Raw genomic sequence first — 144179 nt, 5'->3', positions numbered from 1 at the left:
AGTTTCCTAACTTTGTTGTTGAACCACAGTGGGTTTTTCCCGTCCCTCACAGTTTTACTCAGCACGTACCTGTCTAAAATGCATTTTATGATTGCCTTGAACTTTTTCCATAAACACTCAACATTGTCAGTGTCGGAACAGAAATTTTCGTTTTGATCTGTTAGGTAGCCTGAAATCTGCCTTGTATTACTCTTGCTAAACAGATAAACCTTCCTCCCTTTTTTTATAATCCTATTAACTTCCATATTCAGGGATGCTGCAACGGCCTTATGATCACTGATTCCCTGTTCTACACTTACAGAGTCGAAAAGTTTGGGTCTGTTTGTTATCAGTAGGTCCAAGATGTTATCTCCATGAGTTGGTTCTCTGTTTAATTGCTCAAGGTAATTTTCGGATAGTACACTCAGTATAATGTCGCTCGATGCTCTGTCCCTACCACCCATCCTAAACATCTGAGTGTCCCAGTCTATATCTGGTAAATTGAAATCTCCACCTAAGACTATAACATGCTGAGAAAATTTATGTGAAATGTATTCCAAATTTTCTCTCAGTTGTTCTGCCATTAATGCTGCTGAGTTGGGAGGTCGGTAAAAGGAGCCAACTATTAACCTAGCTCGGTTGTTGAGTGTAACCTCAACCCATAATAATTCACAGGAACTATCCACTTCTACCTCACTACAGGATAAACTACTACTAACAGCGACAAACACGCCACCACCGGTTGCATGCAATCTATCCTTTCTAAACACCGTCTGTGCCTTTGTAAAAATTTCAGCAGAATTTATCTCTGGCTTCAGCCAGCTTTCTGTACCTATAAAGATTTCAGCTTCGGTGCTTTCTATCAGCACTTGAAGTTCTGGTACTTTACCAATGCAGCTTCGACAGTTTACAATTACAATACCAATTGCTGCTTGGTCCCCGCATGTCCTGACTTTGCCCCGCACCTTTGAGGCTGTTGCCCTTTCTGTACTTGCCCGAGGCCATCTAACCTAAAAAACCGCCTAGTCCATGCCACACAACCCCTGCTACCCGTGTAGCCACTTGCTGTGTGTAGTGGACTCCTGACCTATCCAGCGGAACCCGAAACCCCACCACACTATGGCGCAAGTCGAGGAATCTGCAGCCCACACGGTCACAGAACCGTCTCAGCCTCTGATTCAGACCCTCCACTCGGCTCTATACCAAAGGTCCACAGTCAGTCCTGTTGATGATGCTGCAGATGGTGAGCTCTGCTTTCATCCCGCTAGTGAGACTGGCAGTCTTCACCAAATCAGATAGCCACAGGAAGCCAGAGAGTATTTCCTCCGATCCATAGCGACACACATCATTGGTGCCGACATGAGTGTCCACCTGCAGATGGGTGCACCCTGTACCCTTCATGGCATCCAGAAGGACCCTTTCCACATCTGGAATGACTCCCCCCAATATGCACATGGAGTGCACATTGGTTTTCTTCCCCTCTCTTGCTGCCATATCCCTAAGGGGCCCCATTACGTGCCTGATGTTGGAGCTCCCAATTACCAGTAAGCCCACCCTCTGTGACCGCCCGGATCTTGCAGACTGAGATGCAACCTCTGGAACAGGACATGCAGCCATGTCCGGCCGAAGATCAGTATCAGCCTGAGACAGAGCCTGAAACCAGTTCGTTAGACAAACTGGAGAGGCTTTCCGTTCAGCCCTCCGGAATGTCTTTCGCCCCCTGCCACACCTCGAGACAACCTCCCACTCTACCACATGTGTGGGATCAGCCTCAATGTGGGCAGTATCCCGGGCAGCCACAGTTTAGTCCGATCAGGGGATGCATGGGACGAGCTGACCATCCCCGACAAACCCCCATCCGGACCCCCACAGTGATGCCCATTGGCAACAGCCTCAAGCTGTGTGACAGAAGCCAACACTGCTTGAAGCTGGGAGCGACTCATAATACTCCAAGTAATTCTGGTGTTGAATTTTCCTCCTGGGCCTAAGATTGTATTTATTTTGTTTATTTCTATTTGCATGTTAAGTTCCGCAGGACCAAACTGAGGAGCAAATCTCCAAGGTCATGGAATGTGTCAGTATATGAAATTACAACATAAAAGTAATAACAGATAAAAATAAAATGTTTATGAACCTGAGAAAAGTCAGTCCATAAGTGTAATTAAACACAATCAGCAACACAACAAGAATCAGCTTAATTTTTCAAGGAACTCCTCGACAGAACAGAAGGAGTGACCTATGAGGAAACTCCAGTTTCGACTAAAAAGCATGTGGATTCCTGCTAAGATTTTTGTATTCTAGTGGTAGCTTATTGAAAATGGATGCAGCAGTACACTGCACACCTTTCTGCACAAGAGTTAAGGAAGTCTGATACTAATGAAGGTTTGATTTCTGCTGAGTATTAACTGAGTGAAAGCTGCTTATTCTAGGGAATAAGCTAATATTGTTAACAAGAAATGACAGGAATATATATATATTGAGAGGCCAATGTCTAAATACCCAGACTTGTGAACATGGGTCGACAAGATGTTCATGAATTTACACCACCACACATTTATGAGCCAAAAATATCCTTTTAGAATGGGAAGAGTTACCCCAAAATATACCACCATATGACATAAGTGAATGAAAATAAGCAAAGTAGACTAATTTTCATGTTGAACAAACCCTCACTTCAGATTCCATTTGAATAGTAAAAATGGCAGCATTAAGTCTTCAAACAAGATCCTGAACATGGGCTTTTCATTACAGTTTACTATCTACTTGAACTCCTAGAAATTTCACTGTCCAGTTTCACTAATTATATGCCCATTCTGTGAAATTAAAACGTCAGGTTTTGTTGTGTGTTAGAAACTGTAAAAACTGAGTCTTACTATGATTTAGCATTAGTGTATTTTCTACAAGCCATGAACTTAGGTCATGAACCGTACTATTTGAAACAAAGCCAGTGTTGCACACAACATCCTTTACTACCAAGCTAGTGTCATCAACAAACAGAAATATTTTAGAGTTGCCCATAACACTGGAGGGCATATCATTTATGTAAATAAGGAACAGGAGTTGCCCCAACACTGATCCCTTGGGCACCCCTTACTTGACCATACCCCACTCAGACCACACATCACAGCCATTCCTAACATTGTGAATAATGACCTTTTGCTGTCTGTGGCTACAGTAGAAGGTGAATCATCTTCTGTAATGGTCCAACTTCTGGAGCAATATTTTGTGATGAACACAATCAAACGCCGTAGTTAAATTAAAAAAATGCGTCTAGTGTTTGAAAACTTTTGTTTAACCCATCCAGTACCTCACAGAGAAAAGAGAATATGGCATTGTCAGCTGTTAAATGATTTCCAAAGCTGAATTGTACATTTGATAGCAAATGTAAAATGATCAATTATCCATACTTACACAGCCTTTTCAATAAGCAAACACTGATGGCATAGAAATATGTCTAAAATTGTCTACATTATCCCTTTCTCCCTTTTTATAGAGCAGCTTTACTACTGAGTACTTTAATCGTTCAGAAAACTGACCATTCTTAAAGGAAAAATTGCAAATATGGCTAACTACAGGGCAAACATGTGCAGCATAGTAATTTAGTATTGTGCTAGGCACTCCGTCATAACCATGAGAGTCCCTAGCCTTCAGTGATGTAATTATTGCCTCAACCTCCCCCTTGTCTGTATCACAGAGGAGTATTTCAGACATCAATCTTGGAAAGGCATTTGCCAAGAAAGTTATATGATACCCTGTAGAAACTAAATTTTTATTTAAGTCACTAGCAATGCTCAGATAATGATTGTTAAATACTGTACATAGATGTATCTGATTGATCAGTAACAGAAATATTTTTACTATGAACTGACTTTGTATCATTGACCTTGTGCTGCTGACCAGACGCTTTCTTCACAACTGACCATATGGTTTTAATTTTATCCTGTGAATTAGCTATTCTGTTTACATATCACATACTCTTTACCTTCCTAATAGCATTTTTAAGCACCTTACAATACTGTTTGTAATAGGCTACTGTAGCTTGGTTGTGACTACTTCTAACATTTTGATATAATTTCCTCTTTGTTCTACATGATATCCTTATCCCATTAGTCAGCCACCTGGGCTGCCTATTACTGCTAGTACCCCACTTAGAACATTCTAATGGAAAGCAGTTCTCAAAGAGCATGAGAAATGTGTTAAGGAAAGCATTATATTTGTCATCTGTGTTACCAGCACTATAAACATCTTGCCACTCTTGTTCCTTGACAAGGAACTCTATTGCTGTTAGGTTAACTTTCCTACATAGTTTGTAATTATATGTGACATTTGTTTGTGTACAGAAGCATTTTAGTGTTAAAATTTGTGCATCATGGTCTGAAAGGCCATTCACCCATCTAGTAATGAAGAATGAATAAAAATATTGTGTACTGTTGTGCTACTGTTCCTCTGCACCCTAGTTGGAAAAAACACAATCTGCATCAGATCATATGAGTACAGGAGATCTACCAACATCCTTTTCCTTGCACTATCATATACAAAATTTATATTGAAGTCACTACATATAACTAATTACTGGTTCTTCATACAAAGTGAATCAAGAACCCTCTCTAGCTTGAGCAGAAATGCTCTGAAGTCAGAGTTAGGGGACCTATAAACAATAACAATTAGGAGTTTAGTTTCACTAAATTCAACATGTTAGCACCACCAGTTTGAGTAGCTTTCTTTACTAGGTCACCACCTGCATCATATTTCCCCTCCCTATTAAGACTGTTTCCTGCTCCACCCACTATCACTACCTGATAACACTTTGTAAAATTCCTACATAACTCCCCTATGCTGTCAGTCACTTGAGCCAACCCTGCACTAGGCTTCACAATGCTGGTAACCTCGTACTCACTCCCCAACACTTCCTGCAACTGCTAGCCCACACCTCTACCATGCGAACTACCTAGCAGCAGAACCTTCTTCTTCCTGTTAGACTTTGCAACTTACCTAGGCCTCCTAACTGCCAAGGACTGCTGCATATTCCTTACAACTACAGCCACAAGAGGCACTTCTCCACTCAGCTCTGTCAGTTGGTCAAATCTATTGCATATAGGCAAAGTATAACTGTCTGAATACCTCCTATTCCTAGCTGCCTTCTTGCCGACTGCTAGTTCCCATTCCCCACCACCCTTCACCCTCCTCAACTTATCTAGTTCCTCCTTTGTGTGTGGTAACTGCACCTGAAGGGCACAGGTTGTATGCTCCTGCTTCTCTATCAACATATTTTTATTACAGATTCTGCATTCCCAGGAGAGGATCTCACTAGTATGCCCACTGGCTTCCCCACTGCATTCCCCCCAATTAAAATACTTTGAACAAATCCCACACCATAACCCACTACTCACAAACCTACGACAGAGCTCACACTTCTCACTCATGGTAAAATTTTACAGGTACTGAAAAAAACTATACATCTACATTACCTAAATTCAGTTACACCAGTAGAAATATTTATAGAACTAACAATAGGGGTCTTGAAATTCTCTGTCTACTAAAAAGCAACTACTTGTATTAATACTACCATACCACAGCTCATACCAATACCAACAAAACATCACAAAATTTCTAGCTAAAACCAAAAATTCAAGCAGCCACTGGAACACTCAATGAAGTTAAAACACTGAATGAAAATTTTACTGAAACATTTCACTAGAAACAATAAGAAATATCAGCTGAAAACTAAAGCACGAAATTTACTAAATGACTTCAGTACACAAACAGCACAAAACACCGCTGAAAACTATTAAATTTAATAACTGCATAACAGTACACAAATAATTTTGTCAGTACTTAGCTTTATAACCACTACAGCTGCAACTGTACGCTGCAAAATGTAAACAAACTATTGAGGCGTGAGGCTTGGATGAACAACGTAAGCACACTCATGAATAAACAGACCACTCAAGTCATTAACACAGAAGAAAGGCTGAGATAAAGGAAAATTCACTAAAAAGTTACTTTTACAGCAAATATTAATACAAAAACTTTAAAACAAGTAACTGAAGACTATAAATTTATAAAATATTGATGAGCACTTTCAACTGCAGTCCAGCACATGGGATGTGACACTAAAGATCTTGTATGCCTTCTTGTCATCAAAAACTACATCTTCCTCTGCACCATCAAAAGAAATTTCTCTATTTTCACTGTCTTCACTGATTTCTTATTCTTCTGTAGGCTGACTTTTATTTTCTTCCACAACCTTGGTCCTCATTTCTTTTTTCTGTTACTGTGAATCTGAAGCTTTATCTATGTTCTCTTCATCACAGCAAATAGAATCTATTTCTTTTATATGAACATCAGTTTTCTTCTCCCTTTGAGATACAGCTGATGTCAAGAAAATTACACCTTGATGCATCTCAGTTCTCTTTATGGAAGATATAAATATTCTGTACCCCTTCGGATCAATATCATAACCTATAAATAAACCTGTCTTGTTTTGGGGGCTTCTTTCCAACCCTTTTCTTTGGGTACAAGGACATATGAGTTCAAAATATTTTTAAACCTGCTAAGGGTAACTCTGCTGGAAAAAACTTCAAAAGGAGTTTTACCTTCTACAGGACTTGGACCAGTTTAATTTAGTACATAAGTGGCCATGTTAACTGCTTCAGCCAAGAAATATTTGGGTATTCCTGAAAACATTGAATGAGCAGCTTCAACCAAGGTGTGCACTTCCCTTTCAGCTCTTCCATTTTACACAAGGCTTCTTTGATGGGTTATGCCATTTTCCCTAAAAAAATGTTCCTAAGTCAGTATTCAAAACTCCAGTCCATTATCCCTCCTTAGAACTTTAACTTTCACATACCAGTTTTTGTCTCAGTTTTTGCAATGGAATTCCTAATCAAACCTTTAACTTCATTCTTCTGTTCATAAAAAATACTTAGTGGCAACCAGAGTAGTCATCCTTAAGCAAAAAATGTCTTGGTCCTGCAAGGGAATCCATATCCATGGGTCCACAGACATCTGCATGAACCAGTTCAAATGAGGCATTAGCTCTTGACAGACTGACAGGGAAAGGCAAACAATTTTGTTTACCTGCCAGACTTGCCTCACAAGTGACAAAGTCATCAATGAAGCTCACTCCTTTATGTGACAAAAATTCTTTCACATGTGTAATGCTCTGATGGCACAAATTTTTTATGCCAGGCACTCAAGTTTTCAACATATGTAGACAGACTGACCACACTGTTATCAGTACTGCCTGACAAAAGCTGATTAGTGTCATTACTGTCCACCACAGTGTGTGTTTTATCCATATGTCAAAGTAACCACTGACAGTTCTGATTGTGTTCTGCTTAGCGAAAACAACATATGATACATCGTGTTGAAACATTTGAATAATTCAGATTCTTTATTGGTCATTCAGCATTATTTTATGCAATACAGTTTGTCAGTTCACAAAACCTATTAATTTTACAAAATAAATTTTTACATATTTAAGTTGATATTGGGCATTTCTAAAAATTCTTCTAATGAATAGAGTGGATTAGTTAACAAGAAGTTATGTACATTTGCTTTGAGTAATTTGTCAGGATTGATTGGCGCATTCTTAGACAATTTGTTACATATTTTAATTGCCATATACTTATGACTATTGTTAGTTTTAGCTAATCTATTTTGTGGCAACAGCAGAGAAATACAGGTTCTTGTATAGTAGTCGTGCCTTTGATTTGTTACACTTAAATTAGGTAGTTCAGCAAGTATGTATTTAATACTGTCAAGAATATATAAATTAATAACTGTTAAAATTCTATATTTAATGAACAATGGTTTACAATGTTTAGCCATTACTCTGATTGCTTTCTTCTGGATCACCATAATTTCATTTATTTTTCTGCTGTTTCCCTAGAGTATTAACCCATACCTTAAAACAGACTGAAAAAAGGCAAAGTACACTGTCCTTACATACTCAAATGTCACACAACACATCAGTCTCTTTAACAAATATATAACTCTTGACAACCTAACCACTATGTGATCAACATGAGAGTTCCATGTTAGACTGTTGACAAGTATGATACCTAAAAACTTTGCCTTTTGTTTTTCTACACTCCTGGAAATTGAAATAAGAACACCGTGAATTCATTGTCCCAGGAAGGGGAAACTTTATTGACACATTCCTGGGGTCAGATACATCACATGATCACACTGACAGAACCACAGGCACATAGACACAGGCAACAGAGCATGCACAATGTCGGCACTAGTACAGTGTATATCCACCTTTCGCAGCAATGCAGGCTGCTATTCTCCCATGGAGACGATCGTAGAGATGCTGGATGTAGTCCTGTGGAACGGCTTGCCATGCCATTTCCACCTGGCGCCTCAGTTGGACCAGCGTTCGTGCTGGACGTGCAGACCGCGTGAGACGACGCTTCATCCAGTCCCAAACATGCTCAATGGGGGACAGATCCGGAGATCTTGCTGGCCAGGGTAGTTGACTTACACCTTCTAGAGCACGTTGGGTGGCACGGGATACATGCGGACGTGCATTGTCCTGTTGGAACAGCAAGTTCCGTTGCCGGTCTAGGAATGGTAGAACGATGGGTTCGATGACGGTTTGGATGTACCGTGCACTATTCAGTGTCCCCTCGACGATCACCAGTGGTGTACGGCCAGTGTAGGAGATCGCTCCCCACACCATGATGCCGGGTGTTGGCCCTGTGTGCCTAGGTCGTATGCAGTCCTGATTGTGGAGCTCACTTGCACGGCGCCAAACACGCATACGACCATCATTGGCACCAAGGCAGAAGCGACTTTCATCGCTGAAGACGACACGTCTCCATTCGTCCCTCCATTCACGCCTGTCGCGACACCACTGGAGGCGGGCTGCACGATGTTGGGGCGTGAGCGAAAGACGGCCTAACGGTGTGCGGGACCGTAGCCCAGCTTCATGGAGACGGTTGCGAATGGTCCTCGCCGATACCCCAGGAGCAACAGTGTCCCTAATTTGCTGGGAAGTGGCGGTGCGGTCCCCTACGGCACTGCGTAGGATCCTACGGTCTTGGCGTGCATCCGTGCGTCGCTGCGGTCCGGTCCCAGGTCGACGGGCACGTGCACCTTCCGCCGACCACTGGCAACAACATCGATGTACTGTTGAGACCTCACGCCCCACGTGTTGAGCAATTCGGCGGTACGTCCACCCGGCCTCCCGCATGCCCACTATACGCCCTCGCTCAAAGTCCGTCAACTGCACATACGGTTCACGTCCACGCTGTCGCGGCATGCTACCAGTGTTAAAGACTGCGATGGAGCTCCGTATGCCACGGCAAACTGGCTGACACTGACGGCGGCGGTGCACAAATGCTGCGCAGCTAGCGCCATTCGACGGCCAACACCGCGGTTCCTGGTGTGTCCGCTGTGCCGTGCGTGTGATCATTGCTTGTACAGCCCTCTCGCAGTGTCCGGAGCAAGTATGGTGGGTCTGACACACCGGTGTCAATGTGTTCTTTTTTCCATTTCCAGGAGTGTATTTTTCTAGTCTTTGACAGACTGAATCACATAGTCTGGGTCATTTCCTTATTTAATAGTAGACCATTTGCATTAAACCATGATGTTGCATTTTCTTTTGCCAATTTTATACCACTTACAAAGTTGTCAAATACGTGGTTTACAGATAGAAAAGTTGTATCATCTGCATACATACATATCTTTACATCTATATTTCTGGGTAAGTCATTTATGTGTATAAGGAAGAGAAGTGGTCCCAATTTAGATCCCTGTGGCACTTTGTGTTGAACCTCGAGTGTGTTTGACAGATGACTTCCTGAACTCACCACCTGTTTCCTTTTATTGAGGTATGATTTGATGAGTTTTAAACTTTTATCACATATTCCATACTACTCAAGTTTAGAGAGCAAAAGTGAGTGGTCAGCGCAGTCAAAGGCTTTGCTCAGATCACATAAGATTACCTGTGTGCGAGCATGGTCCTCGAATGCTGCTAAAATGTCTCTGACTAAGAGCTCTATGGCATGTATAGCTGACCTTCCTTTTCGGTAACCAAACTGTGATGATCATTTAGTTCTAGTTACTCATACATCTGCTGATATATTATGCCTTCAAAGACTTTTCATAGTACTGGAATTAGTGAAATTGGTCTGTAGTTTGTAGGATCTGATTTGATACCCTTCTTGAAGACTGGAATCACCTTGGATACTTTGAGAGGATCAGGAAAAACCCCTTCTATGAGACACAGGTTTATAGAATATGTTAATGGTGCTGCAATGTAATGTATGATTTCTTTCAATAGATAGTTTGACATATTAAAAATAACTGTACTGTATAAATTTTTCATTTCTTTGACTATTTTAAGAACTTCATGTTGGCACACCTCTTTACAGGGTTTCAATGATGATCTGGCCCTATTATGATTTAGGTTTGCACTCTTAAGATAATCTATATATGTTACATTGGGTTTACTGATCGACTTTTTGATATCATCAGCACAGGAAACAAAATATTTGTTGAATGTATCTGCTGGTATTGGAACTGTCTTGTCAAAGTTTCTGACTTCACCTTTAACAGTATTAATTACTGACCAGGCTGTTTTGCATTGGTTTTTACTATTTTTTCTGAGATTTGTGTTGTATCTTTGTTTTGCCAATTGTAACTCTTTCTTATACAGTTTCTTAGTGTTTTTTTCGAGATCCTTAATTTCATTAGAATTATTTACTTTGCCAAGGCACTTCAACAGCAGTAGCTTATTTTTTAGATTCTCCAGTTCTTTCGTGCACCACACTTTACCCTTTCTTGTTTTATGATATTTCTTTTGAACAAGATGGGGTTTTAAGGTACGTATTAAGTAATTGTGGAATGTTTCATAAACTGTTTGGGCACTGGATCACAGTTTTGAAATAATTTGCCCCAGTTAGTTATGCTCAGCTGGTGTGTTAATTTTCTGAGATTGTGTTTTTTTAATATTAAGGTACTAGATTTTGTTAACTTTGCACAGCCTTGCTCTCATTCCCTTTTATAAAATGTCTTAACTCTACTGTTGACATGGAGTGGTCTGAGAAAACAAATTCCTTTACCTTGATGGATTACATATCATGAGCACAGTTGACGAAAGCATTATCCAAGCATGCTTTTAGTCTTGTTGATTCTGAACCAGCTGCCTTAGCATATTCAGTAACTTATTTACACTGGGTTTGTTACATGTTACATCAAAGCTTGAATTAAAGTCTCCCCCAATTACAGTTACATATTGTTTCCACTTCGTTATGTAGCAGAGTACACTGTCTATTTATCCAAAAAAGTTTTATCATCTGAGTCAGATACATACTATGATAAGTTTCATTATATCACATATGATCCCAGTAATTTCAAAGTGTTTCTCTACACATACCCAACTAAGATATAGTGCTCTACACTCTATTTCATTTGAAACATAGATAACAGTACCACCATTACGGTACTGTGATCTGCAAAAACTGTTCCCATGTTTATAACATACTATACATAGTATTGTATTTGTTCTGGTTTAAGCCAATGTTCAGGTAGACATAAGAAAGAATACTTATTCTGTGGCAATGACTCCTCCAGAATTTCAACTTTACTTTCAACACCATGAATGTTTAAAAATAAGATGTTGCTGTGACTTATCTGTGAGTTAGCAGGCTTTGTTTTCAAATTTTTATTTTCTTCTTGGCTTGAAACCATAAAAAATTATCACTGAATGACACAGATGTATTTTTCCTTTGGCTCCTCCTTAAGCAATGCTGTGTTGCTGCTCCAGTTGTTGTTGGTTCTGCTACTGCTGCTGCTGTTCTTGTTGCTGTTGCTGTTGTTGAATACATGAACTTCACCTCTACTGTTAAGGAATGCACATTGTTGCTTGTTTGACACTAACCTCATATCTTTGTCTAACACAGTTCCTACAGAAAACAGATTGAATTTCAGTTCAGGCACAAAAAGCACTCCACTAAGTACTGCTTTGATAAATTTTAGTTCTGTGCATACAGTTCCACTGTATCACACCCAGTCATATCAATAAGTTTACCGCCACCCACAGTAACTTTCATTGAGCTTTGCGCACTGTGCTATTTCGTAAACAGTTCTCTCTTATTGCACATGTGCTCGCTAACAGCTGGTTCCATGATCTACTAATCTTCTAGGTTAACTCATTGATTCATGCTTGTAAAGGTATTTACGTCCTGAGTTGTTTTGCCTTCCTTTGATTTCAACAGCTTGCAATCTGACTTCAAATGAGCTCTTTTCTTACAATAATTGCAGCTTCTTATTTCTCTTTTCACTTTAGTTTTACAATCCTTTGCCTAATGGCTCACCTTACCACAAGCATAACAGGTAATTTTTTATTGCCTGCTTGCACTGGCGAAAGCTAACTCCTGCTGATCTGACTGATTATTTCTCTCTTCCTCAATGAGCAATCTTGAAGTTAATGAAGTAAGTGTATTCTTTTCAAAGGGGATGGACTCCCATGCTGAACAGAAATATTTATATCACTCTGGTAAAGACATTAATACTTTTGTTATTATCATTTTATCTGAAAGTGGTTCACTCGCTAGCTTCAATTTTGTGTTGATTTCTTATATTTTTGACATAACTGTAACCACAAAGTCATCACCAAACTGGAGTGAGAAAAACTTTTACTGAAATAGGTGTATACCGTATTTACTCGAATCTAAGCCGCACTCGAATCTAAGCCGCACCTGAAAAATGAGATTCGAAATCAAGGAAAAAAAATTTTCCGGAATCTAAGCCGCACCTGAAATACGAGACTCGAAATTCAAGGGGAGAGTAAAGTTTTAGGCCGCACCTCCAAATCGAAACAAAGTTGGTCCATTGTAATATGAGACACAATTTAGGTCGAATGAATGACGATACAGCTACAGTAGTTTGGTTCGCGTAGTAAGCTTAGCAGTTAGGCTTTACCAGGTAGCCATTGTTATGCGTCAGGCGCTCCGTCCATATTTATACGGGTACCCTTCCTTTTTCACGTGCTTCGTCTAGTTTGGATCGATTGCTTATTTTTCTTTGATCTGATAAGTGCCGTTCTCTTTGTTATAGGTGTTTACGTCACTCTAAGCTGAAAATGCATTACTGTACTGTGTCATGCACTGTTTGTCGCATTCTAATAATCAGTGTTTACGGCCTGTCGCCGCTCGCGTCGTGGCTTGCTTTTGTGCGCACTACCGCCACTTACAATTAAAAAAAGAAAAAGAGAGGAATCGTCTCATTAGCGAAACAATGGCAAGAGACTGCTATTTGTTGTTACTAACACTGCTGCTTTCTTTGACGATCAACAAGAACCAAATAATAGACTGCGTATGATAGAAGATGTTCTGAACGAGAGTTTAGCGAAAATTTTTCTCTGTTTGAAAATCTTTGCAGACGTCTTCAGTACATAACATTCTGCACAGAAATTAGTCATCTTAGATTTAAAAATCTAGTCAATTGACGTGCTTCATTTCTGACTGTATCACTATTAGGCATAAGAATAATACGAATATAAACATGAAATGATATGTATATTCTTCGGCGTTTGCTGTTGTCTCACTCTAGTTTCGTAGTTTATTAAGCAGACAGGATTTAAATGAGATATCAGCAAACACGAAAGAATACATGGCAAAATGTTTATATACGTATTATTCTTATGGTGAAGAGAATACTGCATGTGATTCACAATTCATAAAAGTTCCTATTAGCAACCATCGCTTCTCATAGGTAGAAAAAATTCAGAACGTAGAATTGGCCATATTGACAAACATCCCAAACAGTCTTGCCAGTCGGATTTTCGTAGTACAGTACATTGAAATGTTGCTACATTCGAGGACGAACAATACGGAATTTGTATTTACTTCGTTGGATAATGTATGAAAATGCAGTGGTCGAAACTCGGGACGGAGAAAAAATTTCGTCTTCCACCTTTTTTTTTATTTATTTACTGACGCAGAGGTTTTGGCGCCAGTATTTATCTTTGTGCCTGAAAAGCATGCATATGAATCGCTACATATATTCGACGGCAGAAGTTAGTTGTGGCGGTACCTACCAACATTTTTCAGAACTTCCGCTTACTTTGCACTCGATTCTAAGCCGCAGGCGGTTTTTTGGATTACAAAAACCGGAAAAAAAGTGCGGCTTAGATTCGAGTAAATACGGTACTCACTGCGGACTCTGCTTCATACAGTTTTCAGTTTTGTCCATACATGAAAGTAAATGAGTGAATGGTGCTACCTCCATCAGAATCACAATAAGTCCCTGTGCTTTTGTGTCCTTTTCCAGCCATGTTTTTACTTTAGCTTCTTTCTCTTGTGGTGGCTTTGTAACAATGCTGTTGACAATATCCAAAATGCCTTCTCCTCTGAATATCACCTCCATTTGCAATTGTCTCCTCCAGACAACTTTAAACACTGAAACTGATGCATAGATTGTTCCACTGTGACACGTCAACACTATGCAGGTAATGTTCTGCATGACACCACCAAACAAATCTGTGCCACTACACTGAAAAACAGACTTATTCACCTGGGCCCATAACCTGTGATCTGATGAACTTGATGAACGAACTGAAAGAAGGGGGGGGGGGGAGGGGAAGTCTATGGAATGTGGATGTGGAACAGTTATAACAAGCTTATCATCTAAAAGTGAGAGAGATAATAACTGGCTGCTGCTACTTTACTAAGTGTGAGTAATGGAAATGTGTTTGGTCATTAAGGACCACGTCAACATCCTTTGATTCGTCTTTACTAATGGCCAGAATTCCAAGTAGTATTAGTTTTCTGCTTTAATTCCTTGATGGATAACATCAGATTTCACATCAAATGAAAGACATTCATTCAGAGCATGTTCAGCAAATGTGGAGACTTCGGTTTTCAGTCTCCAACTCCTTTCATACACAAAATAAAAAGTCAAACCAAAACACTTTAAGCTGTCTAAATTTCCAGTTTCTTTATTTGAGCAACAAGTTTCAGTGCTACATTACAACATATTCAGGTCTCCTGACCGACGCGTGAGAAGAATCCCACCTCTGGTCCAATCAAAGTAGAGGCAAACATTCAATGACTGGTTTCCATAGATTTCTTCTCGACACAGTGGTCTCTTCGATCATCACTTGCCGTTGGCATAACGTAGTGCTGAAACTGGTTGCTCAAATAAAATACCTGGAAATTTAGACTTTTTATATTGAACAAAACTGTTCAAATATGTGTTAATTCCTAAGGGCTAAACGGCTGAGGTCATTGGTCCCTAGACTTACACATTACCTAAACTAACTTAAACTAAGAACAACACACACACTCATGCCCGAGGGAGGACTCGAACCTCCGGCGGGAGTGGCAGCGCAATCCGTGACATGGCGCCTCTAACCGCGCGGCCACTTAGTGCGGCTTATATTGAAAAGCTGAGGTCCCGCAACTACCTGTATAAGATGGAACTACAGAGTCTGTCATGCTCAGTCAGTCTAGTAACTATAGTCCTACCTGACTGACCTACATATAATTTGGCACACAGACTGCAGGAAATTTTACAAATTCCGCTCTGTTCTAATGGCGGAATCTCATCTTTACTGTTGAACAGAAGTTAAACAACAGTATTCCTAGTGTAAAAAGTTGGAGTATATTTCCTGGGTTTCAGCTTCCTGGCAAGAACCTTTGAAATGCTGCCCACATATGGCATGAGAGCTCATTTTTGTTATCATTGTGCTGTCCGCACATTTTACTAACAATGAATCAGCTCCTTGTTTGTTCCTGTAATCGTCACAAAAATTCGAGTGTCCGTTGGATGAAGTAAACAAACATTTCCCTTATACCAGCCACATCTCAAAAAATATTAATACATTCAGACACTACACAGTATTTGCTAGTTTTATTTATACAAAACTGGAATGGAGTAGGAAACGGCCGTGGCCATTGTTCTACAAAGTGTGCTACGTTCCAGGCATTCTTGATCAAATTTGTAAAATCTGATGATGCAAATGAGCTATCAGAAATCATACTGGCCGACAATTTTCTGAAAAATGCTTTACACGGCTGAAAATTTATTTTATCGAGACGCTGAATTGCTGTATTAGTTCTGAGTGAAATCCTAATTATATTAAATCTTTTTGTCGTCCTCCTAAAGACAGATGTATAGTTATGTCCAGGCCAAGAGTCCAACAAAAGCTGTGAATTTGTTTCTACAAACAGTAAAATGATGTTTTGGATGTAATTCTGAAAATTATTCTCCACCATGTTTCCAGTTTTTGATATGTGAATTACAAGATCTTTGCTAATAAATAGTTTTCCTTTTTAATTTTTGCCCTAATTTGCCTTGATGTTCATGATGACTGATATAAAGATGCAGGAACAGTAATCCACTGATACTTATAAATGGCATTGCATAATGTGTCATGAGTGTGTCATAGTCTTACACTAAGTTGTCGGGGGGAAGGGGAGGAGAGGGTGACTCAGTATATTAAGTCCAAACGGAAATTAGCCTTGAGAAAGTTGAAAAATTATGGCCTAAAACAACTCTTTGGAACATTATGGATGCCTCAAACCACGTGTTTCGGTGGCACTTCAAACTCCTGGAGGATGTCAATATAAGCTTCAATTAATATGTATTTTATGATTACTCAGTATAAAAAATAGTATGGTATTAACATTTAAATTAAATGACAGCGTGTGTGATTATTATGTATTATGTCCAAAATTACTGTGGCAACTATTTTAAACTGATTAGTTTTTCATACTAAATTCTACTTGATTTTGATTGGAATGTAATTCGGTAAAAGCTGCGAAGGATAAATAGCTAGTCTATTGTAAACCTTTTTGTAGAGAAGAATCAAGGCAAAATAATATGTGTAGAACATAGTAGTCTATATGCCATATTTAGATCAGTTTAAAAACAGTTGATAAATTCCTGTAAACTAGGAGTTCTATTACATTGTAGTAGCAAAATTGGGTAAACTGGACTACATTTTTATAAATGATTACTTACCGTCATACCTTTGCCTTTGAAAAAAAAAAAAGTGTGTTGATGAATTGCTTGATTTCTCTTCATAGCAATATTCCTCTTGACAAATGCACTGACTATAATTTTATCATCATACCAACACATGACTCTTAGTGATTATCATATTGTTAGCCATCTGCCTCCTGGCGATCTCTGCTACGAGCTTACAGCAAAATCAAGCAGCTTCATTCTTATCTATCCCGCTCCTGCATTACTCATGGTCGTAACAAATCATTAAGGGGGGATGTAATGGACTTTGGTCCAAAAAATGGATTTTCCACAAACATTATTTTCTTGATGTACACAGTTTAATCTATGCTGTGTGAGAATTTTATCATGATAGCAGCTTCAGAACTGCCTTTAAATTCTTAAACTGATTAACTCTGCACTAGCGGCCATTCCCACCTTTTCTGACATTTGGGAATCTGCTTGCTTCAGCGGAACTTTTGTCAATGTGAAGGCTATTTTTTTTCTATATATTTGGATGACGCCTATATCTCTGGCTGACATCTATATCTTCGCCTGAAAACTTTCTTGCATGTGGTTTATTTACGTTTTAACAATACTAACACATATTAGTAGGTGGAAGGTTGAAATCGCAAACCTTTACGTGGAAGTCAAGATTTATGCATAATAGGTGGTGGAAACACTGTGATTAGGAAACTGAGGTTTCATGGAAATCGGTTTACAAACAGAAAAGAGGAAGCAGCTCGAAATGAAGAACATAAGCTCTCAGCTTCAGCATCGAAACTTGGGACAGAAGAATTGTACAGGTGCGTGAATAGTATTGATATGAATTTCACTGGATTCAAACTTATTGATTTAGAGCTACTCTGCGAAGCTATAAAGTTTTCATGTTCTTGTGTTGGCTGTAGAAACATGGAATTCATGATTGTTGTTGGAGAAAGAAGAGTTGGAATAGCTTGTGATTTTCAATTAATTTGTAATTCGTGTGGCTATGAATATTCATTTTCCTTCTCCAGGAAAACTGGCACTGGTACCTATGAAAGCAAGTTTAGGTTAGCATATACTCTGAGATGCCTTGGACAGGGCAGGGAAAGAGGTAATTTATTGGGTGGTTTTCTGAAGATGTCCCACCTTGTGAAATGTTTGAAAAAGTAAATAACGAAATGTCTGATACTGTGTGAAATGTTTGAAAAAGTAAATAACGAAATGTCTGATACTGTGTGCGATACTGCTAAAGTTTCTATGAAGAAAGGAGTGAAGGAACTGATGGAAATAAACCAAAAAGAAATAGATCCTGGGGTAGATATGCATGACAGTGCATCTCTTAAAAATTTTACTGACCTGAGTGTGTCTGTAGATGGGACCTGGATGAGAAGGGGTCACACATATCTGTATGGAGTTGCATATGTTATTGGTATTGGCGCAGGTAAAGATTTAGATGTAGAAATTATATCTAAATACTGCCACCAGTGTGTAACAAGGAAAGTATCCAACAATGAAGACAGTGAGAAACTGTGGCAAGAAAAGCATGCAGTAGCATGCTCTAAAAATTATAGTGGCGCAAGTGGTGGCATGGAGGCTGATGCAGTTATGAGGATGTTCTCCAGATCTGAGGACCAGTATGGTGTTATATATACTAAATACCTAGGTGATGGGGACTCCTCTTCGTTCAGAGCTGTACAAACAACAATAGAAAATTTGGAATGTTTGGCCACATCCAAAAGAGACAGACAGCCACACGGTAGGAACGGCAACCAAGTACAATAATTTTATACACCTGAAGATGTTGTTGTTGCTGTTGTGGTCTTCAGTCCTGAGACTGGTTTGATGCAGCTCTCCATGCTACTCTATCCTGTGCAAGTTTCTTCATCTCCCAGTATCTACTGCAACCTACATCCTTCTGAATCTGCCTAGTGTATTCATCTCTTGGTCTCCCTTTACTATTTTTACCCTCCACGCTGCCCTCCAATGCTAAATTTGCGATCCCTTGATGCCTCAGAACATGTCCTACCAACCGGTCCCTTTTTCTAGTCAAGTTGTGCCACAAATTCCTCTTCTCCCCAATTCTATTCAATACCTACTCATTAGTTATGTGATCTACCCATCTAATCTTCAGCATTCCTCTGTAGCACCACATTTCGAATGCATCTACTCTCTTCCTGTCCAAACTATTTATTGTCAATGTTTCACTTCCATACATGGCTACACTCCATACAAATACTTTCAGAAACGACTTCCTGACACTTAAATCTATACTCGATGTTAACAAATTTCTCTTCTTTATAAACGCTTTCCTTGCCATTGCCAGTCTACATTTTATGAGGTGCATTCAAGTTCTAAGCCCTCCGATTTTTTTTCTAATTAACTACTCACCCGAAATCGATGAAACTGGCGTTACTTCTCGACGCAATCGCCCCGCACACGTACACATTTTTCACAACGCTGACGCCATGATTCCATGGCAGCGGCGAAGGCTTATGTAGGAGTCTGTTTTGACCACTGGAAAATCGCTGACGCAATAGCAGCACGGCTGGTGAATGTGCTGCCATGGAGAGTGTCTTTCATTGTTGGAAATAGCCAAAAGTCACTAGGAGCCAGGTCAGGTGAGTAGGGAGCATGAGGAATCACTTCAAAGTTGTTATTACGAAGAAACTGTTGCGTAACGTTAGCTCGGTGTGCGGGTGCTTTGTCTCGGTGAAACAGCACACGCGCAGCCCTTCCCGGACGTTTTTGTTGCAGTGCAGGAAGGAATTTGTTCTTCAAAACATTTTCGTAGGATGCACCTGTTACCGTAGTGCACTTTGGAATGCAATGGGTAAGGGTTACGCCCTCGCTGTCCCAGAACATGGACACCATCATTTTTCTGCACTGGCGGTTACCCGAAATTTTTTGGTGGCGGTGAATCTATGTGCTTCCATTGAGCTGACTGGCGCTTTGTTTCTGGATTGAAAAATGGCATCCACGTCTCATCCATTGTCACAACCGATGAAAAGAAAGTTCCATTCATGCTGTCGTTGCGCGTCAACATTGCTTGGCAACATATCACATGGGCAGCCATGTGGTCATCCGTCAGCATTCGTGGCATCCACCTGGATGACACTTTTCGCATTTTCAGGTCGTCATGCAGGATTGTGAGCACAGAACCCACGGAAATGCCAACTCTGGAGGCGATCTGTTCAACAGTCATTCGGCGATCCCCCAAAACAATTCTCTCCACTTTCTCGATCATGTCATCAGACCGGCTTGTGAGAGCCCGAGGTTGTTTCGGTTTGTTGTCACATGATGTTCTGCCTTCATTAAACTGTTGCACCCACGAACGCACTTTCGACACATCCATAACTCCATCGCCACATGTCTCCTTCAACTGTCGATGAATTTCAATTGGTTTCACACCACGCAAATTCATTTTAAGTATTTAAAACAGTTCTCATTCTCGCCACTGGCAGTAAAATTCCATCTGCCGTACGGTGCTGCCATCTCTGGGACTTATTGACAATGAATGCGGCCTCATTTTAAAACAATGTGCATGTTTCTATCTCTTTCCAGTCCGGAGAAAAAAAATCGGAGGCCTTAGAACTTGAATGCACCTCGTATATCTTCTCTACTTCGACCATTATCAGTTATTTTGCTCCCCAAATAGCAAAATTCCTTTACTACTTTAAATGTCTCATTCCCTAATCTAATTCCCTCAGCATCACCCGACTTAATTCGAATACATTCCATTATCCTCGTTTTGCTTTTGTTGATGTTCATCTTATATCCTCCTTTCAAGACAATGTCCATTCCGTTCAACTGCTCTTCCAAGTCCTTTGCTGACTCTGACAGAATTACACTGTCATCGGCGAACCTCAAAGTTTTTATTTCTTCTCCATGGATTTTAATACCTACTCCGAATTTTTCTTTTGTTTCCTTTACTGCTTGCTCAATATACAGATTGAATAACATTTGGGAGAGGCTACAACCCTGTCTCACTCCCTTCCCAACCACTGCTTCCCTTTCATACCCCTCGACTCTTATAACTGCCATCTGGTTTCTGTAAAAATTGTAAATAGCCTTTCGCTCCCTGTATTTTACCCCTGCCACCTTTAGAATTTGGAAGAGAGTATTCCAGTCAAGATTGTCAAAAGCTTTCTCTAAGTCTACAAATGCTAGAAACGTAGGTTTGCCTTTCCTTAATCTTTCTTCTAAGATAAATCGTAAGGTCAGTATTGCCTCACGTGTTCCAATATTTCTAAGGAATCCAAACTGATCTTCCCCGATGTCGGCTTCTACCAGTTTTTCCATTCGTCTGTAAAGAATTCGTGTTAGTATTTTGCAGCTGTGACTTATTAAACTGATAGTTCGGTAATTTTCACATCTGTCAACACCTGCGTTCTTTGGGATTGGAATTATTATATTCTTCTTGAAGTCTGAGGGTACTTCGCCTGTCTCATACACCTTCCTCACCAGATGGTAGAGTTTTGTCAGGACTGGCTCTCCCAAGGCTGTCAGTAGTTCTAATGGAATGTTGTCTTCTCCTGGGGCCTTGTTTCGGCTCAGGTTTTTTAGTGCTCTGTCAAACTCTTCACGCAGTATCGTATCTCCCATTTCATCTTCATCTACATTCTCTTCCATTTCTATAATATTGTCCTCAAGTACATCGCCCTTGTATAGACCCTCTGTATTCTCCTTCCATCTTTCTGCTTTCACTTCTTTGGTTAGAACTGGGTTTCCATCTGAGCTCTTGATGTTCATACAAGTGGTTCTCTTTTCTCCAAAGGTCTCTTTAATTTTCCTGTAGGCAGTATCTATCTTACCTCTAGTGAGATAAACCTCTACATCCTTACATTTGTCTTCTAACCATCCCTGCTTAGCCATTTTGCACTTCCTGTCGATCTCATTTTTGAGACGTTTGTATTCCTGTTTGCCTGCTTCATTTACTGCATTTTTATATTTTCTCCTTTCATTAAATAAATTCAATATTTCTTCTGTTACCCAAGGATTTCTACTAGCCCTCGTCTTTTTACCTACTTGATCCTCTGCTGCCTTCACTACTTCATCCCTCAGAGCTACCCATTCTTCTTCTACTGTACTTCTTGCCCCCACTGCTGTCAATTGTTCCCTTATGCTCTCCCTGAAATTCTGTACAACCTCTGATTTAGTCAGCTTATCCAGGTCCCATCTCCTCAAATTCCCACCTTTTTGCAGTTTCTTCAATTTTAATCTGCAGTTCATAACCAATAGATTGTGGTCAGAATCCACATCTGCCCCAGGAAATGTCTTACAATTTAAAACCTGATTCCTAAATCTCTGTCTTACCATTATATAATCTATCTGATACCTTTTAGTATCTCCAGGATTCTTCCATGTATACAACCTTCTTTTATGATTCTTGAACCAAGTGTTAGCTATGATTAAGTTATGCTCTGTGCAAAATTCTACCAGACGGCTTCCTCTTACATTTCTTAGTCCCAATCCACATTCACCTACTATGTTTCCTTCTCTCCCTTTTCCTACGCTCGAATTCCAGTCACCCATGACTATTAAATTTTCGTCTCCTTTCACTACCTGAATAATTTCTTTTATCTCATCATACATTTCATCAATTTCTTCATCATCTGCAGAGCTAGTTGGCATATAAACTTGTACTACTGCAGTAGGTGTGGGTTTCGTGTCTCTCTTGGCCACAATAATGCGTTCACTATGCTGTTGGTAGTAGCTTACCCACACTCCTATTTTTTATTCATTATTAAACCTACTCCTGCATTACCCTTATTTGATTTTGTATTTATAACCCTGCATTCACCTGACCAAAAGTCTTGTTCCACCTGCCACCAAATTTCACTAATTCCCACTATATCTAACTTTAACCTATTCATTTTCCTTTCTAAATTTTCTAACCTACCTGCCCGATTAAGGGATCTGACATTCCATGCTCCAATCCGTAGAACGCCGGTTTTCATTCTCCTGATAACGACATTCTCTGGAGTAGCCCCGCCCAGAGATCCGAATGGGGGACTATTTTACCTCTAGAATATTTTACCCAAGAGGATGCCATCATCATTTATTTAATCATATAGTAAAGCTGCATGCCCTCGGGAAAAATTACGGCCGTAGTTTCCCCTTGCTTTCTGCCGTTCGCAGTACCAGCACAGCAAGGCCATTTTGGTTATTGTTACAAGACCAGATCAGTTAATCATCCAGACTGTTGCCCCTGCAACTACTGAAAAGGCTGCTGCCCCTCTTCAGGAACCACACGTTTGTCTGGCCTCTCAACAGATACCCCTCCGTTGTGGTTGCACCTACGGTACGGCCATCTGTATCGCTGAAGCACGCAAGCCTCCCCACCAACGGCAAGGTCCATGGTTCATGAGGGGGACCTGAATATGAGATTTCAAAATCGCGAAACCGGGCGTGATCTGAATAATTAGTACGACTGGAGCGGATCTCTCTGAATTAACTGTCATGCCTGTCAGTTGTGAATATCCTACATACAAAATCTTCTACAACTTTGCTGCAGGATGAAAATTCATTTTGGACCTGACCTATTGAGTGACCGTCTATTACATTTTGGAACATATTGGAAATTTCGCTATAAAGGCCATTACTTTCGTTTTTTGGTTGAAAGTATTAAATGCTAGTTTTCATATATTTGATTTGGGTAGCAAACAAAAAACGAAAGATCTTTTCTTTCATTTTAAAAATATCGTGGTCGTTATCCTCACGTTTATGTGATCTAACTATGTTATCTGATTATACAGCGTGTTACAAACGTATAGACAAATGACAAACTTTGAGGCTTTTGTAGAGGGTGACTTGAGTAAAAAACTGATGCTAGAAACCAGTACCCATGAAAGTCATCCACTGGTTACTTGGGAAATCTCCTGTCTCTAGGTCACTCCTTTCGGCAGCAAACGTGCGCCTAGCAGTGTCTATAGTATTACAACAGGCGTGGACGCGCTGGAGGCCATCTGACGTCAGTCTGCGGTACATCAGCGCTAAAACTCAAGTTTGATGCCGAAGGGGTAATCTAAAGGCAGGAGTTTTCCCATTTAACCAGTGGACGACGCTTACAGGCATGGATTTTTATCCACAGTTTGCTCCTGAAGGCACCGTCTGCAAATCCTCAAACTGTGCAGACATTTGTTCGTAGCACCCTACAACCTGAATAAAATAATGTAGGTGAAAGATTACTTCGTTGTTGTATTGTTCTGCTGACATACTGACAAAAAAAAATCGCAATGAGGAGTTGTGAGACATAAACAAAAGATGGCAGACGTGTTTCTACATCTGAAGAATGATGTCCATAAAACCTTCTCGCCAGTGGCATAAGAGTGGCGCTAGTAGCGTCACTATCAGGATCCAAATCAGGTTTGCTATAAATACATGCTGTAACGGTCATGAGCGTTAGTTACCTCTGAGATTGGACATGGTGAGTTGATGTTAGTGGGCCGGCCAGGGTGGCCGAGCGGTTCTAGGCGCTACAGTCTGGTACCGCGCGACCGCTCCGGTCGCCGGTTCGAATCCCGCCTTGGGCATGGATGTGTGTGATGTCCTTAGATTAGTTAGGTTTAAGTAGTTCTAAGTTCTAGGGGACTAATGACCTCAGAAGTTAAGTCCCATAGTGCTCAGACCCATTTGAACCATTTGATGTTAGTCGAGAATGCCTTTAAGGCGACAAAGAAGCTACACTACTGGCCATTAAAATTGCTACACCAAGAAGAAGACTTGCTACAGACGCGAAATTTAACCGACAGTAAGAGGATGCTGTGATATGCAAATGATTAGCTTTTCAGAGCATTCACACTAGGTTGGCGCCGGTGGCGACACCTACAACGTGCTGACATGAGGAAAGTTTCCAACCGATTTGTCATACACAAACAGCAGTTGACCGGCGTTGCCTGGAGAAACGTTGTTGTGTTGCCTCGTGTAAGGAGGAGAAATGCGTACCATCACGTTTCTGACTTTGATAAAGGTCGGATTGTAGCCTATCGCGATTGCGGTTTATCGTATCGCGACATTGCTACTCGGGTTGGTCGAGATCCAGTGACTGTTAGCAGAATATGGAATCGGTGGGTTCAGGAGGGTAATACGGAACGCCGTGCTGGATCCCAACGGCCTCGTATCACTAGCAGTCGAGATGACAGGCATCTTATCCGCATGGTTGTAACGGATCGTGCAGCCACCTCTCGATCCCTGAGTCAACAGATGGGAACGTTTTCAAGACAACAACCATCTGCACGAACAGTTCGACGATGTTTGCAGCAGCATGGACTATCAGCTCGGAGACCATGGCTACGGTTACCCTTGACGCTGCATCACAGACAGGAGCGCCTACGATGGTGTACTCAACGACGAACCTGGGTGCACAAATAGCAAAACGTCATTTTTCGTATGAATCCAGGTTCTGTTTCCAGCATGATGATGGTCGCATCCGTGTTTGGCGGCATCGCTGTGAACGCACATTGGAAGAGTGTATTCGTATCCGCATTACTGGCGTATCATCCGGCGTGATGGTATGGGGTGCCATTGGTTACACGTCTCGGTCACCTCTTGTTCGCATTCACAGCACTTTGAACAGTGGACATTGCATTTCAGATGTGTTACGACCCGTGGTTCTACCCTTCATTCCATCCCTGAGAAACTCTACATTTCACCAGGATAATTCACGGCCACATGTTGCAGGTCCTGTACGGGCCTTTCTGGATACAGAAAATGTTCGACTGCTGCCCTGGCCAGCGCATTCTCCAGATCTCTCACCAATTGAAAACGTCTGGTCAATGGTAGCCGACCAACTGGCACGTCAGAATACGCCACTCACTACTCTTGATGAACTGTGGTATCGTGTTGAAGCTGCATGGTCAGCTGTACCTGTACACGCCATCCAAGCTCTATTCTGAGTCAATGGCCAGCCGTATCAAGGCTGTTATTGTGGCCAGAGGTGGTTTTTCTGGGTACTGATTTCTCAGGATCTATGCACCCAAATTGCGTGAAAATGTAATCACATGTCAGTTCTAGTAAAATATATTTTTCCAATGAATACCCGTTTAACATCTGCATTTCTTCTTGGTGTAGCAATTTTAATGGCCAGTAGTGTATTATCGAGAACTCACTGAGTTTGAACGAGGTCGTGTAACAGGGCTACGAGAAACTCTATGTTGCTTCCGCGATATTGCAGAAACACTTGGTGGGTTATGTAGCCACTGTACATGATTGCTGGCATCGGTGGTCATGAGAACGTACGGTCGCAAAAAGACAGTGCTCCGGACGGCCTGGCCTCGTGGGACTACAGGAAGATATCGTGTTCGGCGTTTGGCTCTGCCGCGTCGAACTGTATTTTCACCATCAACTTGAGCAGCAGGTGTCATCACGGTGACACAATGAATTTTTATAAATCAGTTACTTCAAGAACAGCTCCAAGCCAGACGCCCTACAATGTGTATTCCACTGATTCCAAATGATGGCCATTTGCGACTCCAGTGGTGTCACGCGAACATTCACTGGAGGACAAGGTGGAGATATATTTTGTTTTCTGATCAAAGCTCGTTCTGCCTCGCTGTCCGTGATGGCCGTGTGGGGTTAGAAGGACGCCATTTGAGGGTCTGCAACCAACCTGCCTGCATGCTAGACACGCTGGACCTACACCTGGAGTTATGGTCTGGAATGCGGTTTCGTATGACAGCATGGCACTCTCGTGGTTACCCCACGCACGCTTGCTGTAAATCTGTATGTTAGTCTGGCGATTCGACTTGTTGTGCTGCCGTTCATGAACAGCGTTCCAGGGGGTGCTTGCCAACAGGTTAAGTCTCGCCCACATATCCCTATTGTAAACCAACGTGCTCTACAGAGTGTCGACATGTTTCCTTGGGGTGCCTGATCACCACATCTATATCAAATCGGGCACGTACGGGATATCGTCGGACCACAGCTCCAGCGCACTCCCACAAAGAGCATTAACCGTCCATGTATTTACCGACCAAATGCAACGGGCATGGAACTCCATCTCACAAACTGAGATCCGGCACCTGTACAACACAATGCATACACGTTTGCGTACGTGGATAAAAATTTTCGGTGGTTACACCAGTTATTGATGTATCAGCATTTTACATTTGCAGTGCTTTGTATCACGCTTATATTAACCTGTGGTTTTGCAGTGCTAATCACTCAAATATGTTACACTACTGGCCATTGAAATTGCTACACCAAGAAGAAATGCAGATGATAAACGGGTATTCATTGGACAAATTTATTATACTAGAACTGACATGTGATTACATTTTCACGCAATTTGGGTGCATAGATCCTGAGAAATCAGTACCCAGAGCAACCACCTCTGGCCGTAATAACGGCCTTGATACTCCTGGCCATTGACTCAAGCAGAGCTTGGATGGTGTGTACAGGTACAGCTGACCATGCAGCTTCAACACGATACCACAGTTCATCAAGAGTAGTGACTGGCATATTGTGACGAGCCAGTTACTCGGCCACCATTGACCAGACGTTTTCAATTGCTGAGAGATATGGAGAATGTGCTGGCCAGGGCAGCAGTCGAACATTTTCTGTATCCAGAAAAGCCCGTACAGGACTTGCAACATGCGGTCGTGCATTATCCTGCTGAAATGTAGGGTTTCGCAGGGATCGAATGAAGTGTAGAGCCACGGGTCGTAACACATCTGAAATGTAACGTCCACTGTTCAAAGTGCCGTCAATGCGAACAAGAGGTGACCGAGACGTGTAAGCAATGGCACCCATACCATCACGCCTGGTGATACGCCAGTATGGCGATGACGAATACGCGCCTCCAATGTGCGTTCACCGCGATGTCGCCAAACACGGATGCGGCCATCATGATGCTGGAAACAGAACCTGGATTCATCCGAAAAAGATGATGTTTAGCCATTCGTGCACCCAGGTTCGTCGTTGAGTACACCATCGCAGGCGCTCCTGTCTGTGATGCAGCGTCGAGGGGAACCCAACCATGGTCTCTGAGCTGATAGTCCATGCTACTGCAAACGTCGTCGAACTGTTCGTGCTGATGGTTGTTGTCTTGCAAACGTCCCCGTCTGTTGGCTCAATGATCGAAACGTGGCTGCACGATCCGTTACAGCCATGCAGGTAAGATGCCTGTCATCTCGACTGCTAGTGATACGAGGCCGTTGGGATCAAGCACGGCGTTCCGTATTACCCTCCTGAAGCCACCGATTCAATATTCTGCATACAGTCATTGGATCTCGACCAACGCGAGCAGCAATGTTGCGGTACAAGCCGCAATCACGGTAGGGTACAATCCGACCTTTATCAAAGTCGGAAACGTGACGGTACCAATTTCTCCTCCTTACCCGAGGGATCATAACAACGTTTCACCAGGCAACGCCGGTCAACTGCTGTTCGTGTATGAGAAATCGGTTGGAAACTTTCCTCATGTCAGCACGTTGTAGGTGTCGCCACCGGCGCCAACCTTGTGTGAATGCTCTGAGTAGCTAATCATTTGCATGTCACAGCATCTTCTTCCTGTCGGTTAAATTTCGCGTCTGTTGCACGTCATCTTCTTGGTGTAGCAATTTTAATGGCCAGTAGTGTACCTACGCAAATGTAATTCCGAAAGTTCATTACTCTATATTAATTACTTTTTGGTGTTGCAATTTTTCTGTAAGGTTATTTATTCGATTTGTTTCCTCTTTGCCTGTAAAGTAAAGGGTTGTATATTTGTGACATATTTACATACGGAACATTTTTTTTACATTCCAAATCATTTCATCCAGTTATTTCTTCGAGCATTTTAAGTTACATACGAAATTTTAAATTATAATGAAGTTCTACAGATACTGGTAGGTAATTTCGTGATGGGGGTGGGTACTTTCATGATGGGTGGGAGATATATTCCTGTTAGTTGTAAGATGATTAGTAGAGTGCAGGTAAAAAGAATACTGTAGCTTCCTTTACCTTATTTATTACGCTTACTCAGTGACGTTATAGACTTCTTATCACCAAATATCTGGGCTACTACATTTTTTCCAATATGTTCCCAAGATTGGTTCTGTTTACTCTGCCAAAAGGGTGTTGCAGCACGGAATAATATTCCAGGCGAATATTGAAAAAATGTTAAAGTATTGTTTCCTTACGTTTTCCAACGTCTGACAAATCCTCACCACGGCATTCCGTTGATGTTTTCCTGACAACCGTAGAGGCCGCAGTCCCCGTCAGTGTTTCTAGAATCTGTGTATGTGATCTGAGTCTCCAGGGTGCGTTCCCATCGTTTCTGGTATGTCGTAGCTGTCGGACTGTTGTGTGCCAAGCAAGAGGTTCACAACAAATACTGCGAGAAGCCTCCACCACACAGACACAGCTACTCAACTGATGCTTCCCCGTTGCACGTAGCAGACATGGCGCTCGTTAACACAGACCTGTTGCTGCTTCTGTGCCACTTTCTCCAGCACGTTGTGTACGCCTGATGGTAGTGTGGACAGCCAGCAGAAGCTGTCAGCTGCAGACTACTTTTTTTCACCTTGTCCTGGCAGAAATTGTACCTTTACCTTACTTACCTCTACTAATATGCCATCGGTAACTGCGTCTCCGTCGAATCTGCCTGAAAAGTGATTATCTCAAGTAAGCTATTTCAAATGAAAGATTCACAGTTCAAATACTTTTCATACCACTTCGAAATTTTCTCTTTTTTTAATTTATTGGCTTTCGGACAGTGCCCATTCAGCCATCTGAATAGTAATACCAATTATGACGATATGAAAATAAGGATAACACAACACCTAGTACCAGAGAGGAGAAAAATCTCGAACTCGACCGAGAATCGTACCCAGGTCCTCTGCTTAGCGATCCGCCGCCCTGACCTCGCAGATGCCGAGGGGGACGAACTTTTATGTTGAATGAAGTACTGTTTATGGCAAGATCAATTGTTATTTGCTGTAATTCATGCACAGATAAATGGTTGGCCATGTAGCAATAGTGTTGATGTTCTATAATGTGAGTTTTCGAGTGCAATAACCTAGCATTGAGTTACTGATTCACAATGACTAACGTGTAGCTAGTAAATAATTAACCTGCTCTTACTAAATCATTCACAGGATCGCCAATTATACCGTCCTTCCAAGTACATAATCACATCAAAACGAAAACGATGTCTTTTGGAAATAACGCTGTTCACACTCTGATCATACAGTGGCAGTAAGCATTATTGAAGATTAACATGAAACTAATTACGAGTTCACAGTCAATCACTGATAAACAGTCCCTGTATAAATTCCCAGACACGGAATTTAGATAAAGCTCGGCACCTTTTATCACTTGTGATTTACACTAACTCGTCTGCGTACATCGTACAGTAATTTCAGGCACAGGTCTTGCTTGTATTATGACCTTTTGCGGGCTGACTAAAAAGGTTTCCCACACTTTCTCTTTTACATGATTACAATTATTAGAACTACCAATTGCTGTTTGCTGGACTTTCATTAGTTACAATTAAATACATTATTGGCCATTAAAATAGCTACACCACGAAGATGACGTGCTACAGACCCGAAATTTAACCGACAGGGAGATGCTGTGATACGCAAATGAGTAGCTTTTTAGAGCATTCACACCAGGTTGGCGCCGGTGACGACACCTACAACGTGCTGACATGAAGAAAGTTTCCAACCGATTTCTCATACACAAACAGCAGTTGACCGGCTTTGCCTGGTGAAACGTAGTTGCGATGCCTCGTGTAAGGAGGAGAAATGCGTTCCATCACGTTGCCGACTTTGATAAAGGTAGGATTGTAGCCTATCGCGATTGCGGTTTATCGTATCGCGATATTGCTGCCCGCGTTGGTCGAGATCCAATGACTGTCAGCAGAATAAGGAACCGGTGGGTTCAGGAGGGTAATACGGAACGCCGTGCTGGATCCCAACGGCCTCGTATCACTAGCAGTCGAGATGACAGGCATCTTATCCGCATGGCTGTAACGGATCGTGCAGCCACGTCTCGATCCCTGAGTCAACAGATGGGAACGTTTGCAAGACAACAACCATCTGCACGAACAGTTCGACGATGTTTGCAGCAGCATGGACTATCAGCTCGGAGACCATGGCTGCGGTTACCCTTGACGCTGCATCGCAAGCAGGAGCGCCTGCGATGGTGTACTCAACGACGAACCTGGGTGCACGAATGGCAAAACGACATTTTTTCGTATGAATCCAGGTTCTGTTTACAGCATCATGATGGTCGCATGCGTGTTTGGCGACATCGCGGTGAACGCACATTGGAAGCGGGTATTCATCATCGCCATACTGGCGTATCACCTGACGTGATGGTATGGGGGTGCCACTGCTTACACGTCTCGGGCATCTCTTGTTCGCATTGGCGGCACTTTGAACAGTGGACGCTACATTTCAGATATGTTACGACCCGTGGCTCTACACTTCATTCGATCCCTGCGAAACCCTACATTTCAGCAGGATAATGAACGACCGCATGTTGCAGGTCCTGTACGGGCCTTTCAGGATACAGAAAATGTTCGAGTGCTGCCCTGGCCAGCACATTATGCAGATCTCTCAACAATTGAAAACGCCTGGTCAATGGTGGCCGAGTAACTGGCTCGTCACAATATGCCAGTCACTACTCTTGATGAACTGTTGTATTGTGTTGAAGCTACATGGTTAGCTGTACCTGTACACGCCATCCAAGCTGTTTGACTCAATGGCCAGGCGTATCAAGGCCGTTATTACAGCTGGAGGTGGTTGTTCTGGGTGCTGATTTCTCAGGATCTATGCACCCAAATTGCGTGAAAATGTAATCACATGTCAGTTCTAGTATAATATATTTGTCCAATGAATACCCGTTTATCATCTGCATTTTTTCTTGGTGTAGCAGTTTTAATGGCCAGTAGTGTACGCCTTCCACGTTGCTGGCAACAGGTTCTTCACAACGCTGGTGACTACTCTGAAGGACAGTAAAAGGTGCAAACACGTAACTCTTTTTTTATCGGTTGTGAATAAATCGTTCCACTATTTAAGTTCCAACCCTCGTATGCAGTAAACGGTAGTAACGTGTTCACTAGCTACAAATGGGCAGTGCATTGGTGGAGCTGTCATTTGTACTTGGGTGACTCATGTGACAAGGTTTCCGACGTGATTACGGCAGCAGTACGTAAATTAACAGACTTCGAAAAGGGAATGGTAGATGACGCATGGGATATTCCATGGAAATTGTTAGGGAATTCAGCATCCCGAGATTCACAGTATTAAAAATGTGACACCTCACCAGGGAAAACGCAGTGGTCGACGGCTTTCACTTAACTCCCGAGAGCATCTGCATTTGAGTAGACCTGTCATTGCTAACAGACAAGCAACACTGCCTGGAACAGCTGCAGAAGTCAATGTGGAACGTGCGATGAACTTATCCGTTAGGACAGTGCGGCGAAATCTACCGTTAATGGGCTGTAGTAGCAGAGATCGACGCGAATCCCTTTCCTAACAGCACGACACCGCCTACAGCACTTCTCATTGGCTCGTGACCATATCGGTTGGACCCTAAATGACTGTACAATCGTGGCCTGGTCAGATGAGTCCCGATTTCAGTTGGTAGGAGCTGATGGTGGGGTTCGAGTGTGATGCAGACCGCACATAGCCATGGACCAAAGTTGTCCACAAGGAATTCTGCGAGCTGGTGGTGTTTCCATTGTGGTGTGGACCGATCGTTGACTGGAAAAAGAAATTTTCGGCTACTTGGAGACAATTTTCAGACATACACGGACTTCATGTTCCCAAGCAACGATGGAATTTTTGTGTGTGGCAAAGCTCCATGTCACCGTGCCGCAATTGTTCGCGATTGCTTTGTAGAACTATCTGGACATATCGGAAGCACGACATGAATCCCTTCGAAATTTTATGGAGCACAATCGAGAGCTCAGTTCATGCACAAAATACCGCACCGGCAACACTTTCGCAGCTATGGATGGCTGTAGAAACAGCCAGGCTCAAAATTTCTGCTGAGGGAGTCCAACGACTTGTTGAGCCCCTGCCACATCGACTTACTGTACTGCGCCGGGCAGAAAGAGGTCCGACAGGATATTAAGAGGTAGTCCATGACTTTTATCACCTCAGTGTGTATAAATAAGTGAATTAATTGTACAGCTTATGTTGAAAACATGGTAGTAACTTTTGCACTCATTTAATTTCAGAGTAATTAACATTTTAAACTGAAACATTGATACTGAAATAAAATACCATATTTTGAGAGATTACCTAGCATAGTTTAATATAAGTTACTGTTTTATCTAAAAGCCAACCGTCACACATATCTTATTCTTCTATTCAGTTATTCTGAAATGGAAATACACTACTGGCCATTAAAATTGCTACACCAAGAGGAAATGCACATTATAAACGGGTACTCATTGGACAAATATATTATACTACAACTGACATGTGATTACATTTTCACACAATTTGGGTGCATAGATCCTGAGAAATCACTACACAGAACCACCACTTCTGGCCGTAGTAACGGCCTTGATACGCCTGGGCATTGAGTCAAACAGAGCTTGGATGGCGTGTACACGTACACCTGCCCATGCAGTTTCAACACGATACCACAGTTCATCAAGAGTAGTGACTGGCGTATTGTGACGAACTAGTTGCTCGGCCACATTTGACCAGAATTTTTCAATTGGGGACAGATGAGGAGAATATGCTGGCGAGGGCAGCAGTCGAACATTTTCTGTATCCAGAAAGGCCCGTACAGGACCTGCAACATGCGGTCATGCAATATCCTGCTGAAATGTAGGGTTTCGCAGGGATCGAATGAAGAGTAGAGCCACTGGTAGTAGACCGACTTGTCGTAACACATCTGAAATATAACGTCCACTGTTCAAAGTGCCGTCAATGTGAACAAGACGTGACCGATACGTGTAACCAATGGCACCCCATACCATCACGCCGGGTGATACGCCAGTATGGCTGTGACGAATACACGCTTCCAATGTGCGTTCACCGCGATGTCGCTAAACACGCATGCGACCACCATGATGCTGTAAACAGAACCTGGATTTATCCGAAAAAATGACGTTTTGCCATTCGTAGACCCAGGTTCGTTGTTGAGTACACCATCTCAGGAGCTCCTATCTGTGATGCAGCGTCAAGGGTAACCGCAGCCATGATCTCCGAGCTGATAGTCCATGCTGCTGCAAACGTCGTCGAACTGTTCGTGCAGATGGTTGTTGTCTTGCAAACGTCCCCATCTGTTGACTCAGGGATCGAGACGTGGCTGCACGATCCGTTACAGCCATGCGGATAAGATGCCTGTCATCTCGACTGCTAGTGATACGAGGCCGTTGGGATCCAGCACGGCGTTCCGTATTTCCCCCCTGAACCCACCAGTTCCTTATTCTGCTAACAGTCATTGGATCTCGACCAACGCGGGCAGCAATATCGCGATACGATAAACCGCAATCACGATAGGCTACAATCCTACCTTTATCAAAGTCGGCAACGTGATGGTACGCATTTTTCCTCCTTACACGCGGCATCTGTTGACTCAGGAATTGAGAGGTGGCTGCACGATGCTTTATTGCTATGCGGATAAGGTGGCTGTCATCTCGACTGCTAGTGATACGAGGCCGTTGGGATCCAGCACGGCTTTCCGTATTACCCTCCTGAACCCACTGATTCAACATTCTGCTAACAGTCATTGGATCTCGACCGACGCGATTAGCAATGTCGCGATACGATAAACCGGAGTCGCGATAGGCTACAATGCGACCTTTATCAAAGTCGGAAACATGATGGTACGCATTTCTCCTCCTTACACGAGGCATCACAACAACGTTTCACCAGGCAACGCCGGTCAACTGTTGTTTGTGTTTGAGAAATCGGTTGGAAACGTTCCTCATGTCAGCACGTTGTAGGTGTCATCACTGGCGCCAACCTTGTGTGAATGCTCTGAAAAGCTAGTCATTTGCATATCACATCATCTTCTTCCTGTCGGCTAAATTTCACGTCTGTAACGCGTCATCTTCGTGGTGTAGCAATTTTAATGGCGAGTAGTGTAGTACATCGTCAGCAGAGCCTGTTCTGTTGATGGTACAAATGGAGCGGTCTATTGCCTGTCAAATCTATAGAACAGTTCTGAAGCTAATGCCACGAAGTGGTTCTTTAATCTCCGGAATCAAATCAAACTCACAAGTACGGGGAGTATGGTGGATGGTTCAGTACTTCCCAGTCCCAACCACCGAACAGAGCAGCCACAGCTGGCGCTGTATGCACTCGCGTATTGTCGAGCAAAATGAATGGTGGGGTCGCGCAGAAAGTGTAGCCGACTCTTTCGCAAAGCTGGTCACACGTGATGCTCCAAAAACGAACAGTAATACTGTGCGTTGACGGTCTGCCGTGGAGGAACGTAATGCGTTAGGATAACACCACCACAGTCGTACACGAGAATCACCATAACTTTTACCATACTGGGGCTCTGACGCGCTTTCGATTTCGCGGCGACCCATAATGGCGCCATTCGTTGAACTGGCGTTTCAGTTTAGGCTCGTACGATGTGGCCCATGTCTTACCCACTGTTAACGGTACGGCGTAAGAAAGCCTCGCCTTCGCGCTCATAGCGCTCCAAGTACGTCTGGGCAGCGTCGTAACGCATACATTTCTGCATTTCCGTCAATTCATGCGGAAACCATCGTGATGCAATTTTTCACATACTCAGACCTTCTTCATGATGCGAAGCACAGTCGTATGCGGTAATCCGGTTTCGTGGGCGAGCTCACGAATCGTACGGCGTCGATCGCTGTCCACTAACGCTTCAACAGCATGCACTTTTTCTTCAGAGACGCAAGGACGACCTGCCCGATGCATGTCTGCCCCAGTTTGCCGGCCTTCGTTGAAGCCTTTTACCCAGCATGCCACTGTTCTGTACGGCAATGCCGATTCCCCGCTCGCCCCTTGAAGACCTTGATGACACTGTCGTGTTGCACGACCTCTGGCACATGCAGTCTTGATCCAACTGCGTTGTTCCTGTTTCGAAAACATAGTGACACCGTTACATTAGAACGCTCCCTCACAAGTGATTGTGTTTCCCTCGATTGTGCGCACGCCGGTGACGTGGGACGGGCGAGTCCATTTGCTCGGAGGTAAGGTAGTTATGTCAACAATGTGTGCTATCAGCGACAATAGTAGGTACCATTGTATAGTGTCTCCACAGCAGTGTTGTCACTCTTTAAGCTCCAACCTACGTATGTGCACGTCGCTATCCCACAACTTTTGTCACCTCAGTGTAGAGTGTTTGTTCAGTTATAATCAGTTACAGTGACAATATGTAGACTGGCGAGAGGCAACAAAGTTATTTAGATTTAATTGTATTAGGGTTATGCCACCAAGTGCCACGCATCAAACTGAACCAAAGTTACATATCGTTTTGTAATATACTCTCAATGAATGTTATTTGTTATTTCTTATTGTACTGCCAATCTTTGTTATTGTGTCACCCAATGAAACAAGTGTTTGAGAGCATTCAGTTCAGCCACCATTCAGGAACCATAGCAGGGAAACAGTTTTCTGCTAGCGTGGATGTTTGGGATGCATTTTTTGGAGCATTCAGTTACTAAAATCGCAACAAGTTCTACAGTGATACTGTCTCCACAAGAATGCCTATTTGTAAAACCATTTTGTTCTTCTAGTGTAAAGGATTCGTCTGTCTTTCTATCCAGTTGGTACTAAATACTGCGTAGAATAAGAAGCCTTTAGAACTCCTATAGCTCCGATAGCACGATTAACCAGATCAAAAGTCTTCCAAGAGGGAACAGAAGGAGTTTTCAAAAAAAAAAAAAAGCCTACATCTTCAGATTTCAGAACCTGTGCCTTATTACTAACCGTCTTCGACCGTAGCAGAGTCCGTAGTGAGTGCGTCCAGAATCGTGCTGTGCACATATTTGGTCACTTGTTGTGGATATGTTCACAAAATAAAGACGGTTTCTCTGTCTTGTGTTCACTGAATGGACGTACTACGAACTGTTTCTCCGAGATGTAACCGTCACTGCTGAAATTTATTGCCATCAACTGAGATGTCTTGCAGACGCAATCCTCGAACAACGAGAAAGACTGCGTGAAATGAGGCTACTCCACGACAAGGCCTGCCCGTGTTCTGCTGGACGGAAAAAAAGAGAGAAATTGAGCTGGGAAGTCATTCCACACCCACCTTATTCACCTGATCTTGTGACCTCAAGTTTCCACCTTTTCCACTCTATGTCGAACAACCTTCAAGGAACTTCCTTTCCGACTGAAAATGCTCTCCGAACATGACTCGACGAGTTCTTCGCCTCAAAACCATGTGCTTTCTACAGTCGTGAGATCGAAAAGCTACCCCAGCGTTGGCACACTGTTGTAACTAGTAAACTAAAATACACTCCTGGAAATGGAAAAAAGAACACATTGACACCGGTGTGTCAGACCCACCATACTTGCTCCGGACACTGCGAGAGGGCTGTACAAGCAATGATCACACGCACGGCACAGCGGACACACCAGGAACCGCGGTGTTGGCCGTCGAATGGCGCTAGCTGCGCAGCATTTGTGCACCGCCGCCGTCAGTGTCAGCCAGTTTGCCGTGGCATACGGAGCTCCATCGCAGTCTTTTAACACTGGTAGCATGCCGCGACAGCGTGGACGTGAACCGTATGTGCAGTTGACGGACTTTGAGCGAGGGCGTATAGTGGGCATGCGGGAGGCCGGGTGGACGTACCGCCGAATTGCTCAACACGTGGGGCGTGAGGTCTCCACAGTACATCGATGTTGTCGCCAGTGGTCGGCGGAAGGTGCACGTGCCCGTCGACCTGGGACCGGACCGCAGCGACGCACGGATGCACGCCAAGACCGTAGGATCCTACGCAGTGCCGTAGGGGACCGCACCGCCACTTCCCAGCAAATTAGGGACACTGTTGCTCCTGGGGTATCAGCGAGCACCATTCGCAACCGTCTCCATGAAGCTGGGCTACGGTCCCGCACACCGTTAGGCCGTCTTCCGCTCACGCCCCAACATCGTGCAGCCCGCCTCCAGTGGTGTCGCGACAGGCGTGAATGGAGGGACGAATGGAGACGTGTCGTCTTCAGCGATGAGAGTCGCTTCTGCCTTGGTGCCAATGATGGTCGTATGCGTGTTTGGCGCCGTGCAGGTGAGCGCCACAATCAGGACTGCATACGACCGAGGCACACAGGGCCAACACCCGGCATCATGGTGTGGGGAGCGATCTCCTACACTGGCCGTACACCACTGGTGATCGTCGAGGGGACACTGAATAGTGCACGGTACATCCAAACCGTCATCGAACCCATCGTTCTACCATTCCTAGACCGGCAAGGGAACTTGCTGTTCCAACAGGACAATGCACGTCCGCATGTATCCCGTGCCACCCAACGTGCTCTAGAAGGTGTAATTCATCTACCCTGGCCAGCAAAATCTCCGGATCCGTCCCCCATTGAGCATGTTTGGGACTGGATGAAGCGTCGTCTCACGCGGTCTGCACGTCCAGCACGAACGCTGGTCCAACTGAGGCGCCAGGTGGAAATGGCATGGCAAGCCGTTCCACAGGACTACATCCAGCATCTCTACGATCATCTCCATGGGAGAATAGCAGCCTGCATTGCTGCGAAAGGCGGATATACACTGTACTAGTGCCGACATTGTGCATGCTCTGTTGCCTGTGTCTATGTGCCTGTGGTTCTGTCAGTGTGATCATGTGATGTATCTGACCCCAGGAATGTGTCAATAAAGTTTCCCCTTCCTGGGACAATGAATTCACGGTGTTCTTATTTCAATTTCCAGGAGTGTATATTATTCGTGACTAAAGTCTCTGTTACGTGTATCTATTGTGTTTAGTAAACGTATGAGAAAACATTACGAAATTATGTACCAACCTAATCCTGTAGCAAAGCACTTTGCAGAAGAAATAACTGGGGCTTCCTCAGCTGGTAACCTGAAAAGTAAAATAACTACATCTAGAGGGCAACTGGGAAGTAAATACAAAGATTTTGAAACAACCAACATAACATTTTAATTTCATAAAAAGAGTAACAGTTAATTCCATCATAACTGTAATTAAAAGTTGCGTTTTGTATTGCTGTTAATTAGACAGGGCACTTTACTTAATTAGCGCCATGAGCACCGAACTCGTTAAGTAGCTTCACCCTTCAAATGAAAATAAACTTTCGCCGCGAGCTGTTCAGCTTCAGTATAAATTCTGCAGGACTTTATTCCTGTTCCAGGGCATTCATTCTCGAGCTTTGGCTGGAAGTTAAGTAATCAGTTTTGTGGTAACGGTAGAAACAAAAAACCTCGACTTTTGTTCATATCCTCGTAGGTTCGCCAATACTGGAACTGAAGACTGAAAACGTCTGCACAGTGATCGTCGAATGTCTGTTGCGTTGTAACGAAATTTAACTTCGGTTTCGTGTTGCCACGAGTTACTTATGCCACCTTGTAGCAAAGCACTTTGCAGAAGAAATAACTGGGGCTTCCTCAGCTGGTAACCTGAAAAGTATATATATATTCTATTCTCAATCGGTACTTGGCAGATCAACTGTTCCACATAGACTGAAACGCCTTCGTGGAAGACTTTTTGTGTCGTTCTGGGTAGAAAATCGTGAAACGGATCTAGACACTAAAATAGAAGTTCAAAGTAAAGTTCAAATTGAGCCCATGCGCTATATTTTGTTTATATGGAGATACATTTTTGTAAACAGACAGGATTACGATGATACGTTGACCAACGAACAAAAGAACGAGGTAACGTTCATTCCATTCACTCAGTTCTGGAAGATTATGTGCATACATGCCTGTAACTCATATTACGTACCTTGTAACAGGTAATTTTTTCTGATTTGGTGTTTTTTATGAAAATTGGAGACGAAGAAAATGTGTATCGCATAGAAAGAATAACAACTGACGAAATTTACCGATCTCACGTACGCGATAGAGAATGCTGTCTGTGCGTCTCGTAATTTGGGGTTTTTCCGCACCGTTTTACACAGATGAAGTAAATAAAAATAGATCATGTTTCTGAGCTTCTGATAATGAACTTCGTTGCAGTTGGAATTTCTGTTCCTAGTAAATTCTGAGAAAAACTGTAAATGTGGCTAGATGTTTACAATATTCCCTACCTAAGCCACTTCGTCCGCTATTAACACCTGATTTTCCGCTCATGAGGGACCAGTAATAACTTCATCTCTCACTGAATGAAGTCACTCAATACACTGCCGTCTTTAATGTTGTTAATTATTCGATCATCCTTTGGTATAAATATTTCATAGCACAGTTTTACAGCTATTCTTTCCAACGAATACGTATCTCCTCGTTGTCTATCAGTAACATTCCCTCTACATATTTAATTACTACAGATTTAGTTCTAGCTTTGCACTGAAGGACACTGATTTTCGTATAAATTTGATTTTTTTGTTGCTTTTTCCGATTTTCTGCTGCTTCTGCAGCATTACTTTTCACTCATTTATCTTTTTCTTCTCTGGGCTTGGTTGTTGTGTGATTTTTATTTCATCTTAAGTCACCTACATTGTTTTCCTATCTGAGAGTGCTCCTTTCCCAAGTTAGGAACAGTATTTCTTCTGCCACCCTAGGTTTACTGACTACGAGTTCCCTTTTTCCTAAAACCTCATATTTGACTTAAGCTATCTTCATCTTCACATAACTCAACTGTATTGTCTGGTCACTTCATTATGTATTCTTCCTGGTTGTTTCTTCAAAAGCCATCTTTGTTGATTCTTCTTTTGAGCCTTCTACTCTCCATTTATTTCTAACAAATCTCTCGGTTCTTTTAAATCTAAAGTTGCATTTGGCTAACTGAAGTACATGGTCACTATCAGTGTCTGGACCGGGATAACTTTGGTATGGTTTTATCTGACTCCTGTTCCGTTGCTTCACTAGTATCCAATCTAATAGCAATCATCTTTTGTTTGTCGCCTCCCATATGCATCTTCTTCTAAGAGTAACTTCAAATAATTTGTAATAACCATATCATTTTGACTGCAGAACTCTACCAAATATTCACCTCTCTCATTTGTTTCTCCCGAATTCAAAATTTCTTACCGTTTTAATGCCTGTATGGGATTCCACTAACAGATTAAAATGGCTGATTATTTCGACAATTTCTTTTGTTTTACTCTGTTGGAATAGTTTATTATTATCTTCATACTCAGTACCATATCTTACTAGTCATGCGGCAAAGTTGGTAATCATATCTGAATTATTACCAAGTCTGCAAGTGTTCTATTTATTTTAACTATCATTAACCAGTCGCAGACATCGTAATCACTGGTCTTTCACTTCATTCAGTTTTCCCGCATTTTGTGTTCGTACATTTCACGTTTCCGTCCTCAGGCCGTTGTAGTGATATTTCGCTTGGTTATGACCTGAGAAGTCTTTACCTCGCCTGTCAGATCTTGAGTTAGATCCATGATCAGTACTTAATTCCTCGTTAAGTCAACTTCCAAGTTTGGATTCTATTTGGAATATCCTTAAGTTCCTTAATGTAGTGGTTTGCCATTGTTTTCTTTATTCTGTGACGTTGATCAAGGTTCAATGGTTCATCCGCCTGTAGGGGAGATTTATCACCCCAAGGACAAAAGAGTACCCTGGTCCAAATTCGCTCGTCCACCCTCGGATAACGCTGCTGGCGAAATTGGGGGTCACTTATACAGGTGGCCAATCGGTCTTCTTTTAGTGGGATTTTACGACAGGCAGAGGTTTCTGTGATTGAATTATCACCCGAAACCCACATGGGTGACATACAAAGTGCTGAATGTGTATTGTCAGGTTTCCTATCAGCTGCATGTACAAAATCCACAACACTTTTGACCGATATTTTCTTGCGTCTGCTGTAATAGCATTCGAATTTTTCCGAGTGATTACGGATAAACTTTACTCCACATTATTGTCTCTAGACGTATGGACTCACGGTATGTTGACAACAAAAGTTCTGTTGTGTGCATCTGACGCTCATTCCATAGATATTCCCACTCAGCGATAAAAGTCTAAGATTGTAATGTGTTACATATTAAACAGCCCTGATATTCAAACTCAGAGTTGTAATCATAGTTATCCAAATTCTCAATATTGTAAAAATTTAAGTGGAACAGTACAACTTTGTTGCGTAGCAATGCACATCGACCGTTTACAATTAGACGGGAGCTAACTTGATGTACATGCAATGAGGCATGACTTAACGATGACAGATGTGCTCGTGTGATTTCGCCGGTATCTGCAGCTGAACTGAGCGAGAGAATATTACAGTCATTATTATAACTTAAATCAGACCTTAATCATACGAAAAATAGGATAAAATTTTGTACAACAGTTTATAATGCGAGTAGCTAACCCCAATAAGAATTTCAGCATCTTTTGTAAAATACTTTTTAAGACACATAAAATTTTATAAAACACCGACTTTATAACTTTCATTAATAACTTAACTTCCTGACAAGTTAGTTATGACGGGTAAAAGTCAGTGAAGAACGCTGACTTGATATACATCTTTCAATAACTTATTAAAACACATCCTTTGGAATACAATTTTACGTAATAATTTTGTGTTTTGCTGAAATTATGAATTCTGTTAAACAGTTATTTCATTTGTTCTGTTGCTAGAGCGAATGAGAGAATAAATGTTGCTTATATGTGATGTATGAAGCAGTGTAATTGTAACGAAGTGTGTATGAACATGGGAATTTGCGTATGTGTTGCAATGATGAATCACTTAGGGAGGGGGAAATTGCGTATTGTAAAGAATCTAGTTTACGATACTCTGGAATCTTCAAACTTATTTCAGATCTTTTTTTCTGAAACATATTATGTGATAATTTTGTCTAAACTTCGGAACGAGACTGGCTCAGGGTCGGAATATACCGGGTTGGGTGGATCAATACTGAAAGCTGACTGATTGCGTTGGGATTCAGCCAACTAGAAGAAAGAGATTTGATGTGCCTTAGGACTGGGGGCTGTACTGCGAGCGTGAGTCGGGATGTGTCAGTCGATCGTGTCGCCATGAACTCTATACAAATTTATTAATTCCGATAAACCGCTAAATTTAGGATCTTGTGAGGTGTCAGAAAATTTACAAGTATAGACATAAATGACAATTACAAAAATTCTGATTTTTTTCTGTGCGAACTGTGATTTTATTTTCGAAGAACAAAATTCCAAGTGACGTGTCGTGCAATCCTAACCATTAGAACGGCGTTCATATTTTCGGTGTCACGTCAAGGTGGAAACCTTAGACTGGCTACTAAGAAGTGATTGCGCCGTAAGGATGAATGAATTAGTACAAACTGTGTTCAATTTCGTTGCTTTATATTGAAAACTTCAAAACATTACGACTTTTGTGGCATATAATTGTACTGAAGGTGACAGCATGTACCAGAGTTTATAGGCAACGACCTTTGCTTACATAGTAGCTTGGTTAGACTAGAAATTTCAGTTATTTTGCAGCGGCTAGATTTTTTTACAATTTTCTAGTCGAGAAACATTCTACGTCGCGCCGGAGTAAGCGTGTATGTTCAGGAGTCACCAAAAGCGAGTGATTTTTTTTTACTGAAGGATAGGAAATCGTACCACCACGACATTACCCGTGTTCTTCGTATGAAATATTACCAGTCAGTATTTTTCAGATTTCCTGTGTATTTTCCAACGCATCATGTACTTTTATTGTTTACTTGCTTCCAATGTATGTCGTTATCTGACATGAAGTGTTAAATGTTGCGAGGAATAAAAATATTCAAAGTTAATACAAAGTGAATTCACAGTATCACAGGCCAAAGTCTAAAGCCCTTCTCGGAAATAGGTTCCTGCTTACCAGTATTATTTCACACATTTCTGTTAAATTTTTCCAGGTTAATTTTCCTGGGAGTCTACTCCGTTGGAATGGTGCAGTAAATCAACTACATTACCTTTTTACCATGTTTGGTAGTCTGTTATCTTTTTTAGGCCATGGTTGTTGGCCTTTATACCTGTAACAATGTTTTTCCTAAGTGACACTGAGTCCTCTGTTTACTGGATTCTTGGTGTCGGTGCTTTGAGCTGCAGAATATGTACATATAATGATAAGTGTTGCTTATCGAATTATCAAGAAGCAGTCAGCTCTATTTCCATTTTACCGATTTTCATCTGCAATTTAACACAGCTCCTGATGACGATGGCATAAAGTGATTTGATATTTTTCGGTTGATTCTGGAACGCTCCCAAATCCCAATGGACACATTTTATGGTCAGTTGGACGTTGAGAATGACATTAAATCTGCCTCTTATTCACTGTGAACTTCAGAGAAAGGTTTGTGTTCCTGATATGGGGCCTAATCATCCTCACTCTTCCACTCAATATAACCGCTCCTTGTTCGATGCACATTCAGGACATCTAAATACTAGATTCCGCTCCAAATACGCAGTACGAGGTGATTAATAACAAGTATGCTGACTCCATTAGGCATCAAGGAATCGAAGTTAAATGTATGCTTTGGAGTAAACGTAGGCATTTTGGGCGTCTCTCCATATTCCAGTATCTTCATATGTGAGCCTTATGTGCGTGGGTAGCACATTTCGTACTTTCATCTAGTACATATTTCTAATTATAGTAATGAAGAGTACAACTGAGATGTTCAGCACTCATTATATCCGCCTAGTCATTACATAATTAGCTCAATATTCGATGTATAATTCAGATAGTTGTAGGGATGAATATTTCCTGCAACCCGAGGGAGATGATTGCTGTGCTCCGTAGTTCCATTCAGTGTTTGAAAGTAAGGTATTTGGTGTTATTTATATTTACGGTAGTTATCAAATAACCTATGTTCTTTATAATACAGTCGAAGTAGATGACTTTCGATCCCCTGATTTTGATGGCTGTCCTGCATTCTACCTCCATGCTATGGAAGTTAATTTGCTTGCTCGCAGAGAACATAATTTGGGATGCTCGGTGCTACCTCTATTGCGATAGTCATTAAGGTAATTCACTGCTCCAAATCACAAGTACTGTTAGTCATAATGACTCATACAGTTTGGAAATTATATGGTACTGCAAACAGTACTTAATGTAGGGACAGCCATGAGAGTAATCGAATGAAGGTGGGTGCGTTTCTTATTGCTGTCCTCTGGACTTCAAGTGTGGACAGTGTTGATAACCTGTTAGGGTATATACTGATTTTTGTCACGAACCTCAGAAAACTAGCATCTAATGCATTTCTAAATTTTCCCGAAGTGTGCTACCGTGCGAGGAATTTTATGGCCCAGACATACTTATTTGTACGCATAGGGGACCTCACCTGTGCGGAGCACTTCAGCCATGGCTTCGCTTCTGCAGCATTGAGGCACGGGTTCTTCTCAATAGGAGGAAATTTAGCTGATGGAAACCTGTACTCAGGGATTTAATCGTACTGCAAACCGTTGCGTTATTGGGACAATCGTTAGAGTAATTTCAGCGCTCAAAACCCCAAATATTTCTAGTCATATCGGGCCATACACCTGGAAAATTGCATGGCACTAGACACATTTCTTAGAAACAGCGACGAGACGGCCTAGTACACTACGGTCGTATTTGAGTTTAGCAGTCATATCTACACTCAGAATTCTGGAATTTCTTGACTTCTATACAGTATATATTACCTGTTAGTGTACGTTCTGCTGTCGTCATGGACATCAGATATGGACACAAGAAATTACGTACGCTTGCACCATTCATGCATGAATTTATATTTGTGTGTGTATGGGACTGACACCTGACTATGAAGACCAGAGTCAATGCTTCGCTGTAGGTGCAGTGGGGCACAAGTTTACTTATTCAGATGACATTTAGTCAGTCGAACTCTGTCCTCAAGGGTTTATCCTTGTTATGACCCATTGCTTTAACAGGATAGTAATTAGAGTCATTCCAACACACAAAAGTTTAAGTGGTTTCGGTCGTATTCTCTCATATATCTCGGAGAAATATGGAACTACGTATATTGCTCGTTGTAGGGGCAGACACAAAATGAGTCCAATGAATCCGGGTACATTGGTTTTGGCTGTCCACTGTGCTCGGTTTGGACTATTGTGACGTATCAAGCTGAGGATGTGCGGAATATCTTCACTTCTGGACAGTGTTAATACCGTGTTAGTGTATAAACTGCTATGTGACAAATTTCAGAAATGTACTGCTACATGAGGAATTTTAAGGGTCTGCACGAGTGATCCATCAGATGCATATGTACATGTCAAAAGCTCGTATCTGATCTGGAAAGACTCGAACGACTGCACAGGATATTCATTACGGTCATTCCAGTGCTCGAACTACAAATGGTTAAAGTAGTGTCGTCTCACGTATCTGGGGAACTGTACGGTATTGCGCACAGTTCTCAAATAGGCCTAGAGCCACGGGAAAAGCCCAGCGAACCAGGATGCTGTGCAATGGGCTGGTGTTCGGCCCGGCACGACGTAACGGAATTTTCTACATGTGGGGTGAGAGCGTCCTCAGGGACTCGGCCGCACTGCGACCCGCGGCGGCCGGCGCTGCCCGGCGGGTCCCCGGCGTCACAGGATGCTGCACTTGTTGCGGTCGAGCGCGCCGTGGAAGTTGTCCATCATGGGCGAGGTGGCGTCCTTGGCGGAGTGCAGGGCGGCGTCGACGGCGCGCGTCACCTCCTTGAAGACGGCGACGACGCGCCAGTTGTACTTGGCGCTGCACTCGACGTAGGCGCACTTCCAGTGCTTGCGCACCAGCGTCACGATGTCGCGGCGCCGCTCGCGCTGCTGCTGCTCCAGCGCGGCCGCCGCCGCCGCCGCGGCCGCCGCCGACGCCGCCCCCGAGCCGCTGCCGGACGCACCGCCGTAGCCGCTGCCTGCGGTACAGAGAGCGGCCGTCACCTCAGAGAGCCCAAAACGCCCTGTGTCGCGCGATATTACACTACTGGCCACTAAAATTGCTATACGAAGAAGAAATGCAGATGATAAACGGGTATTCATTGGACAAATATATTATACTAGAACTGACATGTGATTACATCTTTACGCAATTTGGGTGAATAGATCTTGAGAAAACAGTACCCAGAACAACCACCTATGGCCGTAATTACGGCCTCGATACGCCTGGGCATTGAGTCAAACAGAGCCTGGATGACGTGTACAGGTACAGCTGCCCATGCAGCTTCAATACGATACCGCAGTTCATCAAGAGTAGTGACTGGCATATTGTGACGAGACAGTTGCTCGGCCACCGTTGACCATACGTTTTCAATTGTTGCGAGATCTGGAGAATCTGCTGGCCAGGGCAGCAGTCGAACATTTTCTGTATCCAGAAAGGCCCGTACAGGACCTGCAACATGCGGTCGTGCAGTATCCTGCTGAAATGTAGGGTTTCGCAGGGATCGAATGAAGTGTAGAGCCACGGGTCGTAACATATCTGAAATGTAACGTCCGCTGTTCAAAGTGCCGGCAATGCGAACAAGAGGTGACCGAGACGTATAACCAATGGCACATATATTGTACACATCTTTTCCTCCTCATCTATCTCTTCCAACTCCTCTCTCAGTCCATGACCTCCTAGGCTATTCTCTCTTTGCATCTCCTTTCATTCTCATGGTCCATCTCATCCTGCCCTATCACTCCATCCATCTCCTCCTTAGCCCTCTCTCTGTTCATCTTCTTCCTCCCTCTCTTTGACCATCTTCCTCTTCCTCCTCTCTACGTCCACTCCACCTTCCTCCTATCTCTTCCTACCCCCTCTCTCTGTACATCTCATCCTCCCCCCTCTCTTTCCTTCTCCCCATCCCCCCACTCACTGTCCATTTCCTCCTCTCCCTCTCTCTGTTTAGGTTGTTGTGCATCGCAGCCTAGATGTCATTCATTGCCAAACTTTACACCCCACCCTCGACCACCAAACATACCAATAAGGTAGCGAGTTAATGTTGCAATATCCTCCAATTCTGAGCTATGTTTAAAATTTCAAGTCTCCAACTCATTGCGAAGTTAATTTAAATTTGTACCAAACAGGCAGAGAAGATAGGACATAATAAAAACGTGGTAAACTGAATATTTGTTTGTCTGTTCGTCTTCTCTTCGTTCCTATACGCTTCGCCTGATTATGACAAAACTTTGTTGAGGGGCTGTGCTCACACCCACAAAGATTTCTGTTGAAATAACAAACCATCTACCACTTATAGAAATGAGACTGAAAAGGGGATGACACAAAGGTTAACTCAGGGATCTCAGGATCAATTTCAATCATATTTTGTCTGTACATATTTACTATTTGTTTAAAAGTGCTATTCGGATGATATACCCCAGCCATCCTAAAGAGTGGGGATGTGGGTGAGAGGATGTGATATATACAAATATTCGATAACAACCGATAATAGCATCAAATCCATAGTTTCTGGGTCTCTAGACTTACTGGTGACAGGCACAATGACGTTTCACCCCTATACATGGGAAAGGCAGTGAAGTGCAAAGACTGTGACATATCAGCATATTTCTTTAACTCCTGAAGGAATTCCTGCAGAAATTGGCACTCATATCTCTTAAACTACTATTTTTGATGCAAATAAGTTGCTGACCCCTTTTCGTACATCATGCTGAAGGTTCATAAACACATATCTCTTGCTATCTCAAACAATATACTGTGACAATAAGACAACCCCAGCATCCCAATGGCTGAGGGTTTCGGATGAGAAGGGGTGACAAATGGCGCAAACTCAGGAACGCTTGGAGCGATTTCAATCAAGTTTGATATACACATATCTCATTATGTGTATAAATGTACTGCAGGAGTAAGATGCCACTACTATCGCTAGGGGTGGAATGAGAAGGGGTGACTGGTAGAAACTTTGGGAAACGACCTTTTACTGTTTCTTTCCTGGCATTTGTCAGCAGCTCGTGGTCTTGCGCTGAATCTCAATCAAGATGCCCCGAGTTCGATTCCTAGACTGATTGAAGATTTTCTATACTTTTGACTTGATTTGTGTGTTTATGTATGCGTGTGTGTGTGTGTGTGTGTGTGTGTGCGCGCGCGCGCGCGCGTGTGTGTGTGTGTGTTTGTGTATTTTCATTATCGCAAGAGGTGGCCGAACTCCTCAAAAGGGGACTACCGTCCTAATAAGCCTTTTCCTGCAATTTGTTGACCTGTAGTACTTTAAAAATATGAAGCGCCATCCAATCCATATCTTATCTCCGTTGTTCAGGGCATCAGCCACATCATGAGAATGAGCAGTGCAACGAATCAATACTTTTGCCACATTGAGCTCGTGGAGTCTGACATGTATGTGCCACCTATCCTTGTTGGAAGCTGTCTTCTCCCGCATTGGAAAAGGCTGGAGGTCACAGTGTGGATCAGTACCGACCGTTCACCATGCTTAACAGGGATTATAAGATCTTAGCCCAACTGATGGCGACATGGCTCAAGATGGTGTTCTCTCATAAGATTTCCCTATATCCCACATGCCTTGGAATAAACAGCAACATACAACCAGCGCTCAGCGACTATAGAGATGTGATCGAACTGGCCACTGCCTGTCGACTGAGAGTGGCTATAGTCTCTATTAACTTTGATCAAGCTTTTTACTGGATTAATTATGACTTCATAACATTGGTCATGCACTGCACTGCAGTGTTTTTATTAAGATCATCATGCGGCTACTATGGGGTATGGTTAGGAGTGATAATGTACGGCCGGGGTGTGGATCCCATACTGATTATGAGCACGGTTATCCAAGGTTTCCCCTATCAATGGTCTTCTTCCCTGCAGCGCTTAAACGGCTCATGAACGGGCTGTGGCGAACGCTCAGTGGCAGAAAGCTGAGGGTAACACCACCTGTCGAGTTCGTGCTGACGACCTACTGTTCCTCCTGCGATCAGCGGAGGAGGTACGAAGGTCCCTCGACTGGATCACGGAGTAAGGAGTCGTGGCGGGCAGCGTTCTGAATATCGCGAAAGTGGGGTTAATGCCCATTGGGCAAGGACTGGATGAGATCTTTGGTCCATTATGAGTGGTGGAAACGTTAAGGAACCTGGGAATTCCATTCATCCCTGATCTAAGGTGGACGGCGACGGCGAGTTATAGGCGCCTGCTCCTGATGATTCACGTTCGGGTGTGAGATAATTCCTTATGAGTCCTAGACAAGACACAACAAACATAATATGTCAACGGATGTCATGTGTCGTGATTGCCACATATTGCGCAGATCTTTCCACTGTCAATGGGAATTGCGGATCGCCTACTGGTGCGGATATTTTGTCAGATACAGTGTAATACTGAAGACTCGTTGTGCCACTCAGCACTTGGGACGGTGACCTTGGCCTTACGAACGTCCACGTTAAAAGCATTGGCCCTGTCCATGCGGGTGATATTCAGAATACTTCACTGTCGGACGCATACAATAACATTGGCACTGATTGACGAACTACCATGATGCAACGCTCTTACGTGCCGCCTGCTGCAGTCGGTAACATCTCGTCGATACTTACTCACGTTGCTCCGGAGAATTGACAATGCGAGATATTTATCGAATCTTAATGTGCTATCATTACAGGAACGTGATGGACTGGCGATACCCGATAGGAACTGGGTCCACACTTCAGCGTTTTGTGCACCTCCCGTACTTGATATCAGCGGCTCGGTCCTTATGGTACTGTTGGCACTGACAATTCGCAATTTTTCACAAATACAACTTTTATTGATGTAAGTTCACAAGGTTGATGACAGAACAACAAACGAAAGGTAACAATAACGATGCCAGTAAAAGTCTCCTAATTGAGGCAATGAAAGTTCATTTCTGATTTTCCACAAAGGTACGTGGTAGCACACACACATTAGTAACAGTCCAATTCAGAGACGAATACGTAATCTTCAAAGGTCGCAGTACACGAGGTCGGCATCTGGCGTCAATTGAACTTCGGGGCTGGTTCTAACCCCTAAATAGCTGTCTCCAGCCAATCAGGTTTTGGCATAGTGATACTTCCTGCAGGCCGTGGCTCGAGCTCCCCCCTGCAGGAAGTAGTGTTCGGAATGTCTGTTTCCATTATCTTGTATGTACAGGGAGTTTCAAAAATGAGCGGTATATTTGAAACGGCAATAAAAACTAAACGAGCAGCGATAGAAATACACCGTTTGTTGCAATATGCTTGGGACAACAGTACATTTTCAGGCAGACAAACTTTCGAAATTACAGTAGTTACAATTTTCAACAACAGATGGCGCTGCGGTCTGGGAAACTCTATAGTACGATATTTTCCACATATCCACCATGCGTAGCAATAATATGGCGTAGTCTCTGAATGAAATTACCCGAAACCTTTGACAACGTGTCTGGCGGAATGGCTTCACATGCAGACGAGATGTACTGCTTCAGCTGTTCAATTGTTTCTGGATTCTGGCTGTACACCTGGTCTTTCAAGTGTCCCCACAGAAAGAAGTCACAGGGGTTCATGTCTGGCAAATAGGGAGGCCAATCCACGCCGCCTCCTGTATGTTTCGGATAGCCCAAAGCAATCACACGATCATCGAAATATTCATTCAGGAAATTAAAGACGTCGGCCGTGCGATGTGGCCGGGCACCATCTTGCATAAACCACGAGGTGTTCGCAGTGTCGTCTAAGGCAGTTTGTACCGCCACAAATTCACGAAGAATGTCCAGATAGCGTGATGCAGTAATCGTTTCGGATCTGAAAAATGGGCCAATGATTCCTTTGGAAGAAATGGCGGCCCAGACCAGTACTTTTTGAGGATGCAGGGACGATGGGACTGCAACATGGGGCTTTTCGGTTCCCCATATGCGCCAGTTCTGTTTATTGACGAAGCCGTCCAGGTAAAACTAAGCTTCGTCAGTAAACCAAATGCTGCCCACATGCATATCGCCGTCATAAATCCTGTGCACTATATCGTTAGCGAATGTCTCTCGTGCAGCAATGGTAGCGGCGCTGAGGGGTTGCCGCGTTTGAATTTTGTTTGGATAGAGGTGTAAACTCTGGCGCATGAGACGATACGTGGACGTTGGCGTCATTTGGACTGCAGCTGCAACACGGCGAACGGAAACCCGAGGCCGCTGTTGGATCACCTGCTGCACTAGCTGCGCGTTGCCCTGTGTGGTTGCCGTACGCGGTCGCCCTACCTTTCCAGCACGTTCATCCGTCACGTTCCCAGTCCGTTGAAATTTTTCAAACAGATCCTTTTTTGTATCGCTTTTCGGTCCTTTGGTTACATTAAACCTCCGTTGAAAACTTCGTCTTGTTGCAACAACACTGTGTTCTAGGCGGTGGAATTCCAACACCAGAAAAATCCTCTGTTCTAAGGAATAAACCATGTTGTCTACAGCACACTTGCATGTTGTGAACAGCACACGCTTACAGCAGAAAGACGACGTACAGAATGGCGCACCCACAGACTGCGTTGTCTTCTATATCTTTCACATCACTTGCAGCGCCATCTGTTGTTGAAAATTGTAACTACTGTAATTTCGAAAGTTTGTCCGCCTGAAAATGTACTGTTGTCCCAAGCATATTGCAACAAACGGTGTATTTCTATCGCTGCTCGTTTAGTTTTTATTGCCGTTTCAAATATACCGGTCATTTTTGAAACACCCTGTAAATAGCCGGTTTTTACCATGGCGCTTTTGGTACGCCTTGGGCATAGACAACCTCGTCCTCTGTGGTGTAATATGGGTAGCCAGCCCTCAGGGGCTACCGTGGCTCCGGTATAACAGGTACGTACTAATTAATCACAAGTATATGAAAGGAGCCAGACTACAGGTAATAAACATGGTTGTTTCAACCCTTTGCACATGTTGGGGTTGATGGACACGGATGAACGCAGTTTAGTGTGTGGAAAGGCGATGGAAGTGTGGACTCCGACACATCATATCACTGCCTTTCTTAGCTGTGCCACAGAGATCACACTGGCGATAGTTCTTCACCCAGATGTGACTTACTTCCAGTGTGTTCAGATGGATCGCAGGGATGACGGTGAGTTTCATATACGACGACAGTGTAATTGACGTTCTGCGAGTTCGGATGTACTTAGACGAACAACACGAGAAGGTACAACGCTGAACGAAATATGGAAAACATTATGCCAATTCCTTAAGAAGATTATTCACGGATGCTTCTAACAGTTGGGGTGTCCCTGACGTGAGAAGTTTTACTGCGTAGTCAGTTTCGATTGGATACAAGAATGGATCATTGTGGACGGTGGATTATGAGAAGAGGATTGGTCCCTCCTCTGTTCGAGAGTTGGAGGTTCGGATGTTCTTATTTGGAATAATGTTACAAGTCAGTTATTTTGATTTACTGTGGGAGTGTTCGGATCATCTCAACAGGACTATGTTCACAAATGGTTCAAATGGCTCTGAGGACTATGGGGCTCAACATCTGAGGTCATCAGTCCCCTAGAACTTAGAACTACTTAAACCTAACTAACCTAAGGACATCACACACATCCATGCCCGGGGTAGGATTCGAACCTGCGACCGTAGCGGTTGCGCGGTTCCAGACTGAAGCGCCTAGAACCGCTCGGCCATACCGGCCGGCAAGAGCCTCACAAACTGACCAAGTTAATAACACATTGGTACACCTTTGGCCCTTACACAAGTAGTTGTTCGGTTTGGCATTGATTGATATAGTTGTTAGGTGTCCTCCTGACGGAGGGTGTTAGATCGTGGCGTTAGATCGTCAAAATCCCGAGCTCGTTCGAGGTCCCTGTCCTTTATGTTCCAAATGTTATAAACTGGGGAGAGATGTGCAAGCAGTAGAAACTCCTGCCATGTGCTGGCGGACATTATCTTGCTGAAATGAAAGCCCAGGATTGATTGCCACGAAGGGGAAAAAAACCATGGTATAGAATATTACCGACATACTGCTGCGTTGTAAGGGTACCACAGATGACAACCAAAGGAGTCTTGCTATGAAATGAAATGGGAGCCCACACAATCACTCCTGGTTGTTGGGCAGTATGCCAGGCGATAGCAAGATTGGTGTCCCACCGCTGTTCGGATCATCTCCAGACAGTACTTCGCTGATCATCAGGGCTCACTTCGAAGCGGGACTCATCAATGAAGACAATTACACTCCAGTCAATGAGATTTCAGGCCGAAGACGTGCCTGGAGAATCCCCAGAGACTATCCCCCGCGTCAGCCTGACTGCATCCTGATAACCAGGAATGATGGTCTTGCAAGCCATTTATTTTCATAGCAGTATCCCTTTGGATGTCATCCGCAGTACCTTTACAGCACAACGGTAAGTCGACGACATCCTACGCCTAGTTTTGCTGCCCTTCATGGCAAGCTACCCTGGGTTTACATTTCAGCAAGACAATGCCCGCCCGCACACGGCGAGAGTTTCAATTGCTTGTTTTTGTACTTGCCAAACACTATCTTGGTCAGAAAAGATCTCTCCCCAGTTTAGAGCATTATAGGCCGGGACCTCTGACGAGCTCGGTATTTTGACGATCTAAGGCGCCAGTTCGACAGAATGTGCACGATATCCCTCGGAGACATTCAACAACTCTATCAATCAATGCCAAGCTGAAAAATTACTTGCATAAGGGCCAGAGTTGGACCAACGCATTATTGACTTTCTTAGTTTGTGAAGCTCTTTCTATTGAATGTATCAACGAATTTTTCTAAAACTGTAACCACTTGTTTCTCTGTACATGTATTCCACGTTTACCGATTTCCGTCCCATTCGTATAATTCCTCCGTGGTGGCTGTTTATTATTATTATTATTATTGGATTGTGTATCGTCAGGTTATTGCTGTTGAGTGGCGTAGCGGGGTGCAGGCAGGGAGATGTTTTCATGATATTGTTTGGATGACTATATTGCAGAAATTACGAACTGGAACGAGCCTCGCTGCATCCCGATGTACAGAGAGAACTACAGTGTCTGGTAAGGAGACGAACGAGCAGTGACGGCAGGGCTCAGTCTGACCGTCAAAGAATCTCATAACGCCATTCCTTAATAATGAAAAAAAAAAAGATCAAACTAATGTCCATTGCTCAGTATTCGTGAACGACTTAACCGCCAGGCCAAGGCTGCTATAACGGTTATTTGGCTTGTAACAGTACTCAGTAGAATTTAGTTAGGGAATATTATGGTCCTTTATATATCAATAATATTCTCAGAATATACACTGTCGAAAGAGAAGCAACACCCACAAGGACAAGGTCATTTTATTAACAAGTGATGTGACAAGTAATTCGTTAATGTGGGAGCATACGATTAAGTTCAGATCAAATTAAAAATATATGTCACAGTAAAAGGAGCCCAAAAAGTCGCGCCGTCCGTGGTGGCCGAGTGGTTCTAGGCGCTACAGTCTGGAACCGCGCGACCGCTACGGTCGCAGGTTCGAATCCTGCCTCGGGCATGGATGTGTGTGGTGTCCTTGGGTTAGTTAGGTTTAAGTAGTTCTAAGTTCTAGGGGACTGATGACCCCAGAACTTAAGTCCCATAGTGCTCAGAGCCATTTGAACGAAACAGTCGCATCTATACACAGTCTACTATACTCTGGCGGCAACGCAGGCTTCATTCTTAGGTGCAAACTAACATAAACGTGCCGAGTGACATCCTGTAATAAACTGTCCCAGGCATGTTGCACCCTTTGTTGCAGTTCAGCATAGGATCTTTCCGGGTCTGTACGACGAATAAGCTCTCCCTTCACTATGTCCCATATGTGTTCAATTGGCGAGAGAATAGGTGCCGTTGTTGGCCAGGAGACATGTTGTACACCAAGAAGAGCACGTTGCGTCGCAGTTGCCGTATGTAGACGTGCACTGTTCTGCTGAAAAAGCACATCATCTCAGTGTCGAAAAAATGCCGTTAGCACAGAGATAACAGACTGTGAAATGTAGCGGGCACTGGCTACTTCAGCCAGCAGAAACATTAAATGCAACCGCGAGCTGTAACTGATAGCTCCCCAACGCCACGAAGGCTGGGATGGAGCCTGCGCATCGTGGGCGAATGCACTCTACGACAGGCAGCTCAGTAGGCCTGCGCTGTACACACGCACAGGCCCCGATCTAGCGGGGGACAAACCGGGGTATCGGCCCCGGGAGGTAATTTCAGGGGGAGCCAAATTCATGTTCTTGAAGGAAAATAACTTTTTTCACAATGCGCACGTTGCTCTATCAATTATTCATATCATTTTGAAACGCATCTCCGTTAGTTTCTGAGCATTTTTGAATACATTATAAGTTGATTTCTGAACGAAACGTAAGTTGATTTATAAATACGTGCATATTGTACGCGATGTCTCTGCCAGGGGAATCACCGTCGCATCAAGAAATAAAGAACTTTACCGCAGACGAAAGGAGACGGGGCTATATGATCTGAGCCGAATAAACCCGAACGGGTGAATACCAATAGCTGTTTGTGTGGTAGATTGGGTGTGCGAATAACAAGCGTTGTTATACACTACTGGTCATTAAAATTGCTACACCAAGAAGCAATGGAGATGATAAACGGGCATTCATTGGACAAATATATTATTCTAGAACTGATATGTGATTACATTTTCACGCAATTTGGGTGCATAAATCTTGAGAAAACAATACCCAGAACAACTACCTCTGGCCCTAATAACGGCATTGATACGCCTGGGCATTGAGTCAAACAGAGCTTGGATGGCGTGTACAGGTACAGCTGCCCATGCAGAATACCACAGTTCACCAAGAGTGGTGACTGGCGTATTGTGACCAGCCAGTTGCTCGGCCACCATTGACCAGACGTTTTCAATTGGTGAGAGATCTGGAGAATGTGCTGACCAGGGCAGCAGTCGAACATTTACTGTATCCAGAAAGGCCGGTACAGGACCTGCAACATGCGGTCGTGCATTATCCTGCTGAAATGTAGGGTTTCGCGGGGATCGAATGAAGGGTAGGGCTACGGGTCGTAACACATCTGAAATGTAACGTCCAGTGTTCAAAGTGCCGTCAATGCGAACAAGAGGTGACCGAGACGTGTAATCAATGGCACCCCATACCATCACGCCGGGTGATACGCCAGTATGGCGATGACGAATACACGCTTCCAATATGTGTTCACCGCGATGTCGCCAAACACGGATGCGACTGTCATGATGCTGTAAACAGAACCTCTATTCATCCGAAAAAATGAAGTTTTGCCATTCGTGCACCCAGGTTCGTCGTTGAGTATACCATCGCAGGCGCTCCTGTCCGTGATGCAGTGTCAAGGGTAACCGCAGCCATGGTCTCCGAGCTGATAGACCATGCTGCTGCAAACGTCGTCGAACTGTTCGTGCAGATGGTTGTTGTCTTGCAAACGTCCCCATCTGTTGACTCAGTGATCGAGACGTTGCTGCGCGATCCGTTACAGCCATGCGGATAAGATGCCTGTCATCTCGACTGCTAGTGAACCCACCGATTCCATATTCTGCTAACAGTCATTGGATCTCGACCAACGCGAGCAGCAATGTCGCGATACGATAAACCGCAATAGCGATAGGGTACAATCCGACCTTTATCAAAGTCGGAAACGTGATAGTACGCGTTCCTCCTCCTTACACGAGGCATCACAACAACGTTTCACCAGGCAACGCGGGTCAACTACTGTTTGTGTATGAGAAATGGGTTGGAAACTTTCCTCACGTCAGCATGTTGTAGGTGTCGCCACTGGCGCCAACCTTGTGTGAATGCTGTGAAAAGCTAATCATTTGCATATCACAGCATCTTCTTCCTGTAGGTTAAATTTCGCCTCTGTAGCACGTCATCTTTGTGGTGTAGCAATTTTAATGTCCAGTAGTGTAATTATTAGCGATATCCATAGATTCAGACTACCATATTGGAAATAAACGACTAACAGGAATAACAGGTAGGAAAGATTACATAATGTCTTGTCAGTGTATCCAAGAAAATGAAATTTCGACAAAATTTTTTTTTGCCAAATCGCTAAACTACTAAGGACCAGTTCTACAGTCACCGGTTAGCAACCGTATAAGTTCTGTTCTCGGAATAGCGTCGAAAACGCGTTGTAAGAACATCCAATAACACCTAACAGCACAATAAACGGGGGATAACTGAACCGGTGATTCTGGAGGGTTTAAAGAAGTTATTTGCAGAATAAGATTTGACAATGGCAGGAATAGTTGCAGAATTAGTGATGACAAGATTGTTTGTTAGAACAAGAAAGTAGAAGAAACGGGAACATCACACTAATTATGTGGAAGAATATGACGAGTCCAAATTTATATAAAAATTTCGTACTGCTACTGCTTTCCGATCTCAGCTTGAGAAAATGGAGCACATGAATGAAATGTGAAACTATTTCTCAATGTAACAACTTTTGCTTGCAATAGGTCTAATAGCCATTTGATATTGGTACTTCGTGAAGTATATTCTGCCGTGTTATTTATGTAAATGAGGTAGATAAAAATGACCATTTGTGCCAAAACAGTCTTGCTTATTTGGCATGTGTTACAATTTCTGAAGTATTACAGAGACCTATTTCGTTTCATTTAGCAGACAGTGAAGTAAGAATAATGAAATCGAGAAACCAGTGTTCGATACTATTCGTATTAACAGCTTTTTCAGTATTAGTCAACGACATTTTGATTTTTTATGTAGCAGAACGTTTGAAGAACTTTGATGAGGTAATAGACTCTTTCGCAGAAAGGAAAACACGCCGTGTAAAGCTGTAGCAAGATTAGAGAGAAAAAAATACTGGGACTCAAGGATTGACGGAATTTGTACTGTCTCTTGTTTTTACTGGTTTCATGTTTCCTACATTCAGTTATATGTCATGCAAAAGAGAAAGTAATTAGCTAATAGGCAATAAAGAGTGCAAATTTTCTGAAGAGTCCTTGTTCTCCCGGTCACAAATAATCTCACCCAGTTCTCATTATGAGTTTTTTAAGGGGGGGGGGGGGGGGTAGGATGTAAAACCGACCGACTAGGAGTAGGAGAGGCACCACAGGTCATTTCAATTTCCACTGTTCTGAACGTAGGCTCAATGGCTTCCATTACAAAATATACATGTTTGAATTCCAAAGAGCGAAATACAGTGAGTGCGATAGAAGAATGCTGTGTGAAGATGCATGGCAATGCAATTTGGCAAACCTAAGACCAAATAACATGTCTTACATTTCCTCAAACATATATGTTTCGTATATCAAAATCTTGAGAAAGATGTGCGCTAGAAAATGGACATTTTTTTTGAAAATTCTATTTTTTAAAATTTTTGACGTCCTATCTCAAATGATTGAGTGAGGGGGTGGGGTGGGGGGGGCGCCACCATCAAGTTTTTGCCCCGGTTCGTAAATATCATCGATCTGGTGACGCACGTGTACGTCCATCACTCGCATACGAACAGAACCTACTCCGATCACTGAAGACGACAGAACGCAATTGCGCTCACCAGTCGACTCCTTCGCGACACCAGAGCAGCCATGCATGGCGGTGTAGTGGTGTCAGCTGTAGCATGGCCCGAGGCATACGTAATCTTAGTCCTACTGTTATCCTCGTTGGCACGACAGGGGCAGTATGTGCCCCGGCTAAAAGCTGTCAATACATTCATTCGGCTTCCTGTAGGTCCAGAATACAAATGGTTCAAATGGCTCTGAGCACTACGGGACTTAGCTGGCCGGAGTGGCCGTGCGGTTCTAGGCGCTACAGTCTGGAACCGAGCGACCGCTACGGTCGCAGGTTCGAATCCTGCCTCGGGCATGGATGTGTGTGATGTCCTTAGGTTAGTTAGGTTTAATGACCTCAGAAGTTAAGTCGCATAGTGCTCAGAGCCATTTGAATTTTTGAACTATAGGACTTAACATCTGAGGTCATCAGTCCCCTAGAACTTAGAACTACTAAAACCTAACTAACCTAAGAACATCACACACATCCATGCCCGAGGCAGGATTCGAACCTACGACTGTAGCGGTCGCTCGGTTCCAGACTGTAGCGCCTAGAACCGGTCGGCCACCACGGCCGGCTCCAGAATTCAGCCCCGGTCAAATGGGTCAATCTGTTGAACAGAAATATGTACTCGCCGATGAGGTGTCGTTGTACCCTAGAATGAGTATTGCGAACAATGTTCACGTCTAAGCTCGGAACAATTACTACCTGCAGAGTCAAAACAGAGGGCGCACATATAGGTTTCGTGAGCTCCATTTGACCGCAAATGACCGTGACGTATGAATAACTAACATTAGAACCCCTCAGTATACACATATTACACGCTGGTGCCACTGTACACAATTTTAACTTAATAGCACACGTAGTTAGATGAGAACATTTGTATTGGGGAGATAATAAGTGTTAATCATTGCATATTCTTAGGGGATTTCCATTTAGGCCCCTTCCGGTGACGCTTGCACTTGGATGGACTTACTAACACCGGTTATAATATTCGCCTACAAATAGACAGACCGTCACAATCGCAGGCAGGAATGCCACACGACGTTTAATCCATACATACGAGCAGATATATAGTAAAAATAGATGTTCCACACCTTCTCCTAAGCCACTGGCCGATTTCAAATAAATTCGGTACACATACGGTTTACTGTCAGGCAACAATCGCTGTGGGGGTAAGAATCACCTGCCTATCATAGTTAAGTAGATATGACGATATAAACAATGAGCTGCGTGAAAAACTGCCGCCTTATGCATGATGTTTAAACGTACTTCTTCTGTGCTGCTAACTTTATTTGCAGTAAATTTCACAGGTACTATCCACATATGCCACGAAATGCACCTGCAAACTATATCATTCTACCACACATACTTCAGGATATACACTGAAACTTCAAAGAAATTGGTATTGGCATGCGTATTAAAATACAGAGATATGTAAACAGGCAGAGCGATGGGACACAGAATCTCCGAGGTAGCGATGAACTGGGGATTTTCCCGTATTATCATTTCACGTGTTTTCCATGAGTATCAGGAATCCAGTAAAACATCAAATCTGCGACATCGCTGCAGCCGGGAAAAGATCCTGTAAGAACGGGACCAACGACGAATGAAGAGAATCGTCGAACATAACAGAAGTGAAAGCCTCCCACAAATTGCTGCAGATTTCAGTGCTGGGCCATCAAGTGTCAACGTCCGAACCAGTCAACGAAACATAATCGAAAAGGGGTTTTGCGGCTGAAGACCGACTCGTGTACCCTTGATGCCGACACGACACAAAGCTTTATTCTTCACCCGGGCCGGTCGACAACGACATTGGACTGTTGATGACTTGAAACATGTTGACCGGTCGGACGAGTCTCGTTTCAAATTGTATTGAACGAATGGACGTGTACGTATATGGAGACAAGCACATGAATCCGTGGTCCCTGCATGTCAGCAGGGGCTAGTGGAGGCTCTGTAATGGTGTCGAGCGTGTGCAGTTGGCGTGATGTGGGATCCCTGATACATCTAGATACGACGCTGAAAGGTGTGACGTACATAAGCATCTTGGCTTATCGTCTGCATCCATTCATGTCTACTGTGCATTCCGACAGACTTGCGGAATTCCAGCAGGACAATGCGACGCCCCACAGGTCCAGAATTGCTACAGTGTGCCTCCAGGAACACTCTTCTGAGTTTAAACACTTCCGTTGGCCACCAAACTCCCCAGCCATGAACATTATTAACATTATTGAGCATATCTGGGATGCCTTGCAATGTGCTGTTCGGAAGAGATCTCACCCCCTCGTACTCTTACGGATTTATGAACAGCCCTGCAGGTTTCATGGGGTCAATTCCCTCCAGCACTACTTCAGATAATAGTCGTTTCCACGCCACGTCCCACACCATCACAGAGCCTCCACCAGCTTGAACAGTCTCCTGTTGACATGCAGTGTCGATGGATTCATGAAGTTGTCTTCATACCCGTACACGTCCATCCGCTCGATACAATTTGAAACGAGACTCGTCCGATCAGACACCCTGTTTCCAGTCATCAACAGTCCAATGTCGGTGTTGACGGGCCCAACGAGGCGTAAAGCTTTGTGTCATGCAGTCATCAAGGGTACACAAGTTGACCTCCTGGCTTCGAAAGCGCATATGGATGATGATTCGTTGAGTAGTTCGTACACCGACATTAGTTGGTGGCCCAGTATTGCAATCTGCAAGCAGTTTGCGGAAGGGTTGCACTTCTGTCACTTTGAACCATTTTCTACAGTCGTCATTGGTCCCGTTCCTGTAGGATCTTTTTCCGGCTATAGCGATGTCGACCGACATTAGTTGGTGGCCCAGCGTTGCAATCTGCAAGCAGTTTGCGGAAGGGTTGCACTTCTGTCACTTTGAACCATTTTCTACAGTCGTCATTGGTCCCGTTCCTGCAGGATCTTTTTCCGGCTATAGCGATGTCGACCGACATTAGTTGGTGGCCCAGTATTGCAATCTGCAAGCAGTTTGCGGAAGGGTTGCACTTCTGTCACTTTGAACCATTTTCTACAGTCGTCATTGGTCCCGCTCCTGCAGGATCTTTTTCCGGCTATAGCGATGTCGGAGATTTGATGTTTTAATGGATTCGTGATACTCACGGTAGATTTTTGAAATGGTCGTACAGGAAAATCCCCACTTTGTCGCCATCTCTGAGATGCTGTGTCCTGTCGCTCATGCGCCGAGTATAACTCCACCTTCAAACTCATTGAAATCCTGATCACTTGCCATTTAGCAACAATAACCGATCTAACAACCGCGCCAGACAGTTGTTGCGCTATATAGGCGTTGCCGACCGTAGCGCCGTATTCTGCCTGTTTACATATCTTTGTAGTTGAATACGCATGCTATACCAGTTTCTTCGGCGCTTCAGTGTAATATAAAGGAAGAAGTGTTTCGAAGTATCTTTAATGCACCAGTTGCAACAAATACGAGGGTCACTACAAAAGAAATTCACACTATTTTTTATAAATTACATCTTTTATTCTACATGTTTGAAAGTTTTACAGTGTGTAGAGACATTCTTTAGGAAAAATATTTTCATTTCTCCACATAATTTCCATCCATCTCAACTGCCTTACTCCATCTTGGAACCAGCACCTGTATACCCGCACGGTAAAATTCTGGACCTATCTGTTGGAGCCACTGTTTGGCAGTGTGCACAAGGGAGTCATCATCTTCAGACCTTGTTCCACGAAGAGAGTCTTTCAGTTTCACAAAGAGAGGATAGTCACATGAAGCCAGGTCAGGAATGTAAGGCGGGTGTTTCAGTGTTGTCCATCCGAGTTTTGTGATCGCTTCCATGGATTTTTGACTGACATGTGGCCGTGCATTGTCGTGCAACAGCAAAACATCCTGCTTTTGCCGATGTGGTCGAACACGACCCAGTCGAGTTTGAAGTTTCTTCAGTGTCGTCACATATGCATCGGAATTTGTGGTGGTTCCACGTTACATGATGTCCACAAGCAAGAGTCCTTCGGAATCGAAAAACACTGTAGCCATAACTTTTCCAGCAGAAAGTGTGGTTTTGAATTTTTTTCCTTGGGTGAATTTGCATGATGCCACTCCATTGATTGCCTCTTCGTCTCTGGTGAAAAATGATGGAGCCACGTTTCATCACTTGTCACAATTCTTCCAAGAAATTCATCTCCATCATTCTCGTTCTGTTCCAAAAGTTCGCTGTATACCGTTTTTCTTGTTTTTTTCTGAGCCACTGTCAACATCATAGGAACCCACCTGGCACAAACCTTTTTTAACGCCAACACTTTGAGTATTGTGCATACACCTCCTTCCCCTATCCCAACGTAGCGTGACAATTCGTTCACTGTGATGCGTCTGTCAGCAGTCACATGTTCGTTAACTCTCTGCACATGAGTGAATGGGCAAATGTCTACAAGGTACATTACATATGCAGAATTGTGGACATTTGGGAATGTGAGTCTCACGGGAAGCGTGCAAGGGATAAGTCCCTGCAGTCGCGCTATTCATCTGTGTCCTCGGTGGCTCAGATGAATAGAGCGTCTGCCATGTAAGCAGGAAATCCCGGATTCGAGTGCCGGTCGGGGCACACATTTTCAGCCGTTCACATCGAGGTATACCAACTACACCTGTCGGCAGCTGAGGGTTTCAGTTAGACATCATTTATTCCAGGGAAAAGCTGCACGGTCATCAACAGTATTCTGTTCTTTCGAGAACAGTTACTGTCTTCATATATATCGTTAAAGGCTGCCCAGCCATTGACCTTCGTCTGTGCGAATGCGCACAGGTTGCCCCAACTCTTACGGGAATCGCCAAAGGGTGCGCGAGTAATGAGTGAATGGGCAAATGTCTATAAGGTACATTACATATGTAGAATTGTGGACAGTTGGGAATGTGAGTCTCACGGGAAGCGTGCAAGGGATAAGTCCCTGCAGTCGCGCTATTCATCTGTGTCCTCGGTGGCTCAGATGGATAGAGCGTCTGCCATGTAAGCAGGAGATCCCGGGTTCGAGTCCCGGTCGGGGCACACATTTTCAGCTGTCCACACCGAGGTATATCAACTACACCTGTCTGCAGCTGAGGGTTTCAGTTAGTCATCATTTATTCCAAGGAAAATCTGCACGGTCATCAACAGTATTCTGTTCTTTCGAGAACAGTTACTGTCTTCATATATCTCTGCACATTGTCTGGAGTGTGTGCAGTACGAGGCCTGCCGTTGCGAGGACAATCCTCAATATTGCAGTGCCCGCTTTCATCACGTAACCTGCTTGCCCACCGACTAACTGTACTGCGATCGACAGCAGCATCTCCATACACCTTTTTCAACCTCTTGAGGATGTTTCCCACTGTCTCGTTTTCACAGCATACGAATTCTATGACATTACGTTGCTTCTGACGAACGTCAAGTTCAAAATGGCTCTGAGCACTATGCGACTTAACTTCTGAGGTCATCAGTCGCCTAGAACTTAGAACTAATTAAACCTAACTAACCTAAGGACATCACACACATCCATGCCCGAGGCACGATTCGAACTTGCGACCGTAGCGGTCGCTCGGCTCCAGACTGTAGCGCCTAGAACCGCACGGCCACTATGGCCGGCGAACGTCAAGTGTAGCAGCCATCTTGAAGACATGCTGTGACGGCGCCACTCACGAGAACAGGTTGAACTAAGTTTGAAAACAAGCGGGAAGGATGTATCTACACACTGTAAAAATTTCACACATGCAGAATGAAAAATGCATTTTTTAAAAAAAATAGTGTGCATTTCTTTTGGTGTGACCCTCGTAGTATTTTTACTGGACACAAAATCTAATGCAAAAGCTATGAAACAAGGCCGTTTACCTAAAGGACTATGCAATCTAATGTAACTTGTTCCGTCTGTTCTCCACCAGCCAGTCACAGTACAGTAGATAAGGTGTGTCCGTGAGTAGACTCGATAGCACCGGAGGGAAGAATAAAGAATGTCCTCTAGTGGCTAGACTGCTCTACAGTGGTACCGACTGCGTGCCGTTCGAACGTTACGTGGTTGTGTGTTTCCAGAGGGAGGCGCACCTGAGCCGGGCGTGGGCGGCTGGGCGGCGGCGGCAGCGGCGGCGGCGTGCATCTGCAGCGCGTCCAGCTTGTTGCCGACGACGACGACTGGCACGTGGCGCATGTCGCGGCTCTCCCACATCTGGTCGCGCAGGCTGCGGATGTACTGGAACGAGTCCGTGTTGCACAGGTCGAACACCTGCAACAGCGCACCACACCACTCACACGGCGCTCTCTCATGTCCCCTCCACGTATTACATCTACCGAGACAGGTGCTTGCTTATTATACCCGTTGGTTACAATTAAAGTGCAGCAACTCACAGACGCCCAGTGTGGGCTGTAATTATCGTATGTAAACTAAACTTGGTAGATCTCCTAATCACTACTGGCCACTAAAATTGCTACACCAAGAAGAAATGCAGATGATAAACGCGTAATCATTGGACAAATATATTATACTAGAACTGACATGTGATTACATTTTCACGCAATTTGGGTGCATAGATCCTGAGAAATCAGTACCCAGAACAACCACCTCTGGCCGCAATAACGGCCTTAATACGCCTGGGCATTAAGTCAAACAGAGCTTGGATGGCGTGTACAGGTACAGCTGCCCATGCAGAATACCACAGTTCACCAAGAGTAGTGACTGGCGTGTTGTGACCAGCCAGTTGCTCGGCCACCATTGACCAGACGTTTTCAATTGGTGAGAGATCTGGAGAATGTGCTGACCAGGGCAGCAGTCGAACATTTACTGTATCCAGAAAGGCCCGTACAGGACCTGCAACATTCGGTCGTGCATTATCCTGCTGAAATGTAGCGTTTCGCAGGGATCGAATGAAGGGTAGAGCCACGGGTCGTAACACATCTGAAATGTAACGTCCACTGTTCACAGTGCCGTAAATGTGAACAAGAGGTGGCAGAGACGAGTAACCAATGGCACCCCATACCATCACGCCGGTGATACGCCAGTATGGCGATGACGAATACACGCTTCCAATATGCGTTCACCGCGATGTCGTCAAACACGGATGCGACTGTCATGATGCTGTAAACAGAACCTGTATTCATCCGAAAAAATGACGTTTTGCCATTTGTGCACACAGGTTGGTCGTTGAGTACACCATCGCAGGCGCTCCTGTTTGTGATGCAGAGTCAAGGGTAACCGCAGCCACGGTCTCCGAGCTGATAGTCCATGCTGCAGCAGACGTCGTCGCACTGTTCGTGCAGATGGTTGTTGTCTTGCAAACGTCCCGATCTGTTGACTCAAGGATCGAGACGTGGCTGCACGATCCGTTACAGCCATGCGGATAAGATGGCTGTCATCTCGACAGCTAGTGATACGAGGCCGTTGGGATCCAGCACGGCGTTCCGTATTACCCTTCAGAACCCACCGATTCCATATTCTGCCAACAGTCATTCGATCTCGACCAACGCGAGCAGCAATGTAGCCTTCGATAAACCGCTATCGCGGTTGGCTACAATCCGACCTTTATCAAAGTCGGCGACGTGATGGTACGCATTTCCCCTCGTTACACGAGGCATCACAACAACGTTTCACCAGGCAACGCCGGTCAACTGCTGTTTGTGTATGAGAAATAGGTTGGAAAATTTCCTCATGTCAGCACGTTGTAGGTTTCGCCACTGGCGCGAACCTTGTGTGAATGCTCTGAAAAGCTAATCATTTGCATATCACAGCATCTTCTTCCTGTCGGTTAAATTTCGCCTCTGTAGCACGTCATCTTCGTGGTGTAGCAATTTTAATGGCTAGTAGTGTATTATTAAACTAATACATGCCAGAGGAGTACCTTTAATACTATAAAATTCCATTTTTCAAAGTAGAATGTTATAATCTACACAGTCAGAAAACTAGCAAGATTTTAGAAAATACCAGCATAGTATTGCTACATGTTCGGTCCCATCAGAAAAATACGAGCGATCTTATATTGCATTCTCAATAGCGAATTCTTTACGTAAGGTGAACTGAGCTATTATTAAATGAGATGTTGAGTATTTCGTTGTAAGCTATCTTCTGAAAAATATTTGACAACAATGAAAGCACGGTGATGAGTCGATAATTAGAGACCTGTTGCTTACTTTCACTTCATAAATGGGTGTTAGTACTGGATTTATCTTTGTTTGAAAGTTCATAATAAGAGCTTTGTTCCATTATTTTCTGGACTGTGGTTGGTATCTGTGTATTTGGGCCCTTTATTGTTGTAGTTGTATCAAAAACAAACATCACAGTTTTTGAAGAACAATGCTATTTGTTCGAAAACTGACGTGAGGCAGTAGCTATGAGAAAATTCAGGTTTAACCTTACAATAAAGTAAAAACAGCCGAATATAAGTGTGTGTAATGTGTTCTATACTCCCTGTATCCTAAATTTCAGAAAAGTGTTGAGACTTGTTTACTATTCGCTTAATTTGAAATTATTCAAAGTCGGTCAACAGTGCTATGAAAAGAGGCAAGATTTTTGGTGGCACCACCTCGTGTATAGCATAAACTACAATACAATGTAATTCTAAACGCGAACACTAGTTTGAGTACGAATCAGTCGTTCTGAACCCCGTAACAGTACTATTTCTTATTAATAGAGACCGTGTTAACTAAAGCTGTTTTCACTTCATTGTAAGGATCAACCTGTATTTTGAAAAGTAAAGTGCTTTCGATTCTACGTCTACATCTACATTTATACTCCGCAAGCCACCCAACAGTGTGTGGCGGAGGGCACTTTACGTACCACTGTCATTCCTTTCCTATTCCAGTCGCGTATGGTTCGCGGGAAGGACGACTGCCGGAAAGCCTCCATGCGCACTCGAATCTCTCTAATTTTAAATTTGTAATCTTGTCGGGAGGTATAAGTAGGGGGAAGCAATATATTCGATACCTCATCCAGAAACGCACCCTCTCGAAACCTGGACAACAAGCTACACCGCGATGCAGAGAGCCTCTCTTGCAGAGTCTGCCACTTGAGTTTGCTAAACATCTCCGTAACGCTACCACGTTTACTAAATGACCCTGTGACGAACCTCGCCGCTCTTCTTTGGATCTTCTCTATCTCCTCTGTCAACTCGACATGGCACGGATCCCACACTCATCAGCAACACTCAGGTATAGGTTGAACGAGTGCTTTTTAAGCCACCTCCTTTGTTGATGGACTACATTTTCTAAGGACTCTCCCAATGAATCTCAACCTGGCACCCGCCTTACCAACAATTAATTTTATATGATCATTCCACTTCAAATCATTCCGTACGCATACTCCCAGATATTTTACCGAAGTAACTGCTACCAGTGTTTGTTCCGCTATCATATAAGCATACAATAAAGGATCCTTCTTTCTATGTATTCGCAATACATTACATTTGTTTATGTTAATGGTCAGTTGCCACTCGCTGCACCAAGTGTCCATCCGCTGCAAATCTTCCTGTATTCGCTGCAATTTTCTAATGCTGCAACTTCTCTTTATACTACAGCATCTACATCTACATCTACATCCATACTCCGCAAGCCACCTGACGGTGTGTGGCGGAGGGTACCTTGAGTACCTCCATCGGTTCTCCCTTCTATTCCAGTCTCGTATTGTTCGTGGAAAGGAGGATTGTCGGTATGCCCCTGTGTTGGCTCTAATCTCTCTGATTTCATCTTCATGGTCTCTTCGCTAGATATACGTAGGAGGGAGCAATATACTGCTTGACTCCTGGGTGAAGGTATGTTCTCGAAACTTCAACAAAAGCCCGTACCGAGCTACTGAGCGTCTCTCCTGCAGAGTCTTCCACTGGAGTTTCTCTATCGCTTTCGCGATTACTAAATGATCCTGTAACGAAGCGCGCTGCTTTCCGTTGGGTCTTTTGTATCTCTTCTATCGCCCCTATTGGTACGGATCCCACACTGCTGAGCAGTATTCAAGCAGTGGGCGAACAAGCGTACTGTATCCAACTTCCTTTGTTTTCGGATTGCATTTCCTTAGGATTCTTCCAATGACTCTCAGTCTGTTATCTGCTTTACCGACGATCAACTTTATATGATCATTCCGTTTTAAATCACTCCTAATGCGTACTCCCAGATAAGTTATGGAATTAACTGCTTCCAGTTGCTGACCTGCTATATTGTAGCTAAATGATAAGGGGTCTTTCTTTCTATGTACTCGCAGCACATTACACTTGTCTACATTGTGATTCAATTGCCATTCCCTGCACCATGCGTTAATTAATTGCAGATCCTCCTGCATTTCAGCACAATTTTCCATTGTTACAACCTCTCGATAAACCACAGCATCATCCGCAAAAAGCCTCAGTTAACTTCCGATGTCATCCACAAGGTCATTTATGTATATTGTGAATAGCAACGGTCCTACGACACTCCCCTGCGGCACACCTGAAATCACTCTCACTTCGGAAGACTTCTCTCCATTGAGAATAACATGCTGTGTTCTGTTATCTAGGAACTCTTCAATCTAATCGCACATTTGATCTGATAGTCCATATTCTCTTACTTTGTTCATTAAACGACTGTGGGGAACTGTACCGAACGCCTTGCGGAAGTCAAGAAACACGGCATCTACCTGGGAACCCGTGTCTATGGCCCTCTGAGTCTCGTGGGCGAATAGCGCGAGCTGGGTTTCACACGATCGTCTTTTTCGAAATCCGTGCTGATGCCTACAGAGTAGATTTCAAGTCTCCAGAAAAGTCATTATTCTCGAACATAATACGTGATCCAAAATTCTACAACTGATCGACGTTAGAGATATAGGTCTGTAGTTCTGCACATCTGTACGACGTCCCTTCTTGAAAACGGGTATGACCTGTGCCCTTTTCCAATCCTTTGGAACGCTACGCTCTTCTAGAGACCTACGGTACACCGCTGCAAGAAGGGGGGCAAGTTCCTTCGCGTAATCTGTGTAAAATCGAACTGGTATCCCATCAGGTCTAGCGGCCTTTCCTCTTTTGAGCGATTTTAATTGTTTCTCTATCCCACTGTCGTCTATTTCGATATATACCAATTTGTCATCTGTATGACAATCTAGAGAAGGAACTACAGTTCAGTCTTCCTCTGTGAAACAGTTTTGGAAAAAGATATTTAGTATTTCGTCCTTTAGTCAGTCATCCTCTGTTTCAGTATCATTTTTGTCACAGAGAGTCTGGAAATTTTGTTTTGATCCACCTACCGCTTTGACATAAGACCAAAATTTCTTAGGATTTTCTGCCAAGTCAGTACATAGAACTTTACTTTCGAATTCATTGAACGCCTTTCGCATAGCCCTTCTCACCCTTCATTTCGCTTCGTGTAATTTTTGTTTGTCTGCAAGGCTTTGGCTATGTTTATGTTTGCTGTGAAGTTCCCTTTGCTTCCGCAGCAGTTTTCTAACTCGGTTGTCGTACCACGGTGGCTCTTTTCCATCTCTTACGATCTTGCTTGGCACATACTCATCTAACGCATATTGTACGATGGTTTTGAACTTCGTCCACTGATCCTCAACACTATCTGTACTTGAGACAAAACTTTTGTGTTGAGCCGTCAGGTAATCTGAAATCTGCTTTTTTTCACTTTTGCTAAACAGAAAAATCTTCCTACCTTTTTTAATATTTCTATTTACGGCTGAAATCATCGATGCAGTAACTGCTTTATGATCGCTGATTCCCTGTTCTGCGTTAACTGTTTCAAATAGTTCGGGTCTGTTTGTCACCAGAAGGTATAATATGTTATCGCCACGAGTCGGTTCTCTGTTTAACTGCTCAAGGTAGTTATCAGATAAAGCATTTCAAAAATTCCACTAGATTCTTTGTCCCTGCCACCCGTTATGAATGTTTGAGTCTCCCAGTCTATATCCGGAAAATTAAAATCTCCACCCAGAACTATAACATGATGGGGAAATCTACTCGAAATATTTTCCAAATTATCCTTCAGGTGCTCAGCCACTACAGCTGCTGAGCCAGGGGGCCTATAGAGACATCCAATTACCATGTCTGAGCCTACTTTAACCGTGACCTTCACCCAAATTATTTCACATTTCGGATCTCCGTCAATTTTCTTCGATACTATTACACTTCTTATCGCTATAAACACGCCTCCCCCTTCACTGTCCAGCCTTTCTCTGCGGTATACATTCCAATCTGAGCTTAGAATTTCATTACTGTTTAGATCTGGTTACAGCCAACTCTCTGTCCCTAGTACTATGTGGGCATTGTGTCCGTTTATTAATGAGAGCAGTTATGGGACCTTTCTTTGCCTACTACTACCTTGTCGCGTCTCAGGAGGCGTCTTGTCGGGCCTAGGGAGGGAATTCTCTAACCTAAAAAACCCACATGTGCCCTCCACACGTACTCCGCTACCCTTATAGCCGCTTCCTGCGTGTAGTGCACGCCTGACCTATTCAGGGGACCCTACATTTCTCCACCCGATAGCGGAGGTCGAGAAATTTGCACCCCAGATCTGCGCAGAATCGTCTGAGCGTCTGGTTTAAGCCTTCCACTCGGCTCCAAACCAGAGGACCGCGATCGGTTCTGGGAACGATACTACAAATAGTTAGCTCAGATTCCACCCCGCGAGCGTGGCTTTCCGCCTTCACCAACTCCACCAACCGCCTGTATGAACTGAGGATGACCTCTGAACCCAAATGGCAGGAGTCATTGGTGCCGACATGAGTAACAGTTTGCAGTCGGGTGCACCCAGTGCTCTCTATCGCCTCCGGCAGGGCCTCCTCCACATCTCGGATGAGACCCTCCCCCGGCAAGCAGACAGAGCGAACACTGGTCTTCTTCCCCGACCTTTAAGCTATTTCCCTAAGGGGCTCCATCACCCGCCTAATGTTGGAGCTCCCAATCACTAACACCCCCTCCCCCCCCCCCCCCCGCCGTGTGCCTGCTCGGACCTTGCTGAAGGAGCGGCCACATGTCCCCTCACAGGCAGAGCAGGCGATGCCACACGGCCAGCCTCCACATTGACCCTCCGCCTCGTGCACCGCGAACGCCGCTGAACCCGTCACTCCCCTTGGCGAGAGGGTGGCCCAACTGCGCCCGGTATCCGCGAAGATGTCTCGACATCAGGGACGGTGGGTGAAGCATGTAACACCTGGGGTGTACCATGCAACGCACCAGACTCCCCACTGCCGCTACACTCCGAGGCAGCAGCCTGAAGACGGCTGACCGCGGCCGTCAACACGTTCAGCTGTTCGCGAACAGTGGCCAGCTCCTCCTGCGTCCGTACACAGCAGTCACACATCCTATCCATCCTAAGAAATCAATTTACTGTAGAGAGTTAATCAACCTTTTAAATAGACTGCTAATTCACTAAAGGCGGCTGATAGTTGACTAAACTGTGGTTACTAGACACTTCTTGTAGAAAACAATGAAAATAGCACTACCTGTCTCTGATCCGCGAAAAGCCGCATGGAACTTCCGACACTATCTACCAGGTCATTTACATATATTGTGAAAAGCAATGGTCCCATAACACTCTCCTGTGCCACTCCAGAGGTTACTTTAACGCCTGTAGACGTCTCTCTTAATACAATGATAAGCTAAAACATTCTGACCACTTGCTTAATAGCGTGTTGGTTCAACTGGAAATCACTACAGCAGGTATTCTACGTGGCATGGCTTCTAAGAGATCCTTGGTAGTGTGTGGCAACAAATTTACACGTACAGGTCACGCAGTTTCCGTAAATTCCCATCCTGTGGTTTGCCTGAGCGGATATGGCGCCCGACTACGTCCCATATGTGTTCCATCGCGTTCAGATCAGGCGAGCTTGATAGCCAAGACATCAATTATCGTGTTCCTAAAACCTTTGTAGCCCTATTCTGGCCCTGTGACATGGCCAGTTATCCTACTGGAAGAAGCCACCGCATCAAGATACATCAATAACGGAGGGATGCAAGTGGTTTGCTCAAAAAATGGCTCTGAGCACTATGGGACTTAACATCTATGGTCATCAGTCCCCTAGAACTTAGAACTACTTAAACCTAACTAACCTAAGGACATCACACAACACCCGGCCATCACGAGGCAGAGAAAATCCCTGACCCCGCCGGGAATCGAGCCCGGGAACCCGGGCGTGGGAAGCGAGAACGCTACCGCACGACCACGAGCAAGTGGTTTGCAATAATGTTCATGCACTCCACATCTGCCTCGGTGCCTTCGATTACTGCCGCAGGAGCCATTGGTGTTCAAGCGAATGTCCCCCATAGCATACTCCGACCGCCAATTGACCGTCGTCCGTGTGCACGATGCATATTTTGAGCAACTGTTCATCTGGATAACGGCGTTTCAGATACGTCCATCGACCTGGTGCAACAAGAAACACGAGTTATCCGACCATTTGGTACGTTTCAGTTGATTCAGAGTCCAATTTCGATGACCTCGTGCCCACTGAAATCGTAATTGACGATGTCGATGTGTAACACCATAGCTTAGACACTGCATACTGAGCCGTGGTAAAACTTGCTGTTTTGAAGAGCTCACCGCAGCGCGTAGTGTGAAGCAGTCGCCCTCCGTTTCTGGCGGTGGCGCCGCTGTGACAATCGCAGCTTTGGTGTCTCCCTCTGGTGGGAAAAGGGAAAGGTTGCCTGTTGAGCATTTAAGGGGCGCTATGAGCTCACCTGTTGGTCAGTCTGGGTGAGTCTGGAGTCAGTCTGGGGTCAGTCTCTCGTCCCTAGCTTGCTAGTCTGCCTCTCGTCCGAATTTGTGAGGCAGTTAGTGTCTGTCTGTCTGTCGTCCGGAGTGTTAGTATGGCTTTCGTTCGGATCAATCTTTAAAGCCGGATAAATGAGAGTCTTTCCACTCCGCCAGCAAGAGAACACAGCGAGTAGTCACCCGGTCGGGGCTTAGTTCCTGCATCTGAGTCTGCGCGTTAGGCTGCCAGCCTGCTCAAGTTCCTCAGGCAACGGTCATTGGCGTTTGGATCGATCGGTAGGTCGGTCACACACTGAGACACAATATGACTTGTCCGTCTTGAGCGTCGGCGCATGTGAGGTCGCCACGTTAGTCCAGAGGGGCTCGGCGTATAGCGGGGGCTGTGGCTTCGCGGCTGACACGAGATCAACAGGAGTCAACCCACGACATCGGTCTGGCCGGTGCGAGCTGCGACGCCGTGAGACGGGAGATCGGCGCGCCTCCCTGCGTCCGTTGAAGCGGCTGGCAGCGGACGGTTCGGGAGAGCGATTGGGGGGTGCTGCGCCAGGTCTTCTCCAGAAATCGCAGTTTATTAGAAGTTAAGTGAGTGGTGATATGTTGTTTCATTTACTTGTTAAATTCTACTTGTTTTCTTGGTGAGGTCACGAGCCGCTTTGTTTTGGGGTTGTCCCACCATTCATCTCAAATGGTTCAAATGGCTCTAAGCACTATGGGAATTAACTTCTGAGGTCATCAGTCCCCTAGAACTTAGAACTACTTAAACCTAAGGACATCACACAAACTCATGCCTGAGGCAGGATTCGAATCTGTGACCGAGGCGGTCGCGCGGTTCCAGGCTGTAGCGCCTAGAATCGCTCGGCCACCACTGCCGGCCATCCATCTCCGTTTGCCCACCCGCGAGAAGGTGGTTATTTATGAATTGGGTGGTCCGTTTTTCCCTTGTGGAGTAGGAGCGGGTTAGAGCAAGTTGGGGTTCGGGTTGTTCGGTAATCTCCCTATCAATCTGCCATACGTTAGTAGCTGCCTCTGTCATGTTTGTCGGATTCGGTGTGTTAACGAATTCATTGCTTGGAGTGTAACGGTCTAACTCCTGAAATATGTTGTTATCTTGCCTATCATCTTGATAGGCGGTATATGTGTACTGTAGAGCATGTTAACTCGTTTGGCCAACCTGGTATAATTTTATATAAGATTGCATTTCATGGTCTTTTATTTATATGGTCAGTTTAGTATATCAAGTTGCCCTTCCACCGTAAGACTTTTCTTAGAAGTTAAAATCAAGTTGCACCTTCGGTGGAAAGTTAATATTTTAATTTTCGTGTTTTGTACCATGTCCATCCCTCCTACGGGGTGCGTAGTTTGTGTGCTTGTGTGAATTATTAAAACTTTTAGTTTAAAGTAATCTGGTGTGTTGCAGATTTGCACCAGTGTAGTCTTTCAGAGGTTGTTGTGAGCGGTCGTGACTATGGCCACGTCAAAAGGGAGCGGCAAGGTTCTCAGCCTGAAAGCTCATAGACTCAAAAATTTGTTTCTTTCTGCCTCTGAATAAATAGTAACTTGATATTTAGAGGGTGCTTTGTGCTTATGATTTTGAATCTTTTTTTAAAAAAACGCTTTTAGGAATAAAATTCCCATTTGTTAGAAGCAATTTGATTATGATTTCATCAGTTACTTCCTGGCAACTACTTCCACGCTCACATAGTGTGATTAAATGTGTTAACGTTCTTGATGAATCGCTAGTAAATGAAATAAAATTTTAAGAATATTCTTTGAAAATTAAATGCACGGTTCACATACCTTTTGTTGGTTCATTTTGATTTCTGTTTTGTTCAACATTCCATTGTTGAGCTTCTCTAAATATGTTTGATTGAATCGATAATACAAAATTGTATACTCCTTTCTTTGTAAAAACTTTGATGTCATGGTTTGATTCTATGCAATGTAGTGTATCTGTCATTTACATTCTTTTTCTCATTTGGCGGGAACAAAATTTACTGTATATAATTGTAATTTCTGTGTGAATAATTTTTTGTTAAATGTCAATATATGCAAATGTTCTGTTTTATTTAATATGTTTGGTTGCTGTTATGTGAACTGCTGACCTCCACTTAGGGTTCTTACTTATTTTGTATGTAAAAGGCGTTGTGGTTCTCCTATGGAACAGAACTTTGTAGCGCGCGCAAAATCTGGTTGGCATGGATAAAAAGGTTGAACCAAGAGTCAGTCGGGGACGACTTACCATACTATCAACTCCTCATGTAAAAGTTGTGTATTGTGCTGGTTCCGAGAGAGGCTTTTCCTGACGCTTTTAAATGCCTCGGATGGATGGATAAAGAGCTGGAACTATTCTGAAATTGGTATTTATCATCGCCACCAAAAAATGACAGAGTCCAGCAATTCTACCTGCAAATCCACCTACCAACATGCGATCGCCACCACGTTGCGCAATCACTGACAAAGGAACCAAAGAATTATAAAAATGTACAGTGAAGGATCAGTCCATGTGGATGATTTATTTGTTTTCAGTAATAAGGCAACCAAAAGACTATTTATGAAAACTTATCTTGATTTATCCTCTGTCACATTTCCACTTAGGATCTTTCCCATGCTAAAGTGATTACCGAGTGTCCTTTTTGAAAGAACATTAAAGCTCAGTGTTTTACTAATTAATGCCACTTGAAGATAGTAAGAAGAAACTAAGTTAATGCAGCAGAACTAGCAATATAGTAAACGATGCTTGCTGAAAATAATTTTTCTATTAAAACCGCTTATTAAGGGGCTCCGGAAAGGCTCAAAATCATGAAAAGTTCAATTTTTACTTTTTTGCGTTTTCTGAATCTGCAGACTATTACCTTTTAATAGATATATAATTTATTCAATTCCGAAGACTACAACTATTTTTAAATTTTTTTAAAAATGTGTTCTACATGGGCGTGACCCACTGTGGCGCTGTTAAACTGCTGTCAAATGGTGTTATTATTAACGTCCGTGTTCATCAGGTACATTTTAGTGATGTGAGATGCAATAATGGAGGTGATAAAACCTATTTTCAGAGACTTAGCAGCACCTGAACTGTTGAAAAAGTGTATTCACGGAAAAACTCAAAACCCCAATGAAAGTGTAAATGTGTTATATGGTCGAGAATCCCCAAGACTGTATTTGTTGGAATAGAAACACTTCACTTTGGTGTGTATGATGCTGTTGCGACTTTCAATGATGGCAACATTGTAAGGTGCAAGGTATTTAGAAATATGGGAATGAAGATAGGTTCTAACATGGTACGAGCGATGCTTGCTTTAGACAAGGAACGCCTTCGGGCTGCAGACAGGGCTGTAAAGAGTCTAGAAATACAAGCAAGAGTAAACAGGAGGAGGAACAAGAGGAAGCTGGAGGAGGAGTTTGCAGAGGATGAAGATAATCCATCCTATGGACCTGTAATGCACTAAAAAGTTAATCAAATCTTTGTCACTCGATTCCCAAAACTTTTATTTTCTCATACTAATTACATGTTTTCTAAGGATCTTCCAAACATATTTGTTTCAAACTTTCAGTAAATGTTACACAGTACCTTCTGCATAATTTAACACAGCCTTTTTCCAAAAAACTGTATATTTTTGAATATATAAATAAAAAATTGCAAAAAAATGTTGTGAATTTTCATTACAATTGAAAAAAATCATCTTTAATAACTGAACTAAAATTTTGTAAAATCCCTGTGTTAAATTGTAGCCCATATTCCAATAAATAATCTGTAAAAAGTTCAACTTCCTACCTCAAATACTTTGTGAGGAAAGATGTAATTTATAAGCGTTATTTTAACATGGCAAGTATAGGGCGTTCCGGAGCCCCTTAATATTTTGTTGCCAACTTCTAAAGTGAATGTTGTCAAATCTGTGGCTTATAGAGTTTTTGCAAATTAAATGATCACAGTGCAGTCTGTTGAAAATCACCCAAAGGTGAGCTATTGTCTTATAACCACATCAAGTTGTGTTCTACTGCAGTAAAAGTTGAGAACTATTACTGTTGAAAGTTACATGTTCATGTTTGTTAAGGGCTTGTTTCTTTAATGCATTGAAAATGTGTTTAGTGTATTGAAAGTGTGTTTAGTTTGCTCTGCTACAGTGGTCAAAATTAAGGGCTTCCCTCCATTGACAGTAGTTCAAATGCACAAAGTTACTTAATTGTAGAAAGTTTTAATTACTCTTGCTATTCAAGTCAAGTTCTGTACAATGTTGTGTTCCTCTTGTGTATTAAAAGCGCATATTAATGGTGTAACAGGATCCACAGTTTGTCTATTACGCTCATGCTAGATAAGGATTAATAGAAAAGACCACTATATATGAAAACAGTAACTTCTTTATTCAAAAGACAGTGAGAAATAATCTGTTAGTGAATTCCATTTAATTTTCATTTTAAGTAGAAAGGTATTTAGTAGTGAGAGATTTAATCTATGCACAATAACTAATTTTGCTGTGAACCATATCCATATTTCAAGTCAGATAGGAATATGTTTGAAAAGTAATATTGAACCTATGGCCAATTTACGATTCTACAGTGAATATTAATAGTTACGTTACTGAGACCATTCAGTTTGACTAAGTTCTCAAGGTAATAGTGTGTTTCGTTATCTGTTATATTTATGCAAATAGTTTGTTCAGTTCTGTCAGCTCCAACTTTAAAGTGAACATATGCAGGTGCCAGAGTTCATTGCACTCTCGGGTGACAAAGTATAGGCTGTGATTACCCATTGAAGTCACTTATTTTCAGTTTCGTGAACAAGAATGTTACTCATTCTTATGCTTAATTAGGCTGGCGACCGTTTTTTATTATCATTTGGACACTGTGGATAGGTAAATTATTGTTTGTTACTGTTTAAATTTTACGTAATTCTGACTTTCGCTTCCGATAAGCCACCTACGTTAGGTACATCACGGTCAACATAGCAAAATTCCTTTCAGAGGGTAACACTGCTCTGCTTCTTTATACTGTAATTGCTTTAATAAAAATAATTTAATAAAGCTTCCAGCTTTGAGGTTGTAGTATGTCAATAGCACACGGTAGTGTTAAAGATGGATCAACAAAGGAACTCAAAGGGTCGTCTGCCGCGGAGCCAATGTTCAACAATGTGCGCTAAACGGTGGGCTCCAAAACACCTGTGCCTGCACTATCGTTGAACTCTGTTGACAGATAGGACACAGTAGGGCACGAAAGATAGACCAGCTGCGGCATTTCTGAGATGGTCATCCTCAGCTACTGGGTAACGATAGGCGGACTTTGGCCATAAGACACGGACAGCTAGATCGAACAACGACACGAAAAAAAAAATATCGGCTGTGGTCTTGATAAGAGTGCTACTGGAATAAAAGAGCCGTCACAAGTGCGAATGGGGCAATACAGTCTGAAAAAGGGCATACTGCTGTGAGTGAACGTGTGGGTGCTATTCTGGAATTCTGCGCAACGGATTAATCTGAGACGTACCCTTTACCCTGTGCCTCCTGCAAGATGCAATTTCCACCCCCACACTACTACAGAAGTCAGACAGACGCTCCTAACGTTCTAAAGAGAAATGCCTGAAAAACTTTCAGCAATAAGTATCTTCTGGAGTCGCCTGCTGTAAGGAAATGACACAAAAATTCACAAAATTTCTTACGTAACTAGTGGGATACTTGGGTACTGGAATAGTGCTAGTTAGTGTAAGAAAAACATGAAACTAACAAAAATTATTATTTTTTCTGCAAAAATTCTGAGAAATCACTATGGCACTTTTAGTTATGAACTGAACAAGTTATTTCTGGGTTCTTTTCGGAATGTGAAGTTACCTCTTAAGGACAGGATTCGCTAATGAAATTTCTATACAAAGTTTAAAATTGTTATTGACTTGGTAGAATGGTGAGAGCCGCGCCTATTTAACTTGAATTATTATCCGTTAGAATGTTGCTAGGTACGGTCGAGGCTGTCGCGTGTGAAATGCAGTGAAGTGTACTGTTGTGGAGGAAATATGGGGCTCGCAAGAGCTGTAGCGCACAATACCGTACGCTGCGATGACTTCTGTCTGCGCCGCTCGCTGCTGACAAATAAGATAACTCTCGTTCTATCTCGATTGACCTTTGCCAATCAAACTCTCCCTACGCCTTGATGAAGTCAAGGACTCCTATCCGCCCCTAGTCTAACTATTGGCGTGGTACACCGGTCAGATAACCAGTCCACCGCGATGCCACTCAAAAATTCGCTCGCAGGCGTTTAACTATAACTCTGTCCGTTCACACCGCACAATAAGTGTGGCGGCCAACACAGTGCACAACTCTTAATCGCAAGGACTCTATATTGAGTCGCACTCCGATTCGCTCTCGACAGAGGTGCTCTGCCAGTGAAGTACCGAGGAGAGACTTGTGCCTCGCTCTTTGAGTACACGTACGAGCGCACACACTCTCGTTACGTGTTCTCGCTCCAAGAGCGACAATGGAACGGCCCCTCTCCACGCCAGACATGAAGGGGTATATCTTTTGGTCTCTTCCATTACTCCTTCAGCTCAAGGTGTCAGGAATATCGTCTGCCAATCAGCATTGCTCTTCTAAAACGAGAGAATGACGTTTCGTTTAAGGCGACCAATCCGAAAATTTGTAGCATCGGCATTTGGCGTTTCCTGTCTCCCTGTGAAAACCTCTGAAACTGCGCACTATGTTCGTAAAGAACGCATAGGCTGGGCGCTCCCACACAATGTAGCGGAATTTGCTTTTAAGCCGAACATGGGGTTGTTCTCCCTTTCACTCTGAGAAATGCTGTCTGCTCTACGGGTGGTCGCCAGCTGACTTAGATAGGTTGACTCGTCCTCTGAAGGGACCGGCCTCCTGGCATGCGGTTTGTCTCTCCTGAACTAAAAGCTTTTGTGAGCGTCGTGTCTTGAATGTGTGTGTGTATGCCAGCCTCGAGTATTTCAACCTTTTCAATCTCGGTGCGCACTTGCAATTTACTTGTTATTTGTATATCGTTTACATGAATTCATACAATGTTGACTTTATCTTATCGAGTTTGGGTTCGAATGAAGCGTCTGGATGTGCGGAATATGATTGTGAGGGCGGAATATGTAAGCAATGAAGGTCAGGAGACCACGACGTCTTACACTGCTTTGGTTCATATGACAAAATGAAGCACCAGAATAAAGCATCCTGTGGTTTATTCAGACAAAACATGGCTTCTCACACAATACACCGTCAATAAGAACTGTAAACTTCTCGGGGGGTAGTTCCAAGCAAAAGTGAAGGCCATTGGTTAATGACTGTGCCATGCGCGACACTTGGGATATACAGGGTGTCCCAGGAGGAATCGTCAATGTTCAGGGATGTTACAAGTATGCTTATTTGAAGCAAAAAACTTCATATCGACACATGCCCTATTCCGAATGGTTTTCCAGATAGAACAAATGGTTCAAATGGCTCTGAGCACTATGGGACTACTTAAACCTAACTAACCTAAGGACATCACACACATCCATGCCCGAGGCAGGATTCGAACCTGCAACCGTAGCGGTCGTGCGGATCCAGACTGTAGCGCCTTTAACCGCTCGGCCACTCCGGCCGGCTCCAGATAGAACATATTAAATTTAATGTGCATTGTTACACGTTAAGAAGGAATTACCCCAATGGGACGGAACTCGGTAGATGTTATGTACATGTACGGGCAAAGATAAGATGACAATCTCAGAAAAATTGGATGATTTATCCGAGAGGAAAAGCATTACAAATTGAGCAAGTCAGTAACACGTTGGTCCACCTCTGGCCCCCTTGAAGAACTTATTCGGCTTGGCTTAGGTTGATGGAGTTGTTGGATGTCTTCGTGAGGAATATCGTACCAAATTCTCTCCAGTTGGTGCGTTAGATTGTGAAAAACGTGAGCTGGTTGAAGACCTCTGCCCATGATGCTCCAATTGTTATAAATTGTGGAGAGGCAGGTCGACCATACTGGCAAAGTTAGGGTTCGAAAAGCACGAAGACGAGTAGTAGAAACATTTGCTGTGTGTAAGGAGGTATTACCTTAATGAAATGCAAGCCAAGTATGGCCTGTCATGAAGGCAACAAAAAGGTGTGTAGAATATCGTTGACGTTATGCTGTGCTGTAAGGATGCCACGGATGACAACCAAAGGAGTCCTGCTATGAAAATAAATGGCTCCCAAGACTACGACTTGTGGTTGTCATTCTTAACGGTTCAAAATCTGCAGATGTAGAGGTAATTTCGGGAGTACCGCAAGGAAGCGTGATAGGACCTTTATTGTTTACAATATACATAAATGACTTAGTTGACAACATCGGTAGCTCCGTGAGGCTATTTGCAGATGACACGGTTGTCTACAAGAAAGTAGCAACATCAGAAGACTCGTACGTACTCCAGGAAGACCTGCAGAGGATTAATGCATGGTGCGACAGCTGGCAGCTTTCCCTAAACGTAGATAAATGTAATATAATGCGCATACATAGGGGCAGAAATCCATTCCAGTACGATTATGCCATAGGTGGTAAATCATTGGAAGCGGTAACGACCGTAAAATACTTAGGAGTTACTATCCGGAGCGATCTGAAGTGGAATGATCACATAAAACAAATAGTGGGAAAAGCAGGCGCCAGGTTGAGATTCATAGGAAGAATTCTAAGAAAATGTGACTCATCGACGAAAGAAGTAGCTTACAAAACGCTTGTTCGTCCGATTCTTGAGTATTGCTCATCAGTATGGGACCCTTACCAGGTGGGATTAATAGAAGAGATAGACATGATCCAGCGAAAAGCAGCGCGATTCGTCATGGGGACATTTAGTCAGCGCGAGAGCGTTACGGAGATGCTGAACAAGCTCCAGTGGCGGACACTTCAAGAAAGGCGTTACGCAATACGGAGAGGTTTATTATCGAAATTACGAGAGAGCACATTCCGGGAAGAGATGGGCAACATATTACTACCGCCCACATATATCTCGCGTAATGATCACAACGAAAAGATCCGAGAAATTAGAGCAAATACGGAGACTTACAAGCAGTCGTTCTTCCCACGCACAATTCGTGAATGGAACAGGGAAGGGGGGATCAGATAGTGGTACAATAAGTACCCTCCGCCACACACCGTAAGGTGGCTCGCGGAGTATAGATGTAGATGTAGATGTAGATGTAGTATGGTAGACGACACGTTGGTATCCCATCAAAGTCCAGGCGTCTCCAGACGCTAGTCATTGGGACTCTGTTCGAATTGGGACTCATCACTGAAGACAGACAGGTCACCGGATCTCTTCCCAAATGAGATTATTTGGAGAATTATGGGCCGAGCCCTCCAACCAGTTCGAGAATTTGACGCTCTAACATGTCAGCTGGACAAAATTTGGCACGCTATCCGTCTGGAGCACATCCAACAACCCTACCAATCAATGCCACAGGGAATAACTGCCTGCCTGCATATATGCCAGAGGTGGACCAATGTTTTATTGATTTACTCAGTTTGTGAAGCTCTTTCTCTTGAGTAAATCATCCAATTGTTCTGAAGTTGTAATAATTTTGTTTTGTCTGTGGGTATACACCACATTTACAGATTTCCGTCCTATTCGAATAATTCCTTCTTGGTGCGTGATTTTTTTGTCTTAAGAGTGTATTTTGGTAACCATTGGGAATAGGGTGTATATCCATATTAAATTTTTCACTTCAAATGAGGATTCCTGTCATATCGCTGAATAGCGACCATTCCTCCTGAGACACCCTGCAGACGGACGTAACAATGCTGCACTTCTAAGCACTCCGATTTCACGCCACGAGTGGCCTACTGGGACCATCCGACCGCCGTGTCATCCTCAGTGGAGGATGCGGATAGGAGGGGTGAGGGCCAGCACACCGGTCTCCCGGTCGTTATGATGGTATTCTTGACCGAAACCGCTACTATTCGGTCGAATAGCTCCTCAATTTGCATCATGAGGCTGAGTGCACCCCGAAAAATGGCAAAAGCGAATGGCGGCCTGGATGGTCACCCATTTAAGTGCCGACCACGCCCGACAGCGCTTAACTTCGTGCACTTCTAAGAATGATGGATTATACACTGTTATCACTTCCCTCTCCCCGCTCCTCAGGCATAAACTTGATGTTGCTACCGCCCTGGCCAGGCCTCTATTTCGGTTTGCGGAGTTATGCGAAAGACAGCAGACATGTTCCTCATCACAATGCGAAGTGGAACTGGAAATGTTGTTGTTTACACACCGTACTCACCAGCACGTAAGCGTTGGCGCTCCTGAGTCCGTAGAAGCGGAAGTCGGCCCACTCGTAGAAGGAGTTGATGGGGAAGTAGGGGATGACGGGTATGTCGGAGACCTTGAGCTCGTACAGGCGCTCGTTGATCACCACGGTGGGGTAGTAGGCGTAGCGGCGGTCCGTCGCCGAGTAGTCGTCGCTGAACTCGTTCCACACGAACTGCTGCGCACACAACGGCAGCCGTCCGCAAATCAGCATCACAGTTTTGCTGCTCCGTTACATACACATGAAACAATTTGAGGCGCTTTGTAAGAGACTCGTTAAAATTTACACTTACCTTACACTGCTGGCCATTAAAATTACTACACCACGAAGATGACGTGCTACAGAAGCGAAATTTAACCGACAGGAAGAAGATGCTGTGATATGCAAATGATTAGCTTTTCAGAGCATTCACACAAGGTTCGCGCCGGTGGCGACAACTACAACGTGCTGACACGAGGAATGTTTCCAGCCGATTTCTCATACACAAACAGCAGTTGACCGGCGTTGCCTGGTGAAACGTTGTTGTGATGCCTCGTGCAAGGAGGAGAAATGCGTACCATCACGTTGCCGACTTTGATAAAGGTCGGATTGTAGCCTATCGCGATTGCGGTTTATCCTATCGCGACATTGCTGCTCGAGTTGGTCGAGATCGAGTCACTGTTAGCAGAATATGGAATCGGTGGGTTCAGCAGGGTAATACGGAACGCCGTGCTGGATCCCATCGACCTCGTATCACTAGCAGTCGAGATGGCAGGCATCTTATCCGCATGGCTGTAACGGATCGTGCAGTCACGTCTCGATCCCTAAGTCAACAGATAGGAACGTTTGCAAGACAACAACCATCTGCACGAACAGTTAGACGACGTTTGCAGCAGCATGGACTATCAGCTCGGAGACCATGGCTGCGGTTACCCTTGACGCTGCATCACAGACAGGAGCGCCTGCGATGGTGTACTCAGCGACGAACTGGGTGCACGAATGGCAAAACGTCATTTTTTCGGATTAATCCAGGTTCTGTTTACAGCATCATGATGGTCGAATCCGTGTTTGGCGACATCGCGGTGAACGCACATTGGATGCGTGTATTCGTCATCCCCATACCATACTGGCGTATGATCCGGTGTGATGGTATGGGGTGCCATTGGTTACACGTCTCGGTCACCTCTTGTTCGCACTGACGGCACTTTGAACAGTGGACGTTACATTTCAGATGTGTTACGACCCGTGGCTCTACCCTTCATTCGATCCCTGTGAAACCCTACATTTCAGCAGGATAATGCACTACCGCATGTTGCAGATCCTGTAGGGGCCTTTCTGGATACAGAAAATGTTCGACTGCTGCCCTGGCCAGCACATTCTGCAGATCTCTCACCAATTGAAAACGTCTGGTCAATGGTGGCCGAGCAACTAGCTCGTCACAATACGCCAGTCACTACTCTTGATGAAGTGTGGTATCGTGTTGAAGCTGCATGGGCAGCTGTACGTGTACACGCCATTCAAGCTCTGTTTGACTCAATGCCCAGGCGTATCAAGACCGTTATTACGGCCAGAGGTGGTGGTTGTGGGTACTGACAACCAACCCCTTCATTTAATCAAGTTGTGCCCTGAATTTCTTTTCTCTTCAGTTCCATTCAGTACTTCCTGGTTACAATGGTGTGCAGAAGTTAGGGACGAAAGTAACTCTGGCATGATGTGTCACTGCGAAGTAACGTATCTCGATCACACATAGAAAGAACAGTTACTGTATAGTAAAGGAAAGCGGTATGAAACAAAGATTACTGTGACTTTCATTCAAAGACAATAATTACACTGCAGTCGCCGTTATTCACCTTCTTTCGCTGCCCATTGAAAGAGGCAGTACATCATTCTTAACAGGTCGTGTAATCACCACGCCAGCAAAGCATGCTCTGCAATATGTTCCCATGCTAGTCTCGAGATTGCTAAGGAGTTCTTGTAACAAGCCGTTCCATTGCTCCACCAGCGCGGCTTACTGCTGCGGGACGGTCATTCGTGCATGCGGACGTGCAGCTGTTCGTCTTTCCAATGCGTCACCGACGTGCTCGATTGGATTTAAGTCAGAGGAAAGGGCAAGCAAATCCACTTCTCAAATAACCTCTCGTTCCAAGAGCTGCTCCACCTTAGCGGTTCGATGTGGTCGCGCACTGCAATCCATACCAATGTGGTCAGGGCTGAATGCTCCTGTGAAAAGACGTACGTATGGAAGGAGTACAGCGTCACAAAATGTTGACCAGTGAGAGTATCGTGCTCAAAGATTTGGAAAGCAATGCGCCCTTGCTGTGTTATACCTCCCCACACCGTAACACCTGGACCACCCAGACGATCAAAATCGACAGTGTTCCTTGGTGCATTACGTAATTGTACCTCTTGCCATACGAGAGAACGTCCAACATTGATGAACATGATCGTTTTGGTGGGCTAGGTGGAAGTACGAGGGTTTTCCAGAAAATAATGCAGCGCACTTTTTTTCTTCAACAGTTCTTTATTGAACATAATAAGAATTACACACACGAAAGAATGATGTTTTATCTACACATCCTATTTTTTTCACGTAATCTCCATTCCATTCTGTGGCCTTACTCTAGCGTGAAACAATGGCGTACATGCCGCGTCAGTCCCAACCGATGTCCTGGTGACGGAGCCAGTGCTCCGCTGTGTGAATCACCTCCTCATCGTCCTCAAAATGTCTTCCACGAATGGCATCCTTTAACGGCCCAAAGAAGTATAAGTCCGAGGAGGCTACGTCAGGTGTGTCAGGTGCGACAGCCGTGCATGGTCTCCCCGACCGCTGCAAATCGTAAAGCTAAGCAGAACCGCCTTCTGATTACCTCACTCTCTGTGCCCAGCGACTAACTGTACTTCTGTCGTCAGCAGATGCTCCAAAGACTTTGCACAAACGTTTGTGGATATTCCCCACAGTTTCTTTCTCTGCAGTGAGAAATTCAGTGACGGCACGTTACTTCTAACGTACATAACCTACAGACGCCCTTTTGGAACTGTCCTACAGCTACGCTATCGGTCGGAAGTGACGGAAACTTCGAGCCCTCACTCAGGAGATTTCAAATACTGCATACGTATTGTTTCGCATTCGTAGAATTGTTTTAGGCTAAGAAAAAAAATGCGGTGTATTACTTTCTGGGCAACCCTCATATAACTTTGCATGGGCATAATTAATAAATGATGGTACTGATCCTCCATGGTACACAAAACGCGTCAGATAGCTGTTTCAGAAGCAGCGAAAAAAGCATGCCAAATTTGAAAGATCGCAAAATCCCCAAGACTGGCCAAGTTTCGCAGAAGTTCGAAATATAGCGCAAACTCAATGCGAGAAGCTTTTAATAATTTCCACAACGAAATTCTGTTTCGAAATCTGGCACAAAACCCAAAGAGATTTTGGTCATACATAAAGTACACCATTGACAAGACGCAATCAGTACCTTCACTGCGCGATAACAAAGGTGAAGTCCATGACGACAGTGCCACTAAAGCAGAGTTATTAATCACGATTTTCCGAAACTCCTTTACCAAGGAAGACGAAGTAAATATTCCTGAATTCCAATCAAGAATAACTGTCAAGTTGAGAAACATAGAAGTAGATATCTTCAGTGTAACAAAGCAGTTTGAATCATTTAATAAAGCCAAGGGCTCCGGTTCAGTTTGTATACCAGCCAGGTTCCTCTCAGAGTATGCTGAGACAATAGCTCCGTATTTAGCAATCATATGCAACCATTCGCTCACGGAAAGATCCGTACCTAAAAACTGGAAAATTGCTCAAGTCACACCAATACCCAAAAAGGGACGTAGGAGTAATCCGCTGAATTACGTGCCCGTATCACTAACGTCGATTTTCAGTAGGGTTTTGGAACATATACTGCATTCGAACATTATGAAGTACCTCGAAGAAAACGATTTATTGTCACATTGTCAACACGGATTCAGAAAATATCGTTCTTGGAAAACACAACTAGCTCTTTATACTCATGAATTAATGAGTACTATCGACAGGCTATGTCAAATTGATTCCCTGTTTTTAGATTTCCAGAAGGCTTTTTCCTCACAAGCGTCTTCTAACCAAACTGCGTGCCTATGGAATTTCCCCTCAGTTGTGCAACTGGATTCGTGGTTTCCTGTCAGAAAGGTCACAGTTCGTAGTAGTGGACGGAAAGTCATCGAGTAAAACCGAATTAATATCCGGTGTTCCCCAAGGTAGTGTTAAAGGCCCTCTGTTGTTTCTGATCTATATTAACGACATAGGTGACAATCTGAGTAGCCGTGTTAGATTGTTTGCAGACGATGGTGTCATTTACCATCTTGTAAAGTCATCAGATGACCAAAACGTTCCAATGGCTCTGAGCACTATGGGACTTAACTTCTGAGGTCATCAGTCCCCTAGAACTTAGAACTACTTAAACCTAACTAACTTAAGGACATCACACACATCTATGTTCGAGGCAGGATTCGAACCTGCGTGACCGAAACGAATTGCAAAATGATTGAGATGAGATATCTGTATGGTGCGAAAAGTGGCAATTGATCCTGAATAAAGAAAAGTGAGAAGTTATTCACATGAGTGCTAAAAGAAATCCGCTAAATTTCGATTACGCGATAAGTCACACCAATGTGATGGCTGTAAATTCAACTAAATACTTAGGGATTACAATTACAAATAATCTAAATTGGAAAGATCACGTAGATAATGTTGTGGGTAGCGCAAACCAAAGACTGCGATTCATTGGCAGAACACTTAGAAGGTGCAGCAGGTCTACAAAAGAGACTGCTTACACCACGCTTGTCCGCCCTATTCTGGAGTATTGCTGTGCGGTGTGGGACCCGAATCAGGTGGGACTGGCGGGTGACATCGAAAAAGAACAAATAAGGGCAGCTCGTTTTGTGTTATCGCGAAGTAGTGGAGACTATGCCACAGACATGATACGTGAATTGGAGTGGCTATCATTAAAACAAAGGCGTTTTTCGCTGTCACGGGACCTTCTCATGAAATTTCGATCACCAGCTTTGTCCTCCGATTGCGAAAACATTCTGTTGGTACCCACCTACATAGAGAGAAATGATCATCACGATAAAATAAGAGAAATCAGGGCTCGCACGGAAAAATTTAAGCGCTCGTTGGTCCCACGCGCCGTTCGAGAGTGGAACAGTAGGGAGACAGCTTGAAGGTGGTTCACTGAAACCTCTGCCAGGCATTTTATTGTGAATAGCAGAGTAATCACGTAGAGGTCGATGTAGATGTACTGACTTTCAAATATTTGAAGACACTGGATCCGCTGGTCAACGTTATTGTCCCTGTGCTCCTTCCCCTGTGAGTTTTTTCATGGATGTGTTTTGCCCTAACATCATTTTCATGGATTACAACGCGCGACCGCTTCGAGGCGCAAAGGTTGAGCAGCTCCTGGAACAAGGGGTTATTCGGCGACTGGGCTGGCCTGTCCGTTACCCCGACTTAAATCCCATCGAGTACGCGTGGGGCGTCATGGGGAGACGTACTGCTGCACTTCCGCATGCACCACTGACCATCCGACCATCCAACAGTTGTCAACAGCGCTTTTGAGGAATGGGAGGCCCTAGCACAAGAACCACTTATCAACATCGTGGTCAGCATGTTGCAAAGCGTGCTTTGCCGTCCGTGATGATCACATCCCCAATTAAGAATCATGTCCTGCCTTTTGTAATATACAGGGGACCGTCATAAATCGCGGTGAACTAGGTAAAATTACTGTCTTTCTACAAAAGTGGCACGTCTGTTCGTGTCATTGTGTTGTGTTTCAGTTAACTTCTGTACTGCACTGTACTGTACTGAGACAATGCTTTCTGTGTGTGGTCTAAGTTTCACAAAGCTACACTACTGGTCATTAAAATTGCTACACCAAGAAGAAATGCAGATGATAAACGGGTATTCATTGGACAAATATATTATACTAGAGCTAACATGTGATTACATTTTCACGCAATTTGGGTGCATAGATCCTGAGAAATCAGTACCCAGAACAATCACCTCTGGCCTAATAACAGACTTGATACGCCTGGCCATTGACTCAAACAGAGCTTGGATGGCGTGTACAGGTACAGCTGCCCATGCAGCTTCAACACGATACCACAGTTCATCAAGAGTAGTGACTGGCGTATTGTGACGAGCCAGTTGCTCGGCCACCATTGACCAACCGATTTCAGTCGGTGAGAGATCTGCAGAATGTGCTGGCCAGGGCAGCAGTCGAACATTTACTGTATCCAGAAAGGCCCGTACAGGACCTGCAACATGCGGTCGTGCACTATCCTGCTGAAATGTAGGGTTTCTCAGGTATCGACTGAAGGGTAGAGCCACGGGTCGTAACACATCTGAAATGTAACGTCCACTGTTCAAAGTGCCGTCAATTCGAACAAGAGGTGACCGAGACGTGTAACCAATGGCACCCCAAACCATCCCGCCGGTTGATACGCCAGTATGGCGATGGCGAATACAGGCTTCCGATGTGCGTTCACTGCGATGTTGCCAAACACGGATGCGATCATCATGATGCTGTAAACAGAACCTCGATTCATGTGAAAAAATGACGTTTTGCCATTGGTGCACCCAGGTTCGTCGTTGAGTACACCATCGCAGGCACTCCTGTCTGTGATGCAGCATCAAGGGTAACCGCAGCCGTTGTCTCCGAGCTGATAGCCCATGCCGCTGCGAACGTCGTTGAACTGTTCGTGCAGATGGTTGTTGTCCTGGGAACGTTCCCATCTGTTGACTCAGGGATCGAGACGTGGCTGCACGATCCGTTACAGCCATGCGGATAACATGCCTGCCATCTCGACTGCTAGTGATACGAGGCCGTTGGGATCCAGTACGGAGTTCCGTATTACCCTCCTGAACCCACCGATTGCATATTCTGCTAACAGTCATTGGATCTCGACCAACGCGAGCAGCAATGTTGCGATATGATAAACCGCAATCGCGATAGGCTACAATCCGACCTTTGTCAAAGTCGGAAACGTGATGGTACGCATTTCTCCTCCTTACACGCGGCATCACAACAACGTTTCACCAGGCAACGCCGGTCAACTGTTGTTTGTGTATGACAAATTGGTTGGAAACTTTCCTCATGTCAGCGCGTTGTAGGTGTCGCCACCGGCGCGAACCTTGTGTGAATGCTCTGAAAAGCTAATCATTTGCATACCACAGCATCTTCTTCCTATCGGTTAAATTTCGCGTCTGTAGCACGTCATCTTCTTGGTGTAGCAATTTTAATGACCAGTAGTGTATGTTACTTGACAGTGATTCATCATACGAAAGTTAGCTTGGTGCTAAAGTTTTGCACACCAGTGTAGTTATTCGACTACTATCAGATCTTCAGCATTAGTCTGTAGCATCTCATTTCAAAAGCTTGTGTTGTCGCCTTGTCTGAACTGTTTAGTGCTCACGTTCCACTTCAATGCATAAATGCCTTCAGAAATTTGTTACATGTTTAAAAATTCTTTTTTCTTGCTATTTAAAATTTATGTTATATGTTAAAAAATTCTTCTTTCTTGCTATTGTCTGTCTGTGTCTTATATGCTATTATGCTATCTTCTTCGACTATCGTTAGTTATTTTGCAGATCAAATATATAAAATTATCGACTACTTTTAGACTGTAAGTCACTAATGTAATTTCATAAGCATCGTCTGATTTAATTGGAATACATTAATTTTCATTATTTTAGATTTTAATTTCGTGAATGTTCATCTTATAATCTCTTCTCAGGACACCATGCACGCTGTTTCAAGTCCTTTACGGTGTAGACAAAATTACAATGTTGTCGGCAAACCTCGAAGTTTGCATTTCTTTTCCCCGTACTTCAATTCACTTTTTAAATTTCTTTGTGGCATCGTTTGTTACTTCTTCACTATAGAGCTCGAATAACATCGCTGTGAGACTACAGTCATGTCCGTCCCTTCTCAACCAATGTCTGTCTTTAAGGCCATTATTTTGTTATATTATTATCTAGAAATTCCTATAAGGAATAGTATCATTTTTGTGTTAGTGCATCGTACTGTGTCTTCTTTAGTTTTCCTAGCTCGCTGCAGTGAATATTTCTGTCCTCGAATTTATGAAAAATTTTCATGTACGTGTATTGTGCAGTCTGAGCATACAACTTTAACATGTATGGGAGGAAGCTTAAAACTTTATGATTTCTGCTCTCATACGTATGATAAAGTGCTATTCTTCAAATCATGTTGCGTTTTGGCGCATGAAGCAAATTAGCTCGAAACGAGAAAAGGAGGAATATAAAAGAAATACTGCAAATAGAATGGAGGTGTAATAAAAGGAGATGGCCTTAGAGACTTACACCCTACCTTACTTTGAAGCCGGTGCCGTCTTATGAGATCCCGAGAACATCAGCAGGCGATTGCTTCTTGTTTTGGTGTTCGTGTCCACGCAACAGTTATTAAAATAAAAATGTTACAGTGCTGTCATGAATAACGGAGCACTAGGAAGGCATTTTCAAACATTTTCTAGTCTTAAGTGCATATTTGATTCAATTATAAGACGCATTTCGCGTCGTTTTTGTTATACGTTTCGAATAACCAAGAACAGAAGTATCTGACGCTTCGACGAGTTCACTTAAGAAAGAAATGTTAGTCGTTTAGATCAGACTATAATCGGAACGATTAGTACACTCCTAAACGACGCCATCTGGCATTTTTGATTAAAATACTTCTGCCAGAAGCTGATGTGGTGGATTTTGACGTATTGACTACTTTCCTCAGTATATCGACTTGGCAAATAGCTACTCAAAGACATAACACTGACCAAAGCATAAAGCTGCGGATACATATCAATATCAGAGATGTACATACGTATACACTGCTGGCCATTGCAATTCCTATATCAAGGCAACATGCAGAAAATGTCAGATTGTCGTCAAGTGTTCGACAAGCTTGCATATGTAGATGATTAGCATTTCAGCACAATAGATGATTAGAATTTCAGCACAAAATAAGTAAGAGTGATACCATCAGCGTTATGTAAACAAAGAAACATTACTGTGCAGGTTTCACATTCAAAGTTGCCGTTTAAACGTCGGTTGTTGGAAGAAATTGTTATGCCTCGTGTAAGAAGGAGGAACGTCTACTGACATTTACCGGAATTCGACAGCGGCAATATCGTAGCCGACAGAAACGGCGGGTTATCGTTCAGCGATATCGCTGGTCGCTTCGGGCGGGATTCCACGAATGTCCGGCATATATGGAATCGATGCGTTTAGGATGGCCATACTCGATCGCAGAGGCGTCGCTTTGCTGGTGCCCGAGAGGTTCGACACCTTCGACCATAAATATAATAGACTGGCCCTGACGTCATTTTCGTGGCTCCAACATCTCAGGGCTAAAGTCACGTGAATGTTGGCAAAACATGGTTGTTTCGTGTTGCGCTTACGGCTGTACTCAGCGTTTTGTCGGGGGAAATGGCATTACATTTCACGTGTAAGTGTTCCTATGATGGTGCAGATGCGTTTATGGAAATCTGCTGAAGTGACTTTTATGTTTTTTACACTTGAAACAGAGTATCACGTAAATTAAAGTGTTGAAATTGATGTCTGTAAAGTCAGACTCATATTCCATTTTCGAAAGTATCTGTGATAATTCGGTTACAGAAGTAAGTATAATTGTTTCTCGTTCCTACCCATAGGTTCCCTAAGGATGAAAACCAAAGGCAGCTTTGGATACAGGCCCTGAAATGGAAAAACTTCAAGCCATCTGCACATACGCGCCTTTTTGTATATACAAATGAGATTATAATAACGTAAGAGCACCTATAGTCGACACATGAAGAGAATTTTTTTTCTACCTTCTGATACTATTAAATAAATGTAGGCACCAAAATTATTTTCTGAAACTTCAAAGTCTCACCTTTCATCTAAAATATCATTTTTTTAAACTGATAGTTTAAACTTTTGTAAAAATAATAGGAACTGAACCTGTAGAGTGCATCTAAAATTGATACTCTAAAATGGACCTGCTCCTAAGTCGACAATTTTGGCACCTATAGTTGACGTAATTCCCATATCCCATTTTCTTTTATAAGTGACTAGAGCTCAAAACGCGGCGAATCCAATGTTAGAAGTTTTGACACGAGCCCACTCTTACCGTTTAAAAGAATTTTAACGACATTTTACTTTAATTGATAGTTTATAGTAATTTCGTCCCGCTGGCCACGAGAGGAGCGTTCGATGTATTTGTTAGATTTTATAAATGGTACTGTGAACAAATCCAGGTCAAATGTAGTTCTGACATAATTTTTCGCAAATAAAAAAGTAACTTTTGTTGGAAGCGTTTGGCAGTCAACTCAGAAATGTGGGTAAAATACGATACTAACATAGGATGGCAGACCGCTGATTTGAAATCCCGCCACGTTTTGCCAACAGTCACGTGGTTTATGTTGGAGCCACACCAGCGCTATAGCTTCTGCACAGCAAGGCCAGTCTACTAGTATCTATGGTCGAAGTTCGACACAGGCCGGCTTCGCACGGGCCCGCTCAGCAGCGCGCTCGGTGGTTGGCCAACAGCACTTCCGCAGGCGCTAGTGGCGCTGCTACCGAACGTGATCGGCGCTCCAAATGGACGTTACTAGCAGTACAAGTACTTCTCACCTTGTGTAAAATAGTGTGCAATAGCTGGGGAATATCTCATTGAACAAGATTCGGCAGAAATTACACTACAAACTTGTCGCCGGTGGCGACAACTACAACGTGCTGACATGAGGAAGGTTTCCAGCCAATTTCTCATACACAAACAGCACTTGACCGGCGTTGCCTGGTGAAACGTTGTTGTGATGCCTCGTGTAAGGAGGAGAAATGCGTACCATCACGTTTCCGACATTGATAAAGGTCGGATTGTAGCCTGCGGCGATTGCGGTTTATCTTATCGCGACATTGCTGCTCTCGTTGGTCGAGATCCAATGACTGTTAGCAGAATATGGAATCGGTGGGTTCAGGAGGGTAATACGGAACGCCGTGCTGGATCCCAACGGCATCCTATCACTAGCAGTCGAGATGACAGGCATGTTATCCGCATGGCTGTAACGGATCGAGCAGCCACGTCTCGATCCGTGAGTCAGCAGATGGGGACGTATGCAAGACAACAACCATCTGCACGAACAGTTCAACGACTTTTGCAGCAGCATGGACTATCAGCTCGGAGACCATGGCTGCGGTTACCCTTGACGCTGCATCACAGACAAGAGCGCCTGCAATGGTGTACTCAACGACGAACCTGGGTGCACCAATGGCAACACGTCATTTTTTCGGATGAATCCATGTTCTGTTTACAGCATTTGGATGGTCGTATCCGAGTTTGGCGACATCGCGGTGAACGCACGTCGGAAGCATATATTCGTCATCGCCGTACTGGCGTATCACCCGGCGTGATGGCACGGGGTCCCATTGGTTACACGTCTCGGTCACCTCTTGTTGGTACTGACGGCACTTTGGACAGTGGACGTTACAGTTCCGTGGCTCTACCCTTCATTCGATGCTTGTGAAACACTACATTTCAGCAGGAAAATGCACGACCGCATGTTGCAGGTCCTGTACGGCCTTTCTGGATACGGAAAATGTTCGACTGCTGCCCTGGCCAGCACATTCTCCAGATCTCTCACCATTTGTAAACGTCTGGTCAATGGTGGCCGAGCAACTGGCTCGTCACAATACGCCAGTCACTACTCTTGACGAACTGTGGTATCGTGTTGAAGCTGCATGGGCAGCTGTACATGTACACGCCATCCAAGCTCTGTTTCACTCAATGCCCAGGCGTATCAAGGCCGTTATTAAGGCCAGAGGTGGTTGTTCTGGGTACTGATTTCTCAGGATCTATGCACCCAAATTGCGTGAAAATGTAATCACATGTCAGTTCTAGTACAATATATTTGTCCAATGAATACCCGTTTATCATCTGCATTTCTTCTTGGTGCAAGAATTTTAATGGCCAGTAGTGTACTTTGTGATACTGTGCTGGAGGGTGAGATACCAGTAGAAAAAATTTCTACCTGGAAGTGGCAATAAATGAATCCGAACACATTTTATGATTACTTCATGAATGAAGGTGAATGGAATTGAGTTAAGTCTACATGGAATTTAAAGTGAAGCTTAACATGAAGCCGAGATGTTTGCTGGAAATACAATTTTGCATGTACTGTACTCGTAAAATATTTTCGCTGTAGCCATATTTCCTGTATTAGTGATATTTAGTGGAAATAAACATTACTTTTACCACCGGCTAAGTTTCTCTCTATTACGGACATGGTCAGTGAAACTGGTACGTATTCTTCTTTGCGACCTCCTTGCTGTAGTCGTCGCAGATCTCATGTGGCACGCCACTTTTCAGTGTCAGTGGCAAAATATCTGAATTGTTGTTTGGTCCGTGTGTTTACGTGTCCAACGCCACTATCCACGAGAGTATAAACTGATCATTTCCTCTTTGTAGCAGCGCCAGGGACGAAGCGACCCACGACTCGTGCTTTAGCAGCGCTGCACTCGCGTGTCTGAAATACTGGTGCGGCTGTGACGTAGTCTGAACGTTACCATTACCGTCTTCCTCATAAATTAGCGGAAAGAATCATTAATATTTGACTATACGATTGGAAATCAGTTACCGAAGCAGTCGAAACGTTAAAATTGTAGGAGTGATATGCTCCGAAACATTTAAAAGCGAACTACATAATCTGGAAATAGGGAAAGACACAAGGACATTCAATAGAAAAGCCGTAGCCAAATGTAATTAATCCACAAACGAGGTAACCCAAAGTAACCCAAGTGCTTTATCCGGCGTAGAACTGGGAGTCTCAGACACATACTTATACAGGGTGGTCCATTGATCGTGACCGGGCCAAATATCTCTCGAAACGTAAAAACTACAAAGAATAAACCTTTTCTGGCTTGAAGGGGGAAACCAGATGGCGCTATGGTTGGCCCGCTAGATGGCGCTGCCATAGGTCAACCGGATATCAACGGCGTTTTTTAAATAGGATCCCCTATTTTTTATTACTTATTCGTGTAGTACGTAAATAAATATGAATGTTTTAGTTGGACCACTTTTTTCGCTTTGTAATGGATGGAGCTGTAATAGTCATAAACATATGGCTCATAATTTTAATCGGACAGTTAGTAACAGGTGTGATATTTAAACTAAAATATAGAACGTATGTACGTTTGAACATTTTATTTCGGTTGTTCCAGTGTGATACATGTACCTTTGAGAAATTATCATTTCTGAGAACGCATGCTATTACAGCGTGATTACCTGTAAATACCGCATTAATGCAATAAATGCCCAAAATGATGTCCGTCAACCTCAATGCATTTGGCAATACGTCTAACGATATTCCTCGCAGCAGCGAGTAGTTCGCCTTCCGTAATGTTCGCACATGCATTGACAATGCGCTGACGCATGTTGTCCTGGGTTGTCGGTGGATCACGATAGCAAATATCCTTCAACTTTCCCCACAGAAAAAAAATCCAGGGACGTCAGATCCGGTGAACGTGCGGGCCATGGTATGGTGCTTCGACGACCAATTCACCTGTCATGAAATATGCTATTCAATACCGCTTCAACCGCACGCGAGCTATGAGCCGGACATCCATCATGTTGCAAGTACATCGCCATTCTGTCATGCAGTGAAAGATCTTGTAGTAATATCAGTAGAACATTATGTAAGAAATCAGCATACACTGCACCATTTAGATTGCCATTGATAAAATGGGGGCCAATTATCCTTCCTCCTATAACGCCGCACCATGTATTAACCCGCCAAGGTCGCTGATGTTCCTCTTGTCGCAGCCAGCGTGGATTTTCCGTTGCCCAATAGTGCCGGTTTACGTTACCGCTGTTGGTGAATGACGCTTCGTCGCTAAATAGAACGAGTGCAAAAAATCTGTCATGGTCCCGTAATTTCTCTTGTATCCAGTGGCAGAATGATACACGACGTTCAAAATCGTCGCCATGCAATTCCTGGTGCATAGAAATATAGTACGGGTGCCATCGATGTCGATGTAGCACTCTCAACACCGACGTTTTTGAGATTCCCGAGTCTGGCGCAATTTGTCTGCTACTGATGTGCGGATTAGCCGCGACAGCAGTTAAAACACCTGCTTGGGCTTCATCATTTGTTGCAGGTCATGGTTGACATTTCACATGTAGGTGAACACTTCCTGTTTCCTGAAATAACGTAACTATCCGGCGAACGGTCCGGACATTTCGATGATGTCGTCCAGGATACCGAGCAGCATACATAGCACACGCCCGTTGGGCATTTTGATCACAATAGCCATACATCAATACGATATCGACCTTTTCCATTTTAACACAGGTAATGTATCACGAAGAAAATATTCTTATGCGTTTGTGACTATTACAGCGCCATCTATCACAAAGCGAAAAAAGTGGTCGAACTAAAATATTCATATTTCTTGACGTTGTACACGAATATGTAATAAAAATAGGGGTTCCTATTTAAAAAAAACGCAGTTGATATCCGTTTGACCTATGGCAGCACCGTCTAGCGGGCCAACCATAGCGCCGTCTGGTTTCCCCCTTCAGGCTAGACGAGTTTCGTTCTTTGTGTTTTTTTTGTTTGATGCTTATTTCTTGAGATATTTGGCCCGGTCGCTATCAATGGACCACCCTGTATACACACTTATCAGAAGGTTTCATTATTGCTTGCGTCGCGGTCGGCACATCTGAACCGACAACAAGGATAAAGAAAAAAAATGATCTCAAGATAGCGTTGTGGTGTGAGGTAGAAATACTCCTCCAAAAACAACATCCATGAGTTCCTCACTGTGTGCTGGACTGTCCGACACTCAACCGAAACAAGGTTTTCCTGCTGCCAGCACAACAGGACTCATAAGCTCCTGGCACGACGTTGCTTCCCTCTTAGCCTCGGGCTCTGTTATGCCCGTAGACGCAGAGCCTATACTTCACCGTTAACGAGGATCCGTGCGGCGTTTACGACCCGTTAATAGGCCAGAGAGGAGCGCGCAAGGAGCTGATAGCCTTCAAAATGGGCGGCGCTGCCTTCCAAGTGGATCTCATCTGAGAATAAAAGCTCTAGGGCTTCATTTCAGGCGGGGTACTTTCTATATCAAAAGACACGGCTTTTATTTCTAAAAGTGACTGCACCGTGCTAAATATGCGTTTCTGTAAATTCCCCTCGTGTCGTATGGGAACTTAAATGTTCTTCACTTAGCTTCTGTGGCAGCAGTCAGAGAGGTTCGAAACCTCTCTGGATACCCCTCTCCACCCTGACCCGCATGACCGTGCGGGCTTGGTTTTAAATTTGCCGTGCCTCACATACGTTACTTTTCCGTCTCACTCCAGACTGCGACGACTGTGCTAGCTCCGGGCTTGCGTTTAGTAGCTGTTGTGTTTCATAATGCGACCAGAAGAGCGCAGCAGATGACTTCAAGCTTCCACGAGAAAGTACAGCCATGCGTCTGCGAGGTAAATACACTGTACTTTGCTCCATTTCATTAATTTAAGGCAATGCTGCATTATGTTAGACTGAGAATATTTCACTTAACATGTATATGTCTCTAAACAAGTGAATGAAGTGCCAGCTGGATTTTATAAATAATTAAATTTTGGAGTAGCACGATCGTGCGTGTCAGATGTTATTGATGCCAAGCTTTGACGCTAACCTCACTTTCACAAGCAGACAGTATAGTAAATATTCGCACTAAGGTCTATGAACAAATAGTACAGCTTTGGTTTTTATATAAAAATAAAATATCCTTTTGTCTTTTAGGGCTAACAGATGAAGAAATAATACAACTTATTTTGGAGCATTCAACAGATGTAGTGTTATAGGGTTTGGTTCAAAACAAGGAAATCAACTCTAGAATCAATACCTCACTTTCTTGGCTTGAGCACTGTCAGTAGTTGGTTGCAGTACAGAGAATATTGCAGAGAAAATAAAGTTCCTAAAAGAAGTATCCCGGATTTGCACAAGTGTAGGATGGCCATTGCACAGGAACTGGTATCAGCACCAGAGAAAAAGACAAATGATGCAGAAAATGAACATCTTGAGAAGAAAAAACAATGAAAAATTTACACACCATCAGGTAAACCAGTTGTGGAGGAGGGTTGCGATGGTTATTACCATTGGCCTGCCGTGGATGACAATCTTGATCTTACAGATATGAACACTTCAAAAGGAGGACCAAGTCATACTGCATCAAGTGTGACCAATATTTGTGCATGACCAAGAAAAAAAAACTGTTTTCATTTATTCCATTATTAAAAACTAATGTTTGTGTGTGTTTGTGTGAGATAGGGTATTTTGCAACATACAGGGTATATATGTTTTTATCACTTTCGTCATGCTATTGTATTCAAAGTCCTTGAAAGAAAAATAAATTAAAGCACTTCTTGAACAGCACAATACATATTATTTGAACTGGGACGGAACCTAACTAGCACGATTGTGCTACTGACGTTTTGAGAAAACTATCACCCTATCCACGAGTTATAATACGAGGGAATTTGCAGATTTCAGATAAAAGTTTTAAAAAAAAATTTCTCAGGGTGGAAACGGATACGAGCTTTTCTACTGAAAGCCAGACTAACACTCAAATAGTAATTTTTTGAAGCACAACGTACTTCGTGCCAAGAAAACTACAGTTTTATATCGGGTTTCTTAGTGTGCGGTGTCGGTTTTGGTGTTGGCATACTCCAGTGATGCTAGAGTGCGATCTCTGGTGACCCACAGAGAAGGGAGACACCCATACAATCATACATATTAGTTAAGGGAGACGCTACTGCCATACAATGAAAACGTGTTACTGAATGATAATTAATAGGGATGCCCCAATCAAGCATTACAATATGGGTACTGCACCAGGCACTTAGACATGTTAATGAGAGGAGGGATAATGTGATCCATAAACAGAAACAAGCGGCCACTTCAACAGTCAGGTTTACTATTGAAACGTATAACACATGAATTTCCAACTGAAATAAACAACTGAACGTTTAAAACTTGGAGAAAAGGATTTTAATGATGGACTCTAACCGCGACACAGATGGAGGAACACGTAAAAGCAAAGTTATGTGAATAATATGCGAATACGTCCTGTGACTGAGAAGCACGGTTAGTAATTTACAAAAAAGACCACGGAAAAATAGGTTTGAAGCCCAGCGAGATCGGGAAAGTGCATACTGAAAGCAAACTTGCCCGCTGCGAAGTATTAATGCGGAAATACTGGCTCCTAAAGGGAGGGAACTAATATAGGGTTTCTACGGGATCGATGACCACAATGCTGACCCACCTTACCAAACTTATAGCATAATGCGTAAGTCAGAGACGACAGCGACTGGATATTTTTAGCTCCGGGCTCTCCCTGTGCTCAGTATTCAAGTGGAAACATCCTTCTGTACAATCGCAAGGCTCTCCTCTTCAGTCGTCCAGCAAAAAATCTTTGCTGGCAGACATTGTGAGTTCCGTCCAGTGAAACTTAAGTAAATACACTGAAGAGCCAAAGACACTGGTAAAACTGCCTAATATCGCGTACGGCCCCTGCGAGTACGCAGAAGTGCCGCAACACGACGTGGCATGGACTCGGCTAATTCTGAAGTAGTGCTGGAGGGAATTGACACCAGAATCCTTCTGGGATGTCCATAAATCCGTAAGAGTACGACGGAGTGGAGATCTCTTCTGAACAGCACGTTCCAAGGCATCCCTGATATGCTCAATAACGTTCGTGCCTGGGGAGTTTGGTGGCGATCGGAAATGTTTAAACTCAGAAGTGGAGCCACTCTGCAGCAATTCTGGACGTGTGGAGTGTTGCATTGCCCTGCTGGAATTGCCCAAGTCCGTCGGAATGCACAATGAACATGAATGAATGAAAGTGATCAGACAGGATGCTTACGTACGCGTTACCTGTCAGAGTCTTGTCTAGAAGTATCAGGAGCCCCATATCACTCCAACTGCACACGTACCACACCATCACAGAGCCTCCACCAGTTTGAACAATCTCCTGTTGACATGCGGGTCCATCGATTCACGAGGTTATCTCCATACCCATACACGTCCATCCGCTCGATACAATTTGAAGCGAGACTCGTCCGATCAGGCAACATGTTCCCAGTCATCAACAATCCAATGTCGGTGTTGACGGGCCCAGTCGAGGCGTAAACCTTCGGGTCGTACAGTCATCAAGGGTAAAAGAGTGGGTCTTCAGCTCAGAAAGCCTATTTCGATGATGTTTCGTTGAATGGTTCGCACACTGACACTTGTTGATGGCCCAACATTGAAATCTGCAGCAAGTTGCGGAAGGTTTGCTAAACGATGCTCTTCAGTCGTCGTTGGTCCCGTTCTTGCAGGATCTTTTCCCAGCTGGAGCGATGTCGAGATTTGATATTTTACCGGATTCCTGATATTCACAGTACACTCGTGAAATGGTCGTATGTCTTTCATCGCTCGTCCGCTGACTATGACACCACCTTCAAAATCTCTTATCACTTGATAATAACCTGCCACTGTAGCAGCAGTAACCGATCTAACAACAGCGTTATGACACTTGTTGTCTTATATAGGTATAGCCGATTGCAACGCCGTATTCTGCCTGCCCACAACGGTTTCTCTGGCGCTTCAGTGTATTATCTACATTTTTCCCTCAATAGCGTAGAATAACTCTACTTTATACCGGTTAACATAATGTCTTATTATGATCTGTTACCAGATGATTTTTTTACGCATTTTTAAAAAAAATCATCAAATGTGCTAATTATCCAGTAGGTTTGAAACTAAATGTCTACCCGTGGAGGTAGTGATTCATACCGTCACTGGTCATATTACCGATGGATTGCTCTCACGCCACTTAAATTAATTGCTGACTGAAATTGCGGCCCAGGAGACTTCACTTCGGTTGATCACTCAAATGGTTTATAACCCGTTCAGTGTACACTTCTTTTCCAGTTTTTCTCGTGACGTTGTAATGCCACACTCACTGGGGCTAGCGGAACTTAATAAGAAGAGCATGATAGGTTTGGTGTTACACGAACTCTATAAGTGGATCCAAATAATCTATTCAATCAGTGAATGACTGTACTGACACTGAAATGGAAGAAGATAGAGAGGCGTCCGAAAAACTAAATTTGGTTTTCCGGAACTCTTTCACCACGGAAGATCGTAATACGGCTCCTCCTTTCAATTATCGCACGAACCCCAAAATACAAGATATTAAGTGTTCGTGGAATAGGGGCGGAGAGGTATCTGGACCAGATGAGATACTTGCAAGGTTCTACAGAGATTATGCGTAATAACTAGCTCGTCGCATAGCAGTAGTTATTAGTAGATTGCTGGAGCAACGAAAGGTGCCTAGCGCTTGGAGAAAACCGCGAGTCATTCCCGTTTTCAGGAAAGGTCGTAGGACAGATGCAATACTCCTAGGCCTATATCGTTGAGGTCATCAATGATAAAACCAACCCACATGGTGTGCAAGATATATGAGATAGACTTCAAGATGAATGTAATACACTACTGGCCATTAAAATTCCTACACCAAGAAGAAATGCAGATGATAAACGGGTATTCATGGGACGAATATATTATACTAGAACTGACATGTGATTACATTTTCACCCAATTTGGGTGCATAGATCTTGAGATATGCCTGGGCATTGAGTCAAACAGAGCTTGGATGACGTGTACTGGTACAGCTGCCCATGCCGCTTCAACACGATACCACAGCTCACCAACAGTAGTGGCTGGCGTATTGTGACGAGCCAGTTGCTCGGCCACCATTGACCAGACGTTTTCAATTGGTGAGAGATCTGGAGAATGTGCTGGCCAGGGCAGCAGTCGAACATTTTCTGTATCCAGAAACAAGCGGTCGTACATTATCCTGCTGAAATGTAGGGTTTCGCAGGGATCGAATGAAGGGTAGAGCCACGGGTCGTAACACATCTGAAATGTAACGTCCACTGGTCAAAGAGCCATCAATGCGAACAAGAGGTGACCGAGACGTGTAACCCATGGCACCCCATACCATCACGCAGGGTGATACGCCAGTGTGCCGATGACGAATACACGCTTCCAATGTGCGTTCACCGCGATGTCGCCAAACACGGATGCGACCATCATGATGCTGTAAACAGAACCTGGATTCATCCGAAAAAATAACGTTTTGCCATTCGTGCACCCAGGTTCGTCGTTGAGTACCCCATCGCAGGCGCTCCTGTCTGTGATGCAGCGTCAAGGGTAACCGCAGCCATGGTCTCCGAGCTGATAGTCCATGCTGCTGAAAACGTCGTCGAACTGTTCGATCAGATGGTTGTTGTCTTGCAAACGTCCCCATCTGTTGACTCAGCGATCGAGACGTGGCTGCACGATCCGTTACAGCCATGCGGATAAGACGGCTGTCATCTCGACTGCTAGTGATAGGATGCCGTTGGGATCCAGTACGGCGTTACGTATTACTCTCTTGAACCCACCGAATCCATATTCTTGCAACAGTAATTGGATCTCGACCAATGCGAGCGGCAATGTCGCGATACGATAAAGCGCAATCGCGATAGGCTACAATCCTACCTCTGTCAAAGTCGGAAACGTGATGGTACGCATATCTCCTCCTTACAGGAGGCATCACATCTACGTTTCACCAGGCAATGTCCGTCAACTGCTGTCTGTGTATGAGAAGTCGGTTGGAAACTTTCCTCATGTCAGCACGTTGTAAGGTTCGCTACCGGCGCCAACCTTGTGTGAATGGTCTGAAAAGCTATCATTTGCATATCACAGCATCGTCTTCCTGTCGCTTAAATTTCGTATCTGTAGCACGCCATCTTCGTGGTGTAGCAATTTTAATGGCCAGTAGTGTAGTTCCAACTCCAAATAAAGCAGGTTGTGGCGGCATCCCTCTTCCTCAGTCCACTACCTTTATTTGGGATAAGTTGTTTTATCAGTCAATCAGTGCGTAAGGAACCCAAGCACACCTAGTTCGTGTCATCTATCTACGCGGACTAAACATGAATTCAAGGCCTGCGTAACTATCCCGTAGTTATCAACTATCGCGATAGTATTCCAGCACTGTTTTACTATTTCTGACTACACAGAAATTGCTGAGGGCGACCTTGAATGTTCGAAGCCTGGTGTAAAATCACCGCTACCTCAGAACACTTCACTTGCGTCGAATAAACGAATTCTTGTTTACGAAAGTACACCACTTTTTTTCTGTCCAGAAATAACTCCGGTCAACTCAACACTAAAATTAAGTGATAAGTTCTCGCTATCGTTCCTCAATATAATCCAGTAAAAATAATATATTAAATCTCTTGCGACAACACTTAAATGCACACCACTGCACTTTGCCACAATTTATACAGACAAGCGCCATTTCACTAACGAGCCTTTGTAGTGGTTCAATACTATCACAAAAACTGTTGTAGTCTATTCATAAAACAGTAGCAAACCACATAAATGTTACTACGAAACAGTAGTTTCATTTAACACATTTTTTGTACGATTAATAATTTTCTGCGTCGGTATTCTCTGCTGGCTGCTCAACCCCGGCTGCTACTGACCAGCTACTCAGTTCGCTGATTGTTTAAGCTGCAGCGTCGCCCCATAACTTATACTAACTTTTCTGTAAAAGTTTGCAACTCCCATTAATACAAGAACCGCTCCCCCCCCCCCCACCCCCTCCCTCAAGTTTCTGACAGTGATTGCCGCTTCTCAGCTGTTCTTATAATTTCTTATTCCAACATGGAGGACGACACAGCCGGACCGTCTCAAGGTTCCGACTTACGTCACTACTACAGCATTATCAGTTTCATAAGACGTGGTTGCCAAACACTAACACGAATTATTTATACAAGAATGGAAACATTAGTAGAAGTCGACCTCGTAGAAGGTCAGTTCGGGTTCCGGAAAAATGTAGGATCATACGAGGAAAATACGTCTCATCTTAAGATACATCGGAAAGGCAAACTTAAATTTTATAGCATTTCTAAATTTAGAGAAAGCCTTTGACAAAGATGACTGGGCAACACTTTTCGAAATTTTGAAGGTAATTTGTATGAAATATAGGGAGCGAAACTTTATTTACAGCTTGTACAGATACCAGACAGCAGTTATGAGAGTCGACGGGCTTGAAAGAGAAGTCGTAGTTGAGGAGGGAGTGAGACAGGCTTGTAGCCTATCCTCAACGATAATCAATCTGTACGTTGAGCAAGCAGTAAAGTAAATCACGGAGAAATATGGCAAAGGAATTAAAGTTCAGGAAAAAGGAAGAAAAATTTTGAGGTTTCCCAGTGACACTGTAATTTTGTCAGAGACGGCAAAGGATTGGAAGATCAGTTGAATGGAATTGGTAGTATCTTCATAAGATATTTTAGGACGACCATCAACAGAAGTAATACATGAAGAATGGAATTTGCTCGAGTTAAATCAGGGGACTGTGATGGAACTATACACACATCACATCCGGAACCTGTGCAGAAAATTGGAATAGAGGTCAACATAAACAACATTTCCGCTCTTTTTATTGCTCATTAAAACCACACATTGCATGTTGTGCCACCATACAGAGAGATCTTCAAGGTGGTGGTCCAGATTGCTGTACACACCGGTACCTCAATTACCAAAGTAACACGTCCTCTTGCTGTATTTGTCGCGGCTTACTATCCACAAGTTTATCAAGGCACTGTTGGTACAGATTGTCCCATTGCTGCTGATATGATTGCACTATCTGTCGGAGGATGGCATTCACGTATCGTACAGCCGTTACGGCGCCTTGCATGACCACCAGCGGTGTACGTCGGCTCCACATAATGCCACGCCAAAACAGAAGGGAACATCCACCTTGCTGCACTCGCTGTACAGTGTGTCTAGGGTGTGACCCGGTTGCCTCCAAAAACGTCTCCTACTATTGGTTGAATGCATATGCGACACTCATCGCTGAAGAGAACTTGATGCCAATCCTGAGCGGTCCATTCGGCATGTTGTTGGGCCCATCTGTACCGCGCTACATGGTGTCGTGGTTGCAAAGATGGACCTCGGCATGGACGTCGGGAGTGAAGTTACGCATCATGCAGTCTATTGCGCACAGTTTGAGTCGTCACACGACGTCCTGTGGCTGCACGAAAAGCATTATTCAACATGGTGGCGTAACTGTAAGGGTTCCTCCGAGGCATAATCCGTAGGCAGCGGTCATCCACGGCAGTAGTAGCCCTTGGGCGGCCTGAGTGAGGCATGTCATCGACAGTTCCTGTCTCTCTGTATCTCCTCCATGTCCGAACAACATCGCTTTGGTTCACTCCGAGACGTCTGGACACTTCTCTTGTGGAGAGCCCTTCTTGGCACAGAGTAACAATGCTGACGCTTTCGAACCGCGGTATTGACCGTCTAGGCATGGTTAACTACAGACAACACGAGCCGTGTACCTCCTTACTGGTGGAATGACTGGAACTGATCGACTGTCGGACCCCCTCTGTCTAAGAGGCGCTGCTCATGCATCGTTGTTTACATCTTTGGCCGGGTTTAGTGACATGTCTGAACAGTCAAAGGGACTGTGTCTGTAATAGAATATCCACGGTAAACGTCCATCTTCAGGAGTTCTGGGAACCATTGTGATGGAAAACTTTGCTGTGATGTGTGTTTTAGTGCCCCCAGAATTTTACGAAAGTCTGGAGACACTTGTGTTCCAGTCGTTTCGAACACGTGTTACTTTAAAGCAGGTCGTAAGGATGAGCATGGGATACTGCACCCATTTATTGTTTGTGCAGGCGAAACTGAAAGGGAGATAATTCGTAGGCGCTGGCAAGTGTTCATCGCGACCTGCCAAGAATAAGCAAATACGGCCCGGAAGCTCCGTGGCCGGCTGCAAAGAGTAATGTAGCATTGTATTGTTAAAAAACAAATGGAGACTCGAAATAGTGACTTATTATTAGACGTTGAACTGCTGTTGAGAGTACGTGGACTGTACGTGGATAGTCATCCACGATAAAAGCTTATGTATTAATTGTGTTCAAAATTGTGTAATTAACTGATTCTGGGTGCCCGCTAATGTGTGGGCTTACGTGATAAAGTTTAGTTGATTTTTTGTACAAAGTGGAAATAAATATGTTCTGGTGCATTGAATGATATTCCAGGAGAAGCGTATTTTTTAAGTAAGAAGAGAGAGAGCGAGAGAGTGAGAATTTCCCCTTCCTAGCAGTGAAATCTTCGGAGAAGCGTCCGGTGCTAGCAGAAGACATCGGCGCTGCAAGAAAGCAGAACCAACATTCTTCAACAAGTAAGTCCACGAAAATGCTTAAGCTGTTTAGAGAGAGCTTAACATTAAACCGGGCCACAGCAGTGTATCAGAAAATAAGACAGTAAATGTAGTGGACGGGTTTTTCTATTTGGGCACCAAAATAATTGATGGTGGCCGAAGTCGGGAGGGAATCAAATGTACACTTGCTACTGCAAGAAGAGAATTTCTGAAAAAGAGAAATCTGTCAACATAGAACAAAAATCTAAGTGTTAGGAAGTATACGGGATTAAAAAGTATCCGATAAGTGGTTCAGACAAGGAAAGAATAGAAGCTTTTCAAATGCTGTACTATAGAAAAATACTAAAGATTAGATGGGTAGATTGAATAACTAATGACGAGGATGTTATTACTGTGCTCACAAATCGGAAGACAGCTCTCAGGCAGACCTCCACCTATTTCCTGACGACGACGTCCTCCTGAGCAGTCCCCGTCCACAGATCCGAATGTGGGACTGTTTTATCTCCGCAATATTTTAGCCAAGAGTATGCTATCACCTCTTCAGCATACAGCAGAGCTGTTTGCCGTCGCGAAAAGTAACGGCTGTTGTTTCCCCTTTCTTTCGTCCATTTGCTGTACTAGCTTAGCAAGACCATAACATATTTACTCGTTTGGCTACGCGCTTCGTAGTCATTACGTCACTGACAGAAACAAAAATGGTATTTTTTCTTGCATTGGGATTCTTATTTGTGTTAGCCTATGCAATCTGTTACCCAATTTCATGTAGGTGAAACGCTCGGATATTACTGTTATTGGCAGGTTACATTTGTACACAATGCTGCAGTCTGGTGAATTGAGGTCTAAGGTTTGGCCTGTTAAGGGAAATGTTTTTGGTGCCGGTGACTTTGCAGTAGCAGATCTACAAGTTGATGTAGGAACGTCTGCCATTACTAAAACGATCTCACTTCTCATCAGCATCGGAACTCTAGAAGTGTACGGGCTACACGAAGTCGCAGGAAACATCTCTAGCATCTAAAAGGAAAAAAGTGAGAAAGAGGAAGAATGCAGGAGACATACATTTGTCTTCGTCATCGTCTAAAAAAACTGCAAAAAAGACCTGAAGGTTTATTTCCCCGCCAAGGTAGTGCTGATTAATGACGTAGTTACCTAGTTTAGTAAAATATGCCAGAAAGATCAAAAGAGGGATATGATTCAGTGTACGAAAATAGGGAGAGGGCAAATGAAAATCGTGCTCGTGTAGGGGCCATATATATTCCAGAATGAGATTTTCACTCTGCAGCGGAGTGTGCGCTGATATGAAACTTCCTGGCAGATTAAATCTGTGTGCCCGACCGAGACTCGAACTCGGGACCTTTGCCTTTCGCGGGCAAGTGCTCTACCAACTGAGCTACCGAAGCACGACTCACGACCGGTACTCACAGCTTTACTTCTGCCAGTTGGAAGGTAGGAGACGAGGTACCTTCAGATTTCTAAATTGAACCATGACGAAATGAAACCAACATTCAATTAGAAAACTGTAATTCAATTAAACACAGTAATATATATGGCGGAACTTCCTGGCAGATTAAAACTGTGTGCCCGACCGAGACTCGAACTCGGGACCTTTGCCTTTCGTGGGCAAGTGCTCTACCAACTGAGCTACCGAAGCACGACTCACGACCGGTACTCACAGCTTTACTTCTGCCAGTACCTCGTCTCCTACATTCCAAACTTTACAGAAGCTCTCCTGCGAACCTTTCCTGAAAGAAAGGATATTGCGGAGACATGGCTTAGCCACAGCCTGGGGGATGTTTCCAGAATGAGATTTTCACTCTGCAGCGGAGTGTGCGCTGATATGAAACTTCCTGGCAGATTAAAACTGTGTGCCCGACCGAGACTCGAACTCGGGACCTTTGCCTTTCGCGGGCAAGTGCTCTACCAACTGAGCTACCGAAGCACGACTCACGACCGGTACTCACAGCTTTACTTCTGCCAGTTGGAAGGTAGCAGACGAGGTACCTTCAGATTTCTAAATTGAACCATGACGAAATGAAACCAACATTCAATTAGAAAACTGTAATTCAATTAAACACAGTAATATATATGGCGGAACTTCCTGGCAGATTAAAACTGTGTGCCCGACCGAGACTCGAACTCGGGACCTTTGCCTTTCGCGGGCAAGTGCTCTACCAACTGAGCTACCGAAGCACGACTCACGACCGGTACTCACAGCTTTACTTCTGCCAGTTGGAAGGTAGGAGACGAGGTACTGGCAGAAGTAAAGCTGTGAGTACCGGTCGTGAGTCGTGCTTCGGTAGCTCAGTTGGTAGAGCACTTGCCCGCGAAAGGCAAAGGTCCCGAGTTCGAGTCTCGGTCGGGCACACAGTTTTAATCTGCCAGGAAGTTCCGCCATATATATTACTGTGTTTAATTGAATTACAGTTTTCTAATTGAATGTTGGTTTCATTTCGTCATGGTTCAATTTAGAAATCTGAAGGTTCGATTTAAGACAGTGCATTCATAAGTTGCTTTAATCACAAGAAAACATTTTTACATCATTTTTACATTTACAAATTAACTGATAAAGCCTATGGATCTTTAGGCTCGCAATAAAAAAGTTCCATGAACATTTGTTTCGATACAGTTGCAATGTACTTTGGTGACCCATATAATCGTCTTACCTCAGTGATTAATTTCAATAACCTATTTCGTGAGAAGTGTCATGCCTTTCCGGGACATTTCGACTTCTCCATCCGTTTTGGGCAAGCCACTTTACTGTGTACGATAAACGGTACTTAATACATGGCTGTCACTTCCAGCCTTTCCTGTTCCAGTCGCGAACAGTACGTGGTAAAAATGATTGCTGGTAAGCCTACATAAGGGTTAGAATCTCTCTAGTTTTACCTTCATGCTCTTTTCGCGAAATATTGTAAGAAGGAAGCAATACATTTGTTGGGCCTTCTGGGAAAGTATGCTAACAGAATTTTTAACGATGAACCACACGACGTGTTGTACTACGGGCCTCTTGTGACGTCTACCACTGGATGAGGATGAGCACCTCCGTGATGTTTTCGCCCTTGCTAAACGAACCTGCTCTTTTGTGGATCTTCTTTATTTTCTCTATCAACCTATTCTGTTACGACTAGCATCATTAAAGCGACAAAGACAGATTTGGTTTAACGTCCCGGTGCGCAAGCTCGGATTGTGTCAAAGATGGAAGAAGGAAACCGCTCGTGTCTTTTCGAAGGAACCATCCCAGCATTTGCCTCGAGTGATCTAGGGAAAGCACGGAAAAGATAAATCAGGATGTGTTTGAATCGTCGTCCTACCAAATGCGGGTCGAGTGTGCTAACCACTGCGCCACCTCGCACAGTCAATATTAAAGTATCGGCCATATAAAGGTTTCGTAAGCTGTCTCCTTCGTGAGTGGCTGTTATTTCTGTATATTTCTCTATGAACCTCACTCTTACACTTGGCCGCCAGGGATTAGCCGAGCGGTCTTAGGCGCTGCAGTGATGGACTGTGCGGCAGGTCCCGGCGGAGGTTCGAATCCTCCCTCGGGTATGGATGTGCGTGTTTGTCCTTAGGATAATTTAGGTTAGGTAGTGTGTAAGCTTAGGGACTGATGACCTTAGCAGTTAAGTCCCATAAGATTTCACACACATTTGAACATTTTTTTCTTACACTTGCCTTTCGCTCTGATTATTTTTAAGTGGCTGTTCCACTTTAAATAGCCCCGTACGAATACTTCCAGATATTTAATGGATGTGATTGTTTCAAGTGCTTTGTAAACATACAATCACGGGCCTTTGCGCCTATTTATACGAAATATATTCCATTTCTTTACACTCATGGTCAACCGTGATCTCTGGAATTCACGTGTTAATGCACTTACCTACAGTTTGCTAGTGTAGAAAAGTCTCTGCAAAGAACAAAACTGTAAGCAAACAGCCTAGTGGAACTTCCGCCGTTATCCAGGGCGAACCAAACTTCGTGCGTCCTCATGCGACGGGGCGTTTCCTTGCATACCATCAACACAAAACCATCGCTAACAAAATGTCGTCCCACATGTGTTTTCGGCAGAAACTGGACATAAAGAAGGGTAATTTGGAAGCACTGTAATCACATGTACAACAAGAAACTTCATGCAGTAAACACAGCCATGCTGAACAGTTACGTCAGAAGGTAAAATTTTGCGTTAAAATACTCGATTTGACGAGTTCGATTCCAGGTTTAGATCTAATTGTTAGTTTTATAATATTTGTCTACCGAATAATGCTGTGGTATACATCATTTATTAAACGATATGTATCTACATCTACATCTACATTTATACTACGCAAGCCACCCAACGGTGTGTGGCGGAGGGCACTTCATGTGCCACTGTCATTATCTCTCTTTCCTGTTCCAGTCGCGTATGGTTCGCGGGAAGAACGACCGCCGGAAAGCCTCCGTGCGCTGTCGAATCTCTCTAATTTTACATTCGTGATCTCCTCGGGAGGTATAAGAAGGGGAAAGCAATATATTCGATACCTCATCCAGAAACGCACCCTCTCGAAACCCGGACAGCAAGCTACTACACCGCGATGCAGAGCGCCTCTCTTGCAGAATCCGCCACTTGAGCTTGCTAAACATCTCCGTAACGCTATCACCCGTACCAGATAATCCTGTGACGAAACGCGCCGCTCTTCTTTGGATCTTCTGTATCTCCTCTGTCAACCCGACCTGGTACAGATCACACACTGATGAGCAATACTCAAGTATAGGTCGAACGAGTGTTTTGTAAGCCACCTCCTTTGTTGATGGACTACATTTTCTAAGGACCCTCCCAATGACTCTCAACCTGGCACCCGGCTTACCAACAATTAATTTTATATGATCATTCCACTTCAAATGGTTCCGTACGCATACTCCCAGATATGTTGCAGAAGTAACTGCTACCAGTGTTAGTTCTGCTACCATATAATCATACAATAAAGGATCTTCCTTTCTGTGTATTCGCAATACATTATATTTGTCTATGTTAAGGGTAAGTTGCCACTCCATGCACCAAGTGCCTATCCGCTGCAGATCTTCCTGCATTTTGCTGCAATTTTCTAATGCTGCAACTTCTCTGTATACTACAGCATCATCCGCGAAAAGTCGCATGGAACTTCCGGCACTATCTACTAGATCATTTATATATATTGTGAAAAGCAATGGTCCCATAACACTTCCCTGTGGCACGCCAGAGGTTACTTTAACGTCTGTAGACGTCTCTCCATTGAGAACAACATGCTGTGTTCTGTTTGCTAAAAACTCTTCAGTCCAGCCACACAGCTGGTCTGATATTCCGTTGGCTCCTACTTTGTTTATCAGGTGACAGTGAGGAACTGTATCGAACGCCTTCCGCAAGTCAAGGATGATGGGATCTACCTGGGAGCCTGTATATAATATTTTCTGGGTCTCATGAACAAATAAAGCGAGTTAGGTCTCACACGATCGCTGTTTCCGGAATCCATGTTGATTCCTACAGAGTAGATTCTGGGTTTCCAGAAATGACATGATACGCGAGCAAAAAACATGTTCTAAAATTCTACAACAGATCGGTGTCAGAGATATAGGCCTATAGTCTTGCGCATCTGCTCGACGACCCTTCTTGAAAACTGGAACTACCTGTGCTCTTTTCCAATCATTTGCAACCTTCCGTTACTCTAGAGACATGCGGTACACGGCTGTTAGAAGGGGGGCAAGTTCTATCGTGTTGTGAACCGAGCAAGAGGTAAACACCGCGCGACGCCTCCATAATCACACAGTAGCAGTCACCCGCCGGGCGCCTGTCAGTTCGGGCACCATCCTCCAGATGACACTCACAAACCTGGAGCTCTTCCTGCTTCCACGCTACTTTCTCCAAAATCTATCTTTAGAGTGGACATCAGTCCGCAGCTCGTGGTCGTGCGGTAGCGTTCTCGCTTCCCACGGCCGGGTTCCCGGGTTCGATTCGCGGCGGGGTTAGGGATTTTCTCTGCCTCGTGATGACTGGGTGTTGTGTGATGTCCTTAGGTTAGTTAGGTTTAAGTAGTTCGAAGTTCTAGGGGACTGATGACCTCAGATGTTAAGTCCCATAGTGCTCAGAGCCAAGAGTGGACATCAGTCAATAGGGAAAGCTGTCAACCACATATTTCATTACTTCGGTCTTGTATTGGAGAATCTGGAAATTCTTCCGCCAATAGTCACAGAACACGACGTGCTGCGGACACTTTAATAGTTACGAACTACAGTCAGACAGTTTAGATCAGTGCCTGCAACCCGGTACGTAAAGTGCTCTGAAGACTGCCTTCTGACTCAGCAGTCACCATTTACAGAGAACTTGGACTATTAAGAGTGTCTGCAACATTACTATCAGTTACATATCACAGACTGCCAAGAGACAGAAAAATTACTGGATATCATGTATTAGGCTTAGGACAAGTGCTACGCGTAAAATTATATTAGAGTTAAGTTCCATATTGTAATATACTCTTAATAAACGTTATTTCTCATTGCGTTGCCTCATTTCTGTTCTAGTGCGCCTTGCCACAGCAAGTGTTTTCTGAACAATTATAGTACGCAATGGCTACTTTCCAGGAACTATAGCAGGCAGAAATTTTTCTGCTACTGTCGCTGTTTGGCCTGAATTAATTCAGTTACTACATTCTCCGCAGTATTCCACAAATACACTCTTTAATGCTGAAGAACAATTATTTGTCACACATGTCACAAATATTCATGAAGAGTAATAATTAGTTGACACAGACTACCTGTCACGGTACAGAAATAAATAGAAAAAGTAACAATATGGAGATGTTAAACATACTTACTACATTCTGTAAGAGTGAACAGTTGTAATCCTGCAAATACACAATTAGTGACAGCATGGCTTTCACAAAAGACAAACAGTCTTCCTACCAAATGTTCAAACCACCGCGTCGCGTCTCCAAATATTTAGCGACGCATTGCTTCATGTTTCTCCGAACTGCTCTCTTAAGAGTGGAACAATGGAAACGTTTGTACTCTAACTTCTGTGTTATTACTAAATAATTGGACGCCTCCAGTGTAAGACTTGCTGTAATTTCTGTACAACGGTTAATAACGTAGATACCATATCATGCAGTCTAAGATAAAGACATTAAAAAATTACACTTAGACCCGGAATTGAATTTGAAAACTCAAGTATTCTAACACAAAACTATACTCACTGCACTAACATCCTTTTAAATTAACAAGAGTTAGTATTGTTTTCCTTAATTAGAGTATCATTTCGGTTAAAGAAACAAGTGCAATTACAAATATAATGGAATGAAATTTTTTTGTTAAAAAAAATGTTCTTTTACTTTATATAAGGTGACGTCCTGTGACAAACATTTATTTTCAGTGAGGCTTGCACGTTATACAATACAAAATTTATGGAATTAAGTTTTCAACAGGGGAAAAAGGTGTGTCGAGTTTAATATGCGACAACATTATCTATGCGGTAGCTTTTACTACAAACGAACCGCTCAAATTTGGTTCTCTCCTCTACTTGGATGAAGTTTCCTCTGCTGCAGATGCGCCCTTCTGATCGACCTTTAAAGGTTCCGATAATTGTTTACCGCTATGACCTTACTATAGGCGCTATCCTCTCATCAGCATCAGGTATATAAAGTGTTTCTTTCTTCGGTGCAACAATACTAATTATACCTTCCGAGGATAAGATCGGTGCTACATTATTTATATCAGTTTCATCCACTATAAGGTAACGACGAGTTCCACTACGTGAAATATATCCATGTTGGCTGGCCCTGTCTCTCCTCGTGTTCGCTTCTACAAAGACCAATTTGTCGATCACCTTAACTGTAGCTTCATGAGGTCTGAACTATTGCAGATCAAGGTTCACCTTTAAGCCATCAGCACCGTAGCATACGGCTACATTGAGTTCTTTCTATGCAGCTTGCAACCGACTCAAAACATCGAGAGGCAGGCTACTATTATACAGACGGCTAATTCTCGGGCTTGGACACTCTGTTTCACCAAAAATCAGTGGCGGCAACGGCATCGCGAAACATATTTCTCGGGATTCAGGTATTACTTCTGTTTCCAACCCCTTTCCCGCCGCGTTCGACAGTGTAATTCCCTGATTCGTTGATGATGTTGCAAAATATCAAGTATGATGGGGAAACGTAAATGTATTAATATGAGGCAACGTACCCTAGTCTGTAAACGATCTAGTAGGAAACTATAAGCGAAAATCGTTCTGATACCTCTGAAAGTGGATGTCTTCTGCTGCAAGCTCTTGCTTTCATATTTTTGGAGGAGTCAGTATGGACCGAAAGAAGAAAGTCCAGTAAACACAGGCTCTGCGGTGCATCCTTTAACAGCTATGCATTTGTTCATCGTTGCTATTAGGAAACACATATCTTCTGTTGAAGTAGAAGAGGTCCACTGTAAGATGTATCACAACGATTTTCACTTGTGGCTTTCGTCTCGGTCGTTTCCGGACCAGGGATCCTAACCTCAAATTACGTTTCCCCTTCTCCATTTTCTTGAAAGTTTGTATCATCATCACGGAATTTCCCCGTACATTCAATGATGGCGCGTTGTGGGATGATCTGGGATGTTTTCAGGCGACTACGCAGTAACTACGCGTTAGAGCCATACATTACTTAATGACGATGCTTCTCTTGGAGGTGGTTACAGTGTCGCAAGACTACCTTCATTGACGTCCACTTTCAACCAAAAATAAGCACGGAACGAAGTTTTATAAGAGATATTTTTGTTAGCATGCAAGGAACCCTGCTGTGGCGTCCTAATGTGCGAATGTCAGTTCATCCTGCACATATTTCTATTCGCCTAGCTGAGTGGTCAATGTGGCTGACTGCCATACGGGGGGCCCCAAGTTCGATTTCCGGTACTACCAGTGATTTTTCCTCCGTAGGACGAATGTAATGGGCTGCAAACAGCTTCGTCGTGCCATTTCAAGAGCTACACTGCCGGTTATTAAAATTGCTACACCAAGACGAAATGCAGATGGACAAATATATTATACTACAACTGACATGTGATTACATTTTCACGGAAATTGGGTACATAGATCCTGAGAAATCAGTACCCAGAACAACCACCTCTGGCCATAATAACGGCCTTGATACGCCTGGGCATTGAGTCAAACAGAGCTCGGAAGGCGTGTACAGGTACAGCTGCCCATGCAGCTTCAACAAGATACCACAGTTCATCAAGAGTAGTGACTGGCGTATTGTGACGAGCCAGTTGGTCGGCCACCATTGACCAGACGTTTTTAGTTGGTGAGAGATCTGGAGAACGTGCTGGCCAGGGCAGCAGTCGAACATTTTCTGTCTCCAGAAACGCCCGTACAGGATCTGCAACATGCGGTCGCGCATTATCCTTCTGAAATGTAGGGTTTCGAAAGGATCGAATGAAGGGTAGAGCCACGGGTCGTAACACATCTGAAATGTAACGTTCACTGTTCAAAGTGCCGTCAATGCGAACAAGATGTGACCGAGACGTGTAACCAATGGCACCCCATACCGTCACGCCGGGTGATACGCCAGTATGGCGATGACGAATACACTCTTCCAATGTGCGTTCACCGCGATGTCGCCAAACACGGATGCGACCATCATGATGCTGTAAACAGAACCCGATTCATCCGAAAAAATGACGTTTTGCCATTTGTGCACACAGGTTGGTCGTTGAGTACACCATCGCAGGCGCTCCTGTCTGTGATGCAGCGCCAAGGGTAATCGCAGACATGGTCTGCGAGCTGATAGTCCATGCTGCTGCGAACGTCGTCGAACTGTTCGTGCAGATGGTTGTTGTCTTGGGAACGTTCCCATCTGTTGACTCAGGGATCGAGATGTGGCTGCATGATCCGTTACAGCCATGCGTATAAGATGCCTGTCACCTCGACTGTTAGTAATACGAGGCCGTTGGGATCCAGTACGGAGTTCCGTATTACCCTCCTGAATCTACCGATTCCATACTGTGCTAACAGTCATTGGATCTCGAACAACGCGAGCAGCAATGTCGCGATACGATAAACCGCAATCGCGATTGCCTACAATCCGACCTTAATCAAAGTCGTAAACGTGATGGTACGCATTTCTGCTTCTTACACGATGTATCACAACAACGTTTCACCAGGCAACGCCGGTCAACTGCTGTTTGTGTATGAGAAATCGGTTGGAAACTTTCCTCATGTCAGTACGTTTTAGGTGTCGCCACAGGCGCCAACCTTGTGTGAATGTTCTCAAAAGGTAATCATTTGCGTATCACAGCATCGTCTTTCTCTCGGTTAAATTTCGCGTCTGTCGCACCTCATCTTCGTGGTGTAGCAATTTTAATGGCCGGTAGTGTACTTGACCGAGTAGTAGCGGCATTAGGTCTGCTACAGCGATAACGGCAGAGTGTGCAGTCTGCTGACTCCCTGTACTCCATACCGCATCGGCAGATGATGGTACGGTGGTCGGTCGTCCCGACTGGCCCGTCTGCGGTTAGAACGGTGATGCTGGCTTGTACATTTCTGCTCCAGAGAAACAAAGCCTCGTCTCTGTGTGTAATCGGTTGACTGTGTGGTGTGTTTTCTATGTGGAGAAGCACTATTGTGTTAATTAGTTACCCTGACGATGGAGGTCTTCCCGACGGCAGACGCACCCAGGAGCGCCACCTTGACGCAGCTGAGGCAGGAGTCCGCCCCCGCACTTGGGGGCCGAGCCGCGTGGTCTCCGCGGGGCCGGCCGCCTCCGGAAGGTCCTGCGAGCACACGGGAACAAGTCCGAGCTTCATCTCCTGTTTGCGGCACACTCTCATGGTTTGCTATACTGAGGCCACATAACAAAATAACGACAGCACCATCAAACAAAAATAGAAATTCCTTAGTTTAATCGTTCGTAGATCATTTACTTACTTGTTATTTATTTATTTAACCTGATCAGATTTGGCCCTCAGGACCTCTCTTACTTTGGAAAAGGGTTTTACGCATACATTACTTTTTGCATCTTTGACTGTTGTACCAAAACATTATGATTGTGAAAAAACAGTAATTCCACAGGCTTTCGTGGCCGTTGTCACTGAAGTTAAAATCTTACCGGTTATTAGGCCACGTCATATTTCTACTAAAATGATCGGCGTTTGCCGGCCGAGGTGGCCGAGCGGTTCTAGGCGCTATAGTCTGGAACCACGCGATCGCTACGGTCGCAGGTTGGAATCCTGCCTCGGGCATGGATGTGTGTGATGTCCTTAGGTTAGTTAGGTTTATGTAGTTCTAAGTTCTAGGGGGCTGATGACCTCAGCAGTTAAGTCCCATAGTGCTCAGAGACATTTTTTTGATGGGCGTTTCGACCCCTCTGCTGGGATCTTCCTCAGGATCTTATGGTGTCCACTATTGCTAGAACACTATCAGAGACGAGTGTCACGTCCTCTTATAAAGGGGAGTTTTCTCGCGTTCGTGCTGGAGAAGTGATAGTATTGGTTAAAATTCATATGACTACCATTGGTGGGCCATAGTCATATGCTAATATTCCCGCTCTGATGCAGAAGAAGTGGCATTGTTGGCTAATCTCCTGTAGATACCATTGGCGGCCCATCGTCACTGGATAGAAAGGCACTATTCCACACTTACACTGGAAAACGGCTATTGGTTGGTCGTCATCATTGGCTGGATTCGAAATGGACAGAGCATGAGAGGCAGACTGTTTACCCAAAATATTATTGCCCGCCGAAGTGATTTGCAGCGCGTTGTTTATGTCGCTCGCACACCGCGGCCGCGTATTCACTTTCTTGATGGCGTGGATCTACGATGCTGGAAGCCCATAGCCGCCCTCTCTATTGAAATTACATGCATTCTTGGAAATTTCAACCGCTTCTCGGACTTTCCCTGTATAATGTTTGTTTCCTTAGCCAGGAGATTCAGCGAAGACGCTCAGTCTGCAGGTATCACTTGAAGATGACGGCAAGGAACGCTGTCGAAATATCGTGGTTTGAAAACGACTGCACCCGGCTGGAGACCCGAGGACAGTACAAACAGTTAATTCGCCGGGAAAGTCTAAGATCACACATCATAACGTCCTGGTTGTCGGTGAAGAGATCGGCCCCGTTCACGTGCCATGCCACTGTGGAACGTGACATTGCGTGCCTTGCAGACCTATTAAATGAAACTGCAACTGCACCCGCTGTTTCGCGTAGGTTCTTTCTTTCCTGTTCTACATCTACATCTACATGGTTACTCAGAAATTCACACATAAGTGCCTGGCAGAGGGTTCATCGAACCATTTTCATACTACTTCTCTACCATTCCACTCTCGAATGGCGAGTGGGAAAAAGGAACACCTAAATCTTTCGGTTCGAGCTCTGATTTCTGTTATTTTATTATGATGATCATTTCTCCCTACGTAGGTGAGTGTCAACAAAAAATTTCGCATTCGGAAGAGAAAGATGGTGATTGAAATTTCGTAAATAGATCTCGCCGCAAAGAAAACTGCGGTTGTTTCAGTGACTGCCACCCCAACACGCGTATCGTATCAGTGACACTCTCACCACTGTTGCGCGCTAACACGAAACAGGCTGCGTTCTTTGCCCTTTTTAGATGTCCTCCGTCAATCCTACCTGGTAAGGATCCCATACCGCAGAGCAATATTCCAGCAGAGGACGGACAAGTGTAAAATAGGCTGTCTCTTTAGTGGGTTTTTCGCATCTTCTAAGTGTTCTGCCAACAAAACGCAGCCTTTGTTTCGCCTTCCCCACAATATTATCTATGTGGTCTTTTCAATTTAAGTTACTCGTAATTGTAATTCCTAGGTATTTAGTCGAATTGACAGCCCTTAGATTTGTGCGATTTATCGTATACACAAAATTTATCGGATTTCTTTTAGTACCCATGTGGATGACCTCGCACTTTCTTTGTTTAGTGCCAATTACCACTTTTTGCACCATACAGAAGTTCTCTCTAGATCATTTTGTAACTGAAATTGATCATCTGATGATTTTACTAGACGGTAAAGTACAGCATCATCTGAAAACAATCTAAGGGGGCTGCTCAGATTATCATCTAGATCATTGATGTAAATCAGGAACAGAAGAGGGCCTATGACACTACCTTGCGGAACGCCAGATATGACTTCTGTTGTACTCGATGATTTACCGTCTATCACTACGAACTGTGATCTCTCTGAGAGGAAATCACGAATACAGTCACGCAACTGAGACGATTCTCCATATGCACGCAATTTGATTAATAGTCGCTTGTGAGGAACGGTATCAAAAGCCTTCTGGAAATCTAGGAATATGGTATCGATCTCATATCCCTTGTCGACAGCACACATTACTTCATGGGAATAAAGAGATAGCTGTGTTGCACAAGAACGATGTTTTCTGAATCCGTGTTGGTTATTTATCAATAAGTCATTTTCTTCAAGGTGATTCATAATGTTCGAGTACAGTATATGCTCTAAAATCCTACTGCAAATTGAGGTCAGTGATATGGATCTGTAATTCAATGGGTTACTCCTATTTGCTTTCTTCACTATTGGTGTGACCTGTGCTACTTTCCAGTCTTTAGGAACAGACCTTTCGTCAAGTGAGCGGTTGTATATGATTGCTAAGGAAGGCGCTATTGTGTCTGCATACTTTGAAAGGAACCTGATTGGTATACCATCTGGATCGGAAGACTTGCCTTTCTTAAGTGATTTGAGTTGTTTCGCAACACCTAAGATATCTACTTTTATGTCACTCATGCTAACAGCTGTTCTGGTTTCGAATTCTGGAATATTTACTTCATCTTATTTCGTGAAGGAATTACGGAAAACTGTATTTAGTAACTCCGCTGCACTGTTGCACAGTATAGCGCTAATCTGCTACTATAGTTGACCATGGTCTACCCCGTCTCCTTCGGGCAGCAGTGTTTATATATCTGAATGCTCCTCATACCCTTGAAACTATGCTATGAGCAATACCAAACTCCTGGGCTACATTCGTCACTTTTCGTCCTCCTTCCAGTTTCCTGATGATTGTTCCCCGTGTAAAGTCTTCCAAATGTTGTCTCTGGGCCATGTTGTAATGAAAATCATCACAGTGTGTCTTAACGGTTCGCTCATTGACACACACTGCCTTTCCCTGTTGCCTGAACTGCCTCGTGTTGTAGCCTCAACCCCATTTGGCGCTATAGTCGCGCTAATCTCACGCCACGTGCTTTGCTTCTTACTGTGTACGACTGGGAGACTTCTCGCAACACGCTTCCGCACCCTCGTTCATTTCAGCCGAGTAGTTAATATGTTTTGTTAAATTATCTACCTCGTGCTTAGGTGTTGCAGAGCAGCGAAATTATGTCAGGGGTTTTTCTAGGCTGTTGGTTATTACTTAGAGACAAACGAAACATTGACAGAGGACTTTCACATTAGCACCTCAGTGGTGATGGCTATCGGGAGGCGATTCGTGGTAAGCGGCAGGTGTGCTTGTCGTGTGCATGTGGGATAGTCAAGCGGCATTTGCGAAGCGGCTTGTTCTTTGCATGAAGATGGCAGACACTGTATGAACGGCCGAGGCCCAAGTTGTCCTGAACAGAAGTCTGCTGACTATGAGTAACTCACAGTCACTGTATTCAGAGATGAAGCACTGAACGACCTCCAAGCAGTACTTGGAGTGCCTCAATGACTCCCCATATTGCTACATTTGCTCTGTGTGTGTCCTTACACCTGAATGGCCATGCAGGATTCGTTATCTCTCCAATAAAATCATTTCTTACCAACTTCTGTTGCTGTTTTCTGACGCTTATTTTCTCATGCTAAAAGAAACACACGTTTTCTCAATAATCTTTCGCTCTGAAAGCTATCCTCTGTATGGTTTACTTTGCCAACAACCACCTAGCTCCGTATATTGTTGGGACGTACATTTTCTTCTTATTCTTCATGATCATCATTTGGTGTTCTGTCTGTTGGCAGGTCCCTGACACCATCTCACCCTGTTCCAGGTCAACTGCTTCGTAGTCTGGTACCTTCCTCTTTCAACTTCATCCAGAATTTTTATTCTTGTTTTCCCTATTTACTTCCATCCATTGTAGGTTCAATAGCAGTTGCCAGAATTCCTTTTCCTCGCAGTGTATCTCCCGTTAGTTTGCTTTCCTTTTGCTAAACAGGTTGAGTGAGTTCTTTGCTTCTTTGTATCTTCCAGAGCTTCAGAGTTCATGACTTTATTCATCCATTTTATTTTCTCGGTTCCCGCCCCTCCACCTCTCCAATACCAACTGCTCCGATTTTGTCTCCTTTTTTATTCTTCAGTGCACAGTTTTCAAATCTGTTTTGAAAAACACCCCTAACGAAATATCTGACCAAATTTTTCTTAACTCCAACCCCAATTTGCTGCATATAACTGGGCATCCCATTGCCTATGTGGAAAACAACGGGACACTACCACATTAATTTCGCAAGCAGTACATGATGTGTCTCTCCATGTGACAGTGTCCAAAGTTAAAACTTCCCCTCACTCGGTACTCCAGGAGGCGAACACATTGAAAGCAAACATATTAAGTGTGCCAATCGCTGAACTATATGAAATAAAATCGTCGTAACCTCTGAAAGATTTGCTTCTGGATATTAAAACTGCATGGTTTGCCGCGGGGTATGATGAGATTTAGTATGCCCATGCGCCTTGTTGTTGTCGGCCTTGTTGCTCGTCAATAAACAAAACTGGCGCGTTTGGGGGACTGAGAATACGCATTTCGCGATCGAGAAGTCTCTTCACCCTCAACGAGTGAACGGAATAATCGGTGCGATATTACGTGATGCCACGGTGACCACCGAACGGTACGTGAAGGTTTTGGAAAATGTTTTCATCCCCATTATCCAAAGTGAACCTGATTTCGATAAGATGTGGTTCATTCAAGACGGACCTCGGTCCCATCGAAGGAGGTGTGTTCGATGTTCTGGAGGAGCACTTTGGGGACGGCATTCTGGCTCTGGGGTACTCAGAGGCCGTTGGCACGGTTGTCGATTGCCGCCATATTCTCCGGATCTGAATGCATGGTACTCCTTTTTGTGGGGCTATATTAAAGACAAGATGTGCAACAATAAGCCCAAAACCATTGCTAAGCTGAAAACAGCCATTCAGGAGGTCATCGACAGAATGAATGTTCCGACACTTCAGCGAGTCATGCAGAATTTTTCTGTTCGTCTGCGCCACATGATCGTCAATGGTGGCACCTATATAGAACATGTCATAACCTAAATCCGAGTATCTGTAGTGAGGTTTACATGTCTAATAAAGTGTATCTACGCCGTAGTTCGTAACTAATTTACTTTTTTTTCATATAATTCAATAACTTTCACCCTGTATGAAAGGAAGGAGGAGAGAATGAAGTAAGGGAAGATAAGGGTTGGACCACGAAATGTCCACGCCCTGCTACTAGCGTTCTAGGGGCTGCAGTCTGGAACCACGAGACCGCTACTGTCGCAGGTTCGAATCCTGCCTCGGGCATGGATGTGTGTGATGTCCTTAGGTTAGTTAGGTTTAACTAGTTCTAAGTTCTAGCGGACTAATGACCTCAGAAGTTGAGTCCCATAGTGCTCAGAGCCATTTGAACCATTTTTGAACCTGATACTAGCAGGAAAGATGAAGATGCAAAACAGGAGATGAAAAGAAACATATGAGATGCACTTTTTTCATGTGTGAAATAAGATGGGAGAGAACGGAGAGGTAGAAATCGATGATTACAAACTTTTCTTCTCTGGGGAAATCAAGAACGTAGAAAACCGAATGGGACTATTGTAAGGACGGAAACTAAAAGGTATGGTAATAAAGTTCCACATTATTGATGAGAGATTGATGATGATACGACTGCAGTGTATTGATAAAGATGTGGTATTAATGCAGGCATACCTACCCATCAGTCAGCGTAGAGATGAGAAGGTGGAAGGATATTATGAGAAGATTCAAAAACTTATCGAGAAAGAAAGTAGAAGTGCCTGCATTATTGTTAACGGGGATTGGAATACAGTGGCCGAGCGGTTATAGGCGCTTCAGTCCGGAACCGCGCTACTGCTACGGTGGCAGGTTCTAATCCTGCCTCGGGCATGGATGTGTGTGGTGTCCTTAGGTTAGTTAGGTTTAAGTAGTTCTAAGCCCTAGGGGACTGATGACCTCAGCTCTTAAGTCCCATAGTGCTCAGAGCCATTTGAACCATTTTTTTGGAATACAGCGGTGGGCGAAGAAAGAGATGAATAGAAAGAGGAGATTATTATGTGGAACACTGGTTATAAGTCTGAGGAAAAGGTTTGGCAAGTGTTTTGTCCGGAGTGTGGCACTCTATAGGGCAGAAACATGGACACTGAGTCGAGAGGATGAGAAAAGGCTAGAAGTAATTGAGATGTGGATGTGGAGGAGAATGGAGAGAATAAGCTGGATGGAAACAGTAAACCAGGCAAGAATGGTGAAAATTGTTGGTGTGAGGAGACGACTGCTACAGGTTATAAGAAAAGGAAGAAGAACTGTGTGGGATATTCGATGAGACGGGAGCGCCTGCTAACAGTCGGTTTCGAAGGTCTGGTTTGAGATAGGAGAATGAGAGGAAGGAGGAGATACAAAACGATAGACAACATAGAGGTAGTCACGCAGACCTGGAGAGTATGGCAGAAGGCAGGAGAGCATCGAGAGTTACCACGTGAAAACCTGTCTTTGGACAGATCACTGATGACGACGAGTTATCCGTTAGCAAACACCAGAAAATTGCTGTGCCTCGGCTTGTCGCCAACCAGTCAGACATCAGTGTCCAGCGGGTGGCCTATACAAAAGGCTGCAGGGACCAAGTGAGCAAATGCGACAGAGGCATCGAGTAAGATCGCCACCAGGGGTCGAAATCACCGTGGGCTTACTTGCTTCCGTAGAGACACGTGTGCGCAAATAGTTCTGACAGTATCCACGCACATCCACCGTATTTAGGCCAGTGCTCATCAGTGCCAGGCCAGTTCATTCTCAGAGACCTCTCTGGCCCAGGGGTCAACCGAGTGGTGGTTCATCAGTCAACGTATCGCTTAGGAACTATCGCGCATGGAGGATCATCGACGACCATTACCCTGCCAGAAGCCAGCGCCAATCGGAGCAGTCAGTTCCGTCGTCGGACCCCGACGAGAAGTGGATTTCTTCTGCAACACAGATTTGTGTGGAGATAGGTATTGGGCTCTCACCATGTTGCGGTTTTAAACTTTCAATTCCTTCTGTACGAGGGCAATGACTTCATCTGTGGTTATTCAGGCTCTGTCCTTCAGTTAAGTGTACATTGTGTCTCTGTGTGGAGACCAACACCAAACAGTGGACTCGTAATTGGGCTACTAACTTTGAAACATTCATAGTGAACCCACAGTTTGAACGCTTGGTTATTTCGATCTTGGCCTTCTGTCAGTTAATCATTTATTGCCTCTCTTTTAGGACTTGAATTACCAAGTGAACTTTCATTTCTGTATAAATGAAGCTCCCGAAAGGGGACTTGAGTTTGATTTCAATCCATATTATTGCTTACGGACTGAGAAATTTGCTTTTTATGTGTTTATGAGAAATCTGATGAACTTGGTATGCAGTGTTTATCTCTGTGCGCCGTCACCTGCAATGGGACATATCAAAATATCTGTAGGGGATACCTGGGCACGTTTATGCACGTAGCACGTTTGCGCAGAGCACTTTTCTCGGGATACATTCTTGCTAGAGAGTTACCAACGATGGAAGAATAGTACTGCTATCTACCGTGGGCTCTTAAAAAGTTGATGGCACCAACTGAGTCAACGTTTGCTGCGAGGTACATATTTGTATTCTTATGCAAGGTGAGTAAATTTTGTTACTCAATTATCGAAGCTCCTAAGGAGCATACTTTTGGAACTGAGAACAGATAAATGTGTGTTCCTTTACTGGAGGTTATTCTACTTTACAAGGTACATTTGTATAATTTCAAACCCTGACAGCTACTACCGTTTTTTGAAATCTAATTCAAACATGGTGATAAGGTATGTTTACACACTTCTGTTGGGGTACGTTAATGCAATATTGCCTTTATACTTACTGCTTGAAACGACACAACCAATCAGAAGCAAATCGAGAATAGGTCTAGTGCCATAGATATAAAAGGTGGACTCGCGATGATTGTCCATAGGAAACATTATTTTTTTGAAAGCACAAATTTCAACTTGGACGACGATGATGAATAGGCGTTTCATTCGCATTCAACTCTATGTAGGCCATACTACGCTAACAGTTGGAAATTTGCCTAAAAATGTTTACTGCCAGTAAAACTGTCGTATTTTACCGCGTTATTTGTTGCAAATAAGCCTTTAATTTTATTTACTGCCAATAAAAATCTGTTTGAAAATTTAAGTACTGTGTTTCGTTTGCTCATTACTGTGTTCTGCCATATGCATAAACCCCCACTGGTGCATAAACTTGTCCCATACCTGGGAAATGTTTATGCACTCAACTTGAATAAATTATTTTGCCCAATTAAATGAAATGTTTAGTTAGCAGTACATATATGCCAAGTTATACTTTAACAACCATGTTGTTGGACTGAACAATTTTAAAGACGATAAATCTAACCAAAAATATTAAAAAAATTACGAAAAGAAATTCGCGTAAATGTGCCCCAGTCTCCCCTACTGTGCAACCTGTACAATCTAATCTTTCACGACGATGCTTTTCCATAAAATATTGCTCAGACTTCTCGCACATCAGTTCTGGAGAAAACCTCGAGCTTTCGATAATAACCACCATCACCTTCGTCAGGAGCAGCTGCCTCTCTTGGCTGGTCTGCTGATTTCCCAATGGAGGTGCCGTCACTCCCGTAGGGACGTAAGGAATGCGGTGAGAGAAATTTGGAAAACTTATACACTACACATTAGGCTCATCTGTTGGATATTATAACTGATGTACGGTACAACATCAAGTCTTGTCCAAGTTCCCTCGGAACTGCTCCTCAATGTCTTTCCAAAGGGCACCTGAAGAGTCATTGCCCAGCGAGGTATCTACAGGGTGTTTCAAAAATGACCGGTATATTTGAAACGGCAATAAAAACTAAACGAGCAGCGATAGAAATACACCGTTTGTTGCAATATGCTTGGGACAACAGTACATTTTCAGGCAGACAAACTTTCGAAATTACAGTAGTTACAATTTTCAACAACAGATGGCGCTGCGGTCTGGGAAACTCTATAGTACGATATTTTCCACATATCCACCATGCGTAGCAATAATATGGCGTAGTCTCTGAATGAAATTACCCGAAACCTTTGACAACGTGTCTGGCGGAATGGCTTCACATGCAGATGAAATGTACTGCTTCAGCTGTTCAATTGTTTCTGGATTCTGGCTGTACACCTGGTCTTTCAAGTGTCCCCACAGAAAGAAGTCACAGGGGTTCATGTCTGGCGAATAGGGAGGCCAATCCATGCCGCCTCCTGTATGTTTCGGATAGCCCAAAGCAATCACACGATCATCGAAATTTTCATTCAGGAAATTAAAGACGTCGGCCGTGCGATGTGGCCGGGCACCATCTTGCATAAACCACGAGGTGTTCGCAGTGTCGTCTAAGGCAGTTTGTACCGCCACAAATTCACGAAGAATGTCCAGATAGCGTGATGCAGTAATCGTTTCGGATCTGAAAAATGGGCCAATGATTCCTTTGGAAGAAATGGCGGCCCAGACCAGTACTTTTTGAGGATGCAGAGACGATGGGACTGCAACATGAGGCTTTTCGGTTCCCCATATGCGCCAGTTCTGTTTATTGACGAAGCCGTCCGGGTAAAAATAAGCTTCGTCAGTAAACCAAATGCTGCCCACATGCATATCGCCGTCATCAATCCTGTGCACTATATCGTTAGCGAATGTCTCTCGTGCAGCAATGGTAGCGGCGCTGAGGGGTTGCCGCGTTTGAATTTTGTATGGATAGAGGTGTAAACTCTGGCGCATGAGACGATACGTGGACGTTGGCGTCATTTGGACCGCAGCTGCAACACGGCGAACGGAAACCCGAGGCCGCTGTTGGATCACCTGCTGCACTAGCTGCGCGTTGCCCTCTGTGGTTGCCGTACGCGGTCGCCCTACCTTTCCACACGTTCATCCGTCACGTTCCCAGTCCGTTGAAATTTTTCAAACAGATCCTTTATTGTATCGCTTTTCGGTCCTTTGGTTACATTAAACCTCCGTTGAAAACTTCGTCTTGTTGCAACAACACTGTGTTCTAGGCGGTGGAATTCCAACACCAGAAACGTCCTCTGTTCTAAGGAATAAACCATGTTGTCTACAGTACACTTGCACGTTGTGAACAGCACACGCTTACAGCAGAAAGACGACGTACAGAATGGCGCACCCACAGACTGCGTTGCCTTCTATATCTTTCACATCACTTGCAGCGCCATCTGTTGTTGAAAATTGTAACTACTGTAATTTCGAAAGTTTGTCCGCCTGAAAATGTACTGTTGTCCCAAGCATATTGCAACAAACGGTGTATTTCTATCACTGCTCGTTTAGTTTTTATTGCCGTTTCAAATATACCGGTCATTTTTGAAACACCCTGTATCAGTGTCTCCCGAGCATCCTACTTAGCGTAGACACACATGTACTTTAGATTGATGCCAAGTATAAAAATTCCAATACGAGATTCTTAATTACGTTTGGAACATTCTGAAAGGAATTTTGATGGTTTTGTCCTCAGATTTGCTAGTGTGAATGAGGCGTGGTACGTGCATTGGGTAGATACTGGTTGCCCCCCATCAAAGAAGAAAGATTCGTTTACATCTGCTGGAAATATTATGTGCGGTGTCGTTCGAAATATGAAAGACATTCTGCTAACTCATTTCCTAGCAAAAGAGAAAAACATATTTCACATACAATAAACACATCTTGTGGACTAACTGGATTTGCAATAGAAAATAACGTTCTTATCAAGAAGGTAAACGTGCCAACAATTAGTAATTGGCACTAGTATAAGGCCAACCGAACTGACTTCCACTTATTCCAATTTCTAAGGAAATTTGAGGTTCGAATCCTGCTTCGGGCATGGATGTGTGTGATGTCCTTAGGTTAGTTAGGTTTAAGCAGCTCTAAGTTCTAGGGGACTGATGACCTCTGAAGTTAAGTGCTCAGAGCCATTTGAACCATTTTTTTTTAATTTGAGGCTTCATAGCTTCATTAATCCATTAGATAGATTATGGAATTCATTGCTACGTATTTTGTACACTTTCCAGACTAGCACTTCAGTCGTGGAATCAACTCAATAGAAAAGTCGAACAAAGGTCGCTGGTCGCTGACATAATAATTACATATTTTATGTCAGGAAGTATGTCTTCCATTTCTCGCCTTGCTCCCCTGTACGAGCACAGCCCCACGAGGCATAGCCTGCATTCGAGGAGACGAAGCCGTCTGCCGAGTGGAGGACGACAACTGGAATTAAATCTGTGGGGACAGAACTGGCTGCTAAGTGGGGCCGTAGCGCCCTGTACTAATGGAGCTACACCCCTAATGGTGACGTGGGGAGGGGTGAGGCAGAACGGAAGGGACCAATCTGCACGCAGTATCCCGCTAGTAGTTTCCGCACTACCGCTTGACGTCGCCACTGTCCTCGCTGGCAAACTCTCCTCACGCTGGTGGGAGCAACGCTTGCGCAAATTAAAAACTTAAACGAGAAAACACACTAACATAACCTAACCTAAGATACTCGTTGGCGTTCTCTTTGTGTCACGCACGGCATTTTAGTGTGTATCGGAACTTCCTTTCAGACAAATTACGTTTTTACGGTATCACTTTGCACTGAGTGATACTAAGGTCATAACTATAGAATATGAAGATGTGTGAAACAATTGAAAATTTCACTGTGCAGCGGAGTGTCGTTCGCTGATATGAGACTGCCCAGACCAAATGACAAACACAAGAACAAAATTTACTAGTCCTGCAAGTTTCGCAGGAGAACTTCCGTCAAGATTGTAAGATAGGAGATGAGATAAAGCTCTGAGGAGGGGTCGAGAATCTTGTGTGGCTCAGTCGGCTGGGCACTTGATCGCAACTGAGAAAGGTCCGAGTTCGAGCCTCCGTCTACCACACAGTTGAGAGACATACTGGACTAAACGAGAGACAATTTCAGCATTTTGTAAAATAAGATCGTATACAGTAACCATGGATGAAAGAGACGGTTGTTTCACAAGGATAATCATGCAAAGAGCAATAGCTGTTGCAGATACTAAGAAACCGAAAGAAAATAGTATATATGTCAGATCGAGGCAGGCAGCAAACAAAAGGGTGGATGTACAGTTAAACGATAATAGCAAGTTGACATAATTTGCTGAGTTTAATAAAATTATTGGTAAATGTCTTCGAACAGGTATGGAAAGGTACTTTGAAAATTTTGGAAACAGAAACGACTGAAAACAATTAAATCATGAATAAAAGGGAAAGCAGTAACTTTTGTTGAGTAGATATTACATTTCAACATTAAATCAAAGCCAAAATAGCAACTCCATTCCTATTTCCCATACTAACGAGAAGATTATTTGTATTGCGCATAAACTATGTGATATTTTACATTTTGGAACTTCCCCCCCCCCTGGTACATTATTTTAACAATTTTGTTTTTATTTTACCTCTATTATCTCTTTTTTACGTACAATATAGGTCTCCGAAATTGTTAGTCCACTTCCACTTGTCTTCTTTCGTCACTGTTATATGTTTGTACACACTAGCTGTCGAAACATCTCGAACAGCTTTGTAAACCTAGGTGAATGGAAACATAATCTATGAATACGCTGTCATTTGTATACATACGACAACTTTTCTAGGTAATTATCCTTCCACTAATTTACTTTCACAACGTTGTGTTCCCATTTCGTAACGATAATATCGTGTGCTTTTCTACGCAGGTAATCACTGTAGCGCGGCTAAAAAAGACGAAATTGGCCATAAAATGAAGGACAATTTAAATAAATAATAGCCCTAGTGGAAAATGCTGCAATAACTTCTTTAAATGTTTGTACCGTTTAAGAGACGACTTAGAAACGATTTTAAGTACTAATAAAAATATTGAGATTCAAGAAGAGGCATTAGATGTATATATAATTAAAGCTGGTGACAAATTTAAAAAAAGAAACTTGCAAAATTGCTTGCAGAACGTGTTCAAAAGAAGAAAATTCCCCAAAATAATGTTGCAATTGAAACGGAACGCACAAGCCATAAAGAACTATAAATCCATCAGCCTCCTTACAGTAATGTACAAGATATTCACTAAAATTATTACGAGTCTTACAGTAAAAACATTGAAGTTTAATCACGAAAAGGAAAGCCGAGTTTGGAAGACCATTAGCAGGTCGTGAACGATATTATAGAACGGAGCAGTTAGAATAGGAATTTCTTTAGCACTTCAATTGCGATTCAAGAGTATTGACAGTGTATCTGACTCTGTTACGACGAAATGTGTGCTAACAGTGCTTGAGGAATAATGCACTGAATCGGCCTATACTAGTACAATGAAAAATATATAGGCAATATTAGTACTTCATCCTCCATTAGACTTAATCAGTACAGTGAGAATTTAAAAATAGGAAGTGAAATCTATAAATAGATTTTATCTCGCTGAAACTAATCTCATGAGTCATATAAGAAGTTTTGATATTCCAAAAAAGATAAAATGAAGATATGATGTGGAAAAATCTAATTCATGTTAGTTTTTGGGGCTCCGTGCCTCAATCAGTAGAAAGGTAGAAACGGAACCATTATACAATGACTTCCTTGCACGCCTGATCGTCTGACTGTCCAACTGTCTAGATCCATTTTTCTCAGGAAAGGATAAATGTATGAAGTTGAAATTTATGTCACATATTAAGGTCTACAGTTCCTTGGCAGTGTAAAAAACTTCTAAGTCAATGCAGTCATAAGATACGACCATTAATCTCACGTGTTTTGATACTCGCAAATGCACTGAAAAAAATGTATGGGGTACTTCCAATTAACCCGGATTCATGAAATTCGGCAAGAAGCAAATAACTTTTCAGTATTGATAACGATAAGAGGCAAAAATCGCCAAGATTTTCAATCCCGGATTGCATGTGGTATCGATATACACAATTAAATTCGTACGCAAACCTCGGTGCGCGAATTCCACGTTTTTTTTCTGTTCACATTGCACTGTTTGCCTCTAACGCAGATAACTTGAACAACAAACAACGCAACTTAACGGAGGGAGTATGGATGAAGGCTTGAAAATCAGTTACAGCAAAACTAAAATAGTGTACATATTTTTCTTCGAATAAGGTGACACAAATTAACAATGAAGTGACAGAACTACTTGAATACAATGAATAGCTGCAGAGCAAAGAAAAGGTTATTTATTTCAAGTTTCTGCTACCAATCACTTTTATTTTATGCTTAATCTAACATAATCCAACGCGTTTCGAACATGTTCTGTTCATTTTCAAGCGTTAATACATACATACATACATAGAGAAATGTTACTTAAAAATAAACAGTCTTAAACTAGATCCCGCGTCCAGCCATCCTGATTTAGGTTTTCCGTGATTTCCCTAAATCACACCAGGCAAATGCTGGGATGGTTCCTCTGAAAGGGCACGGCCGACTTCCTTCCCAATCCTTCCCTAATCCGATGAGACCGATGACCACGCTGTCTGGTCTCCTTCCCCAAACCAACCAACCAACCAATCTTAAACTAGAACACTTTGTCCATTATTTTTTAATTTTTTAATGTAGCTGCTGGTGTGCAGTTTGGGAGCAAGGAGGGGGAGGGGGGTGGAGGAGGCAGTGTATATCTAGAAATCGAAATCAGTGATGTCTTCTGCTGGTTTTCTTTTTTATTGTTGATTTTATATATTACAGCCTGTATCGTATGTAGATAGATTTGCTTCAGTTATGTGTCTGCCTTTGAAAAACAGGGAATTGCAAGAGTAGTCCCTGATTTGCGAAGATCGGCGTAGACCACAGTTGAGACGTTCAAGATAATATTCGTTAATTGTTCCGTCTCAGTTGCATATTTTTAAATACGTGTTCCGATCACTCTGGATCATCTTCATATCTAAGTAGTTGTGTCAGCAACCCGCCAGGTCTACTCAGAATGACGTATCAGAGAGGTTCTGAGTAGACAAGACGGGTTGCTGACGCAGTTTCTTGGGACCGTAGATGATTCAATGTGATTGGAGCCTGTAATCTAATTAAAAATGTGCAACTGAAACGGGAGAGTAAGTGAAAATTATCTTAAATATCAATGCTGTGGCTGAGTCCCTCACAACGATTATTTCGGCTATTGTGAGAATTGAGGCTAAAGAGCAAAATTTTAAAATCACTAACTGATTGCTTTTCAACATCTTGCGCGAGATTTTGAACGTGACAGATGTCGCTGCCCTGTGTTCCGCGACTGCTCAGTCGCACTGATACAGCCGAGGCAGCAATAGGAATGTTGCGCGTGTGTCAGGCCAGTCCAGACGATTTCTGTACGTGCCTAATCGCCAGGAGCAAATCCTGGCTGTATCATTATGACCTCGAGACGAAAGAGCAAAGCAAACACAGGAAAGTAGGGAATTCATCACCGCGAGAGAAGGTGACGACCCAACCATTATCGGGCAAGGTGATGCTTAAGAGTTTTTTGTGACTACCGCTGTGCGGTGCTAACATTACAGGAGGCTGCCAAGACGAAGCATCGTGAAAAGCTGTGCAAGGGGGTATTTTCGCTCCGCGACAGCGCCGGAGCTCTTTCTGTGCAGCATACAGTCACACATGGTGCTTTTTTTTCAAATATTTCTATTTTTAAATACACTACTGGCCATTAAAACTGCTACACCAAGAAGAAATGCAGATCATAAACGGGTATTCATTGGACAAATATATTATACTAGAACTGACATGTGATTACATTTTCACACAATTTGGGTGCATAGATCCTGAGCAATCAGAACCCAGAACAACCACCTCTGGCCGTAATAACGGTCTTGATACGCATGGGCATTGAGTCAAACAGAGCTTGGCGTGTACAGGTACAGCTACCCAAGCATCTTCAACACGATACCACAGTTCATCAAGAGTAGTGACTGGCGTATTGTAACGAGCCAGTTGCTCGGCCACCATTGACCAGACGTTTTCAATTGGTGAGAGATCTGGAAAATGTGTTGGCCAGGGCAGCAGTCGAACATTTTCTGTATCCAGAAACGCCCGTCCGTACAGGACCTGCAACATGCGGTCGCGCATTATCCTGCTGAAATGTAGGGTTTCGCAGCGATCGAATGAAGGGTAGAGCCACGGGTCGTAACACATCTGAAATGTAACGTCCACTGTTCAAAGTGGCGTCACTGCGAACAAGAGGTGACCGAGACGTGTAACCAATGGCACCCCGCACCATCACGCCGGGTAATACGCCAGAATTGCGACGAAGAATATACGCTTCCAACGTGCGTTCACCGCGATGTCGCCAAACACGGATGCGATCATCATGATGCTGTAAACAGAACCTGGATTCATCCGAAACATTGACGTTTTGCCAGTCGTGCACCGAGGTTAGTCGAGTAAACCATCGCAGGCGCTCCTGTCTGTGATGCAGCGTCAAGGGTAACCGCAGCCATGGTCTCCGAGCTGATAGTCCATGCTGCTGCAAACGTCGTCGAACTGTTCGTGCAGATGGTTGTTGCCTTGCAAACGTCCCCATCTGTTGAATCAGGGATCGAGACGTGGCTGCACGATCCGTTACAGCCATGCGTATAAGATGCCTGTCATCTCGACTGCTAGTGATACGAGGCCGTTGGGATCCAGCACGCCGTTTCGTATTACTCTCCTGAACCCACCGATTCCATATTCGAGATCCAACAGTAGTTGGATCTCAACCAACGCGAGCACAATGTCGCGATACGATAAACCGCAATTGCGATAGGCTAGAGTCCGACCTTCATCAAAGTCGGAAACATGATGGTATGCATTTCTCCTTCTTACACGAGGCATTACAATAACGTTTCACCAGGCAACGCCGGTCAGCTGCTGTTTGTGTATGAGAAATCGGTTGGAAAGTTTCCTCATGTCAGCACGTTGTAGGTGTCACCACCAGCGCCATCGTTGTGTGAATGCTGTGAAAAGCTAATCATTTGCATATCACAGCATCTTGCTCCTGTCGGTTAAATTTCGTGTCTGTAGCACGTCATCTTCGTGGTGTAGTAATTTTAATGGCCATTAGTGTACACGTAAAATCTGTTTTTATGCAAGTCGGACGTGCTGTGACAATTTAAAATGACACAGATGGTAGTAAATAATATATTGTTCCGGTAATTATAAGAAATGTTTCGAAAAATATTCCATCGTTCGGGTTTTACATACGGAAAATCACTGGCTTGCGCATGAAACCGTGTTTCGTATAAATGCGTTAAATTTTAAGCAATGTATATGGATGCACTTATTAAAAAGCTGGTTATTAAGGGTGATTATCTTTTCTTTGTTTATTCGTTAAAGATTTAATTCACCAGTGGCAAAAAATAATCGAAAAATCTGTGGGAGTGCATGTACGGAACGAGAATTATGCCCAGCCCTGTACAAACTGATACAGTGTTTGATCTATAATTAAAACTCTATCGATTGCCTCGCAAAAAATATAACTAACCCGAAAATCACTATAAAATAATTTTTGAGAAAATGGCCACCTTATTCCTAACAAACAGAAAGTATTTACTGTGTTTTCTTAAAAAAACCTGCATGCTATCTTGTAGAAAATTTATTTTCGGAAAAATGAGCTAAGTACATCAGTTTTCGTACAGGATTGGAAAACTGATAGTATTTTGTCGTGCACACACTTTTCCGCAGTTCTTCTGCTTATTTCAGCCAATCATACTCATAATTAATTTTGATTATTTGTTACAACATTTCGCGCCAAAATTATTCACGTGAGTTTTTCTAGCGGCGGTCTCTTAATTTTCAATATTCATTATTGCATACTTTTAAATAAACGAGAGACAATAATAAGATGTATTATTTGTTGCGTGAATCGTTCAGGTTGCGGCTAGTAAGCTTTTTAGTAAATTTGTCTGTGTAATATGGTCGTATCGTAAGTTTATCTACGTAATATAAACTACTTCCATACATTATTATCATAAAATTTGCACAATATTTAATATTTCATTTGGTATCTTATTTATGTTTGCTGTTATTTTGTGCACTGTATTAGTATTTATGTTTATTTTTCTGAGAGAAGGCATCTAAATAGGACGTATCCCAGAGTGGGGATGCATGAAACGTAAACTTTAATGACATGTGTCATATTGCACGACATGTCAAATGAAATGTTGGATTACATGTGACATCATGTACCATGTTATTTTACACTAGGCAGTTCAGTATATTACCTGACATAGATAATGGTACTAACAAGTTGAGAATATGTCAAAGTGTATTGATTTAAATGTCTTAAATGTTGTCAGGTAAGACGAAAAGCTAGTTCCCTTCTATCCCTAGGTCTTCCCAGGGCATAATAGTTTTTTATATGCTATGATACGAGCATTTCTCATTCTGTTATTAGTCATGATCGTTTAATTTAAAATCCCCCATTTCAGAGTGTCAGATGATGCAAATGGCTTCCCATGTAATGGTCGGAATCGATGGAACGCATCCATATGTGCTAGAGAATAAAGGAAGATTTGATGTGCTGCACATGGGTCAACATATACATTCAAGCTATATTTAGTCTATAAATTAGTGCCAAATTTTGACGAAACTTCTGTATAATAATAAAATTTGCTAGGTAATAACTGCTATCAATTTATTTTTATTAATGCAGTAGCACTATCATAAATACCTGTTGTCGTTAATAATCGCTTCCGAAAGTAAGAGATGCTCCAAGTGTTGAAACGTTGGTTATGATAGTATTCTTTTTAAATCACACACAGTATATATTACTCGTATTGACATTATGGAGCTCGCTTATTATAAGACCGATGTCCTAGTCGTTGATACACTCCTGGAAATGGAAAAAAGAACACATTGACACCTGTGTGTCAGACCCACCATACTTGCTCCGGACACTGCGAGAGGGCTGTACAAGCAATGATCACACGCACGGCACAGCGGACACACCAGGAACCGCGGTGTTGGCCGTCGAATGGCGCTAGCTGCGCAGCATTTGTGCACCGCCGCCGTCAGTGTCAGCCAGTTTGCCGTGGCATACGGAGCTCCATCGCAGTCTTTAACACTGGTAGCATGCCGCGACAGCGTGGACGTGAACCGTATGTGCAGTTGACGGACTTTGAGCGAGGGCGTATAGTGGGCATGCGGGAGGCCGGGTGGACGTAGCGCCGAATTGCTCAACACGTGGGGCGTGAGGTCTCCACAGTACATCGATGTTGTCGCCAGTGGTCGGCGGAAGGTGCACGTGCCCGTCGACCTGGGACCGGACCGCAGCGACGCACGGTTGCACGCCAAGACCATAGGATCCTACGCAGTGCCGTAGGGGACCGCACCGCCACTTCCCAGCAAATTAGGGACACTGTTGCTCCTGGGGTATCGGCGAGGACCATTCGCAACCGTCTCCATGAAGCTGGGCTACGGTCCCGCACACCGTCAGGCCGTCTTCCGCTCACGCCCCAACATCGTGCAGCCCGCCTCCAGTGGTGTCGCGACAGGCGTGAATGGAGAGACGAATGGACACGTGTCGTCTTCAGCGATGAGAGTCGCTTCTGCCTTGGTGCCAATGATGGTCGTATGCGTGTTTGGCGCCGTGCAGGTGAGCGCCACAATCAGGACTGCATACGACCGAGGCACACAGGGCCAACACCCGGCATCATGGTGTGGGGAGCGATCTCCTACACTGGCCGTACACCACTGGTGATCGTCGAGGGGACACTGAATAGTGCACGGTACATCCAAACCGTCATCGAACCCATCGTTCTACCATTCCTAGACCGGCAAGGGAACTTGCTGTTCCAACAGGACAATGCACGTCCGCATGTATCCCGTGCCACCCAACGTGCTCTAGAAGATGTAAGTCAACTACCCTGGCCAGCAAGATCTCCGGATCTGTCCCCCATTGAGCACGTTTGGGACTGGATGAAGCGTCGTCTCACGCGGTCTGCACGTCCAGCACGAACGCTGGTCCAACTGAGGCGCCAGGTGGAAATGGCATGGCAAGCCGTTCCACAGGACTACATCCAGCATCTCTACGATCGTCTCCATGGGAGAATAGCAGCCTGCATTGCTGCGAAAGGTGGATATACGCTGTACTAGTGCCGACATTGTGCATGCTCTGTTGCCTGTGTCTATGTGCCTGTGGTTCTGTCAGTGTGATCATGTGATGTATCTGACCCCAGGAATGTGTCAATAAAGTTTCCCCTTCCTGGGACAATGAATTCACGGTGTTCTTATTTCAATTTCCAGGAGTGTATGTTGATATCCACTGAAATTCCACAGACATGACAAGAAGCAGCCGATATATATATATATATATATATATATATATATATATATATATATATATATATATATATACTGAAGAGCCAAGAAACTGGTCCAATTACCTAATATCATATAGGGCCCCAGTGAGAATGCGGAAGTGCCTCAGCACGACCTGCAATGGACTCGACTAATGTCTGACGCAGTGCTGGAGGGAAATGACACCAAGAATCGAGAAGAATCCTGCAGGGCTGTCCATAAATCCGTAAGAGTTCGAGGGGTGGAGATCTCTTCTGAGCAGCACACTGCAAAGTATCTCAGATATGCTCAATAATGTTCACATCTGGGGAGTTTGGTGGTCAGCGTAGGAGTCTAAACTCAGAAGAGTGTTCCTGGAGCCACTCTGTAGCCATTCTGGACGTGTGGGGTGTCGTATTGTCCTGCTGGAATTGCCCAAGTCCGTCGGAATGCACAATGGACATGAATGAATGCAGGTGACAGACAAGATACTTACGTACGTGTCACCTGTCGGAATCGTATCTAGACGTATCAGCAGTCCCATACCACTTCAACGGCACACGCCCCACACCATTACCGAGTTTTCATCAGTTTAAACAATCGCCTGCTACACACAGAGTCCATCGATTCATGAGGTTGTCTCCGTACCCTTACACGTCCATCCGCTCGACACAATTTGAAACGAGACTCGTCCGATCAGGCAACATGTTTCCAGTCATCAACTGTCCAATGTCCTTCCTGACGGGCCCAGGTGAGACGTCAAGCTTTGTGTCGTGCAGTCATCAAGTGTACACGAGTGGGCCTGCGGCTCCGAAGCTTATATGGATGATGTTTCGTTGAATGATTCGCACGCTGGAGCCATTGCAATTTGCAGCAATTTGCGGAATGGTTGCACTTCCGTCACTTTGAACGATTCTCTTCAGTCGTCGTTGGTTCCGTTCTCGCTGGATCTTTTTCCGGCCGCAGCGATGTGGGAGATTTGATGTTTTACCGGATTCCTGATATCCACAGTACACTCGTGAAATGGTCGTACGGGGAAATCCCCATTTCATCGGTACCTCGGAGACGCTGTGTTCCAACGCTCGTGCGCCGACTACAACACCACCTTTAAACTCTTGATAACCGGCCGTTGTAGCAGCAATAACCGATCAACAACTGCGCCACACACTTGTTGTCTTATATTGGCGTTGCTGACCGCAGCGCTATGTTCTGCCTGTTTATATTACTCTGTATTTGAATATGCATGCCTATACCAGTTTCTGGGGCGCATCAGTACCGTATATATATATAATGTAATCCAAAATCACCCTAACACTTCAGACGGTGTAAATGGCGTAATACGTTTGTAACATGCCTTGTAAAAAACAAAAAAACAAAAAGTAAAAACAGTGGAAGTGATGTTTTGCGCATACGTGATATTCTGTGTAAGGGAGGAGGCCAGTAGGCAAACAAAAATAACATTTATAACACGAGGATTTAAAAGCACTCACAGATTCATTTTGTTAGATTTTCCGATTGCAGTCTAACTGCAAGTAGACGCAAGAGTAGCAGAAAATCACACCAAACACAATTCATGTAACCAATAGCACACATGCTCTTGAAAATCAGAAATTCTCGAAACATATTGTGGTAAGCATCAAAACGTAAGTAACTGGTGTAATTTTTATTGTTTAAATAATGAATCACCGACTTATGAAATAATTAGTGTCCTAAGAACTTAATTGCGGGAAAATGTCCTAAGGAGCTTAAACAGTGATTGCAAGGTAGTACCGAATGGAGACAGGAATGCAAACATGCAACTACTCATGCCGGCCACTGTGACCGAGCTGTTCTAGGCGCTCCAGTCCGGAACCGCATGACTGGTACGATCGCTGGTTCGAATCGTGCCTCGGGCATGGATGTGTGTGAAGTCCTTAGGTTAGATAGGTTGAAGTACACTAATGGCCATTAAAATTGCTACACCAAGAAGAAATGCAGAAGATAATCGGATATTCATTGTACAAATATATCATACTAGAACTGACATGTGACTACATTTTCACGCAATTTGGGTGCATAGATCCTCAGAAATCAGTACCCAGAACAATCACCTCTGGCCGTAATAACGGCCTTGATACACGTGGGCATTGAGTCAAACAGAGCTTGGCGTGCACAGGTACAGCTGCCCATGCAGCTTCAACACGATACCACATTTCCTCAAGAGTAGTGACTGGCGTATTGTGACGAGCCAGTTGCTCGGCCACCATTGACCAGACGTCTTCAATTGGTGAGAGATCTGGAGAATGTGTTGACCAGGGCAACAGTCGAACATTTTCTGTATCCAGAAAGGCCCGTACAGGACCTGCAACATGCGGTCGTTCATTATCCTGCTGAAATGTAGTGTTTCGCAGAGATCGAATGAAGGGTAGAGCCACGGGTCGTAACACATGTGAAATGTAACGTCCACTGTTCAAAGTGGCGTCTAAGCGAACAAGAGGTGACCGAGACGTGTAACCAATAGCACCCCACACCATCACGCCGGGTAATACGCCAGTATTGCGACGAAGAATACACACTTCCAATGTGTGTTCACCGCGATGTCGCCAAACACGGATGCGATCATCATGATACTGTAAACAGAACCTGGATTCATCCGAAGAAATGACGTTTTGCCATTCGTGCTCACAGGTTCGTCGTTGAGTAAACCATCGCAGGCGCTCCTGTCTGTGATGCAGCGCCAAGGGTAACCGCAGCCATGGTCTCCTAGCTGATAGTCGATGCTGCTGCAAACGCCATCGAACTGTTCGTGCAGATGGTTGTTGCCTTGGAAACGTCCCCATCTGTTGAATCAGGGATCGAGACGTGGCTCCACGATCCGTTACAGCCATGCGTATAAGATGCCTGTCATCTCGACTGCTAGTGATACGAGGCCGTTGGGATCCAGCACGGCGTTCCGTATTACCCTCATGAACCCACCGATTCCATATTCTGCTAACAGTCATTGGATCTCGACCAACGTGTGCAGCCATGTCGCGATACGATAAACCGCAATCGCGATAGGTTGCAACCCGACCTTTATCAAAGTCGGAATCGTGATGGTTCCCATTTCTCCTCCTTACACGAGTCATCACAACAACGTTTCTCGAGGAACGCCGGTCAGCTGCTGTTTGTGTATGAGAAATCGGTTGGACAGTTTCCTCATGTCAGCACGTTGTAGGTGTCGCCACCAGCGCCATCCTTGTGTGAATGCTCTGAAAAGCTAATCATTTGCATATCACAGCCACTTGTTCCTGTCGGTTAAATTTCGCGTCTCTAGCACGTCGTCTTCGTGGTGTAGCAATTTTAATGGCCAGTAGTGTAGTTCTAAGTTCTAAGGGACTGATGACCTCAATTGTAAAGTCCCGTAGTGCTCTTAACCATTTGGTCCATTTTTGCACTACTCATGTTCGGCTGGTCGTGAATGAGCCCGGATTATTTTAAATGAGATATGAGAAACGCCTACCTACACTCCTCCCTAATCAGCCGATGCTGGCAGGCAGCGTCACCGTTACCGATATCGAGGGATGCTAGCCGCCAATGGTCCCGATTTGTGCGGTCGCTGCTCGCCATACAGCACACAGGCTGCCTCGCAGAGCAATAGTCCCGGTCGCTGCTGCATCCCGACGCTGAAGCCCCATAAGTCTCAAGTCTTAACTCAGAACGAGTGTGCTCCTCGAAACCTTAACACAACGTCTTCTCCTCACAGTTACAGCCCTACTTTTCTCCACTGCATCTCCTATCTCTGCTATGAGCAGAGTCCTTGTCACAAAACACAATTCTGCAATAAAATTTCTGCCTATTGAAGTAATTGTTATGGCGCTGCTTGTTCTCCCACCAAACAACTGGTGTAAAAAGATGTCCAGTCAGTCGGCTTCCTGCCAACACCGTTGCTAGAACATTCTATGAAGTTATCCTAACTCAATGATTTCTTTTTTTAGTCTGTCCATCATCCTTTGTTATCCCGTGTGCTAAATGAGCCGTGCGTGGCTCACGATTGTGACCTGTCCTTCCTGCAATGCTGAAACGGTGAGAATATTTATTTAATTTTCTGTTAATGTCGTCTGGCGCCACTGTCCTTGCTCACCTTCGTTGTCCGTGACTGGCAGCACCAGCGTTATCGATAGTAGGTTCGTGGTACTATCTGTGGAGCGACCGCGAGTATTTCCGGGTTGTGCCCTGGCAGGAATGAGGCGGTGTGAAGGAGTCGGTGGATTGAGTCGGCAGGCAGAAGTCGCATGTTAAGAGTCGGCTCTGAGTTTCAGACCCCTTTAGGTCGTGGACTGAGTCGGGTCCGTCGTTACTAGG

The 144179-nt window shown here is 43.8% G+C and overlaps 1 protein-coding gene and 1 non-coding gene across 2 annotated transcripts; one reads left to right on the top strand and one right to left on the bottom strand.

The window, feature by feature from the left end:
* Window positions 1–46473: 46473 nt before the first annotated feature.
* On the bottom strand, window positions 46474–119571 carry LOC126101277 (ras-like protein family member 10B). Its single transcript, XM_049911959.1, has 5 exons — window positions 119552–119571; window positions 119083–119284; window positions 84182–84385; window positions 65371–65517; window positions 46474–46683 (listed from the first exon to the last, which is right to left on the bottom strand). The coding sequence occupies exons 1-5, from the start codon at window positions 119569–119571 to the stop codon at window positions 46474–46476; spliced, it is 783 nt and encodes a 260-aa protein (XP_049767916.1).
* On the top strand, window positions 64240–64313 carry Trnat-ugu (transfer RNA threonine (anticodon UGU)). Its single transcript has one exon. It is a non-coding gene; the product is annotated as a tRNA-Thr (tRNA).
* Window positions 119572–144179: the final 24608 nt, after the last annotated feature.

This window comes from Schistocerca cancellata, chromosome 9, assembly GCF_023864275.1.
Source record: "Schistocerca cancellata isolate TAMUIC-IGC-003103 chromosome 9, iqSchCanc2.1, whole genome shotgun sequence".
Classification (NCBI taxonomy): domain Eukaryota; kingdom Metazoa; phylum Arthropoda; class Insecta; order Orthoptera; family Acrididae; genus Schistocerca; species Schistocerca cancellata.
This window is presented reverse-complemented; position numbering and strand designations above follow the sequence as displayed.

What these genes read in the sequence shown, in the direction of transcription:
- LOC126101277 (XM_049911959.1), bottom strand. Translation starts at nt 119,571, where the DNA reads ATGACGTGGCCTAATAACCG. An exon ending in GGAAGACCTCCATCGTCAGG is followed by an intron (nt 84,386 to 119,082) that starts GTAACTAATTAA and finishes TTGTGTGCGCAG; the next exon opens with CAGTTCGTGTGGAACGAGTT. An exon ending in TGCACGCCGCCGCCGCTGCC is followed by an intron (nt 46,684 to 65,370) that starts GCCGCCGCCCAG and finishes CAGCAGCGCGAG; the next exon opens with CGGCGCCGCGACATCGTGAC.